Below are 130,764 nucleotides of genomic sequence, written 5' to 3' on the forward strand. Positions count from 1 at the left end.
TATATAGCACTTTTCATACAATCAAATGTAACACAAAGTGCTTAATACAACTCCCCCCCCCCCCACACCCCCCACCCAGAGATATGCATACATGCAAAAACATTCCCCCTCCCACCCATCCATACCCCAAAATAAGAAATTCATTAAAAACAGGAAGGAAACTGCACTGAGGAAACGCCATCATCAGAGAGAAAACACTAGAGACTGTAAAACTAAAACAATTCAAAATAAAGAGATAAAATAAATAAGAGCTCTTTTCCTAAAATAGATGAGCACTGTGGATTATGGATTTCTTGGGGACTATTGCCAGCTGCTTATTTGGTAAGCTGGTGATTATTTGATGCAACTGTGTGGCTCACATTTGTCTGTACATTTATGGAAAGACTCCAGAATCGCTGAATCCCCCTTTAATGTTTAATACAACATTTATTTATTAATACATATTGATCAATACTAGGTAATTGAAAAGAACAACTGTTTGGTTCCCAGCTTGTGAAAAACCTTTTTGGCTGTTGATTTAAATGATAAAGTCAAAAGCCTTTATTTATTTTAAGTCAAGTTATTAATGACCACAAGTTCACTTTCTAATAAGTCTTGGGACTCCAGGCTTCTCACTATCTAATAAGTCAAAAGTTAACAAGTTAAGTAATAACTTAAACCTTACTCTAAATAAAGCACATAAGCCTGCAGTTGTAAATATTAAAGCTCACATATTATGCACTTTGCTGTCAATTTTATATGGTCTAAGTAATCTCTAATACTTATTTTTTTAGATGTTTGCTGAAAAACCTGTTCAGATCATTTATTGTAGCAAGCCTCTATACCCTGATTGTCCTCTGGTCTCAGGATGACCTATATTTGTGCGATCTGGCTGGCCCCTCCCACCTCTCTGCCGGGCTTTCTTTATATGTCCATGGGGCTCTCCCACCGTCTCTGCCGTGCTCTCGCGATACTAGAGAGACACTGCGTGACTGCGAACACAGTGTTCACCCGGCCGGAGCTAAGCCGTACTTTGAACAGTTTGACATGACCTGACATGATTAAAACCAGTGAAAACAGTAGCTTCAAAGTTTGATTTCTACAGGAATATCTTCCCATCCTTTGTCATGTTAAAAACGAGTAATTTTCAGACTGCTGTGGGGAATATAAACAGCGTGTTATGAGCAAAACTTGGTGCTACAACCGAAGCTACATGGGCGCTAATGTTACGGGTCCCAGGTGGGGACACCCGTGAACAGATTATATATAACTGAAAGACAGGAAAATAACGCTGAAACGGGAAAGGTGGTTTGTCTCTTCAAATCTCCATCAGTTATCTTTTATTAATTCAACATGTAGCTTCACTGAAGGTCACTGTAACTTCACATCGTCCACACATTTCAAAGCCAGTATCATATCACTGTATATGTTGTCTATTTAGACATTAAAAATGTTCTTCAAAACTACATTCAAAACACACCTTTTCACACAGTGTTGTTTCATCTCTCTTGTCTCTGCACCTTTAATGCTCTTAAAACCCATTAAGTTTTTATTGGACTAGTGTTCTAACAGTGCCTTGTAAATATTAACTATATTGAACATTTACCTTACATTTAAACAGTGGCGGCTCCTGACAATAATCTCAGGGGGGGCAATTGTTGCCATGATGGGAAATATGACCCAAAATTAACCTAAATCAGATAGCATATGACAATGTCATATTGCATTTAACTGTTTGTTTTTCCTGTTCATCTGGCATAACCACTCTGGCAACATTAGACAAGCATTGCACTGTACAGTATTTTTGGAAATTAAGTTAGTTAATTTCTTGAATAAAATTATTTTAGCTCTAAAATGATTTAATTATCCGGCTGTGGCCATCACAGATAACTTGTCATCTACCAGTGTGCTCCTCAGATAGGCTTCCTTTAAAAGTTAGGAGACAAAAATGGATGCTGGCATAGCATGTGCAACATTAACAGTGCTAATCATCACATTGGTTTGGGTTACTACTGTCTACAGCACTTGGTAGGCGGGTTTATGTCGGACGGTGAAAGCAGCTGTCAGCTAAACGACGATCAACAGCTGATCGCCGTTCAATAGCCGATCAGCTGTTGAACGGCGCTGGCTCGTATATGCAGATTGATGTTTAATGTTTGTTTTACCTTTTCTGAGAGATGATGCATAGGGGTGACACCCAAAGTTATCCATGCGGTCTCTGTGCTGCCATCAGGATGGATAAAAAGCCAGTATACAGTCCATATCATCATGCAGCGGCAGCAGGACAGAGCGTTAGCGCATTAGCATCCTGCTAGCCTCGTTAGCCGTTCAAACGAGCCCCGTGAAAATCCGCGTTTATAAGATCCCCCAATCCATCTTGGTAGATACTTGCTTGATGGTTACATTTTGTCTGGGAAAGACCTAGTCCGAGTCCGATCAAGTAAGTAGCTTGCCAGCCTAGCCTGAGTTGATATAAAGTTGTGTTGGTCTTGAATATGACCGCTCTGGGCTGCATACTGGACATGTGACTGTATCAGTCACTGTAATTGGTTTATTGTTTACTGTACGTATGACGACAACACGTTAGGGCGAGCACCCCCGGAACCCATAGAGCAGGGGTGGCCAACCAGTCAGAGACAAAGAGCCAAATGTGTTTACTGTGTTACTGCAAAGAGCCACATCGTACACACGGGTACACACAGTGGCGATTCCAGGAAATTTTGACTGGGGGTGGCCAAGGTGGGCCACAGAGTTAGAGTGGGGTAGCCATCGCACCCCTGAATGAATAGCATGTGATATGCTGTACAACCAATTCAAAGATGATTTATAATCCCAAATGCCCAAATCATGTTAGTATCCATTGTAATGTTTGTCAGAAAACTAAACCCTTGAAGGGGGGTCTGGGGGCATCCCCCCCTGAAGATTTTTGTTGTGTTTTTTAACATGTAATCTAAGCATTCTGATGCATTCTGGCGAAGATAATAAAGGAAAAAGTCATTATTTATTTCAGCTCAGATGAATAGTAAAATTAGCAAGACAACATAACTTGCTAGCAGCCAGATGCCTAACAACTGCACAGAGGGACGGATGACCACTAGCTTTTGACCAAATATCTTGCTAAAAAAATAAACCTTTATTTATGAAAGTCTGCCCTTGCTAAGAACATGTTACACTCGCTAACTACAAACTTTATTTTTTTTATTCAGATTTAAAAAATCTGCTGGGACACGTGCCTATACACATGCATGGGTGGCACGCATGTCAAAAGCACACTTATGCTGTTTTCAAGACCTTTGCTGACCAGAGACCAGTTCTAGTGGCCACAGTCCTACCATTAATTTAGTAATTGAAAATTGCAAACTGATCTCATATCAGTGGATTGGAGTGTTTGTGTGATGAACTTGGCAACTACCTATCAAAAAAGGTTAAGAAAAAAAAAAACCATATCATCTCTGAACTAGGACACATATCAGGAAAAAAATGTAATTAAAAAAATAAAATGAAAATAAAAAATAACATTTGAACTGGGGGGGAGGGACACTGGGGTGGCCAGTAAGATTTCAGGGGGGGGCGTTTTTATTTTCGCGGGGAGCTTGCACATGCATGCACAAGCATTATTTATTAAAAAAAAAAAAAAAAAAAAAACAGGGGGCCCCACACTAGGACTTGAAACGGGCCCCCAGATCGTTAAGGCCGCCCCTGTGATAATGACAGGACTGGACACCTACAGTACTAAAGACGACAGGGCAGTCATTTTCAACAATGAACATTGTGTGCACTGCCTCACACACAAACTCTCAGTTCAACCAAGTCCACAAACAAAAATATAACAATTTAAAATAGCGTTTTTCTCTTACTATGCATGTTGCTTTGTGGGACTTACTTTTAGCATGGAGAGAGCTGAAGTGGCGCCGAAGATTTGAAGCCTTGAAATGCGCAAATGACACCTGGCATATAAGGCAGAATGGCCTGCCATAACATTCAACAAAAAATATGAACTCTCCCACTCTGTTTCGGAGCGAACTTGACACAAATAGTTTACTCACGGAAAACCTCCCTCCAAGCTGAGCGGGCAGTTTTATGTTGCGTCCGCACCAAACGTTTGCGAACGTTATGTTGCGTCCTCAATTAAACATTTGCGAACAGGCATACACATAGGGCCTACACATTAATAAAATAAAAAATGAAATAATAGACAACATGTAAAACGAACGTAAGAGCCGCATGAAACGTTTGCGAACATGCACACACATAGGCCCACAAAAAAAAAAAAGTATAAAAAAAAAAAAAAAAAAAAAATTATAATCACATAATTTGACATGAACTGAAGAGCCGCACGAAGCTGGGCAAAGAGCCGCATGCGGCTCGCGAGCCGCGGGTTGGCCACCCCTGCCATAGAGATTGCATTGCGAGGCTTGCAGTTTGAAAAAAAAAAGTTTTACATTGATGTCTATGAGAGCGCTGGGGGCGATTTTCAACCAGCCCGACATCGCCCCAGAGTGACGGTACAGAGCACAGACGCTGATTGTACAATGATATTCAGACTTAGATGCAGGTACAAACTGTATTGAAATCATAAATTATGATTATTAATACAAAAAAAAAAAAAAAAAACATCATTATTATTCATTATTATATTTTCGTTTTTTGCTGATATGGCTCAAGGAGGGCGGCGCCCTATCGCCCTCTATGGGCGAGCCGCCACTGCATTTAAACATACACATTTTCTTATTAACTTCAACTACATTTCTTAACCCATTTTTAACAACAATCAATAAACCTTTTTTAACACTTTACAAACGTCAGGAAGAAAGCCACGTGTGGTGCAATTGGTAGAGACGAGCGTGGCTCACTACTAATTTAAAGCTACTAGCTTAAGAGTGGGACCTGAAACGGCGCCACCGCTATAAATACATTAATCTCCATAGTCACACTCCACCAACACACAACACCACACACTCTCCAATAACTAACATATAGCTTTCCATTAGTTACTGCTTCTCTTCACTCTGGTTGGATGCTAAACTGCATTTCATTTTAATGACAAGAGTTTAATCTTATCTAATTTCCATTTTAAGGCGTTTCACCATGTATTAATATAAATAATGTAACAACCTGTATACTTCTCTTCTCTCTTCGGGTTTTCATTTGAAATACTTTGAGCCACCTGTCCTGCAGACATCTTCTCCACCTTAGTACAGCCCAGTGATGCAGCATGAGGAATAAAGGCTTCACCAATAGATCCAAAGGCAAGAGTAGTCAGGCTGTAGCAAGGTGAGGTGAGCTTGTTGAGATATGAAGATGAGGTCTTAACATCTACAGCTCTCTGTTGGAATTAAGTTAAATAGCAGTACAAACCAGAGGTCTCTGTCATTTAATTTTGTAATATAGCTTTTGTGTGGAATTATATTCAATGCAAAGTTATGATTTATTTAAAATTTTAAACTATACTTGTAATAGATTATAATTTTAACGTCTGCATTTTTCTGTGCGAATCGTAATATTGTATTAATTTTTTAATGTTATGTCACTTGTTTTGTAATATGGTTTTTATTTTGTGGGTTATTTTCTATCTAAAATAAAATTAAATGTCAAAGACAAAGCTATCCAGTTCTGTGTGAGTGTATGAACAGTGGTGGACCTGACTGCAATGCAATGAGGAGCGCCAGCTAAAATCTTGCCTAGGGCGCCAAACTGGTCAGGGCCGGCCCTGGGCATCAGGAAGTATCACACAGGTGGGCAGCAGCAATATACCATGAATCCAGTAAAACATAAATAAAGCATGGGCCATGTATGCATTAGCAGTCCCTTTAAAAAAGGTTTCCTAGCAGCCTTTAATTCATTTAAGCAGTGTTAAAGAGAACAACTAAAATAGAAAAAATGGCCAGAATTAGATTTTTCTTTTTTTAAATATATTAAAAACAAATATACCACATTTCCTGGTGGTCCATCCACAATTTGATGAGACATTCAGTGGAATGTCAGAGGAAATGTGATTATCATCCATCCTCTGGAGACCAAGCATGTCCTTACCTAAATGAGAATCCATCCAACCACTTGCCATCCCTAGAGCCACAATGAACGCCAGCAAGTTTACATTTCAACAATAAGATATTCAATCATTCATAGAATTCAAATTAGTATGTCCATTCTTTCCTTCTGTAGGTTCACCAGCATAAATATTACATAATTTATAACGTTGGAGTATCTTACTTTGAAAACCACCTATCTGATAGCTATCAACTTACCAGTTTACAAAGTCCAGGCTTTGTTTTAACACACGGACAGGCAGCCGATTGTGAGTAGATATTCACTAATTTTGACAAAAAGAGATTTTGACAGCAAGCATATTGAAAACAGACAAACTACAGAGGCAGGACATTTACTAAAGGACTTGAACAAAGTCTGACAGCTGAGACTGTGAGGGTGTATTCACACATGCCGTGTTTAGTTCAGTTGAAACGAACTCAGATGCACTTCCGCCTTCGGTGCGCATCTTTCAGACTGGTGCGAATACAGCAATCGCACTCGGGGGCGGACCAAACAAACGCTCCGAGACCCAGCTGAAGAGGTGGTCTCGATGCGCTTCAAAACGCACTACGTCAATACTATCCCTGTGTCAGTTTGGAGCTGAGCCGCGCCAAACTCACACCCAGCTGACACACGGCTAAATCAGCTGTGTGTCAGCTTGAGCCTATTCCTCGCGAGCAGCGCGTCCAGCAGCAAAAATACAGTAAATATTATGTTTCAGATCGTAGGCTACAAGCCACACATTGACACAGGCCTACATATTATAACCATATGAAACAACAATAATTTTATGTTTTTATTTTATTTATAGGCTAGATGTAGGCCTATTTATTTATTTATTTATTTATTTATTTATTTATTTATTTATTATTTTAAACCCCATATCGTATCTGTTATATATTTCGCAGTTTTTACTTCGTTTTTCCTGCTTGTCTGTCCAATGAATGAATGACCTCAGATCATATGTGGTTTTACTTCTTAATGCTGGTTCACTTGCAAAAGGGGCAATATGAAAGTGGACCACACCAAACGAAAAAAATCTAAACTCTATTTGGTCTGGACCAAAGCAAGTGAACTAGCGGACTTTCCCAGTGTGAATACACCCTGAGACTGAGTGACTGTGGTAGGCTCAGGTGTGCTTACAACACGTTCAACCTAAAACATAAGAAAAAAAACCCTGTAAAGCACTTTGAGTTGCCTTGTGTTTGAATTGTGCTATATAAATAAACTTGCCTTGCCTTGCCTATCTATTCCCTATAGGCCGTGAAAGCTGCGCGCTCAGTGTGTGGCTTCAGCAGTAAGATTGAGGTGGAGTGCCGCTCTGCAGAGGAGGGCAGAGAGGCAGCCAGAGCAGGAGCAGACATCGTTATGCTGGACAACTTTAAAACTCAGGTGGGGAACTCAAGCCCACGTCATTTCTCATTTTTCACATTCATTGTTCTTTCAAGCACAGGTCAATTTTAAGATTATTGTCTACTGTAGTTTGCTTCCAAAACATGTCTCCTTTTACACTAGTATAAATCAAAGGTCAAAAGTGTACATTACATTGTCATTTTTGATATATAAAATGAAAAAAAGTCTGAATCCAAAATCTGTTCCGTAAAATCTTTCGACACTTATGTTGGTTGTTAAAATTGAATAGAGATTTTAACTCTGGCTTTATCCAACATCTAGATTTTGGGTTTTTAAAGAGATGCAAACTTACACATGATTAGTTACATATTTTCAAACATGATCAAAATTGTATTACAAACACATTATTGTAAAGTAATCAACTGTCAAAGTTTCATGATGATATCTATTAAACATTTTACCCTATTCAGTGTCTGGCCTTAACACCCCCCCTCCCCTCCTCCCCCGCCCCCTGTCTCTCCCCTATAGGAGCTCCATGTTGCAGCTGGTGCACTGAAGGAGGAGTTCCCCACCCTGCTGATAGAAGCCAGTGGAGGAGTGACTCCAGAGAACTTAGCCTTGTATTTCTCCCCACATGTAGACATCATTTCCCTGGGCTGCATAACACAGGGCTGCCCCGTCGTAGACTTTTCTCTCAAGGTTCAGAAACCTGCCGTTCACTCAAGCCATAACCAATGATAATCAGCACAAATAGTATTCACGAATGACACAATATCCATTTCCCCAGAACACAGGTTAAAGTTGTAAGATTGAGACCTCAACAATTTGATGAGGAGAGAAAGTGAATAGAAATTCAACAAATTTTATTTTGCGGTTGTGCAAAGCTAAAAGACTATTTACAGACACAGAATAAAATGATATAGAAGACAAAGTAGGCTGATATAATTGAAGTGACCTTCTGTTATAATGTGTGTGCGTGTGTGTGTGTGTGTGTGTGTGTGTGTGTGTGTGTGTGTTTGTGTGTTTGTGTTTGTGTCATACATAGTTACTAATATCATCGTACTTGAATTAGTTCAATAAAAATTGCACTCAATAAAAAGTGCAACTATAATTATAGTTTATTATTTGTATTATTAAAAGGGTTTTTACACTTATAATTTTGTCAAGTAGACACTGATGGCACGTCACTGTGCCAGTGAAGCACAAGTCTATGTATGTATGGTTACTGAAGTGGAAGTTTAGTTTTTTAAATTATGCAATTAAATGCAACTGCAATGCCTTCATAGTGTCCTAGCAGTGTTTTAACATAGTTTATTGATCATTATTTTTTTCAGTTACAATGTTGTTTTATTAAATCTGATACTTATAGAACATCACTGTATTGTTATTATTTATTTAGGCTTTTTTATTTCTATCAGTAATGTTTGGGGCCGTTCAAGGGGTATTTGGCTGAGAAAATATCTCAAAGGAGGTACATTGAAACAAGTTTATCAGAAACACTTCTCCATATTAGACTTATCATGTATTGTAACATATTATATAACTTTGTATTTAGAGAGTTGAAAGTAGCTCCACTTTGACAAAAATACAATTCTGCTCACTTGTCAATGCATCTGTAATGATTATTAATTTTGGTGATGGAATTCTTACATTATTATATTATATGAGTACTTTCACTGCTAATAGCTAACTTACAGTATACCCAGGGGGCAAAGTGATTTTATGGACATGGAGCGTTTTAAAAGGTTGTTCACCAAAAATGACATCTAGGACCTTCGACGATCACAACCTGGGTGGACAACCTTGTCAACAAGCTGCTGGAAAGCTACAGCAGGCCGACATAGAAAATCAGAACCACTGTTTAAGTGAATGGGGGTGAATGGGGATGGGCTAATGGGGATTTTTTTTAACTTATAGATATCATTATGAAAGTTTGCCAGTTGATTACTGACATTAAAACAAAAACTTTTTGTATTAAAGTATTTTCCAAAATGTTTAAATAAATATGAAAAATCATCAATATCTTACTAATGATGCGTAAATTTGCATATCTGCAAAGCCCCAAAATCTAGATGTCGGAAGAAAACAAAGTCAATTTGTTTTTAAATTTTGAAAACAAAACAAGTGTCCAACTGCCTGAAGCCTTTCCTAATCACAGTTCAAATTTGATCAATAACCCATAGAAAATGAATTTTTTACATAGTTACATTTCATGTGCCATGGACCTAAAGTGTCCTTTTGGAGTCTCCAGCTGGTATTTTAGGAAACGGCTAGACATTCCCTTGGAAAAAACTGTGTAAAATATTCATTTTCTATGGGTTATTGATCAAATTTGAACTGTGATTAGGAAAGGCTTAAGGCAGTTGGACACTTGTTTTGTTTTCAAAATTTTAAAACAAATTGACTCTGCTTTTGTCCAACATCTAGATTTTGGGGCTTTGCAGATATGCAAATGTACGCATCATTAGTAAGATATTGATGATTTTTCATATTTATTCAAACTTTTTGGAAAATACTGTAATACAAAAAGTTGTTGTTTTAATGTCAGTAATCAACTTGCAAAGTTTCATAATGATATCTATAAGTTTAAAAAATTCCCTATTAGCCCACCCCCATTCGCTTAAACAGTGGTTCTGATTTGCTCTATGTCGGCCCCCTGTAGCTTTCCAGCAGCTAGTTGACCAGGTTGTCCACCCAGGTTGGGATCCTGGAAGGTCCTGGATATCATTTCTGGTGAACAACCTTTTACAACGCTCCATGTCTGTTTTTCAAAAAAAAAGGGGTTTTGCCCCCTAGGTAGTATGTACTTTACTTCAAGCAAAAAGGCAGGATTTCTACTTATTGGACTATTTGTATATTGTGGTATTGCTATTTTTACTCAAGCAAAAATAGTTCATTGCATAAACCATTCTAGTTTTACTCATCAAGGCACTAGGGTTCTAGCATGTTTCTCACAAGTTTCTCACTTTAACAACAACGCCCTAATGTGTGGATTACCAATTAACTTGTATGTTCATGTAAACAGACTAGTATTCATTTGTTTGTACCTTGACATGTTTCGACTACTTCCTGCAGTCTTCTTCAGAAGCGTCAGCTGTTGCTGTGACGCGTGTTGTGTCAGCTGATGTTATAGACAACCAGCCGTCCCGCCAGAAGAGGCGGGACGGCTGGTCCTCTGCTGTCCGTCCGTTCTATGGAGAACTGCATCCCAGGTGTGGGAGAGCATGTATGCCCCCTCGTCCCGGTTTACTGTCCCCTGGGCCCGTTTCCTGATCTCCACTGCCTCCCTGATCCAACGTTGGAACTTGTTGCTCTCTTTCCCTATGACCTTTGCCCCTTCCCAGTCCATGATGTGGTTCTCCCTCTTGCAGTGATCCGAGATGGCTGATTTTAGATTCTCCTGCTCCGCTTTCTCTTTCAGTGCACGTGTGTGCGCTCCAGATGTTTCCTTTTCACATTCTTTTTGATGTTCTTTTTTACGTGTGCCGAACGCCCTCCCAGTTTCCCCTATGTATGTTTTGTTGCATGACAGGCATGGGATTTCATATATAACGTCACATTTTTTCTCCGGTTGTATTTTGTCCTTGGGGTGCACCAACACCTGCCGTAGCTTGATGTGTGGTTTTACTGGCGTGCTGATGAGATGTTTTTTCATCGCCCGTTGGACCTTTTCTGTGACTCCCCTGATGTACGGAAGTATCACCATGCCTCGGTGTTCGGTTTTCTCTGAGCTTTTCTTTTTCCTTTCCTTGATTTCTTTTTTCCGGACTGCTTGCTTCCCTTTGTTGATGGCCCAACCTGGGTATTGGCAGTGTGTGAGTGCATTCCTGATGTGGTTTTCCTCCTCTCGTCTGTCCTTTTCATCTGTGATCATGCTAGTGCGGTCGTATAATGTGCGCACTACTGACATTTTGTGGGCTGTGGGGTGCTCTGATGACCATAGTAAATATTGGTCTGTATGTGTTGGTTTCCTATATATTTTTATTTTTATGCTGCCGTCGTCCCTGTGTTGGATCTTCATGTCCAGGAAAGCGATGGATTGGTTGGTTTCTTCTTCGTGTGTGAATTTTATGTTTCCTGTGTCGTCTATGGAGTTTAAATGATCCGTGAGTGCCTGTGTGTGTCCTTTTTTCACTTTTTCTAATATGTCGTCGACGTACCTCTTCCAGAACTTGAGGCCAAAGTGGTCTGGGCTTGTGGCTATGGCCTTGGACTCCAGATCTTCCATGAAGAATCCACTCATGATGGCTGACAGTGGATCGCCCATTGCGAACCCCTCCTTCTGTCTGTACAGTTTGCCTTTAAACTGGAAATATGTGGATGTGGCTACAAATTCTAGCAGATTAGCTATGTCTTCTACTGTTAAATTTGTGCGTTTGCGTAGTGTCCGGTCTGCTCTGAGTCTGTTTTCTACTATGTTTAGTGTTGCCTGTATGGGTGTTTTTGTGAACAGAGATACTACGTCATGTGATATGAAGATTTCGTCTGTATCCACTGTAAGGCTGCTTAAGTCTTTTGCCAGTTGTTTTGAGTTTTTGCAATGTTGTTTTGTCTGGCCCAGGAGCGGATGCAGATGCAGTTGGGACACCTGGGATGCAGTTCTCCATAGAACGGACGGACAGCAGAGGACCAGCCGTCCCGCCTCTTCTGGCGGGACGGCTGGTTGTCTATAACATCAGCTGACACAACACGCGTCACAGCAACAGCTGACGCTTCTGAAGAAGACTGCAGGAAGTAGTCGAAACATGTCAAGGTACAAACAAATGAATACTAGTCTGTTTACATGAACATACAAGTTAATTAATCAAGTTAGACTAAATGAACCTTTTTGAGCTATTGTGTGGATTACCAGTTTATAGATAAGTGTAAATCCTTCCTATTATCGTATATATACATGATGTGGGGGTTAACCAGAATGTTTGTGGTTTGGTGTCCCTGGCTAGTTCCAAGAAATTAAATACTACCACTAAATTAATACGACATAACATAGCAACAACATCAAATTGAGTCCTGCCACCAAAAGGCTACAATCTGTTTAGAATCATTTAGTTCATTATTTTTTTAACATAATCTCCCTTTTTTTGACAGTCACATATGTGTTTGCTCAAATGTTTGACTCCTGGGGCTGTCTTTCAATAAGTACTGTTGGCAATCCTTACTCTGCATCATCCTTTTTCCTTTTATAAAACGTTTTTTTTCTTTTTATAGTGCAAAATGAAGGTTTATGCAACTATCTAAAAACAATAAAAAGAGGAAGCACGAGGGAAAAGAGAAAGACATTTCAGTGAAAACATTACTGTAAGAGCAGAAGTGTCACAACCACCTGTAACGGAAAACACAGACGCTTGAAAAAGACACCCCAGGAAGTCTGACAAACAGACACGTCTTCACTAGAGAACCACACTAGAGTTTAGCAGTGAGAAGAAATGGTGTGAAAGATGCATGACCTGCTCACCTACATGGTGGCTGTTGGTAAGACTTTTTATTTTTTTAAATACATTATTAATATTAAAAAAGGGATGGTAAGGATAATTGTTATCAATAGAAGTAGTAGTATATTTTATTTCATATCCTATGTTCTGTCTTGGAGGTTTCAACCCCCAGTTGAATGTATATAGAACCTGCTGCAAGTGTTCCATCCATGCTGGAAAACAATTTGAATCATTGACACAGTTTCATGGTAAGACTTTTACACAGTGAACATCAGAGAGTCAGAGATTTCAGTGAAACTATTTTTTTACAGAAAATATTGTGCCGATAGAAACTGAAAGGTCTGTAAAGTGGTCATTTATTTCTAATGCAACACATTGCTTAAGAGCTCTTCAAATTCAGTCCATTTTTACATTTATTTGAGCATGCAGCAAAAGCTTCCATCTGCCTCGATGCTAACGATGCTTAACAACTTAGCATTAACAGTTACTTAATGTTAAATAAACATAACTTAGCATTAACAAACCATTAATAGCACTAACTAATCATTAAATAACAGTTAATTAGTGTACCCTTATTGTAAAGTGTTACCAAAAAATCTGAGGTAGATACAGCATGTCAGACAGCTAGTGATAAAAGAGAAATCATTTTTTTGTGATTCAGTCTAACAGACATTCATTTGTTTTATTAAAGAGCTGAACACTGGGGCTGCTTCTAGTAAGGAAAGGATCTACACACATGCACTAAAGTATTGAAAGATGTCAGAGCAAAGGGGCTGCCTCGTAGGATGGCATCCCAAGCTAATATGGGGGTTCAGTGCCTTGCTCAAGGGCACCTCTGTCTACTGCCTCCGTCCTACTGCAGCCAGCTCACGGCTTTACAAATAACATTAACGTGATATAAAATTGTCATTGTGTGTGATGATGATATGGTAGTTAAGATGAAGATTTTTGTAGAGTGTCCTGTATGCGTTTGGAGGAAACCGCCAACCGATGTGGCAGGAAACAACACCGATGAGAGAGACAGTATCAGTAATGCAGCATATCTATGTGGGATTCTCACTTTACACTTTTTAACATAACACATAGTCACCTGGGGCCGTATTCACAAAACATTTTAAGGCTAAGAGTAGGTCCTAACGTGCTGATTTAGGAGTAACTCTCAAAAATAAGGGGCGTTTCACTCCTAATTTTAGGACTCCTAACTTTTTAAGATAAGTTTAATTCACAAAGCATTTTAGCGCTAAAACTAGCTCCTAAATCTATGAAAAGCTAAGAGTCCTCGAGAGGACTCCTAAGTCACTAAGAGTAATTCACAGACAACCATTTAATGGCATTTTGGAGAGATTTAATGATAGTGAGCTTAACAAAAGGTACCTTTAATAACTGTGAGGGTTTAATGATCTTAGTGAAGTTATATTTAGAAAGTATAGACACATTTATATGTATTATATTCATATATATATTTATTAAGTTCCTTTTCCTGCGGTTGCTTTGGGTTTACGATGCGCTGAAAGTTACTGTTGGTGTCACGTTTGGGTTTAATTTCGTACTAGAGTAGGCCTATAGCCTATGTGGCGCTTCGCAGCATCTCCTCCGTTCCACAGGTCCGCTGTCTGTATAGGTGCGCGTCTCGCCTTTTTCCTTCCGCATGCACTTTACGATTTCGCCGGCTGTTGTTTCCAAATTGTGAATTTCCTGGTTTGTCGCTGTCTGACTATTGCTGCATAGTCGCCGTTGAGAGAAATACAGTGAGAGTGCATGGCGTGCAGCTGTTCAATGAGGATATTTGTCCCGATTCAAATCATTGTAAAATGTAAAATGAATAGACCTATGTGGCGCTATTGTAGCCTATAGGTTAATAGTGAACGAATGTGTGGGAAACCCTGCAGTATCTTGGTTTCATGTTAAATCAGTGTCACTTGTCATTAATTGTATTAAAAACTCTTAACTTTAATACAGCGACACGATATGGATATCTCCCACAGTGTTTCTATCATAAATTCACTCTTAGCTCTCATTCCCTTTCAGCCAATCACTGTGGGCATAGAAGGTATGAACATGACGTCATCCATAGCAACAGGGTCAACCCCGCCCCCTCATTTTAGCTTAGTAGTCCCTCCCATTCCTTAGTAAAAGTTGGTCTTATCAGCTTTGTGAATAGGTTTTAAGAAATGACTCCTTACTAAGAACTTTTAGTGCTCCTTAGGAGTACTCTTAGCGCTAAGATAAAATGTTTTGTGAATACGGCCCCAGAACTACTAGTGAACTTCAATAGGTGACAGTTTTGAGTGTTAGTTGAGATTTTTTATTCCAGTTTTTTCTGCCTTAATTTTCAAATAGAACTGATACGACTCACTCAACACAGTCTGTTTACAGATGTTGTGGAATAGGCTACAGCTGCATATAACATTGTATAAAGCCTGTTGTGGCTTACAGAAGGAGCTGAGTCTGGTAAACTAGTTCAGGTTGGGTCACTTGAGTCAGCACTAGGGTTTCAAAATAATACAAAGTTGGGTGGGGTGTGGGGAAAGAGAGAAGTGAGCTTACCTCTACTTGAGGCTATGGTTTGAGGCCACAGTAGCCGCTATTCGCATATGTGTTGCATGTGCAGAAATGCAGAAACCAAGGTTTTACAATATAGAGCATAGAAAAGGCGTTATCTGTTTCTGCTGCTTCAATTTTGATCCTTTATTAAAATTGTGACATATGAACTTACATATACAATATATACAGTAAATATATATACACATATTATATATATATATATATATATATACTGTATGTATATATATATATGGTAGTGTTTTTACCATGCCATCTGTAGTTTCTGTGTGAGCGTACCCATGACAAAGGCACTATAAAAAATATACAAAAATAGTATTCTTTGCACTGATGGTCTCGTTTTCTGTTACATGTGATTTATGATCATCAGAGGAATGATTGGACTGTTTCAGATATATTCAAAAGTTCCTCGTAGCATTTTCTTTTTTTTTTCTTTTTTTTTCACAAATTGCAGCCATCCCTTTCTCTGTGGCTTTCAACATCGATGTGACAGAACCCGTTGTCTACGGTGGTGATCCCAAAGATTACTTCGGATACAAAGTGCTGCAATTCGTGTCTGGCGCAAACAAAGGGTAAGTTTGCATCTGAAAGTCAGCCTTTAGCCCAATTGTAAAAACTCTTATCAACTATGAAGTTAAATTGGTTTCCTTTTTGCATGGTGTAACATCCTGTGACTAATCTTTCCTGTGGCTTCACAGAGATCATTTTTACATCCTGCATTTTGCAGCAAAAGTGTGTTCTTTTTTTTTCAGTTAGATCTGTTCTTAGTCAGCCTGACCAGTGAAATAGTTAAGACTTATTTTATCATGATTGTATAACCTCACCTACAGGATAATGGTCACTGCACCTCTGCAGCTAAATGGATCTGGGGGGATATGTAAACCGGACCAAACCCAAACCAGCCAATGCTTCAACCCAAAAGGTATATAGCCAAATTTACACAAGTCATCCCAATATTAAAATAGTAAAGAATTTGGAATATCGAATGGGAACTTCCATGAGAAGTACTAATGAAATGCTACTTTTACAGGAATTGCTCTTGCCAACCAAACAATACCAGTGAAGCACTTTGGACTGTCGATGGCCAAAGATGCGACAGGGTTCCAATTCACTGTAAGACAATCACAAAGCTGAATGAGTTTAATAATATGGAGAGGAAAAAACACACGGTATGAGACATTCCTTTCAGAACATGAGTTGAAAAGTAAATTCCTTCTCTCTCATATGTTCTGATCTAGGTCTGCAGTCCAAGTGTAGTCCATGAATGCAACGATAACACCTACGTGAACAGCGTGTGCTTCAAAGTGTCAGAACATCTGGGGAAGATCTCCTCTTTCAAACCTGCTTTCCAAAGTAAAAGGCATTTAGAGAGTGCAAACCTCTCCCTCTGTTTTGAGGATTTACCATCTTGTTTTTTTTTAAATACTCTTAAAATGTTATATAAAATGATTGTTTTTTGGTCCTGACTAAATATTATTTTTCATTTTAATTTCCCTGTTTTTAGACTGCACAAAAAAGACAGTGGACCTCGTCTTCCTATTCGATGGATCTGGCAGTATGACCGAAGCAGAGTTCAACAAAAATAAAGACTTCATAATTGAAATAATGGACAGCCTTGCCGGGACATCAATCAAGGTCACTGCACTACTCTCCACACTGTGTTGAGAGCATGTCTTTGTTGAATTACTACACTTTGTATATTGTTAAGTTAATATTGTATTATGATGTCTACTTTTTTCAGTTTGCGGCAGTACAGTTCTCCTCAGATGTTAGAACTGTTTTTGACTTCAATGACTATGAAGCTGGCAGTGCTCTTGATAAACTGAAGAAAGAAGGCCATTTGAAGAATCTCACCAACACACACAGGGCGCTTGAATTTGTGTTGTAAGTTATATATAAGTTATATATAAGTTCAGTTACATAACACACCTATCTCAAACTCTTAAACCGAATGAAGTTCAAGTAACTACTGTTGTTTAGGGGAAAAATACTTAAGCACATGCATGGTACAACCGTAAGATTATGAGCATCTTATTTGTTGAAGTAAATATTCATTGATTCATATTTATTCATCGATAGTTTTGTTTAATGTGAGCATTCAAAGAAGTTACTTATGAATCTGTTTTTTTAAGGGAAAAAATCTTTGAGGACCCAAAGGCAGGCGCCTCTCCTGATGCAATAAAAGTGGTGGTGCTCATCACAGATGGAGATCCAAGCGATAGAGACAGACATGGTGTTGTCAAAAAATACGATGACGGAAACATCATTCGCTTTGTCATCGGGGTAAGCTGTGATGTGATGTAACATGTCCTAACATACTGTCTTATTGGTCCAATACATACTGTAGATAGATATATGTTACATATGATACACTTTTTTTAATCAGCTTAAGTAATCACTTGTGGTGTTCCTCACAGATCAATTCTTGGAATCATTCTGTTCATTTCTCAGACAAAAACAATAGTTCAAACATGTTTTTACCAGCATAGGAACATTATATTTAGTCTATCAATTGTGGAAAAAGAAATTCTGCCTAAAGTAGTGCAACTTATTCTAGTTTTGAGGCCAAAAGTGTGTTGTTCATCTTGCTGAAATCAGACTTGAAATCAGATCATTTCAAGCAGCATTCCTGCTTCAGGTCAAAGATGCTAAACTGGATAAATTCAGGGCCATTGCCTCGGAGCCGAAGGAGAATAATACCTTCAAAATTGAGAACTATGACGGACTCACTGGAGTACTGGAAAACTTCCAAAAAAAGATCTTTAAAATGGAAGGTGATGTTCAGTTTTTCACTCTTCTCTTTATAAATTATGATGCTTTTTTAATTATGATGTAACAAGAACTGCAAACGTCCTCATATTCAGGTTCCAAAGTGGCTCGGGCAGGGGAAATGACAAATGAAATGTCTCAGAGTGGATTTAGTGCCGTCTTCCATAAGGTGAGTAAAGTCAACTGTTAATAAACAAAGGGGGGCCCACCGTAGCAGGCAACATACCAGTTTTACAGAGCCTAGGCTGTGAATGAACACTGGATTTTTTTTTCAGCGCCCACACAGTAAGGACAGATAGCCGATTGTGAGGAGATATTCACACATTTCGACAAAGTGATTTTGACAAGCATTCTCCAGAATCACTCAGTGCATTTCCATGGCACAACTAGATTGGATTATCACATATATCGAACTAGACACTCGAACGGACCGTGTCACTTGTCTGAGTTTACATGGCCTTTCAGATATCGGATAAATGTCCAATGCATGGCTGTCTCCACTATGCTAGGTGGCGCTGTAGCCCTTTCAACCATGCTTTCAACAAGTGTCAACAAGTGTTGAAAGAGCCACGTCCGGTTCTCTTCCGTCAATAACCCATGGTGTAGCCTATCACGCGCAGGCACACAAGCACAGAACGAGAAGTCCGATATGCGATGTCCGATCCCTGTATACATGCAGAGAGAATGCCGACAACGAACGACTTATCTAGGTGTTCTTATCCGACATCTCTTGTCCGTTATTGTGCCGATTTGTGTGCGAAGTAGATCGGATAAAGGTGTTTACATGCAGTTTAAAAGTCCTGTTGAAGTCTTATTCGTTTAGTTACCCGATTATGAGTCTGCATGTAAACGCACTGACTGACTACACCTTAAATTATTCAGATTTTCCTGACAGGTTTTTAGCTTCTTTATTATTTTATCTTCTATATTTAATCTGTCACTTTTAATATTTAAATGTTGCACTGAAGTATGTTTATCGACTGCTGACTTGTGAAACACTATATATTTTTTTTTTGGGGAGAACAAAAATTACAAAATGATAAAGAAATCTTGAATCTATTCTATAGACATCACAATATTTTAGCCTCAGAAAACTGTGTGTTTGGTTGAAAACAAAATACTTCTGTATGAATAAAACCACAAAATCAAAACAACATTTATTTTGTCATTGTTTTGTTTACTTTTTCTGGGTGAGACCATTAACAGTCTTAATAATTTGATTGTCACCATGCGTGCCTGATGCATGTTACAGTCAACTGCCAGCATTATCCCTGCTTCTGGTAGCTTCAGTCCTCTCTCTGCTCTGATCAGACCTGCACATTTCTCTCAACAGGACACCTTGATTCTGGGTTCAGTGGGAACAAACAGCTGGCGTGGTTCTCTCCAAGAGCTTAATCAACAGATGGAAACACAGATTGAAGATCCACACATGGAGATGGATTCCTACATCGGTACTGAACAATACATTATTCATATTTTCTGTATGTTAAAATTAATTTTATTTGGCTTGAAATGCGGATGGCCTATTTTATTTCTGGGGCAAAAACATAAACAAACACATCACTGAATAACCTCTTTCAGTTTCCAGTTTAAAATAGCTTTAAACTGTAACTGTAGCGAACTGATTGGATAGTATCACAAACTAAATTGTGAATGGCTATTTATAATACCTACTAGTAGGACACAATGGAGTTGTACATGAAATGACTATTGTCTACACTGCATTATATAACCTATTTGACGTGAGTGAACATTGTAGATCATGTCATATGTGTCTGACTGTCTGACTGTTGCAGGATATTCTGTTGCGGTCGGGGAGAGGAATAACGCCTCTCTATATTTCACCGGTGCCCCAAGATTTCAGCACATAGGACAGGTTGTCGTTTTTACACACGTTGGGAAGAACTGGACTGTAGCTCAAAGGCTAAATGGAGACCAGGTTGGTTATTCTTCCTCAATTTACCCTTGCAAGTTAAAGGAGGAGTCAGCGAAGCAAGATTGCTTTTGTCAAAATTACTTTTTGTAAAAATCAGTGAATATCTCCTAGAGATCTGCTACCTGTCAATACTGTGTGGACTGGCAGAAAAAATACGCAGTAGGCCGTTTGATTGTGAGGAGATATTCCCTGATTCCGACAAATAATTAATTTTGACAACAAACATTCTCCAGAATAGCTGACTTCACCCTTAATTGAAGCTTTATTGTTATACAAACAGTTGAGCTTGTGTGGATTATTTTGGGGGGAAATGTCTCATTGAATAACAAGAGGTCCAAGAAGCAGGTTCATTTTTACCTTTGAGATAACTTTGCACAGTTAAACTGAGAGAACCTCTCACATTTACATCCGCTGTGAAATTACTTGCAAGTTAATCTGATAAACTAAGATAATGGCTTTTATGAAGAAATAAATCAAGCCTATTTGTCTTTCATAAATACATTTAAACCTTTTTTTATATAGCAAATGGCTGTTCGCTGTAACTCTATACAAATGTGCAAAGGCACTGTATTTCCGAGGTTGCAGAGAGGAAACCAAGAACTTCCTTTCAATGGCATCCAGTTTTCTTGCAGAAGAACTGAAAAAATACCAAAAGACAAAAAGACAAAGAATAGCACAGTTTTCAAACACGGCAAAGAGAGTCAGTGAACCATTACATGAATGATCTAAACCTTACTTTTCAGATTGGTTCCTACTTTGGTTCAGAGTTGTGCTCAGTAGATGTCAACTCAGACGGCAACACTGACTTTCTGCTGGTGGGAGCTCCACTCTTCTACCAGCCTCAGGAGAAAAGAGAGGGCCAGATCTATGTCTACACACTCACCAACGAGGTAATTCAGCTTTAATAAGGTTACAGGGAGGTTTTATTGATAGATAGATTGATTGATTGATTGATTGATTGATTGATTGATTGATTGATTGATTGATTGTCTTTATCTCGAACATGCAAGCAATAAAAAAACAAGTTTAAATACTAATAGATGAATAAAAAAAAAAAAAGCAAAACAAAAATAAAACATACAACAGACACACTTCCTACATGCTCGAAAGGGGGTAGGACGTAGGAGGAAGTAAAAAAATGTGTCTAGTCCTACCCCTTAACAGATCAATTTAGCTTGGATAGTTAGTATTATGATGTTAACATGCCAGTACATATATGATAAAAAAAAGCTATAATAATGTATATATTTAAGAATGGATGTAGAGGTGATGAATGCCTTTATCTTTCTTGATCAATAAACTAACTGTTCTCATTTCAGATGCAACTGAAAAGTGTACTGAACGTGACTGCAGTGTCCATGGGCAGATTTGGCTCCACCATATCCAGTGTTGCAGATCTGAATGGAGACGGACTGCGGGACCTTGCTGTCGGAGCCCCGCTTGAGGACCATCACAGGGGGGCCGTGTACATCTACCTCGGTGACAGACACAGAGGGGTCCGCAGCACTTTCAGCCAGGTGACACAGAGAAAACTTCTTCTTTTGGGGGGGGGGGGGGAGGAAACAGGTAATTAGCTGTCTAGATGATGAAAAAACAGCAACACATTGGTGGAGTGGTCACTTTGCACAGAGCAGGTTAACAAATAATTGTCAATATCAATCAGCAGCATGGTTGGTGAGTAGTTAACTATATGTAATGTAACTTGTAGAATTATATCTGTTAATTTATATAAGTAGTTAAGTACATTTTTGCCATTGTTTGAGTCGTCCACTGGTGAAACTACAAGCTCCACATATTTTTAGGACGTAAAAGGAAATGAAAGAATTTCTTAGTTTTACACTCAACAAAAATATAAACGCAACACTTTTGTTTTTGCTCCCATTTTTCATCAGATGGACTTAAAGATCTAAAATTCATTCCAGATACACAATTGTACCATTTCTCTCAAACATTGTTCACAAATCTGTCTAAATGTGTGATAGTGAGCACCTCTGCTTTGCTGAGATAATCCATCCCACCTCACAGGTGTGCCACATCAAGATGCTGATCTGACATCATGATTAGTGCACAGGTGTGCCTTAGACTGTCCACAATAAAAGGCCACTCTGAAATGTGCATTTTTTTGCTTTATTGGGGATCTGGGGACTCAGAACCAGTCAGTATCTGGGGTGACCACCATTTGCCTCATGCAGTGCAACACATCTTCTTCGCATAGAGTTTATCAGATTGTCAATTGTGGCCTGTGGAATGTTGGTCCACTCCTCTTCAATGGCTGTGCGAAGTTGCTGGAGACGGCTTATGGTGGAGAAATGAACATTCAATGCACGAGCAACAGATCTGGTTGAGATTCCTGCTGTCAGCATGCCAATTGCACGCTCCCTCAATGCTTGTGGCATCTGTGGCATTTTGCTGTGAGACAAAACTGCACATTTCAGGGTGGCCTTTTATTGTGGACAGTCTAAGGCACACCTGTGCACTAATCATGATGTCAGATCAGCATCTTGATGTGGCACACCTGTGAGGTGGGATGGATTATCTCAGCAAAGCAGAAGTGCTCACTGTCACACATTTAGACAGATTTGTGAACAATGTTTGAGAGAAATGGTACAATTGTGTATCTGGAATGAATTTTAGATCTTTAAGTCCATCTCATGAAAAATGGGAGCAAAAACAAAAGTGTTGCGTTTATATTTTTGTTGAGTGGATTTGACCATTGCTTCTGTCATTGAACTCCCATTGACAAGCCCCAGATTAATTACAATTCAGATTAGTTTCCAACAAAAATGTGACACTCCTTTCCACTTTTGTTCAAACTACTTTGAACTATGTCTTCTAAGCTTTAGTCAACCAAACTAGATTTCTCCATAGGCTAGCTTTACTGCAGTTCAACTTCTTTCACTGTGAAGTCATTGGTAGTTTGCAAAGGTATGCTTTCAAAGTAGCTTCCCCCAAAACTGTCAATCAGTAATGCATCAGGACACCCTGTGTGGGTCTGTCTGTATGTGTACCAATCATGCACTGATTCATTTGTAAAATCCCTGGCATTTTAGAGAATCCTAGCCCGGGATTTAATGCCTGGGCTCAGGTTCTTTGGACAGGCCATTGATGGGGAGATGGACCTCGGAGAGGACGGGCTCCCAGATATCGTGGTGGGATCACAGGGCACAGCTGTTGTTTTGAGGTATGTAACCATCAAAATCAAGTACAGTTACTTACCCAGAGCTTGACAAAGCCAGACTAGATATCAGTTATAATGAAACAGTGGAATGCCTTGCCTCAGAATCTTTCAGACCAATCAAAAATGGCTTCTGACTCCAACAAATGTAATCACAGCTTTGCCGAAGCAAAATGAGAGAGGGAATTGAAACAGTTTGAGTGGTGTCTTTCTGCATTCTACAGAGGAAAATAATTAGTAATAGACTAATAATCCATTTGAATCATGTTTGATGAATGTCTTCCAGGTCTAGAACCGTCTTAAATGTCAAGGCACGTCTGTCGTTTCAACCCGAGGAGATCAGCACTGAGAGAATAGACTGTGTGGGCAAAACAGACGATAGTTTACCCATGGTAACGCTGACAGCCTGCTTTGAGATGGTGGAATCCACAAAGAGCACAGCAGGTATAGGCACTTTAGCCAGCAGAGGTGATTCCATTAACGGCTGCTGAACCGGCACGCTCTATCAGTGCCTTATTCTAATGCTCCTGGATTCCTTTAGCAGGGACAATGAGCCCCGGACTAAACATCTCGTACACACTAGACGTGGATCCAATGAGACAAACACACAGAGGTTTCTTCATTCAAACGGATAAGAAAGCGAGGAATTTTACGTCAACCTACGAGCTGACTGAGAAACACACCTGCTTCAACTACTCCATCTACATGCCAGTATGCACATTCAATTACAATATATATACCCTCACAGACTCTTTACCCTATCTGGACATTTATTAATATTATTGTCTCTATACCTTAGCTAGTGTTTTAAAGCAGGTCAACTATACAACTATACTAGAATGCTTGTTTTCCTAATCACTTTGTCAAAATCAGCGAATATCTCCTCACCTGTCCATACTGTGTGCCCGCTGAAAAGCAATCCAGTGTTAATACACAGCCTAGGCTCTGTAAACTGGTATGTAAACAAAAGGGGCACACCATTAGCTAGCAACATGCCCATTTACAGAGCTTTAACAGTACATGCAGGAAGCGGATCATGAGGAGATATTCACTGATTTAGACAAAAAGTGATTTTGCTCTTCAGTCACAAAAAGCCACACTCCTGACTTTATATCCAGCACCCAAACAATAACAGTTATACTAATACTAGTAGAATACTTGTTTCAATAATCAGTATTTAAGCATAATATAAAACACCACATTCTTAAATGAAAACTTTCTGATTTTGTCTGCTCTTTTGGAAAATAATGCCTTCATCAATAATAGATACCTCTTCCTCTTTCATGCAGAAATGTGTTAAAGACTCACTATCACCCATCGGTATCAAGTTGACCTTCTCCCAAGACGACAGTGAGAGCGCAAATGCCGTCCTGAACATGGACAGTCAACGGCAGGCTGGGGTGGAGGTATGCTCAGTGGCATTAACATGAATTGTCATCTCAATCACTAAGACATTTGTGTTTACAAAAAGAAAAGGATCATGGTTCTGCACGCCACTGTTTTAAGGACTTGATGATGACTTTTGTTATAGTTAGTCTTTATGGAAAAAAAACACTCTCTTTCCAACTGGGGATTTGCCTTTAACCCTGATAGCAAATATGCATGTAGGACATCCTGTATGTGTTAAAATCTGAATGAGCTGAAGCAGTGACCTTTTTACCAGGACAGCCAGAAACTTAAACCGGAAAGCTTTCGTATCCTTAAGACTATAGCCACAAATGAATACAAATACACAAATAAGATAGTCCCTGCATTCCAAAAGGCATACTCTTTATTTTTTGTGTACTAGATCTAATACTGCAGCTGTCCATAAAAAGTATGTAGTTTGCTTGCAGACTGATATACAGTAGTAGGATGTCCGGGTATTTTTCAGTTTTCTGCATTTGACATCATGTATTGGGAACACCTACAGTAAATCTGCTGGTGATCATGAGTCCCACCCTTTATTTCTTTACCTCTAAAATCTTTTTGAATGTTCATGGCATAATAATATATAGGGCCTAACTGAGATATTTTAGTTTGGACCAAGGTGTTTAACCTGTATACTGAACATTAAACTTTGCCATGCTACTGGCAGGGCTGAAAGGCTGTACAATTATTGTGGTGGAAGTAGAAAAATGCAGATGAGCTCATTCATCATTCCTTTTATGTTTAAGTCATATCCATAGACTATTTATTAAGGTCATATGATATCACCATCATGGTCTAGTGGGACCAACATACTGACTGAAAGCACTGTTCTATATGAAGTTACTGGTTACACTATATTGTTTGTCAGTTGATTTTGAAATGAATCCTGTTTTGTGTACACAATTATTTCAGGCCTGCCCTGTTTATTTCAAGCATGATATGAAATAAAATGAAATAATAAAATTTCTTTTCTTTTTTTTTTTTTTTACAGATTCCCTTTGAAAAGAAATGTAGAAAAAATGACACCTGTATTGCTGAACTTGAGGTGGATCTCAACTTCCTGTACGTATATCTGAAAAGCACAGGAAACTAATATTAACAATCATGTGACCACATTTTAAGAATGACCTCTCTTTCTCTTAGGAGCTCGACGTTATTGGTGGCAGAAGATAACTACTTCAACGTGTCTGTTAAACTGTCCAACCATGGTGATGACTCGTACAACACCAGCCTCACAATGCACTATCCCGAGGGCCTCTCCTTCTCTAGGATGATTCTGACAGAGGTGACTATAAAATCAAGCTCCTGTGTCATGTCCCACGCATCGGCCTATGTATTTCATCCAGGCGTACACCTGCTTGTAAAATATGATCCCAGTTACTTTAAACCTCCTACGAGGAACTTTCAAATGACAGTTTAGTTTTTCCTCTGATGATCATAAATGACGTGTAACAGCAAACAAGAAAACAACACTATTTTTAAATATTATTGGTATATTATTTATCAATGCCTTTGCATGGTTACGATTTCCCTGGAACTCAGACGAAACGATTTCCACCAGTGACAGCAGAACTTCCTGTGTTTCCCGAATTATACCAAATCAGAGTTTTGCTTTGCCTCACCATCGTTATATTACCATAAATATGTTGGCATATCACTATAAATACATTATCTCATCCAGATTAGTCCTGCTGACTCTCTTTCACTCGCCTCCTAAACAAATGCACGCGCCGTTGCCACGTGCTATCCAAGATCTTGGGGACAGACGGAGCTGGTGTCGCCAAAACACTACCACTTTTGTGCAAAGGGGGCACTAGAAACAACAAAAACTGAAAGTTCCTAGTAGCTTCTTTAACTTTAGATCCACAATGGACATATAAGTGTTTTGTCCAGATATATACCCTCAAAATCATCCAATCAGAGAATATTTGAAGAAAAATCCTGAGCTTTCTGCTTAATAAACTACCTGACAGTTGTTGGTGTGTGTTTTAAACTCACTGCAATTCCTGAAATAAATGTCATGTCTCTGAACCCCTTTTATTGAAGCTGCATGTAAATACAGTAGATGAGATTTTTTTATTATATGTTGTGCTTTTTTTTACAGTTAAGGAAACTGACAATAGATTATTTTTCAAATATATTTTAATGGCTTAACAGCTTTTGTAACATAAATTCCGTGTTGGTTTTGAAAACCAAGCAGGATGTGCTTGGATGTGAGTAAGTGAGAAATAGTATTGTTTGAAATCTCTCATCTTTATACATTGAACGTGTCAAATGAAACATACCTGCAGTGAACCAAAGTAAAGTCATGTTCATGCAATAATATATGTCTGAATTGGAACTAAAAGATTTTATTCGCACATGTTTTTGTGTCTTTTCTTTCTCGAAACAGTTCACGAGACCGACGCTTCACATGTGTCACGATCTTCAAGGAGTGCTCAACAAAACAGTTTGCGGTGTCAGCCTTCCTGTGTACCGCAGCAGATCCTCTGTGAGTAATACTGCACCCAGACACACACACCCTCCTAACACATGGGAAGTGAATGTTCACAAATCAAGAAGTGTGAGCTATTGCCCATAATGTGACATGTACACCCTTGGTAAACCTCTCATTTGGATACAATTTCAGTTCCTCTTTGAATTAAATCTTATGTATTGTCTTTTTGTTTTCCTTTTTTTCCATGAAGGCAACATTTAAAATGGATTTCCACATCTTGACTGATTTTGAGTGGGATGAAACTGTTTTAATGACCGTAACTGGACAAAGGTACACATTGAAAAAAGCCAAACACTATCGCTGTATTGTTCAAATATGATTCGTTTATTTCATGTTTAATATTCACAAGAAAATGCTTCTTTGCATCCTCAGTGATAATGCAAACTCCACAAGGAACAGTTCCCTCAGCAAAACCATCCCAGTACAATTTGAAATCAAAATGGCAGTAACTGTGTAAGTGGTACTGAATAGTATTTTGTGACTGCAGTCCTTATGCCTAGTAAATGTTTAGAAGGTGAGACACTGCAGGTGAATAGGTTTCAATGTTTCACTGATCACTGAACCAGGTCGTAAAATGCATTTTCAGCATGTTTTTAGTAACAAAATGTATCATAAATCAGACATATAAACAAATCCTTCTGTAATGACCTTCAGAATAGTGCTACAAATGATTATAGAATGTTTATGTATGTGCTTTAGAAGTTGAAATATTTGTTTCAGAGTATTGAAAAAAAACTCTTGAAGATAATGGCTGTTAAAGATGGTTGTATATGAAACATGTACAAATGCACAGTTTAGTCAAATAAACACCTCCATTTGGAAATTGTATTTGAAGTCTACTAGTAGGACAAAATACATGTTATGGAAGCAAAATGGACTCAAATCTATAAACTGACCAGTGCTTAAAAAAAGCAAGGTTTTTGCCTGCAGTTTCTCGCATTAATTGAATTATTCAAAAATATTTGTTCTCATCCAGTCTGTAGGTATAATATTCTGCTGCTACCTAAACCACATTGTGATCATCCTCTGTTCTTTCCAGGAGAGAAGACTCCATCACCTTCCTGGACTTCACAACAGAGGACGCTGCACCTAAGAAATTGGTTACTGTATATAAGGTGAGGCAGTAAATCATTATGCACCAAGCAAGCCTTTAGCAACCACTCAAATAAGTTCTGTTAAAACTTAAATGTTAGAGCTGTATGGAGACAGTTCTTGGCCAAAAGTTGTTCATTTGAAAAAGAATTAAATTGAAAATTGTAAGTTAAAGTTTTGATATTGAACTTTGAAAAACACAACAATGGTATCAAAATATTAAGAGGTGTAGGGGAAAAATTCAGTTTAAATGTGATTTAATTTAAACTCTGGAATTCATTATTATAAATGATTAGCTTTCATTTTTAGCTTCTCTATATATTCAGATTTTTGAGGTCTCATTTTGTTGCAGATTTTACGTGTTTTCCATTCAGATGACATTTTTTTTTTTTTTTTTTCAGGTTCACAGATAGTTTTTCAGGGTTCTGAGTCTGACTTACCCCAAAATGTCCTCTTATTTTAAATTCATAATTGTATTTTTTAATATCAAGACTTGGACTACATTTTTTTAGAATGAACAAATCTCTTTGCCCAGGATTAGCCCCATGGCGCTGCATTGACATCAGCATTGAAAGTGTTTCTATTCTGAGTGGCTCTGCTTTTTGCTCTTTCTTGGTCTTCACCAAATCCAGGGTTATTTAACTGTGCCTTCAGATGCTAAATGCTCCTTTATGCTTACTACTAAGTAGATTAATTTGGCCCTTTGCCGTTTGGTGGGGTAGTTTAGGCCTACAGCACAAAAACTGAAGCGTTCCCCGAGTTTTTATGGGGGATTTGTATAGACAAAAAAAATGGGACATAAGTTAAAGTTGCTGCCTTCTGAGCTTTAGGTGCTGGTAGACATATTCTGCTACCCTTGGGCCGGGCAAATGTTATTGCAAAGTAAAGTCTGACTACAGCTTCATATTTTTATCAATCTTGTCATCTTACTCTTGACAAGAAAATTAAAAAAGTGTATTTCCCCTAACTATCTTTTTTTTAAAAAAGTTGACCCACTTTCTCTCACTATTTGCAGATAGACAATCCCGGATGGAAGGCCTTTCCTGTCAATGTGTCTCTGTTCTTCCCAACTAAACTGCAACACGACTTTGAAATGAAGAACTACCAAGTGGTTGTTCAACAGGTAACTACTTTTACTTAGTTATAACGCTGCTCTGTATGATATTACACATCCTTAATGCTCACCAATGACGTTTTCTTTCTACAGAACATAACTCAATGTACAGGTATCACTGACAAGAACTCAGAAGTAAGCAGAACATATTTAGAATCAACATATTCTCACTGCACATGTCACGCAACTACAAATCATTTTTAATGCACTAAAACTCTTGCTGTGTTACAGTACTGCTCGCCAGAAAAGAACTGCAAAATGATAACATGTGAGAGTTTCACTTTGGAAAAAGAATCAGCCGTGGAGTTTATATTGTCGGGAGACGTACAATTTCGGAATCTAAACCAGCATGCATCGGTACGTGGGAACAGCACACACACACATGCACGCACGCACGCATGCATGCACACGCACACACACACAGAGCACACAAAGCACACACTGTTTAAAGTGGTGAATATATCATTAATTGACATGCTCTTACTTTGCAGAATATTGCTTTACTGAAACGATATACTGGAGACGGTGCAGATGTTAAGTTTAAGAGCGTCATGGGTGTGAGCTATGACAATCAACGCTATGTGCTGGATCATCACAGAAAACAGGTGTGTTGAAGTTTGTGCCCAGTAATACTATACTTCAAAGTTATTGCTTTTCAGTATATGCTTAATTGATCATACTTATTAACCACAGACTAGAGAAGAGAAGTCTGGTGAAATGGGTGATTCAACAATGCAATGGGTAAATTCAGTTCCCACATGAGCATTTATCTAATAATAAATCTGAGCTCCTCATTCCAATAAGCCGAGGTGTGACTTTGAAACTTTTTTTTCCTTTCTTCCAGGAGTCTGAGGTTCGGGTTGAGTTCATAATCCCTCCAGATCAAATGCTGATAATTTTAACTGGAGTTGGGATGGGACTCTTGCTTCTGATCATACTCGTAGTCATCATGATTAAGGTGAATTGTCCCTGCGTTCCAAATCACATAATCTTTCTTTTTACAACACTACATACTAAAGTACAGAAGAGTTTTAGGGCCATGGAAAAGAAAATAAATCAGATAAGGAAGATTTTTTTTCATTTGGTCGAGAAATGGCAAGAATAAAGACAAATACTCCAACATGCTCTTGGAGTTAGAGGGGCATCTAGGTATTTTCAGCATACTACAATTGACCTGCATGTATTGGGACATCGTAAATCTATTTATGGCATACTAGATAGTATGGAAGTATCGGTATTGGAACACAGGGTGTGTTTTTTTCATATTTGAAGAGTTCATTTCAAACCACAATTTAAAAGACAAACTTCTGTCATCTTTCACTGTGAAAAAATAAAAAAGTAAGGAAAGCTCAAAAAATGTAATGGCTTACTTTTTTTTAAGGAAAACCTCCTGCATATGAGCCGACTAATCATTTTGTGTTGAGGTAACTTATCATTCATATGTAATGAATGATAAGTCGAATTTTGGAGTTCTAAATACTCTAGGATTTCAAAACATAAAAACTAAAACCAGGTCGTTCAAAATGTTGATTCAAACATTAAACCGTGTTAAAACTGTCTGGAAAACTCTCTGAAGAAAAACGAACAAGTTGGCACAACTTTTTACTTTTCAGAATTCTTAATCTGTGGAACTCAAAACTTGAAGTGACTATCTAAAGGTAAATAGTTGGCTGAAGTGTAGGTAGTTTACCTAAAACCTATGAGTTTGAATTGGCCTCAAAACTCAAAAATCTGGTGCAGACAGTTGCCTTGAATTTGAGTTTGACCAACTTTCTCATTTTTACACAGTGTATTATTCGGAGTCGTTGCTTGAATGTGATTGAAAATCAAAACGTTTAGGTTGTGATGATTTTTGTTGCTGTAAAATTAGTGTTAAGTCTATTTACATTCCTTTTTTCTGTCTGCAGGCTGGTTGCTTTAAGAGGAAAACGCTTGAGTATTATCAAGAACAGGAGGAAGAAGCTGCTCTCCATGCCGTCGCCCCTGCTGACCCAACCCCAGAGACTGAGGGCAAATCTGACCAACCTTCAGAGGAAAAAACGCTTCTTGACTGTGGTGCAAACAGCAGCACTGAGCCGGCTGATACAAAGGAGGGACTGGATTAAAACCACAAAAACCTAGTGGGCATGACATACTGTATATGATACTCAAGTTAATCATGCAGCTTGCACAGGTGGCCATTATAAGTGAGCAACATAATTTATAGAAATATGAATTGTTCTCTGGGAAAGCCTAGAAATCCATACCAGCACCTCTATAGATCTATATCACGTTATATCTCGTTGGTTCAATCAGTACAAAAAAACAAAGTGTGAAAATTATTTTATGACCAAAAACAACACAATGCTTAAATAAGTGGAAAAGATTTAGCTGTACATACTGTATATACATAATGTGTTAAATAAAGTAAAAAGTACTGAGGTGGAAATAGCTGTCCTGAACCAGAGAGCACTGTTTGGAAGGACAACCTACAGTGAAGCTGGATCGTTCTATTAGCCTACCGAAAATGTTCAGCTGTTTGACCAGGCCGCCATTAAAACAATGGGAGGTGTTTTTGTTTCTTTCCGTTTAAATTATTATTTTTTTTTACAATGCACAGCAGTGGGTTCAATCAATCAATCAAACTTTATTTATATAGCACTTTTCATACAATCAAATGTAACACAAAGTGCTTAATACAACTCCCCCCCCCCCACCCAGAGATATGCATACATGCAAAAACATTCCCCCTCCCACCCATCCATACCCCAAAATAAGAAATTCATTAAAAAGAGGAAGGAAACTGCGCTGAGGAAACGCCATCACCAGAGAGAAAACACTAGAGACTGTAAAACTAAAACAATTCAAAATAAAGAGATAAAATAAATAAGAGCTCTTTATAGCGATTAATAAAAACATTAAAAATAAAAATGATAGATAAAAAATAAATAAAATTACATAGGATAGAAATTAATAAAATTAGAATTAAAAATAGTGATAATAATAATCAATAAATAAAATAACTAATAAAAGTAGTTATAAAAAGTAAATAAAAGTAGGCTACATATATAAATAAAATAGGCTATAAAAGATATAAAATAAAATAATGAAATAACTGAATAAAAAGTTGCTTAATTAAAAAGCCTGACTAAAAAGGTAAGTTTTTAGTTTGCCCTTAGACCCTATGGTTCAGACCCTTCTTCTACACTAGCACCTCTCGAGGCTCCACAGTACTTCCTTGAACAGAAAATTGCAGCAAATAATTCAAATTGTCACAACAGACTGATAAAAAGATCTGTAAGATGTAGTTTGGCACATAAGAGGACGTGGGTTTCCTCAGGAAGTAGAGTCTGCTGTGATCAGCCTTGGTGTTTCAGTCAGTTGAGTGTTCACATCCTCTTCATTGCACCTGCTGCATCTCCAACTCTTAACTAGCAGTAGTGTATTATAAATGCAGGTATTATTTGAATTGTTATATCGTGTAACATTACTACCGAACAATCTTTAGCCTCTTCTGATCTTCTGCAATGTATTTATTGAGCGAACAGTTCAGGTTCTTCTTGTATTGTAGCTTGTTGAAATGTAAGATTTGCAAATCAGCAGCAGTGTTTGGGGGTCTGTAGTCTGGCTTGACCACTTCAGCCAGCGTCTATTAAGCGCTGGCGTCGGCAAACAACGCTACGCCTCCATTGGCTGCTTCCCGGGGTTAGCCCCGCCGTAGATGATTGTGATTGGTTTAAAGAAATAAAAACAGGCCAGCCCAGTTTCCCCCCGAATAGACGGCTCTAAACGGAGTGCTTCCAGACCATACTACTTGCTGTAGTTTGGTCTGGCTTTGCGAGACTAGGGGGTCTGTAACGCTTACAAATATGCCACATAAACTTGTAAGTAGTAACTAAAGAACTCGGAGTAGCAAACCTGAAATGCAGTCACCGTAATCGTTTAGTTGCTCTCACAGAATATACAGTACAATCCTGTGCAAGTAAGGAAGCTTAACACTCATATTTAAAAATGTGTAAAATAATGAACCTAGAAGAACTCCAAGGCATAAGAGATGAAGACCCTGTGCTTGTTTGGGCTGTGTTGTGTGTTGATTTGAAGTTTTCTGTCATTTATTAAAAAAAGCACTTTGACTATTTGTCTGGAAGAGTTCTTGAACTTTGCATCCAAGTATTACTTTGTTTATTGTCCTGTTGTGTCTGGGCCGCTTGTAACAAATAAAGACACACGAGAGATATTTGTACTTGCAAGAGAAATAACGTGTGTGTGTGTGTGTGTGTGTGTGTGTGTGTATTTGAGCTGATTCAAGAGGTTAAAATGAAAGGTTGGTGTTTCAGACAATCTCTCAATTGATCTTCAGAATAAAATGTACGTCGTCTCTGTCCAAGGTGTAACCTCTGTACTGGACCAAAACACAAGGCATCACATGACAAACCTTGTTACCTGATATAGTTCTGCGTTTTCATTATACATTTATTGGCTGCAAAATCTAAATTAATTTGAACTAAATATTTAAGCACATTGAAAAACATAAATAAGTAGAAGCATCTACCATCAATGTGTGGTACAAGTGCAACATTTTAATTTAATTTCACTCAAGAGAACTTTTTTTTTTTTCAATGACTATTTAAAAAAATATTTCAACAAAAGTGACATAAAAATCATGTTAAAAATATTGACTACGTCATAGCATGTTTACCATGATTGACCATGGGGTTACCATGGGTGCCGTTACTGACTGTAAGGGGAAGATTTATGGGATTTTACACAGTATAATTCCAACATTTATGTCCAAAGTGGAAAGCAGAGGTGTCTAAAGTCTTAAAAAGGTCCTTGAGTAGTGTCTTTACCACATTCCCATTCACCCTCTTTCCTTCCTCTGCTGTGTGCAGTAGTGGCGGGCCGGAGTGATGCTGCATCAGTGGCTTCACTGCTTTTGAATGGCATGTTGTGTGTGCCAGACTTTGTAATTTGAGGGTCAGCCATTCTTGGTCTGCTGGTCGACCCTTATGTTGCCTCCTGGGAGAAGTGAGGAGTCTGCACAGTGGGCTGGTGCTCCGTTGACTCTGTTTTCTCACTGGCCTGTTGGTCCAATAAATAACAAACAACAGGAACACAGGAGATAGAGGCACAGAGTTATCAGGAGCCACACCAAGAAAAACAAAAAATCAACCCCAATTTTTTTTTTTCTGATCAACAAATCCCATAAAATCATCATATTAAACGACTGCTCTTTCTAACTAAGTATTGTGTGTATCCAAATGCCTAATACATCTTGATTGGGCTAAGCCATAGAGCTTCATCTTTCACCACAAGCTACAAAAAACACCTCAGTGAGCCACAGTGAAGGACAATTCATGCTCTCCGTGTCTGCACGACCAAAGAAGGCGGTGGTGTAACAACACATAACAACAATACCTAACAATGGTCATCCGCCCACACCCATGGAGCCCTCAGTGGTTGACCGCGTGCAGCCCAAATTGTTTTTGTTTCTTAGGTGTAAATTAAGACGAAAACCAATATATTATGATTTTTTTAATGTTTTAAAGCTTTTAATGTGCTTTTATCGTTTTAACTTTTGTGATATTTTGTACATTATGCTTTTTATATGTATTTATTAGTTTTACTTTTGCATTGTGCATTATGTTTCTCATGTGCTTGTATTGTTTTCATTTTGTGCATGTAAAGAACAATGAGCTGCATCTTATCTATGAAGCGTCAGTTCTACACAAATAAAGAATATTATTATTAGAATTATAAAAAGTTTTGGATAGTAATTTTTTTTAAAGCATTTCTAGGCTACAAGTTGCATTTCTAGGCTAAAATTGGTGAGTGATTGCATGTGAATGAGAAGTTGGCCTGTCCTTGCAGTACAATCCCTACCTGCAGCTGCTGCGTCTTTAGCCCTTTGAGCCCTTTCTTTTTTTATTCTCGGGCTGCTGCTCCACACTCTGTGCTGCTTTTGTCCTCCTTTTCACTTTCTAAAGTGAAATCCAAACAATAACAGATCAGTGTTCAGTTCTATGGATATTTGAGTACATCTTAACAGGAAGAGGATACACATCATACCTGAATGGACACTGTCCTGTTGGTACGGGCTCAGGCACAGAAAGAGGGTCTTCAGAACTGAATTTGCAGCTGCTTTTACCGCAGATCCTACAAAATGAAGGAGGAAAAACAGAATCTCTCAGCATGATTACATGAGTGTTGGTGAATAGTGTGTGGCGCAACCCTCACCTTTATGTGGAGAGATTGCAGACAGCTGCTGATGAGAGTGGGTTGTAGATGGACTGTGAGGACGAGGAGTTGGACTGGTAGACTTCTCACTGAGAAAATCGGGCAAGGGGCAAAAGACGTGTGTGGGCCTTTTAGCTTGGCTTATACGCTCAGTTGAATTGTCTTTATTTCCACTTTTAGGAGAAAAATGAAGGAACCCTGGTGCATGACAGACATCGGTTCTGAGCGAGCGTGAGAGGGCCGTCTCTGAAGCACAGGCTCTTTCTTTGGAGTCTGAAGATAGGGATGTTTTATCAACTGAACAGAGGGATTGTTGGCTGTTGGAGGAAGTCTTTAAATAATCTGGTTGGAGTGGGAGCGGAGCAGAACTGAGAGGGGCAGCAAACAGGCCGAGGAAGGACCTGGCAGAGGCTTTATCAGGTCCCACTGCAGTTTGAAGAGAATGAGCTCTGCTATCGAGCCGAGGAGAGGGACTGGTGGCAGAACCGCCTATAGGCTGCAGCGTCTCAGTGATGGGACATGCAAAAAGGCTCTTAAAGGGTCTTTTCAGGAGATTTTTACAACCAACTGCCGAACCATCAGAATGTGCCATTTTACTGCCCCACTCTGCTGTGGTTTCATTTGAATGATGGTGTTGTTGTGTGCCTAGTAGCTTGAGGCTAGATTGCCTCTCAGGGGGTCGTTTAGCTCCAATGTGACGACCGACAGAGTTGGCAGAATCACTTGACTTAATGTCCTTGAACTTTGTGGGACAGAAGGGCTTGAAGGAGGTTTGTGAGGGCGATGTAAGAACAGGGAGATGTGGCTTCAACTGTGAAGGATGTTTGGGCGTAGATGTCTGATCAGAAAGCATTGAATTGCGCTTAAACTGTCCCACGCCTTCACTTTTACAGCTTCCAGTGCGTGTGATAACCATAGGCAGGTGCATGCTTCCTTTCATATCTCCTTTGCTTTTAAAGGAAGCAGAGTTCTCTTCCACGGTTGAGGGGGAATGCGACTCTAACTTGACTTCACTAGGAGCTCTTCTAGCAGGTTTAAAGGTTTCTGGCATGTTCCCATGTTGTTTCTTGTGATCCCCAGAGTCCACAGTGAGGTCAGGGCAGGTCTTTGAAATAACTCCAGTGAGGGATGACTGGCTTTGGAACATTTTTTCCTGGGATTTGTTTACTGGATACAAGAACCCTTTCTCCTTTTGTGTTTCCAAGTTGAATAGGGAATTGTTGATGTTTTCCGAGTTTTGGGGGGAATAGGATAGCGATTGTGCAGTAGGAGGGGCCGCTGTGTGACAAAAGGCAGGATTTTCCTTAAATTTACAAGACCTGAGAACAGCTTCCACAGAGTAGGGAACTAGGTCTGAACGAGAAGACGAAAGAGGGTCAGAGTCTTGACTTGTTGGGGTAGAGTGAAAGAAACTGGGGAAAGGTTTGGTTAGTTTAGGTCCAAGCATGGCTTCAACTGAGTAACACACTGGCTCCTCATGGTTGAGGTTAGTGGGTTGAGCAGCTTGGTCTGCATGTGGTGGGACAGCTTCCGAGATATCATCGGCCGGCTCTTCAGTCGGACCACACAGAGCTTCCTCCCCAGCATTTGTGTCTGCGATTTTGTAAAAGTTAGGCCTGAAAAAAAAAAAATCATATTATTACAGATACATTGAGAGAGTCACAACGATGGGTTTATGTTTGTAAGTGCATAGTACCTTAGTGGTTGCAGGAGTATATCAGGGGTTTTATTTTCGTCTATCATTTTGGGCTCGTCTGTGTTCACCGGTTTTTCGGAATTCTCCTGCTCAGCTTTTTTTGCAAGTTCATAAATATCGTTTTGACGTTTTAGTTCCTGCAGTGAGTGAAAAGTGAAAAAAATAAACGCTATTATTTTCCGCACACAGAAATGCATTAAAAAAATTATATATATCACGACTGGACTATTATATACACACCTTTTCCAACAGTTGGGTAGTGACTTCATTCAGTGGCTCATGGGAAAACTTGCAATCTTCTCCCTGAGAACATTTTCCTTTATGGAAGAACTTACAAGGGAAGGACTGTGCAGCTTAGTCAAGGAAAAATGTGATGTTCAAGAGCTTCAATGTTCTAGCGAGAATAAATAGGATCACAATGCTCATCACTAAAAGGAGTTTATGACAGGTAGTTGAACACATGTATTGCTGGTGAACCAAAGGATATTGTGCATATATGGGCAAATCTCCCCTTTTGAGCAGAATCCTTGGACATAAAATTTGCACGGTTCTTTGACCAGATCGTTGTAACCCTGCGCATGTTCCAGTTGGCAGTCGTCACCCTGCATACAGGAAAGGGAAGAAAGAAATGTTAGAACACTACACACATGGTAGAAGAAAAATCAACTTCTATCTTACTTTAACTTGCCAATTCTTGTGTCATATCACTTTAAAAAAACAACATAATAAGTATAACCTGCCTTGACGCACTTTCCCCAAAGGAAATGTCGACAGAGTAATCGACCGTCCACCATCAAAGCATTCTGGTCCTTGAACTCCTGTGTCATGAACCTGGGACGATCCTCTTGAAAGCCCTAAGAGAAAAGAGGCGTGTGACACTAAGATTCATAAACCATTCTTATTAATACATGAATAATACATTTAATTTTTTTTTTTTATAAATGGATCTAAAAAGGCCAGCCAGGAGATAATGGGTCTGCTCCAAATATCATTTCAAAACACTAATGGGGAAGCAGCGGGTTGGACTATAACTCATAAATATTTCTATTCGTGAACTTGTTCCCATACTGATGTGTGACACATGTTGACTGGAACAACAGAGATTAGTTGATTTCAAATAGGTGAGCATGTTATGTTCAAGGGGAATATTTTAAATATATACATTTTTTCATAAGGCTGATCTGAAAGCATCTTCTGCCACAGCAGCCCCCACTGACACCCATCAAGTCATTTAATCCAAACTGACAACAAACAGCAAGCGGATGATGGATGATATCTATCCCAACAGGCACAACAAAGTGCACTCAGCTTACCTGGAAGTCATTTGTATGTTTCCTGTCCCCTCCACCTCTTCTTGAATTAGGCCTTGAACCTCTAAAGGCCGGTCTCCCTCTCCCACGGTGGTGTGGATCCATCTTTTTGTTCTGCTCTTGTCCATTGTTCACAGTACGGTTATTGTAAACTCTGTAATTTTGTCCTCTGTGACCCCTGTTATTGTAGCCAGCGTTACCTCTGTAGCTATGCATGCCTTCTTTGCGGAAGCCATGACTTGCATGTTCACTACCAGTGTTCTGCATGTGGTAGGGTATGGCCCTGGAGTCATCCAGTTTAGCATCATGACATCTGGTTTTCTGGGCTTGGTAACATTGTTTCTGTACAAAACAAAAACACACAAAAATTAGACATCATGGAAATGTTAACAATGCAAAATGTGTCATAACCGTTTCAAGTTTGGCAAGTCATTGTATTCATGGTGTGTGCAAGAACAAAAACATAACATATTTTAACATATTTTCATCTTAACGATAGACTTCTGAAACATTGAATGTTCCGATGTTATCGATGATGGAGATAATTACATTTAAAGTATGATGCAGAGACAGGTTATTTTCCGATCAGTTTCCCACATTCCATATTTGAAGGTCTCTTGTTGATAAATATCACTTTTTCAAATTGCTGATCAAATCTCCATTATTATTTTTTTTCAAATTTCCCTTTCATATCTTTTATAGCAGTGGTTCTCAAAGTGCGGCCCGCGGGCCAATGGCGGCCCGCGGAAGCATATCTGGCGGCCCGCATTGAATTATGAATTATTAAAAAAAAAAAAAAAAAAAAAAAAATTTATTTATTGAAACGCACGGAGGGGATGCGTCCCCCGTAACAGTAAAAACAGTACAGGGGTCGAAACACTTAAATATCCCTCCTAATTGTTTGTATTCATTCCCCACTTATTAAACTTGCCAAGTTCGGCTGGCCTCTGCCTCTCGTTGCAGACGGTTGGTCAGCCTCCCGCAGTGCAGCAGGCAGTGTAGTGGTCCCAATGTAAGTTGTTAGATAGTGAGCTTGTCAAGCCCAATACGATGCACTTTCTCACATTCAAGGTGAATTAGATTAGGTCAAGTGTCTAAGGATGGATGCTAACATTATCTGGTTTCTAACTCTTTTGCCTAAAGTTTAGCTAACAAACTAACGTTAGCTAGCTGCTGATAGCCATGGAACTATCTGCCTAGTTGACTGCTGATAGCCCACCCTGTTTATTTCCAATGTATAGTGTCATAATAGTTAACACTGCTGCTGCATCATGAGTAGTGAGTCCTACAAAAAAACACTCCAAAAGGTGATACGTTTTCAATGTGTAGAAAGTTTTGAACAATAAAGTAGAATAAATATTTGAATGCAATACAGAATGCCTCAGTGCCTTGATTTATATTCCATTAGATGTGTGTCAATGGGAGCTAGTTGTCTTTTCCTTAACATTTCCACCATAAATAAATACAGAAGACACAAATTACTGCATAAAAATTAACCAAAATGCACAAAATGAAGTGTTCGAACCTCAAATTTTTCTGGGGGACAACCCCCAGACCCCCGCTTTTAATGTGTGTTCCCCAATGTTGAAATGAGACCTAGCCCTTCATTTATTACTTTAAATGTGTTAATTACACAGTATTGGATGCTGACCAATACATGTAAACCGTAAAGACGCAAAGACGCTGGCCATTGAAATTATTTCAGTTTTATAATTTTTTTTCCTTCGGCGGCCCTCGGTCCAATGTTGGGTTCCTAAATTGGCCCTCAGCTATCAAAAGTTTGAGAACCCCTGTTTTATAGGGTGACTGACAGATATAATTTAAATTGTTTTTGAGAATGTATCAATGTTGCAATTGTTTCATGTGTTTGATTGGAATCTAGCACAGTGATATGATTGTTTGGAATGATGGATTTGATGCTTAACAGTTTTTTAAACCCTAGAGTGCAATGCATTATAATAACCTAGCTTGACAGATATCAGACTGCATTACTATTAGCCTGATGTATCAAATCTAAAAGGATGCAGAAACCTAGAACCATCTGATGTGGTAGAAGTAAGAAAGTAACATTAGTTCCAAGTTCAGCTCACCTTTCCATAAGGGCCATTCTGCCCACCACGGGTTTTCCTCTTTTTGCCATTGCCACTTTTACCATTGTCAGTGTCGTACCTATAAAGCAAAATTCAGTAATGAGTTGCGTATGTAGATGAATGAATTATAGACAGAATGCTTACACATCAAAGTTTATGGCTAGCTGTCGCTAACTACCTGTGTGCGAAGGCAGGTTCAGCAGGGCTCTTCACATCTTCTACGACAGCAGATAGTGTCGTGAACAGTTTGGCAAACGCCATTGTATTTTGCTCGTTATCATTTCTTTCTCATTGTGTAAACATTAACATGATGGGATCAGCAACCACCAGTCAGAAGATAACAGAGACAACCGCGTGCACGACACTGTATACAATCGCACTCACAGACACTGCCTCGCGCACATACGCTACGGGCACAGCCGGACTTAACCGGACTTAACCTACTTTTCTATTTGAGTCAGAGGTGCCAAAATATATTCGTGTTAAAGTCATAGATAGTATAATAAAAGTTGAAGTCGAGTCTGGTAAACTGTGGCTCACATGGCTAAAGTTCAGCTAAAGTGATATACGTCACTCCATCGTTTACCCCTTCTTCCGTGTTTGAAAACGACGTCACCTCCCTGAATTAACCAAATATGGAACGGGGGTGGTTCCGACACTTGGCGCCATCTAGTGGTCGAACTTTATAATGTCAAGTATGGTGGTGGTGGTGGTGGTGAGGGTCAACCATGGGGATACAAGTACAGGTAATGATAAAACTTCTTCTATACCTTCTCTTGTTCTCCCAAAAGTAATAGCATCAAACAAACAAATGCGTTTGTTACTGATGTTCTGAAGAAGATAACCGTTTCCTTTTGATACTGCACAGTGTACATAAATGGGTGTTTGATTGATTTTAAAATGTTGTTTTGAGAAATGAAAATCAATCAATCAATCATTGAAAAGCCTGCCCATTCATACTAGCATAAACATATAATCTGAATGTGCTTTTGTGATAAGGAAAAAACACTAGAACATTACAAATAGTCTTCTGAATTATTTTATCACATTGACCAAACATCTATATAAGTTAAGTGATAACATAGAGGATTCATTAGGATATGATACCAGATTTGGGAGGAATAGGGAGGTATTTTCATATACTTGCTTTTATCGAGAAACAATTTGTACATGAATTGTCTTTCTTGAGAAACCAGGCAAAGAGGTGATGCTTTCTAATTTTACAGCAAAATCACTTGATCTTATTTGTTAAATGAATGGGATTAAAACATAATTGAATCACCTTGGCTGACCAGTGTGATAGCACACTCTGCCTTTAATCAATCAGTAATGTCATCAAAAAGATCAGATAGAAGCTGGACTTTGTGCCTCAACGTGTGAGGCTGTCCCTGCATCTGGCTCAAAGTCCAGGTCAGGCACATTTTCAGTATTGCCTCTGTGATCGGCGTGTGTGTGTGTGTTTCCCCTCATCTCTGAACACTAGGCCTAACTGTGTTCACACTGAGCTTACAGGATGACCCGTTGTTGGGCCCTTGTTGCTCCCCTGTTGCTCCTGATCATCCATAGTGCCGCCTGTCAAGAGGCTGAGGACCCCGCACAACCACCACCACCACCACCAGCAGCCTCTGATGGAACCCAGGCCGGGGAAGAGGACGACGAGGAGTGGGGATTGAACTCCCTCAGAGACGGCTTTGAGTCAGTCGGCGGCTACTTTGACTCCATGCTAGAGTTCATGGGTGGACGGGATGGGGTGTGCCAATACCGCTGTCGATTCGGTAAGCTGCTTAAAAATGGATGAGCTCAAAATATTTTTGTAATCTTTAATGAAAGGAAGACATATTAGCCTATATTATAGCTTAAATGCTCAACACTGTTTACATGAAGTGAGAAAAAAAATTCTACAGCTACTACGTACTATCCCACATTAATATGTAGTTTTGGATATTGTCATATTGAGCTATTAAATATTGACAGAAATAAATGTTGCCTCTTTCAGCCAGATAATACATAGGCTATACAAAATATGTCTGTGTTAAATTCAATAAAAGCCTTATCATTTCAAGGTTTTTCACACTAAGAATCTCCTTTTGGGAACACTTTAGACTTAACCGTCCTTTGTTTATGTTTTTTTGGAGAAAGTAAAATCTCAGAATTGTCATTTATGTGAATGTCTTGTTCACCGAGCTGTAAAAATGTTGTACATTTTCTTTCAAACTTGATTTTAAATATTTGACTGCTCTGATTTATCCAAACAATGACGTTCGCATTTGCTACATGTTTAATCTTAAAGTATAAATTATACTTAAAATATGTATTGCACATACAGTTTATAAACAGTGTGTGCACGTAATTACTAAGGGGGGTAGCCGGCTGATTACTGATTGGATAAAAAGGCTCATATCATACATTTAAGTGGTTGTCAGCTTGTATGGAACGACAATGCAATGATTTAAAGCCAACAACAAGAATGCTGAGATATGTCACACTCAATAGGATTTACTTCTTCTTGTACTTATCATCTTTGTTATCTTCTGGCGGAGGGCCTGGTATTGGACTGTGACCCATTGCACGATAGCATTAGTTTCAAACAGTGAATGTGTCAGATATCATGTGAACCGACATGAACTAAATAAGTAACCTTTGTGTCTAGATGTGCAAACTCTGAGGATCTATTTTAAACCCACATGGTTGTTGTGAAACAGGACTTTCATGTGTCTCTTTGCTTTGCTTCCCCTCTCAGGTAAAGATCCTATTCCTCGTCCTAACTTCCAGATGCCAGAGCCCGATGGCTGCAGCACCTACTTCTTTGGTCTTCCTGTCCCAGAAGGGGTAAAATTCATATTCATGCACATTCATATAGCTTTATAGAACTTTATACATTTATAAAATTCTGTATAAAGTCTGTTTTTAACAATTTCCGGAAAATATTTTTTTTGAATTGATATACAATTCCAAAAGGCTCAAGGGGTTCACATACTTTCAAGCAGCACTGTAATGACAGACAATGAGGGGACATTGAAATAAACAGTGAGGAAATAATAATGCGTGAACAGTAAAACAGTTTCTAGCAAACACTTCACATTTGAACCAAAAAATTAGCATTATGTGTCAGATCCATGCTATCCCACATACTTTTTTAATTGTGAATTGCAAGATAGATCCCATACGTTTTTGTGGACCATGGAGCAAAAAAAAGGCATTTATTTTGGAACTAACTATTTTGAAGTATTATTTTTTTTTAAAGTTTTTTCACAGCAAATCTCGCAAGAAAAAAATGAAATCATATAAATCTTTTTTGACCCCCCTTCTTATCATTTGTGTACAGTCTTTAAATCTCGTGAGCAGTCCACAGCTGCCTGAACAATGGAAGCAGACCCCCCCCCCCCCCCCCCACACGCTTGAAAACAAAACACATTAATAATCACCTTTTCTTGTTATCCAGATGGACTTGGGTGTCCCTGCCATGACCAAGTGTTGCAATCAGCTGGATATGTGTTACGACACCTGTGGCTCCAACAAGTACCGCTGTGACTCTAAGTTCCGCTGGTGCCTCCACGGCATCTGTTCTGACCTCAAGAAGAGCCTTGGCTTTGTGTCAAAAGTTGAAGGTGGGAAACTGTTTCACCTTTATTCCCTTCAGGGCGAGGATAATTGAGCCCAGCTGTAATAAAATATAAACTATAGGGACTAGGGATACTCTCTATTCGCCCACAGCGTTTGCTACTGTGGGAAGAAAGGCCTGTGTTGATTTACATGAACCCAGTATTTGATAGGTGAATACGATGCAATCATGAGGCATCATCATAAGCAGGTAGAACTGAGATGGGAAAAGTACACTGATCATCTGATGGCCTGGAGATTTTTAGCCAGTGACCCTTTCAGAAGTCTGCTTCAGCATCAAGATTTAATGTTATGAATGTAATTAAAATAAGTATATGCTGTATATATTTTAAAAGATCCAAACAACCCTTAAAATACAGTTAATTAAAAAAAAAGGTTTTTGAGAATTCTGTACGATTTTAAAGATGATGTCAGCCATTCTGGAATATGCTTGTTGTCGAACACTAGTGAATATCTCCTCATGACCCTCTACCCGTCCGTATTGTGTGTTCCCTGAACAAAAGATACAGTGTTTATACACACCCTAGGCTCCGTAAACAGGCATGTTGCTAGCTACGGTGGACCCCCTTTGTTTACAAAATGTACATTTTTGGAGATTTCCAACACAAGATTTTTTTCCAGAGCACTCACAGTAGGCTACAGATAGGTTGAGGATCGTGAGGAGATATTCACTGATTTGGACAAAAAGTGATTTTGATGACAAGCGTTCTCCAGAATAGCTGAGACCACCTTTAAATGCTCAGACTGCATAAACCTGTCAAATATTGATAAATGCATTTGCTATGAAATGAACTGCAGGCGAGTAAGTAAATCTAAGATGACAGGAAATGACCTTAATGCTCAGTACTGACTGCCATTCCTGTTTCTGTCTGTCTGTCTGTCACTCTTCCCCTCCTCAGCATGTGAAGCAGTAGCAGACACCTTTTTCAACTCGGTGTGGACTCTAGGCTGCAGACCCTACATGAACAGCCAGAGAGCAGCATGCTACTGTCAGGGAGAGGAAAGAGATGAACTTTAGATTAAGGCAATGAGCCACTCTCCTATTTATAACAGTAACACTTATTACAATGATGCTCTGAGAAAGAAGTGGTGTTGTCAAAGACTGCCGTGTGACTACATGAGTAATTTATTTGGAAGTTCTTCTTCTGGTTTGGTTCAGTAGCTGTTTCACATTGGGACAAATATGCAATGACATGATTTTGGGAAAGGAAAATTACTGAATAAACTCTGTTATGTCTCATACCTGGGATAGTCTACTGAAGGAATAAATGCTTTTGGACATGAATGTTACTGTTTCATTTCATGGCATACTACTGGCAGCATTACCTATCAGTCTGCAGATCAGTACAGTACATTAACCAAGCCAATTATTAGAGTACTTGGTACATATTGCACCGTGGGTTCGGAAAGACACGTCGTTTCGATTCCTCTGTATGTTTGAAACATATTGGGAAATTGACAATAAAGCTGACTTTGATTTTTTTTTTAATCTATTGATCATACATGCTTTGAGAAAGATGTTGGCGGAAAGAAACATTTGCTATATTGAACAAGCAGCTATTGAACTGAACATCTAAAAGGGTAATCCAACTAGTAAAAACAAAAGATCTGTGTGTGTTGATAAGTCCAAGGCAGAGCTACAGATCAAATGGGGCAAAAGAAAAGGTGTTCACTAAAGGGCTCATCTGCTGTTTTACAGGCTAACATTGTTAAGGCAAAACCAAGGGTTTTTCTAAAAATACATTAAATTCTTCTTCCTTATTTCCTTCAAAAACTGGTGCCTATACTGCCCAGTGAAACGTGACTGCAAACTGATCAGTTGGAGAATCCTGTTTCGTGCTATTTGCATCTAATGGCAATTATTTTTTCTATTGGGGCGGCTGAGGTGGGTTGGGTTGGGTTGGGTAGGGTAGTCGGCCACTGGAGTGCAGGGTTGGTGGTTCGATCTTCCACCTCCCCGCCACATAATAATAAATAATAATTGATTGGATTTATATAGCACTTTATTTCTCTGTGACTCAAAGCGCTTTACAGGGTTCCAGGTTCAATTCATTCACACTCAGTCATACCGGTGGTGGTAAACTACGAGAGTAGCCACAGATGCCCTGGGGCAGACTGACGGAAGCGTGGCTGCCATTCAGTGCCAACGGCCCCTCCGACCACCACCTCAAACATACAGCAATCATACACATTCACACAAGGCAAGGTGGGTGAAGTGTCTTGCCCAAGGACACAACAACCATGACACAGGTGGCCGGGCAGGGATCGAACCGCCAACCCTTGGATCGTTGGCCAACCCGCTTTACCACCTGAGCCACAGTCGCATATGTCGAAGTGTCCCTGGGCAAGGCAGTGAACCCTGAATTGCTCCAGATTGGTAGCTTGCCCTGCGTCGTAGAGCTTCTTCTATCCGTGTGTGAAAGGGTGAAAACAATGTAAAGCGCTCCATTTACCATAATCATTTAATTCTGTGAGCTCGTGATTACACTCAAAACAAGCTGTTTTCTTGAGATCCAAAGACAAATATGGAGAACTCAAATAAAAAATAAGTAGCCTAATAATAGTAAAAGTCCTTGTGTTCTCTCATAATAATAAGAAAAGTAGCTAAGATAATGAACATGAGAGGAAACAACCTTTAGTTATAACTGGTTATTGCATTATCTTGAGCTAAGTTGTTATCTCAAGACAATATTAGAAGTAAAAAAATAAACAACCTTTTGTCTTCGTAGTATTAAGAGAATTAGCTGTTTCCTTTCAGAAATGACCACAGCTGTTCTTGGCTTCTACAGTAAGATCCCTTTTCTCTGATGAACTTCGCATTCAAACGATGCTGACAGGATCTCAATAATTCATTCGTTTTTGACATCTTGTTATGTGGCACTAAAACCAAAGACAGAGGACCAACAAAAGCCATAAGGATTCCACCTCTAATAGGGGATTATTCTAAAATGTTCAGTAACAAATGACAACAAATCAAGCTAGCTTTTCCCCTTAACTTACTATGGGAAAAAAACTGTTTGTGTCAAGAGAAAACACATTTCTATTTTTCAGTTGTTTATTCAGAATGGAACAAAACATTACTTTATATTGCAAAACACCAGGACGTGAACATTTTTACAGTGATAAACCCTTTTTGACTAAAAATATAAATATTTGTCCAGCAAATGGACAATAAATGGACCATACAAAACATATTTTTGGGGCATAAAAAGGCTCAAATGGGTGAAATCGGTCATCAAGTTGATTGCCAAAAATATTATTTCATATAATATGCTTGCAGGAGTTGGAGGATGTACAAATCTGTTGATACAAATAAAATACTGAACGGTCCAGTAACATTATGGCCTGTGTTTGTATGTAATGAATGTCAAACATGAGGTCCAAATGATCTGTCAGGGATCACAGCTGGTTGAAATTGAAGACACTTCACGGATCTATGATAAAAGGGGAGGAAATATAAAAACATGCAATTTACGTGATGGCAGTTACTCAATGCTGCATACAGTGGTCTACCAAGATCATCCAACATTTCATGAAGTGTCAAACTTACTCATTCCTCTTTGTATGCATTTTGAACTGTATCTTCATCCAAGCTATTGAGGTCAGTGGAAAAGAAAAATATGGAGCAATTCATCTTTGTGAAAATAAATTACATGCATCTCTATGTCGACTAGACAAAGTACAGAATTTATCAGAATTTTAGTTTACTTACTTTAATCAGCGAGAGAGTTTATGGGGGTTGGTCACTGTATGACTTTATTCTTCATCTTCTGGTTAAATGCTTGGAGCTAAAAAAAGAAAGAAAAGAAAATGGGTGAAAAGGACAAAGAGGCTTAGAAGAGTGTAAGCCTTCGGTGACCACAAATGGATTTTGGATTAAACATTTTTCTGGTGCTTCTTGGGATTTTTTTCATCTGAATGAAAAAGTTACACACTATAGCTTTAATTAGAAAAAATAGCATAGGGCTAGACTGCGGAAATTCAATATCATATTAATTTTTTTCACAAGGTCCGTTGCAAAATAGTTACAAATGTTGCTATTCTTAATGAGCACAGTGAGCAATGAACATCTACAAAGGTGCGTGTACATATCCTTAACTGAACATCCTCTCCGGGAAAATCCTAACAGGAAAAATAGTAGCCGAGACAGGATCTTCTATGATAATAAAGTTGATCAAATGCTTTTAGCTCTGGCTACAATTTGTGTCACTTAGTGTTTTGAAAACCAGCGCTTCACCAACCTTTTTCCTCAGGTTCGCCTTTATTTCGTCCTCTGTTGGTTCTTTTACCACCACCTCCTTCACCAACTCCTCTACCTCCTCCTTCATAATTTCTTCAAATATATCCACCGCGAGATGTTCAGCGCGAGAGGCTGTGATCTGCTTCTGCTCCCAGGGTTTGTTGTCCTCGGTTGGGTCTTTTTCAGACTGCTCAGTTTGGGAAGCTTCTGCCATGCTTTGTAGAACCACCTCCTTCAGCACCTCCTGTAACTCCTCCATCATCATATCTTTATATATTTCTACCGCTAATCGTTCAATCGCCGCACGTTGTGCCTTCAACCCACGACTGCCATCCAGCTCATATTCTGCTTTTCTCATACGTCTATAACGACGCAAATCGTAGTAACAGGCTGACCTCTTCTTTTTCTTCGGGTCTTTTTGGTTGACTGTGTTGGGTTGCTGTATGTTGCCTTTTTTGGGTTGCTGTAAATCCCTTTTTCTGACTTGCTGTATAGGGCTGGTGGTTGGCTGCTGAGTGCTGATGACCTGAAGGCAGCGAGGACCGGACATTGATCCAGTTTGTCCTTCACTTTTAGACAGATCTGGATTCAAACGCGAGTAAGTGTCATCAAGAGATTGGCATTTCGGGTAAGACAAGTTACGTGACTCTGTAGATCGATAATAGGTGTTTTGTGGATAAGAATAACCGCTGGGATAATGGGTGGGAGGAATGGCACCCTGAGGTTGAGTGTGTTTCCAGTAGGAACTACTAGCAGCAGAGTATGCACTACTGTGATAGACACTGTACTGAGAGTCCTGGGGTGTACTGTAACCTGGAAATGCAGAGGAAGCAGCTGGCTGTGGATAGAGATACGTTTGGTGTTGTGGATATTGATGTGGATCAATGGAGGTTTCTTTTCCATGTTCGTCTTTGCTCTTCTGTGCTTCTATACCACCCCAGTCATCGTCTCGCCATGTCCGTCCATCTCTACTTCTGTCTCTGGAGCGACTGCGTTTTCGCGTCCTTCTGTGTTTGGAGTCTCTGCTGTAGGAGCGCCGACGGCGAATGGGGCTGGGACTACAGCTGCTATAGGTGGAACTTGAGGAAGAGGAGGAGGAAGAGGAGCGAACAGAAAGTCTTTGAGAGTCTCCCTGTTGACTCTCCTGCACCTCTCTACTGATGGCCGCCTTGTCTCCAGGTTTCTTTCCGTACAGCCTCTCCTGAGTTCGATCTTCCATTTTGTTAATTTCCTCCACTTCCATGCTCATCCCCAGAGCTTTAAGAATGTTCTGGAGATGTTCACGCTGCTCATCCACCTCTGGTTTTTCTGCTTTCTCCTTCTCCTTCTTCGGTGCTGGGGGAGACTTGGATGGACTTCTAGAGCCTCTGTGGATCATCTTCTCCTCTTCATCAGGTAGGGAGAGTCTCTCATTGAGGGATCTCTCTTGACTTGGGATCTCTCGATGCGTCTTCCTCTCTCCACTGTTGCTCCGACTGTGTTCCAGCAGCGAGGCTCCACTGTTGGTTTGCCTGCTGTGGCTCCTCCTGGTGGGCGGATCCGGCTGAGTGTTCAGTAGCTCCTTGCATAAAGACATATCCTCACTGTCGTCGTTGACAATCTTACTGAACAAGTCAATGTCCACTCCTTTGTTGAGAATGCTGAGAAAGCGCTGGAAACCCTGGTTTGGCAGTATGACCTGGAAAGAGTTAAAGAAAAATAAAGAAATTGTGCCCATTGTATAAACAGGAAGATGTAGCAACATTGACAAAATCATTTTTTTTTTCATAATTTCTTGCATTAATTCACTTCATCAAGGTTTCTATCAAATGAGGATTCTACAAACAGACTAAAAGAAGAAGATGACGTCATTCTGTGTCTAAATCTTGTATTGTATTACTTTGAGTTCTGCCAGAGGCTGTATACATACATAGTAGTATGTACTACAGGATCCACAAAAGACATTGCACTGTGGCGCTGCAGATATCAATCAGACCAGTATAATGGGTAATAAACAATCAGATTAACTGGAGGTACAAAGGCGAGCTCTCTTTCCAGGATTGGAATGAAGGCTCGCCTGGTGGCAATAAGCAGCACCATATTAACAAATATTTTCCAACTCTAAAAACAGGACGGTAATATGACAAACCTCTCCGTTTGGTGGCAAAACACCAGGGTCACTAGATCTCTTTTTCATCAGTGCCTTCACTCTGAGCTTCAGGGGGTGGTCCTCCTGCAGCAAAGCAGCTCTTCTCCGGCTAAATGAGTTCATTCTCTCTTTGGGTGACTGGACCTGCAGCACAAGAGGAGGCCAAAAGGTTTTTACAGTAAATCATCTGGGAAGTAGTTTGGCCTCTACAAGCTGAAAAGCACTGTACACTCAAATGAATGGTATAAAACAGCCCATTGGTTATCTAATTTTTTCATGCATTACTCACCTTGGACAAGGAGTTGGCCGCATGTTGTTGCTGCAAAATGACATTCACCCTGTCTCGAAGAGTTGAACCATTGTAGTGAGCAGAATGTTCTTTACAGGGAAATATCCTTCCCTTCACACTGGGTTCAACGTGTTTCAGAGCAATAGCAACTTTCTTATGCAGTATCCGCTCCTCTATCTCTTCCAGCTCTTTCTGCTTTCTTGACAGCTCTTCGTCCACCTCGTGCATTACAAGTGATTCTCCGTCTGGGTCTTCCACCCTCTTCGGTTCAATCTCATTACGATGATATTTCCTGTATCTTTTATGTTTTTCATCCATGTTTATTTATATCCCATGTATTGTATGATGGTGTCTTTTAGTACTGAATGCAAGACAAATTGCCCTCCAGGGAAAACAAAGATTATCAAATCAAATCAAATTGGTGTATCCTGAGTATTCCGAGTCAACCATGCTGTTAATAGCACCTCTTCTGGCTAAGTGGATTCATTTTACAGACAATATTTCATTGTTTGTGAAGTCAGTACACTCTGAAAAGTAAAAACAATAGGAGAAATAAACACGGGTTAATAAGTACACGTCTGTACAGGCTGTCACTTCACTGATAATACAGTAATACCTCCTTACTAAATATCAACCCCAGCTTCAGGACTATTGACACCTACTTGCAGCACGTACAACTGAATTATTTAAATATAGACTATTTTGAGGAAAGGAAAGGGACTAGCATTCGATAGCTCAAGCTTAAATTGCTGTAAAATGGTGTAAAATATAGCGTAAGTCATTTTTGCAAATATAATACAGAACCAACAGCAATACGGATGTTATTCGAAAGCTTAGCTTAGCAGCTAACACTGTTTACTGACATAGATACTCAAACGCCCCCTTCCTCTGCGTCGCGGAATTTTTTATTAATTAATTCTCTTACTTACTTGGAAAACGAATTCTTGAAAAGTAACAGGTCAAAATCATTAGCAAGGTTAAGCAGTCGACAAGAACAACTGTTGTGAAAACTAAAGGGGAGCCAAGATGGGCCAAGACTGCTCTCACTGCTTCGGTGGTGTGGAAAAGGTGATATTATTAACAGCGCCACCTGTGGACAGACAGAATATCGTTTCAACATTTGGGGGTCGTCAATCCTGCATTGTGGCGAATTTAGATCCATTTGGATCATGATTTGGATACATCCATTTCTGGTGGAATAGTCTTTATTTATTTAAAGGAAAAGACAACACTCATGTACCCGGTGACAGAGAGGACTCTATAATGCAAAGACATAATAAAAGGCAGATTCTGTATTGCTTTCAAGTATTTATTCTCCTGTATTGTTCAACATTTTTTGCATATTTAAACCATATCAAGTTTTTTTGTTTTGTTTTAGATCAAGTACACAATATCTTCACAACAAATCAATTAGAGAATGACACCTTGTTAAAGCCTTAGGCTTCATCACAAGAAATCACATCTCTATCTTTTCTTTTTGTTTTAAGATATTTTTTGGCATTTTTTCTTTATTAGACTGATTTGGAGAGAGAGAGTTGAAATAGTACAAGGGAAGACACGCAGAGAACTGAACTGAACTCAGGTCGGATTCGAGCCCGGGTCTGCTGCGAGGCCTGAGCTCCACACAATCTAATTAAGAAACAACAACGATAAGAACGTTTAGCTGAACATTTGGGAGGTCGGCAACGGCAAGGTTATGATGATATGATCCACTTAAGGGGTGTCTAAAATCGTTGGGAAATATATGCAGGCACATCTCATATAATTCGAGTATCATGAAGTTATTTTGTACCACATAATTTAATAAAAAGGTTAGTTTCAGATATAGAACGTTTTTTGCAGGGCAAACAGTCCGAATAGGTGTTGGATTATGAGGAAATATTCACTGATATTGAAAAAAAGTGATTTAGACAACAAGCATACTCCAGAATCGCTGCTACGGCATCTACTCATGGAAAAATCCAGCATCTCAAAATATTACATTCAACCGATCAAAACATTTTTAATACAGAAATGTCGACCTTGGAAATGTACGTTCGTTTATGCACTCAATACTTATTCAGGGCATCTTTTGCATGAATTATTGCATCAAAGAGGCATGGCATGGTTGCGATCTTGGCTGATGTCTTATGGAAGCCCAAGGTAGGTATTATTGGGTTTTGGTGTGTCTCATGATCTCATCTTCCTCTTGACGGTTCAGGTCAAGCCAGTTGGCTTGCCAATCAAGCACAGTAATACCATAGTCAGCCAACCAGTTGTAGTGGTTATGGCACTGTGGGCAGGTGCCAAGTCTTGCTGGAAAGGAAATCAGCATCTCCATAAAGCTTGTCAACAGACAGAAGCATTAAGTGCTCTAAAATCTTCTGGTAGACAGCTGCAAAATGCAAACACAGTGAACCAACATCAGAAAATTGCATGGTACGCCACATCATCACTGACTGTGGAAACTTGACCCTGGACCTTAAGCAACTTGGATTATGGGCCTCTCCGCTCTTCCTCCAGACTCTGAGACCTTCATTTGAAAGGCTAAATATCATTTGGATCAGTGATGATTTGTCATATTCCGATGTCTGGTGTATGGGTCCATGACCATAACAGAGTACTGTGCAGCCTGCCAAGGAGGACAGTTGACGACTCAACTCATAAACATGACATTTCCATCAGATTTCTGCTTTTTTTTTACGACTTAAACACATCTTAGCCATTTACTTTAAATCAGTATTTAATATTGTGCAATTCAAATATTTACACAATTTTGTAGTAGGTAATTATTCCGTCAGGTCGGTAGCTGTGCTGCAGCTCCTGAGCTTTTGTGGTGGCACCCCATTTTAGTTTACTTACTTTAATCAGAGAGAGGTCATTAGGGTGGCATGTGGTGGTTTTCGAATGTACTCGTCATAGAACTCCTGATATATGCAATCTGAAAAAAAGAAAAGAAAAGTTGTTTAACAAAGGCAGTCTGAAAGCAGAAGTAAGCAATATCTTTTGAAGATACACATTACATCACTCTATATTCATACAGTGATCACTTAAATAGTGTGCGCAGTTCATAATCCAGGTATCTCAGTCAGTCTGCTCTGCAGTTAGCAAAGGAGAAACTTCTGAACATTATCTCCTGGAAACTCTTTTTTTCTGGCATTTTTATGCTTTATGTGTAGAGACAAAGTTGAAATGGGGCTGAGAGGGGAGTGACATGCAGAGAACGACCGCGGGCTGGAATCGAACCCGGGTCCGCTGCCGGCCGAGGCCCATGGGGGGGACGCCCTACCAACTGAGCTAAGGGCGCCCCCTTCTCCTGGAAACTCTTAACAGGAGAAATAGTATCCGGGACAGGACTTATCTTCATAGATGATTACGTTGATCAAATGCTTTTACCCCTGGCTCTTAAAGTAGGAAAACATTTGCGTCAATAAGTGTTTTGAAAACCAGCACTACACCAACCTTTTCCCTCAAGAACGCCACTCTTTTGTCTTCTGTTGGGTCTTTTTCCTTTTCTGACTGCTTGGTTTCGAGGTCTTCTGACTCTTTTGCCGCAATCAACGCAAGTCGTTTCGCCAGTTTTTTTTCTAAATTCCACACCTTACACCGACGCTGATGTTCAGCGCGAGAGGCTGTGATCTGCTTCTGCTCCTGCTCCTGCTCCCAGGGTTTGTTGTGTCTCTGGGATAGCGGTAAGTCGCCTGTTTTGTGTTTCTCTATGCTGACATTTATGGGTGGCTGGACTTTGTCTATTTTGGGATGTATGGGGCCTTGTTTGACTTGTTGTATGGAGCCTACGTTTACTTGCTGTACCGGGCCTTTTCTGAGTTGCTGTTGGCTGCTGATGGTTGGCTGCTTAGTGCTGACGACCTGAAGGCAGCGAGGACCAGACATGGATCCAGTTTGTTCACCAACCTTTTTCCTCAAGGTCGCCATCATTTTGTCCTCTGTTGGGTCTTTTTCAGATTGCTCAGTTTGGGGAGCTTCTGCCATGCTTTGTGGAACCACCTCCTTCAGCACCTCCTGTAACTCCTCCATCATCATATCTTTATATATTTCTTCCGCATATTGTTCCCTCGCCGTACGTTGTGCCTTCAACCCACAACTGCCATCCAGCTTACGTTCTATTTTTCTCATACGTCTACTACGAAGAAATTCGTAGTCACGGACTGACATCTTCTTTTTCTTCTTCTTCTTCTTCCTCTTCTTCTTCTGGCCTTTTTTGTTGCCTGTGTTGGGTTGCTGTATGTTGCTTTTTTTGGGTTGCTGTAAACTCCTCTTTCTGACTTGCTGTATTTGCTGTTGGCTGCTGGTGGTTGGCTGCTTAGTGCTGATGACCTGAAGGCAGCGAGGACCAGACGTTGATCCAGTGTGTCCTTCACTTTTAGACAGATCTGGATTCAAAAGCGAGTTTATGGGGGTTGGCCACTGTATGACTTTATTCTTCATATTCTGGTTAAATGCTTGGAGCTAAAAAAAGAAAGAAAAGAAAATGGGTGAAAAGGACAAAGAAACTTAGAAGAGTGTAAGCCTTCGGTGACAACAAATGGATTTTGGATTAAACATTTTTCTGGTGCTTCTTGGGATTTTTTCATCTGAATGAAAAAGTTACACACTATAGCTTTAATTAGAAAAAATAGCATAGGGCTAGACTGTGGAAATTCAATATCATATTAATTTTTTTCACAGGGTCCGTTGCAAAATAATTACAAATGTTGCTATTCTTAATGAGCACAGTGAGCAATGAACATCTACAAAGGTGCGTGTACATATCCTTAACTGAACATCCTCTCCGGGAAAATCCTAACAGGAAAAATAGTAGCTGAGACAGGATCTTCTATGATAATAAAGTTGATCAAATGCTTTTAGCTCTGGCTACAATTTGTGTCACTTAGTGTTTTGAAAACCAGCGCTTCACCAACCTTTTTCCTCAGGTTCGCCTTTATTTCGTCCTCTGTTGGTCCTTCTACCACCACCTCCTTCACCAACTCCTCTACCTCCTCCTTCATAATTTCTTCAAATATATCCACCGCGAGATGTTCAGCGCGAGAGGCTGTGATCTGCTTCTGCTCCCAGGGTTTGTTGTCCTCGGTTGGGTCTTTTTCAGATTGCTCAGTTTGGGAAGCTTCTGCCATGCTTTGTAGAACCACCTCCTTCAGCACCTCCTGTAACTCCTCCATCATCATATCTTTATATATTTCTACCGCTAATCGTTCAATCGCCGCACGTTGTGCCTTCAACCCACGACTGCCATCCATCTCATATTCTGCTTTTCTCATATGTCTATAACGACGCAAATCGTAGTAACAGGCTGACCTCTTCTTTTTCTTCGGGTCTTTTTGGTTGACTGTGTTGGGTTGCTGTATGGGTTGCTGTAAATCCCTTTTTCTGACTTGCTGTATAGGGCCTGTGTTGAGTTGCTGTGTGGGACTTTTGTTGACTTCCTGTATGGTGCCTATTTGCTGTTGGCTGCTGGTGGTTGGCTGCTGAGTGCTGATGACCTGAAGGCAGCGAGGACCGAACATTGATCCAGTTTGTCCTTCACTTTTAGACAGATCTGGATTCAAACGCGAGTAAGTGTCATCAAGAGATTGGCATTTCGGGTAAGACAAGTAACGTGATCGAGGACAGGGATAATAGGTGTTTTGTGGATAAGAATAACCGCTGGGATAATGGGTGGGAGGAATGGCACCCTGAGGTTGAGTGTGTTTCCAGTAGGAACTACTAGCAGCAGAGTATGCACTACTGTGGTAGACACTGTACTGAGAGTCCTGGGGTGTACTGTAACCTGGAAATGCAGAGGAAGCAGCTGGCTGTGGATAGGGATACGTTTGGGGATATGGATACGTTGGATGATAGGGATACGTTTGGTGTTGTGGATATGGATCAAAGGAGGTTTCTTTTCCATGTTCGTCTTCGTCACTGCTCTTCTGTGCTTCTATACCACCCCAGTCATCATCTCGCCATGTCCGTCCATCTCTACTTCTGTCTCTGGAGCGACTGCGTTTTCGCGTCCTCCTGTGTTCGGAGTCTCTGCTGTAGGAGCGCCGACGGCGAATGGGTCTACCGCTGCTATAGGTGGAACTTGAGGAGGAAGAGGAGGAGGAAGAGGAGCGAACAGAAAGTCTTTGAGAGTCTCCCTGTTGACTCTCCTGCACCTCTCTACTGATGGCCGCCTTGTCTTCAGGTTTCTTTCCGTACAGCCTCTCCTGAGTTCGATCTTCCATTTTGTTAATTTCCTCCACTTCCATGCTCATCCCCAGAGCTTTAAGAATGTTCTGGAGATGTTCACGCTGCTCATCCACCTCTGGTTTTTCTGCTTTCTCCTTCTTCGGTGCTGGGGGAGACTTGGATGGACTTCTAGAGCCTCTGTGGATCATCTTCTCCTCTTCATCAGGTAGGGAGAGTCTCTCATTGAGGGATCTCTCTTGACTTGGGATCTCTCGATGCGTCTTCCTCTCTCCACTGTTGCTCCGACTGTGTTCCAGCAGCGAGGCTCCACTGTTGGTTTGCCTGCTGTGGCTCCTCCTGGTGGGCGGATCCGGCTGAGTGTTCAGTAGCTCCTTGCATAAAGACATATCCTCACTGTCGTCGTTGACAATCTTACTGAGCAAGTCAATGTCCACTCCTTTGTTGAGAATGCTGAGAAAGCGCTGGAAACCCTGGTTAGCTGCGTCCTCCTCCTCCTCCTCCTCCTCCTCCACAGCTGTTGAAGTAACCATTTGGCTGGGAGGAGGCATTATGACATCAGGAACCTGGAAAGGGTTAAAAAACACACAAATGTTGTAATTGTTAAAACATGTCACAACCACACTCAAGTCATATTTTCACATAAGGGGTGCCGATGTTTCGCTTCATCAGTCGCAACCAAGCCCCAACCACAGCGAGTTCTACCAGCATTCAATGCGGAAGTGACAAATTGCAGTGTTACCGGGTGGCCAGTGGCCACTAAGGGCAGGTTAGAGAACAGGGGCATTATTCACAAAACATTTTAAGGCTAAGAGTAGGTCCTAACGTGCAAGTCAATGTCCACTCCTTTGTTGAGAATGCTGAGAAAGCGCTGGAAACCCTGGTTGGCTGCGTTCTCCTCCTCCTCCACAGCTGTTGAAGTAACCATTTGGCTGGGAGGAGGCAGTATGACATCAGGAACCTGGAAAGGGTTAAAAGAAAATACAGAAATTGTGCCCATTGTATAAACAGGAAGATGAAGCAACATTGACAAAATAGTTTTTTTTCACACTTTCTTGCATAAAAGGTGAAGTAAGCGGTTTATTTATGTTAATATAAGTGTTGAATCGCTCTTTATTAATACAGTGATCACTTACATAATGTGCACGTTTCATAAAGCCGATCTCTCAGTCAGCTGCTTTGCATGTAATCGGCAAATAAACTTATTGGAGTATTCCGAAATTTTTATCCAATCAGAAGAGAGAACGCCACAAACCGACACTCGTCTCACTCATATATATTATATACACTCCATGGTCTCACTGCCGGTGCACGCCAGAGCAACAGATGGGTGAATGTGTATGCGCCTACAATGGCGGAGTAGGTAAAAATCCTTCCCAATGTCTGTTTTGATGGTTTTTATCATGTTTTATCACACTTATGGATCTGAGATGATGCTAGATAGCTTGCTGCTTGAAGACCGCAGTGCATTAATGTGGTGATGTAGGGACGAGCGAGGGGACTGCTAACTGCAGTAACTGACAGGAAGTTAGCTAAAAGAACCATTCCGCTTACAGCACCTTTAATTCACTTCATCAAGGTTTCTATCAAATGAGGATTCTACAAACAGACTAAAAGAAGAAGATGACATCATTTTGTGTCTAAATCTTGTATTGTATTACTTTGAGTTCTGCCTGAGGCTGTATACATACATAGTAGTATGTACTACTACAGGATCCACAAAAGACATCGCACTTTATATATGATATGACAAACCTCTCTGTTTGGTGGCAAAACACCAGGGTCACTAGATCTCTTCTTCATCAGTGCCTTCACTCTGAGCTTCAGGGGGTGGTCCTCCTGCAGCAAAGCAGCTCTGCTCCGGCTAAATGAGTTCATTCTCTCTTTGGGTGACTGGACCTGCAGCACAAGAGGAGGCCAAAAAGTGTTTACGGTATATCATCCGGGAAGTAGTTTGGCCTCTACAAGCTGAAAAGCACTGTACACTCAAATGAATGGTGTAAAACAGCCCATTGGTTATCTAATTTTTTCATGCATTACTCACCTTGGACAAGGAGTTGGCCGCATGTTGTTGCTGCAAAATGACATTCACCCTGTCTCGAAGAGTTGAACCATTGTAGTGAGCAGAATGTTCTTTACAGGGAAATATCCTTCCCTTCACACTGGGTTCAACGTGTTTCAGAGCAATAGCAACTTTCTTATGCAGTATCCGCTCCTCTATCTCTTCCAGCTCTTTCTGCTTTCTTGACAGCTCTTCGTCCACCTCGTCCATTACAAGTGATTCTCCGTCTGGGTCTTCCACCCTCTTCGGTTCAATCTCATTACGATGATATTTCCTGTATCTTTTATGTTTTTCATCCATATTTATTTACATCCCATGTATTGTATGATGGTGTCTTTTAGTACTGAATGCAAGACAAATTGCCCTCCAGGGAAAATAAAGATTGTTTAATCAAATCAAATCAAATCAAATCAAATCAAATCAAATTGGTGTATCCTGAGTATTCCGATTCATCCATGCTGTTAATAGCACCTCTTCTGGCTAAGTGGATTCTTTTTACAGACAATCTTTCATTGTTTGTGAAGTCAGTATACTCTGAAAAAGTTTAAAAAAACAACAACATGGAGAAATAAGCATGGGTTAATAAGTACACGTCTGTATGCAGGCTGTCACTTCACTGACAATACAGTAATAATACCTCCTTACTAAATATCAACCCCCTCTTCTGGACTATTGACACCTACTTGCAGCACCTACAACTGACTTATTTAACTGACTATTTTGAGGAAAGGAAAGGGACTAGCATTCGATAGCTCAATCTTAAATCGCTGTAAAATGGTGTAATAAGTCATTTTTGCAAATATAATACTGAACCAACAGTAATACGGATTTATTGTTCGATAGCTTAGCTTGGCAGCTAACATTGTTTATTTACATAGCTGCAAAAACGCACCCTTCCTTTGCGTCGCGGAATTCTTTATTTATTTTAAATTATAATTTTAATTCTCTTACTTACTTGGAAAACGAATTCTTGAAAAGTAGGCCGAACACGTCAAAAGCTTTAGCAAGGTTCAGCAGTCGACAAGAATAACTGTTGTTGAAAATAAAGAAGAGGGGCCAAGCAGTGGCCAAGACTGCTCCATAGGACTGCTCTCACTGCTTCGGTGGTGTGGAAAAAGTGATATTATCAACAGTGCCACCTGTGGACAGACAGAATATCGTTTCATCATTTGGGGTCGTCAATCCTGCATTCTGGTGAATTTCTATGCATCAATTTATGGTGGAATAGTCTTTATTTGTAAAAGGAAAGACAACACTCATAAACCAGGTGACACAACCCAGATAGCAAAATGACATTGAATCAACGTTGAAATATGGTCATGGAGGTTGATTATTGGTTGTGGTTGGTTAAGGTTGAAAAATCAACATTGAATCAACATTGTTTTATGGTTGAAATTGCACATTGAAATGCCAACGGTGGATCAACATTGAATCAACATTGTTTTATGGTTGAAATTGCACATTCCCAGCCAACATGTCCATGTGGGCCCCACATGGGTTACAAATGGGCTACATGGGTACCTAGTGGGCATGGGCTTGTACTGGGCAAATTGTGTGGGGCCCATATGTGTTTAGTAACATGGGCCCCAGATGGGAAACCCATGTGGGTTGACTCTATGGGCCCCGTAAGGGATATGAGTGGGCAAAGTGGGCATGGGGTGGAACTGTGCAAAGTGTGTGGGGCCCATTTGCGTTTAGTAACATGGGCCCCAGATGGGAAACCCATGTGGGTTGACTCTATGGGCCCCGTAAGGGATGTGTGTGGGCAAAGTGGGCATGGGGTGGAACTGGGTAACATTATCTGGGACCCATCTGGTTTCAGCGACATGGGGCCCACTTGGCAAGTAGTATTAGTATTCTGATTTTGGCTGACATTTGGCCATGGAGTACGGCGTTGACTTCCGGCGAGTACGGCTTCCTCAAGTCAGCCACAGGTCAACCTTGTATGGCCCACATCTGCAGTTCTGTTCTGGCACACATGTCAACCTTATTAATAATTTTACAACACCTTATATGGCATGATGTGGGCCAGATCTGGCCAGAAGAATTAACCATATGCTTTAACTGACCAGGGGCCGTATTCACAAAAAATTTATCTTAGCGCTAAGAGTACTCCTAAGGAGCACTAAAAGTTCTTAGTAAGGAGTCATTTCTTAAAACCTATGAGTGAATTTATGACCTGTGGAACGGAGGAGATGGAAGCGGCACAAATAGGCCTACTCTAGTAGGAAATTAAACCCAAACGTGACACCAACAGTAACTTTCAGTGCATTGTAAACCCAAAGCAACTGCAGGAAAAGGAACTTAATAAATATTTTTTTTATATAAATATAAATGTGTCTATACTTTCTAAACATAGCTTTACTAAGATCATTAAACCCTTACAGCTATTAAGGCCTTTTGTAAAGCTCACTAGCATTAAATCTCTCCAAAATGCCATCAAATGGTTGTCTGTGACTTAGGAGTCCTCTCAAGGACTCTTAGCTTTTCATAGATTTAGGAGCTAGTTTTAGCGCTAAAATGCTTTGTGAATTACACTTATCTTAAAAAGTTAGGAGTCCTAAAATTAGGAGTGAAACGCCCCTTATTTTTGAGTTACTCCTAAATCAGCACGTTAGGAACTACTCATAGCCTTAAAATGTTTTGTGAATACGGCCCCCGATGTCTATGTTGTGTACCAGATCTTGACTGAAGGAAACTACCACATTTTTTCTTAGATGGGCTAGCTTCCTTTTCTTTAACCTTGCACTATACAGTAATTGTAATGTAAATAAAATAAAATAAACCCAGTCAGTATGAATACAGTATAAGTTATCTTGATTGTAGCCTATGTTTTTCAAAAAGAAGAGGGACCTTGGTCTCAGTGTGACTCTCTGACATAATAAAGACTGAATTAATGTAAATCATGTTTAGATTTTTAATTTGTTCATTAATCAGAATTAATATTTCGCTGTCTGGCACGGCGTCCTCCATCCCTGTCTCCAGCCAGATGGAGCCACCTTCTGATCAACTGCTCCACCTCCTAGTCGGTCGCAGTGATACGGCATCTATTCAGCTGACGTCTCCACTACATCTTCCTGTGTTGACAGAGTAAACACCATGTTAAAGCAGCTACGAGTAACATTTAAATATCTATTAAACAGCCTTATGTTTCCTCTGATAATCATAAATGACCTAGGTTAAATAAAGGTCTACACATGGTCAGTGGGAAAACCACTTAGCACTGGCTGTGCCATTTGAAGGAGTTTTAGGGGAGATGCCGCTGAAACAGAAGTCAGCATTATTCTTTCAGTTTAAGAGAAAGAAAGAAAACAGTTTTTCGCCAAATGTAAATGCCTGCCCAAAAATTTTTATATATTTTCAATGGTACGCTAAAAGCCTTGCCTGGTCTGATGGGTCTCAATTTCAGTTGCGAAAGTCAGATGGTAGGGTCAGAATTTGGCGTAAACAACATGAAAGCATGGATCCATCCTGCCTTGCGCCATCAACCATGCCATTTAAAATTCACTTAAAATCCCCTTTCTGATGCCGTTTCAACTTCAGCACGTTGTCTTGACCACGTCTACATGCCTAAATGCATTGAGTTGCAGACATGTGATTGGAAGATTAGCTTTTTGTTTTTATAAGCAATTGAACAGGTGTATCTAATAAAGTAGCCGGTGAGTGTATGTTTCTAGATGATAAATAAGTGCTATGTTAACATATCACAATTGTGTTGCAAGCCATTTATAAAGCAAATCATGAAATGCTCATTAACAATTCATTGGTAAATTATTAATCAGTCTTTTACAAACCTTTCTTCATCCCCCTAATCTAAAGTGTAAACCATTCATCAGGTACATACAGTTGTGTTCAAAATAATAGCAGTGTTTAAAAAAATTGAGTAAAGATCAAAATCTTTATAATAGCTTTTATTTCCATACACGCAAATGGATTGGGGACATTGCACATTCTATTCCAACTCCAAATATGAAGAAACATTTGTCAAATGTCTCCAATGCATTTGCGTGTTTGGAAATAAAAGCTATGATAAGGATTTTGATCTTGCCTCACTTTTTTAAACACACTGCTATTATTTTGAACACAACTGTATGTGTAGTAGGGCTGTCGAATCTTGCCTATAGTAAACTAATCGTCAAATCATGGTATTTTTTTTCCTGCTTATTGATCCAAATTCTCATTTGCAATGGGGCTGAAAGACCCAATTATAGTTTGTCTTCTTCAGTTGGCATAAGATTAATGTCTACCTTATTCATTCACTCACACTTAGTAGATTGATTAAGAGATACATATATATATATATATATACACATATACATATATACATACACATATATATGTATATATATGTGTATGTATATATATATATATATATATATATATATACACACATATATACATATATATATATATACATATATATATACACACGTATATATATATATATATATATATATATATATATATATATATATATATCTCGTGAAATATATGTATAATAAATTAGAAAAGGTCTTGGTAAGGTTCATTGTTCCTTTTGCTATACTTACGTGCCAGTGCAGATGTGTGTGTTCTGCCTTTCCCTAGGGGTGGAAACAAAGTGTTAGTCTAACATTATATTTTGTGTATGCTAGTCTTGTATGCTAGTCTTCTAGTTCAACTGACAGTTGAACTAGAAGACTCATAGGGAAAACAATACCTGATGAGAATTAAATGATGACAGGAGGACTTATCTTTTTGCTACGGTATTTGAACCGGTAACAAGAGTAAATAAATTAAAGCTAAAGGCAACAAAGAGCAGGACCTCGAACTTTAAGCATCACTCACCGCCAACTACAGCGCAACAAAAGGTTAAGACCTTGATGGCTGCAAGAAGGTGGACATCATTCCATCCGAGTGGTTAGAAGGCGGGAAGGAGGGAAAATTATGCTGGTGGCCACCAGCCCTGATCAATGTCACCAAGGCAGTGAAAGACGGAACACCACCAGCCAGAAACTGGATCTTGTGCAATGTCCGTGTAATGGGAAATGCATGTAACTTGACATGGAGCAGGAGCAGTGGGAGGGAGAGAAGGAGAGTCTTAGTTCACATACGAAAAACAAACTCACAGCTCATTTTAATTCTAAGTACTTTCCTTTCTTTATTGCTGAAGAACATGACCCCCACAGCATGATGCTGCCACCAACATGTTTCACGTTGGGGATAGTACGTTCAGGGTGATGTGCAGTGTGAGTTTTCCACCACATTGGCCCTCATTTATCAACCTTGCGTAGACGAGAAAAATGGGTGTACGTACATTTCCACGCAAATCTCGCCATTTATCAATTTAGACGTGAGCGTAGGGTACGCTCAAATCCCACGTCAGCTTTCAGCTCGTGTACGCAAATTAATTTGAAAAGAGCTTGGACTCGAAGTGCAGGCTGTGCCGGGTAGCTGATGACTTTGTTGGACAATTATTAGAAGATAATACAAATGCAGTGTTTTCTCCGACCAAAATAAAGATATAATCACTTAAAAATGTGTAGCTTATGGTGTGCAACTGAGTAGGAGGGCTGATTCAATAGTGTGCACACCGGCCACTTAGGAGCACTGCATGGGACTGCGTAAGGGCAGTTGTCTCCGTATTTTCATATTGACGGACATCACATCCGTTCAGTTAATGCTGATTGTCAAGTCAGTGATGACTAAAAAATACTTGTTCATATAGTTTGAACACTTTGTGAATCAGAGTGAATGGTATTCTGCTAAAATATCAAATAGCCTACTTTAAATATACGTGATATACACTATACAGTTGGATAATTTTTAACACTTTGTTATTAAATACAGTCATCACTGTGTCCGTTTGATATGAAATACAGTCAGATGTATTAGTTAAATGACAGAATGCAATGTGTGGCAGAAAACTAACACTGCACATCACCAGGAACACACCATCCAACCGTGAAACATGGTGGTGGCAGCATCATGCTGTGGGGGTCCTGTTCTTCAGCAGGTACAGGGACGCTGGTTAGAGTTGATAGGAAGATGGATGGAGCCGATACAGGGCAGAAAAACCTTGTTCGAGTCTGCAAAAGACTTGAGCCTCGGGTGGAGGTTCACCTTCAAGGAAGACAACTACTAGCAGATTCATGTGTTAGAATGGCCCAGTCAAAGTCCAGACCTAAATACAATTGAAGGACTGGAAAATTGCTGTTCACAGACGTTTCCCATCCAATCTGACACTGAGTGTTGGTCTATCACATGAAATCCCAATAAAATAAATGTACGTGTGTGGTTGTAACGTGACAAAATGTGGAACAGTTCAAGGGGTATGAATACTTTTTCAAGCCACAGTAACTTTCATGTTGATGCCATTTTATAGATGATAGATACTCCTCACATTCTCCAAAAGAACCATTGACAAACAAGATTTACCATTGATAATTCCTATCAGCAAGAGGTTTTTGAATTCTCCTTTGCCATAGACCCCCTTCCAGTTCATTGGCCTGGCAAATCTATTGGTGAAGAGGTGCCCCATCAGCCTCCAAACTGAGTCCTTCACAGACACACCACCCCTTTGAGCCAACATGGTCATCTGTTAGAAGAGAGTAAACAAAGCAAGTGTTGAGAAAGATCAGGTTGATTATTGTTTGAATGGAATGTAATAGGATTGAAATAATAAATAATTAATTTTATTGTAAGGTAAATGTTATGTTTTATAGTTTGGTTTGCAATAAAATAAACAAAAGTGCCAAGAATGTTTGCATACACTGTGAATTAGTATTAGTAGGGGGAGGTTATTGATAATTATGTTTGAATTTGATGGCAAAAAAATTAGTGGTCTAAATATTATTTTCTTTAGTAAGTGACTATGGTATCATTGTTCCTACAGCTTAACGCAAGTTAATAGAAGACATTTTTAATGCCAACTGGAAATTAAATTTAAGACCAACGACACAATCAACACAAAGGAAAAAGGTATTGTCTCGGTGTTCAGACACCACAGTAACTCTGCTTTCAGCTTAGACGTCATTATCTGTATCTGTTCAACCAACAAAATAATCTGTTTATGTATCTGTATTCGGATATGAAGCCCGAAGTGGCCTGAGCTTATGTCTGAATATTTTTTTTTCAATTATTGTCCCTTCAGAGCATCAAATTGATTTAATGTTGGCATATAATTAATTATGAGATACATTTCTACCTCATACTGTACTTTTAATTCATTGCTCTCTCTCATTATAAGTTATATGAACTGTCTGAGCCCCACTAGCCCTTTAACTGGGGGAAATTGAACATTCAGAATCTGAAAAAGAACAGTATTACATCACAGTAATTCAATTTGTCAGTTTTATTTTTTTAATCTTTTTCTACCTTTTTACTTCTTTTGAATGCAACAACACTCACATGTGCTGGGACGGTCGTTCCTCGGCCAAGATGGTGTGGTATCTTTGCTGAGAGCTGTAGCGAAAGAGAGTTTGATATGACAGAGGTTCTTAAGGAAAGGATACAATCAGTTCATTAGGTTTACTCACGTTCAACCTGCTCTCTCATTCTCTCATTTCTGATGAGCATCTTCTTCTGCTTTCTCCAGAAACCCCTACAGAAAATAAGAAATAGGTGATGGAGGGTGTTTTAAATACCTATTCAATCAAATATGTAAGTCACAGAAAATGTGTTGAATCTTTCTAAAAGTGGTTACTTGTTTTTGAGTATTTGCAATCCATATAATTTTGATATAGTTATCGAGCTCTGTAAAAGGGAAATCAACAACCAGGAAAAGAGTATATGTGACTGTCTGACAATCCTGAATTTTGGTCACTCAGTAACTAATTTCATTTATTGGTTTTATTTTCAATAAGTCAACAAAAAAGGTGTTTGTAGTGCGCTTATGTTATCCTGCCAAGAATTACACTGAAATGGACATATTGCTATTCTTACATTGTGAGAGCATGGGAGGTGCGCATTACAGGAGGGTTTGGTAGTTTGGAATCCCGCCTGCAGTCACTGTCACTCTCATCCGATTCAAACATTGGATTCTTGATTCTGCGTTAAAGAGAAGTTAAATAAGAAAGGTATGATGCAAGGCTATAACACGAACATTCCTCAAACCTTTACGTTGCTCAATCTCGACTTACATTCTCCTTAGTTTTTTTTTCGTTGACCAAGAAGGGCAGGTCGAGGAAGGTATGGAGAACGATGCTGATAGGGCTGTAAATTTGGAATCTTTACAGTGAAGTTGATGACTTGTACATGGCTAGTGGCTGTGATGACGATCCTACCTAAGATTTAACTCAGGAGGAACCCCACTCTGATGGACCAGGCAGATCAGGCCGTGGACCAGGGAGATCAGGCTGTGGACCAGGGAGATCAGGCTGTGGCAGGCGCGGCTGGCCCATAGAGGGCGCTGGGGCGCCGCCCCCCTCCTCCGACCCCAAAAAAAATAAAAAATAAAATTATTATTTTTTTATTAATTTGAGGCAACTAAACTATTTAATTTTACTTAAGAATGCACACTGAATTTATATTATGGCACTGTATTTACATTTCATGGCGAAATTCAAGCTCAAAACTGACTAATTTGACTTCTACGGGCGCCAGTTCACGGCGCCCCAAACCCTCGTTCACTCAGAGTGGCCCTATCAATTTCTATTACCATTCAGTTTTAACGGAGGGTTTGGGGCGCTAGGCATTGGCGCCCTGTAACTGGTTACCTGGCAACAAAAACAACAACATTCGGATCTACTACCGGTTGCTCGCGGAGTCGCGTGCAGTGTTGCCAACTTAGTGATTTTGTCGCTATATTTAGTGACTTTTCTACCCCCCTGGCGACTTTTTTTTCAAAACAGCGACAAGCGACAAATCTAGCTTTGTTCTGGTGTTATTTGGGACTTTTTCGCCAAGGCAAGTATCACTTTTCACTGTTCTCAACGAGCAGCGAGAGACTCCCCGGCCCCTCCCCGTCACAGAGCACTGATAGGCGGCGGCCCGGTCCTTGCGCACCAGTCCCTCTCAGCTGCGGTCAGAGCATGAGACACACACCTCTCTGCTCATGTTCCGTTAGCATCCCTATTAGCAGTTGTAGTAGCAGCTTCCCCCCCCCCTCCCTCTTCTACAGTCTATGAGTAGTGCAACTCAAAATATTATGCAGTGCTTTTTTAAACTTTGAGCATGTATGATATGATTACTGCTAGACTTACCATTATCACGTTGTTTATGCGATTGTCACGTTCATAACACACTAGAACCTCACCTATTGCCTAAGTTTGCATCATGCTTTTAGTGTGCATATTGTATATAGTTCTCTGCAAACCTATGTTGGCATCCTGCCTTTAGTGTGCATATTGTATATATATATATAGTTCTCTGCAAACCTATGGTGGTGTGACGCACACAAGACATATGGTCACAATTTGTGTTTATGTATTAATTTTATCAGTGATCATAATCACTTGTTTCCCAGCACTTGCTGATGATTTAAATTTCAACTTTTATTATCTCTTATTCAGTCTTTGAAGGCTTGTACTTCTGGGTGTGATACCGATTAACGCCAGAGAGAGAGAGAGAGAGAATGTTAACTTGTGTATAATTCTCAATTGTTATTTGCACTTTTAATCTTGCTGAATTCTACAAGGCAAATAAATTAAGTTAAAACCTAGTTCCCCTGCCCCATTTGTCTTTGTAAGGACATTTTCTATTTTGTCTTTATTATTTTGTCAGAATGCACCAGAATGCTTAATTTGTATGTGAAAATCACCAAAAAATCTTCTGGGGGAGGATCCCCCCAGACCACCCTACATGGTTTTGGTTTATAAAATTTCAGCCCCACCTAAAAGAAAATTCACCAGCCGCCACTGGGCTGTGGACCAGGAAGTTCAGGCTACGGACCATGAAGTGCAGGTCGAGGAAGATATCGAGATGAATGCTGATGGGGCTATAAGTTTGGAATCTGACTTTGAAAGTGAAGTTGATGACTTTAACATGGCTAGTAGTGACAGTGATGACGATCCTGATTTCACTAAAGAGGAACCCCACTCACGTGTTTCGCATTCTGCACTGTCAGAGCTACTATCCATACTTTTGGAGTTAGGTCTGGATGTACCCAAGGAACCCAGAACTCTCCTCTGTACATTGAAAGAGTGTGAGGTGAAAGAGATGGGACAGGGAAGCTATTACCACTTTGCGCTGGCAAGAGCAATACTGTCAGATATTAAAATGACAAATGAGCAACTGACAACAGACACAATTACCATTTGTGTGAATGTTGATGGACTGCCTCTTTCAAGGAGCTCCAATATGCAGCTGTGGCCTATTTTAGGTAAAATAGAGGAACTACTGAGAGCAAATGTGTTCATGATAGGTGTATATGCAGGTCCCTGTAAACCTGTATCTGTAAATGAATACATGGCTGAGGAACCAGTGCACCGCAGGGGGGGGATGGAGGAGCAACCCGATCTCACGCCGAGGCGTGAGATACACACGCATGGACCGGCGTCTAACTCACACGCCTTGCCTGACCAGGGCGTCTCTATTACACGCGCACCTCCGTAGTCAAGATGGCGGCCGCTGTCGCGGCCGCCCGTAGTCAAAATGGCGGCCGCGGTTGTTTTTGTCTATATTATAACCTCTCCCTGTCCCCTTGCCCTAACCCTAACCACCGAGGGGGCTGCAGCTAGATAGTATTGAAATGCTGGGGGAACATGTGGTGCTATTCCTGGGACAACATGTCGGCCCCTGTTGGTGCTATTCCTCCGTTCATTTAGACTATTCCTCCATTCATTTAGACGGCGGGAGGTGCGCGTGTAATAGAGACGCCCTGGTCAGGCAAGGCGTGTGAGTTAGACGCCGGTCCATGCGTGTCTATTAGACGCCTCGGCGTGATACCAGGTTGGGAGGAGACAGCCCTCCTGCACTGCTTTGTCCAGCTGGACTCAGGTCTGAGAGAGAGATTGAGATAACAGAGATAAGGTTTTAGAAAATATTATTTATATATTTTTATTAAATATATACATATCAAATTGTCCCGGAAGCGCATGATGAAAGTTTCCAAATCAATTGCGTTCAATACAAATCAATACATGGAAACTTTTGAAAATGTAAAAGGGAAAATCTTTGCGTTTTCACCGTTTGAACAGCACCTCAGTGGCAGGAATTATATAATTACCATCATATTTGTCTGCTGTGACTGGCAGCTGAGTGCTGGCAGATCTAGCGCTACTACTGGCATATTGGATTTATTTGAACTAAACCTGTAGCACTCTTCTTAAAAGCTCTGAGGAAAAACCTGACCATAAATGTTAAATGCAGAAGACCTACAATCATCTCATAATACAGACAGGAAGATAAACGCATTACTATTATCGACGCGTGGCTGTGCGTCAGCTTGAGCCTATCTTTCTCATGAGCTGTGCGTCAAGCATCACAAACAGTGAAAAGTATATGTTTCACATCGAAGGCTACAAGCTACAAAAACCTACCTCCTCCTCATCACCTGCCTCATCAGCCAGCCTTACAGCGGGCACGAACCCTTGGACAGATCAGCATGACATCCAATCTATGGCAGGTAATACATTAACATATCATTACATTTCAACATAAGTGTATGTTCATATCAGCTAGAGTACATGTTCATACCACAATGCCACACATTGTTTTCCTTGTATTCATAGAGCTACATTTTTTAATGCATAAATGCACTAAAATTTACAGAATGCTAACCTAGTACAATAAGTCACTGAATGATAACCAGTTGGTGAATCTAAGCCCTGCTGTTGTATTGTAAGGCCGGACCCCAAGTGTCAACAGATTTAGCTCGAGACTCCAGCTCGAGACCCAGAACCCCAACCCAGCTCGAGACTTAGAACCCCAAGTCCAAGTCCAGCTCCAGACTTGTACATCTTTAACGGCTCTCTCTTCACTTCGATTCTTTTTGAACATCAATTCAGCATCATCACCACTACTTCTAAACGGCATCGACGAATTTACATATCTTATCAATTTAACGAATATCTTTTTTATTTTTATCATTTTGTTTTAAATGTACATAGATTATCAATCAGTGCAATCCTGTATATAGTTCAAGCAGATACTACAATCCCCGCCTGCGTACACATACCGGTAAGTTTGATGCTACCGGTCAATTTATCTTGGCTGTTTCAGCTAGTCAGCCCGATTTTACTAGGTTAATTTTTTTTTATACAATTCTGATTCAAAAAAATTACTCCAACATAGCCAACTGTATAAATTAAATAGCTTAGTTTGTTAGCCAAGTGGTTAATATATCTGAGAAACAAACGTTTGTTTCTCAAATAAATCAACTGACACGGTTAGCACCTTACGTACAGCTGGCAACAGACATACGTTAGAACGGTTAGAACCGTTAGCTTAGCCGTGTATGAACTTGCTACCTAGAAGTTGCTGTGTAAATTCAACGGTTAGCGCAACCTCGGTCCAGCATTTTATCATGAACACGACGAATTAATTATAAAAGACGAATAATTATAACATGAGATCAAGTAAACTAAGCTTACCTTCACATATTTGACCGACAAATCCATTTTCGGTTGAACAGCGGTGGACGTAATTGGTCATGGGAGTGCGACTACTCCCGTTCCGTTCGGCTTATAGGTTTCAATTCCCGCTGTTGATGGCAGGAAGTGGGAGCGTCCCTTTCTTTAGCGTACCTACAGTATGTTCCCCGGGTCCTAGGACCATAGACATTAGCCTAGGACCCTTTTCCAGAAAAAGTCATTTTGAGTAGGCCCGTTCGAGGTCAGCTGCGGCTATGGGCCTATTAAAAGATGCTGCTGCTCGCCTAGAAAGCCATGGACCAATTAAAATAGCCAAGTGAAGTCGGCGGAGTGATCAAAAAGCCTTGTTGAAGCCAAGCCGACCAGCTCCGAGTTGTCTCGACATGCACCGTCGGAAGTAGAATCTCTTTGAGTATTTTTTTAAGCCCTATTTAACATAGGCCTACAATGTGAGAAAAACAAAAAGGAGCAACCACTTTAAAATTGTGGGGCATAAATAAAAACAACATAAACCAAATGTATCTCCACACATCTTTCCTGTTATTTTAATATATTAAGTATTAAGTAATAAAATATGTTTTGCTATCCAAGTCAGAGGAGGCTTATTTCTCCCTTTATTACAATGCATATAATAGGCCTATAGGAAGTTTAAAATCATAAATATAAGAAAACTGATTTCACAAGTTAGAATGTAACCTTGTTGATCAAGGGAATGCAATAAAAAAAACATAGCCTATTATTGAAGAGATGCCTTGAATTTTATAGGCTAGGGTCTATGATATGTAACATGGATCTAGACTATTTGCAAATTGCAATATATATGATGCAAACAGCATTCAAATTTCCCAGACCATTTGTAATGGCATAAAGATATAACACTTCACCACAAATGAATGACTCAAGTTTGTGTTCATTCTACACAGACATTAATGTGGAATCCTGTAATTATTGCTTTCCCAAACTATTTCTGTCAGTTGCAGATCAATAGAATGTTTCACTCTCATTTAAGACATTAAAGTTACTGCTTATGTGCATTTACACTGTGGAATAATGATCAAAATGTATAATGGTTTGTGATTTAATTTTAAGGTGATTTCAGACTTTTGCAAAAACCAATTGGATAATTTTAATCGAAAATAAGGGGTTTAAACTCCCAATTTAGCTCCACCCATCAGCAAGCCGAAACGCTTGATTGGAAGTTCCACAAAAGTCTGTATTTACCACTCAAAATTAAATTATGATCCATTATCATTTTAAATCATTACAACACAATGTAAATGCAGTATTGTGCACATATACGAACATAGGTTTTACTTTTAAATAAATGAATGAATGTGTGTATATGTCATTACCAATTCTTCATTATTATATATATTAACACTGCATTTTGAATACACTCAAGTCCTTAATGTTTCATCTTGACTGCTATTACTAACCAGTGTTATTCTCTCTCTATTTCTCTTTCTGCACAGATAGAGAATCCTTTTTTTCTGACGACTTGTTAATAAGAAACAGGTGAGATGGACTATAATACTGATACCCTGTATAATGTGAGTGTTTATAATTGATCCTAACCATGGAAATTGCAAGGTTGGGCTGCTTGATTATGACAAATCATAACAGACATTGTTAATCAAGAATATTCATTGATTTATGAACATCATGTATTTATGTAACTTTTAGCACCATGACTTTGGACTTAAACATATCCTTATTGAACTGAAAACAAGTAAAATGCAAATAAGTAAAAAATGTTTTCTAAATAAGTATGTCAAAATAAACTGTTGCAAATGTCATGGATAGGGCACGTCTTTTGCTAGCAGGAATTTTGAGGACATAATTTATTTAGGTCTCATGGAGCTTATTGGATAGGCAAATTGCATTGTAGGATAGTGTTCTTAATTGATGAATAATGTTGTGGATACAGAGTTCTTAATTGATGAATGTTGTGGATGCAGGAGTCAATGAGCTTTAAACTTCCTGTGTTTTTATTCATTTATTGCTTGGTCATAGACCACTATGGCTTGACTTAAAGTGAGTGAACAAATTAGTCTTGTTGTTTTGAGGTGCAGACATGGTCGCATATGCCTTTCTCTCTCTCTTATGGTCACGTATGTCACGTGACTTGCATGTCTGCACGTGACATATCTTGCACATTATTTTAGTTTTGAGTCGGATGTGTTTTCAGACAACACAATTAGTTTCACCTTTCATCTCATATGTTTTACTCAAACTCAAGTCATACCGACTGCTGCATTTAGTGGTTTCTGTAATAAGATCTCTCACTAGCACAGTTTCATGAAAACTAATAGTTTGACTACTGCATCCTAACTAGATTCTTTTTATCGTCGGATCTAGTATGTAGAATAGAAAAAAGAAAGAGTATGCAATTCGGAACGCAGGGACAGTTTACAAATGAAAAGTGTATTCTAAATAAGAGTAAAACAGTTTTCATTTAAAATGCAAATACATAATTTCTTTCCAAATACCTTTAAATAGTAGGGATTAACTAATACAAGTGTAAACACGTATAACTATTTGTATCTGAAGGGTAATTTATATATAAATCACAAAACATAGTTTAATCCTTCTGTGTGCATTTATTATTGAGACTGATCTGACCCAATTATATCAACTACAAATAATGATTGCTATTTTTGGAAGTGCATAATGCAGTGCTAGGTGCAAACTAGTGAAAAACATTTCCTTGCAGGGACTTTTTCTGTGAAGAAAAAAATTGTCATTACGTCAAACCACTAGACACAAATAGCTTCATAGCAATGCAGTAAAACGAGACACTCATAGCAGTCCTTAACAGCCATTTATATATACATAAAAAAGAACATTTACAGGAAGTAAAACAGTACTCCATTTTAATTTTATCTTAACCAAATAAAACCTTATACAAACCAAAAAAAGTACAAGAAATAGAAGAACAATTCCAGGACAACAAAAAATGCATTAAAGTAAATAAGAACACCTTTACAAATTGTACTGCTCCTTTTAATGCACAGAAGAAAAAAAACTAAAACTAAAATACAAAAGGGTTAGTAACATAAGTTGTCACAGTTCGCCTGTTTATCGTCTATCCATTTATTTCACCCCACCCAAAGATGGAAGGACATTACTTGGAACCAAAGGCCATGTATCTACAATGAAAATAGTTTAAAACTAATATTTTGGCCCATACTTGCATGTCTCACATGTGATTACACCAAGTCCCTGTTTCCTGTTGGTATATATTGTAGTATAAGTAAGCCAAAGAGTGTTGTTGAGTACCTGCAGTAATTTGTATATTCATTTTGACCTTTTCTGTTTTTTCTTTGCTGAAATGTTATCTAGTGGACCAAACTTCCTGTATTCCTCAGCCAAGTGGATAAGCTGATGTAGATACATGGGCTTTGGGGGTCCTAAATTAACATTCCCTTTTGAGAACTGTCTTGGTCAAATAAACATCTTTTACGCAAGCCACATCAGCCTATACAGCAGATAGTCAAAAGGTTGTGAATATAAATCAGTCAGAGGAACATGTGTACATTATTTACAGAGAGCTCAGAAACAAAGAGCCATACTATCTTTATCCCTTCGAGTCATACTTTTTTTTAATTAATTATTTAACCAGGAGAAGTCTTATTGAGATTAAAAATCTCTTTTGAGTCCTGGCTCATACATTGGCACATATATGGTCAGTGGGCTGCATGAAGATATCAGGTTAAGTAAACTTTGCCATATCAAAAGCAAATGCAATATATTCAAAAAGGGACAAAAGTTGAAAGCAACAGTTCTAAATTGTGCAGAGTAGTTGATGGCAAGGGGACGATCTGACGATGACATCGTCTATCCATTTATTTCACCCCAACCTTCCCAAATATGGAAGGACATTACTTGGAACCAAAGGCCATGTATCTACAATGCAAATAGACGGGGGTAGTAATATCATTTTGGGTTATTATAAGGAGTTGTCACGGTAGGCCAATTTGAAATTAACAAGAACTCATCGACTAAACGTACTACTTTACAGTTCCATATAGATGGTTTAACCCTATTCAGGAGTTAAAAACTAAAATTTTGGCTCATACTTGCATGTCTCAAATGTGATTAGTCCCTGTTTCCTGTTGGTATCTATTGTAGTATAAGTAAGCCAAAGAGTGTAGTTGAGTACCTGCAATAATTTGTATATTAATTTTGACCTTTTCTGTTTTTCTTTCAGGCTCAAACACCTGCCACTCACAGGACAAGAACAATTCCAGAAGATCAAAAATTACAGCAAAGTAAATAAGAAAAACTTTACAAATTGTACTGCTCTTTTTACTGTACAGAAGAATAAAGGGGAGTGTCAAAATATAAAGTAAGAAAATAAACTAAAATACAAAAGTAATTTTGAGAGTGATACTGGGGCTGACAAAATTGAATCTGAGGATGACACAAGATAACATTTTCGCATTCCCTTCTGAAAACTGTCTTGGTCAAATCACACGTTACGCAAGCCATCTACAGCAGGTAGTTAAAAGGTTGTCTGAAATGCCACCTGTAAGGACACCAAATCCCAGCAGTGACCCAATATTGCAACACATGCACACTGATGGCCCTGTTCCCCCACAGTTCAATTATGACAAACAATACAGGAAGGTTTCCACTCTATTTACCTTGTTCACAAAGACGGGGGAGAATTGTGTTGTGGTGGGAGATGGGTTTGCCTTATATAGGATATTCCGGTTTCCACTCTATTTACCTTGTTCACAAAGACGGGGGAGAATTGTGTTGTGGTGGGAGATGGGTTTGCCTTATATAGGATATTCCGGGTGTGACAAGTGTTTTCAGGAGGGTGTGTGGAAGAACAAAATGACCCATCCTGAAACTAAAGTGAGACTCAGGACAGACTCAAGCGTCACTGAAATGGTATATAATTCAATCAGATACTTTACAGTTCAATAATGATGGTTTACCCCTATTCAGAAGTTAAAAACTACAATTTTGGCTCATACTTGCATGTATCACATTTGATTACAAGTCCCCATTTCCCGTTGGTATCTTTTGTAGTACAAGTAAGCCAAAGAGTGTTGTTGAGTACCTGCAATAATTTGTATATTAATTTTGTCTTTTTCTGTTTTTCTTTCAGTTTCCAACACCTGCCACTCATTAGGACAAGAAAAATTACAGCAAAGTAAATACGAAACACTTTACAAATTGTACCACTCCTTTCACTGTACAGAAAAAATAAGTGGATTGTCAAAATATAAAGTAGTGCATTTAACTAAAATACAAAAGTGTACACAGCACTTCCATTACCAATTAGAGAATGGCATCATTTTGGGCTGGTAGAACAAAATGACCTATCCCGAAACCAAAGTGAGACTCAGGACAGACTCAAGCGTCACTGAAATGGTCGATAAGGGACATCACCTTGGGAACACACCAAGCCCTTTAGCTGGGGTAGTTAAAATGGTGTCCATGTTCCCAATTGATTACATGCATCTCTGTTGTCTGGGGGTCACAAGGAAGCTACTGAATATGTGGTTAAAGGGCAAAAATAAGGCAACAAGGCTTTCCTCTCAAAATTGTATATCTACAACTATATATGCCTTACCATCTTTTGCCGGACCGAAACGTCTGACTTCAATGAGGTTTGCACCTCATTGAAGTCTTCAATTGACTGCATTGGCAGTTGATTTGGTGCTGGGGCCAAATCGGGTTGGCCCCGACTCTCGCCCAGGGTCGTTTTGATGTCGGATAGCTAATTTAAAAAAAAAAAAAAACCTCCCTGGACAGCTCTTTTACGGTCACCAAGACCTCTGCCAGCATTTTTTCAATGGTGAGTTCTAAAGAAAAAGAAATGGTTTCTTCCATTACCAATTAGAGAATGTCATTTTGGGCTGGTAGAACAAAATGACCTATCCTGAAACTAAAGCGAGACTCAAGCTTCACTGAAATGGTCGATGAGGAACATCACCTTGGGAACACACCAAGCCCTTTAGCTGGGATAGTTAAAGTTGTGCACATGTTCCCAATTGATTACATTCATCTCTGTTGTCTGGGGGTAACAAGGAAGCTACTGAATATGTGGTTAAAGGTCAAAAATAAGGCAACAAGGCTTTCCTCTCAAAATTGTATATCTACAACTATATATGCCTTAGTTGTTCATATAATTCAATCAGATACTTTACAGTTCAATATAGATGGTTTACCCCTATTCAGAAGTTAAAAACTACAATTTTGGCTCATACTTGCATGTATCACATGTGATTACACCAAGTCCCCATTTCCTGTTGGTATCTTTTGTAGTACAAGTAAGCCAAAGAGTGTTGATGAGTACCTGCAATAATTTGTATATTAATTTTGTCCTTTTCTGTTTTTCTTTCAGGTTCCAACACCTGCCACTCTTTAGGACAAGAAAAATTACAGCAAAGTAAATACGAAAAACTTTACAAACCACTCCTTATACTGTACAGAAAAAAGTGGATTGTCAAAATATAAAGTAGTGCATTTAACTAAAATACAAAAGTGTACACAGCACTTCCATTACCAATTAGAGAATGGCATCATATTGGGCTAAAAGACGTAAGGTTCGCAAATTACTGAGGGACACAGAGCAGGATATTCTCAGTGAATATGGTTCAATTGCTGCTAGTTCAAGTGGAAACCTTCACTCTATTGAGAGCACAACTCCTCCCATTACAAATTATTCTGAGTCCTTTCTAGATGCTCTACCATCTACATCTGGGTTGTTGCCAACAACACCGGATGTTAATTTAGAGAATAAAATTGGGACTGACAAAAGTGAATGTGGGGACGACTCTGACGACGACATTGGGACTGGCGACGACATTGGGACTGACAAAAGTGAATGTGGGGACGACTCTGACGACGACATTGGGACTGACAAAAGTGAATGTGGGGACGACGACGACATTGGGACTGACAAAAGTGAATGTGGGGACGGACCAAACGAAGGCTTGCTCACAAGGAGTTTAAAATATTGGGCTACTACATATTCCGTTTCCCTGGTTGCCCTGTCAGCTCTGCTGACCATTTTAAGGTTATTTCACCCCACCCTTCCTAAGGATGGAAGGACTTTACTGGGAACTAAAGCCCATATAGCTACAGTCAAAATAGACGGGGGAGACTACTACCATTTTGGGTTAATAAAAGGAGTTTTATCACGGTTGGCCTGTTTAAAATTACCAAGAACTCTGACTACCCTGACTTTACAGTTCAACATAGACGGTTTACCCCTATTCAGGAGTTCAAAATTACAATTTTGGCCCATCCTTGCATGTATCACATGTGACTACACAAAGACCCCCTTTCCAATTGGTATCTTTTGTGGTTTAAGCAAGCCAAAGAGTGTTTTTGAGTACCTGCAACAATTCGTACAAGACCTTCAAAATGTACTGGCAAATGGCATAACACATAAGGGCAAGCAATTTAAGGTTTTGGTTTCCTCTTTTATTTGTGATGCTCCCGCAAGAGCTTACATTAAGCAAACAAAGGCCTTCAACGGCTATTCCGGGTGTGACAAGTGTTTTCAGGAGGGTGTGTGGAAGAACAAAATGACCTATCCCGAAACCAAAGTGAGACTCAGGACGGATTCAAGCTTCACTGAAATGGTCGATGAGGAACATCACCTTGGGAACACTCCGAGCCCTTTAGCTGGGGTAGTTAAAATGGTTTCCATGTTCCCTATTGATTACATGCATCTCTGTTGTCTGGGGGTAACAAGGAAGCTACTGAATATTTGGTTAAAGGGCAAAAATAAGGCAACAAGGCTTTCCTCTCAAACTGTTGCTACAATTTCAAGGCAGTTGCTAATGATAAATGTGCTCACGCCGTGTGAATTTAACCGCAAGCCAAGGGGACTGTCCGAGATCGATCGTTGGAAAGCAACTGAGCTGAGATCCTTCATGTTGTATTGGGGTCCTGTTGTTTTGAAGGATTCTCTTGCTAGTGAGATCTATGACCATTTTATGTTGTTTTCTGTTGGTATGTACCTGTTGCTGTCCCCTGGTGTTTGTGTTAAGATGTTGGCCTTTGCAGAGAAGCTGATGGTTTCTTTTGTTGACTATTATGGACAGTTGTATGGTAGGGAGGAGATTGTTTATAATGTGCATCAATTAATCCATTTGGCAGAGGAATATAGGAAGTTTGGGCCCCTAGACAACATATCAGCTTTCCCCTTTGAAAACTGTCTGGGGCAAATAAAACAACTTCTACGCAAGCCACATCAGCCTCTACAGCAGGTAGTTAAAAGGCTGTCTGAAATGCCACCTGGAAGGACACAAAATCCCAGCAGTGACCCAATATTGCATCACATGCACACTGATGGCCCAGTTCCCCCACAGTTCATTCAAGACACACAATACAGGAAGGTTTCGACAGATCAATTTACCTTGTCAACGAAGAAGGGGGACAATTGCATTATGGTGGGAGATGGCTTTGCTTTGGTTGTAAATGTAATTAAATCAGAGGAAAACATCTACATCATTTACAGAAAGTTCGAAAAAAAAGTGCCTTACTTCACTTATCCCTGTGACTCATCGTATATTGGAACGTATATAGTCAGTGGACTGAATGACGCCTTAGGGATGAGTAAGCTTTGCCACATAAAACGAAAATGCCATCTATTCGAAAAGGGAAACAAGGTCATAACGACACCACTGCTACACTGTCCGGTGTAGTTGAGCTAGAAAATAATAACCTATAGTAAACAAATAAATAAAATACAATTTAAAATCTTCATCTTTCTTAGTTTGTATGTATTGTCTGGTGTCGTTTGTTTGTTTGTTTGATTATTGTTACAAAAAAAACAAAATAAAAAGAATTATACAAAAAAAAAAAATCTTCATCTCAGGCCAATATGGACGGCGAGGCAGGGTGCAGGTGGTCAGTGGTGCAGTTTAAGAACGGTGGCACAGCAGCTGTTCCTGTAAAATGGTTCAAAAGGAGGGAACAACTTTTATCATGGCCCCCAAAAACCATAAAGATTCAAAAGGCAGTGAGAGAGGAGCTGACACCGTCTGAAGACTGGAGAACTTATCAAGACGTCCGTCTGATTAATGTTTGTGGTGAGTAATCAGTGCAACTTTTTTTTTTTTTATAAAAAAAATAATACAAACAAAAATAAAACTCACATGTACATACAAGCTACTTAATCCTCTACGGTACAATTTTGCCTCTATGTAACATAACCCTTTTGTCCTTTTAAAGTGTATCTTGCAGGTAATTTTTTTCTCTCTAAATGTATCCCTAACTTATTCTTAAAATAGCCATTTCAAAGTATATGCAGGATGTAATGTCTTTTAAAACATGCAAATGGAAATTCAGAGCCAAAAGTGGCCTTTGGATCCTTGTTCCATGAACATTCTTTTGTAACCCCACGGGCTGTGATGTCACGTGGGAAAGTCCTCTGACTGTGGCCACATCAGAAAGCAGGAGCTGTTCCTAAATTTACCTTCTCATTTAGTGTTAAAGAAAATTCTCACGAAACCGCCTCTGAGGTCACTATGGGGTTTATTTAAAAAATAATAACGGAACCTAGAACCTTTATAATTTCCCCTTAAATTGTTAAGTGTGTGTCTAACATGCAAGTTACACTTTAAACCCACAAAATACATACTAAATTATGATGTTATACCACATGAGTCTTTTGAGGCAGTATTGAATACCTGTTTTGTAGCCTTCATACATATCAATTCTCTCTCTCTCTCTCTCTCTCTCTCTCTCTCAGGTACCTATGATGAAGCCAAACGCCGCGAGAAGAAATACACATCAACAATGTGTGCCACCTCCGCACTGGAGTCTGAGGAGGAAGAAGACCTAAGGAGGAAGAGAAAATCAAGGTAATAAAAATAAATGTAATAAAGCTCTCACTCTTTTGCTGCCTCTCTCTCGGTCATCCATGCCCTCTTTTCCTAGTGTTACCGGTCTCAGGTTTATATCCCATAAACAGATGAGATTTCCTATAAAAACAGGAGAATCCCCCCCCCCCTCCCAAAAACACTTCGGATCTATACGATTCACGTGGGTCATATATTTTCATTCTAAACGGCGATTTTCGCCGAAAAGCGACGAGTTTGCAGGTATGCTTTATGTACAATCACGCTAGCTAGCTATATATATATATATATATATATATATATATATATATATATATATATATATATATATATATATATATATATATATACACACACACACACACACACACAAAAGAGTTTTATTTTGGCTTGATAACACAGTGCCCCTGCAGAGTCACACACACATTAACATCATCAAGCGACCAATTAAATCATAGACCTTCACCTGATAAATCAAAAGTCTGAAATAAAAAAAATGTTTTTCCTTAAGGCCAAATCGCAATTATATGGATTCGGACTCTGATGAGCCATCAGGAGGAAAAAGACGCTTTGCCAGTCCACCTGATGTGGGAGATCCAGGTATTGAAACATGGCAATACATTTATTTCATATAATGTATCAGAAATTGCTTATTCCAATACCTGCATGCAAGTGTAGTTCTTCTTCGAGTCCGTTGCAATCTCAGATGTCGTTCTGCCACTATCTGGCGCAGGCCACAGCTGATGGGGTGGGTTCAGCCAGGTCCTGGGGGCTGCACTGGGGGGGGGGGGGGGGGGGGGGCGTGATCACACTGCAGTAGGTGGGACATTGTCTGTACTGCTCCACAGCTGCATATGTCTTCTGGGTGGTAGCCCCATGCTTTCAAAAGTGATTTGCAACTTTAGTCCAAACAAGAACTGTACACAATGTTGAATAAGAGGAATTTGGGCAGGCATAACAAAATATCTCTATACAAGTACCACTAATAAATGAAAAACATTGATTAATTTTTGTAAAGTAAATATAAACATCAACTTGAATATTATTTGGACAAAAGTTAAAATCATAAATTCTTACCGTTACTGGTTTTCACTCTAGATGCACCGGATGCCAATGGCAGCTATCTGGACAAACTGCTGTCTCCTGAACTGCCAAACACAAGTAAGAGTGTGTTTATGTTCTTGTGAGGAGCTTGTTGAGGTCATGCTTTCCAATAAAATGTATTATCTGAATATTTTAAAATGTGTATGCATTTCAGTTGAAACACCAAGGTCCCTTCCCAAAAAGTCTGCAAAGACCTTACAGTTTGCACAAAATGGTATGTCAGAATGAATAATATAGTAGTAAATCATGCTATTGGATTGAGAGTCGTGTTAAAATGTATAGCATTGCTTGACTCAGTACTTCTTTTGCATTGCCCCTTTGTAGACCTGCTGCCTGCCAAACACCAAAACCAAGCTGATCATTGTCATAATAGTGAGTCACTACATAATTGTTGGTATTTATATAACACTACGTTGTCAATTTTATACCTCTGTAATGTACTTTTTCTTGGAAGGTACATTACAGAGGTAATTTGTATTACTCATTTATTCCCATGTCAGAATAATACTGTGCACACAAGTGATACCTACCCTATATTTTTACTTGCCGACTGCATCTGAAGACCAATATTTTACGAAATAGTTGTTTACAATAATATATGTTAAAGACATAACTGCACTGTGATTCTCCCTCTGTGTTTCACTAGGGATACCAGGAACAAGCCCCATCAGTTACCACCAGCTCCAGGCACCACAGCAGAGAACTTCTGGTACGATACTGTGCACACAAGTGATACCTACCCTATATTTTTACTTACAGACTGCATCTGAAGACCAATATTTTACGAAATAGTTGTTTACAATAATATATGTTAAAGACATAACTGCACTGTGATTCTCCCTCTGTGTTTCACTAGGGATACCAGGAACAAGCCCCATCAGTTACCACCAGCTCCAGGCACCACAGCAGAGAACTTCTGGTACGATACTGTGCACACAAGTGATACCTACCCTATATTTTTACTTACAGACTGCATCTGAAGACCAATATTTTACGAAATAGTTGTTTACAATAATATATGTTAAAGACATAACTGCACTGTGATTCTCCCTCTGTGTTTCACTAGGGATACCAGGAACAAGCCCCATCAGTTACCACCAGCTCCAGGCACCACAACAGAGAACTTCTGGTATGATACTGTGCACACAAGTGATACCTACCCTATATTTTTACTTACAGACTGCATCTGAAGACCAATATTTTACGAAATAGTTGTTTACAATAATATATGTTAAAGACATAACTGCACTGTGATTCTCCCTCTGTGTTTCACTAGGGATACCAGGAACAAGCCCCATCAGTTACCACCAGCTCCAGGCACCACAGCAGAGAACTTCTGGTACGATACTGTGCACACAAGTGATACCTACCCTATATTTTTACTTACAGACTGCATCTGAAGACCAATATTTTACGAAATAGTTGTTTACAATAATATATGTTAAAGACATAACTGCACTGTGATTCTCCCTCTGTGTTTCACTAGGGATACCAGGAACAAGCCCCATCAGTTACCACCAGCTCCAGGCACCACAGCAGAGAACTTCTGGTACGATACTGTGCACACAAGTGATACCTACCCTATATTTTTACTTGCCGACTGCATCTGAAGACCAATATTTTACGAAATAGTTGTTTACAATAATATATGTTAAAGACATAACTGCACTGTGATTCTCCCTCTGTGTTTCACTAGGGATACCAGGAACAAGCCCTATCAGTTACCACCAGCTCCAGGCACCACAGCAGAGAACTTCTGGTACGATACTGTGCACACAAGTGATACCTACCCTATATTTTTACTTACAGACTGCATCTGAAGACCAATATTGTATATATATATATATATATATAACAAAAAAAATAAAAAATCGGTTCATCCTAGCCTGAGAAAAGGCAAGAAAAAAAACGTACTTTGTAAATATTACTGTGATGTCTTTTACTGTGACATCACAGTAATATTTACAAAGTACGTTTTTTTTAACCCTATATTTCTCTTTCTGTGATGTCACGAGAAAGAGAAATATAGGGTTAAAAAAAACACTCTTTCTGCCTTTTCTCAGGCTAGGATGAACCAATTTCAATTTTTTTCGCACATTTATACTACATAGGATCTCAGAATTCAATACACCTTCATATTCAAACCGGTGAAGTAGGCCTTTAAGGTATGCTCTTCTTTCAGTTTCGTTTTTGGTGCAGAAAGGAGCTCTAAAGATAATTTATAAAGCATAGTTTAAAGAACATACAATAAGGCATTTTTCATCCAGTCTGGGTCATTGAAAATCATGGACTTAGTTGAACTTCAGACTTTAACTGTATTCAAGCAAAGAATGAGACTTAAAGCGGATACGAGTAACATTTAAATATCTTTTAAACAACCTCATGTTTCCTCTGATAATCATAAATTACCTTTAACAGCAAACGAGACCATCAGTGCAAAGAAAGACGTTTTTATATAGTTTTTATTACTGCTTTTGGTCTGGTCGCACACCCAGTCCGATTTTCGGTTCGCTCGTGCAGGCTCTATGGTCACATATCCGTATTGGTTGCAGATTTCAGTGTGGCGCTGCAACGCGATTTGAGAAGCCTATCCCTCCAAGTGAGGGAAGGGGAGCGGGAGCCTTGTTTGAGACAGTTATTTGTCGTCATAAATGACTGATAACGGGGCTGAACCATCAAAGAAAAAAAAGAGAATGCAATGAAGAAAAGCGAAAAGGGAGAGTGAGTGATAGGCGGGCGGGAGGACGTTGCCAAGCAACGTGTATACAATTTCACGAGAGCGAAACTAGACTGCTAAATGAATGAGCGGTTGGTACTAACACAAAGTTTGCTTTGCTTCACCATCATCAGATAACCATTATCTGAAATAGTCATTATTTACATCAACAACACAAACACATTACCTCATCGTGATCCATAGTCTACTAACTGCCGTCTCTCATTCATTCGCTTTCTGTGAGGACACAGCTCCGTGAGAGAGAGAGTAGTTAGGTGACGCTGCTGAATCAACTCATTGCAAGCAGGTGTGTGTACTGACTGGCATTAGTTGATGCAGTGTCAAAACCACTCTCACGGAGCCGAAAAGAGTCCTCACACTTTCAACACACGAACATGCACTATATTGCGCCCTTCTCAGTCCACGCTCACGCGCCTGGCACGAGCATTTGCGACAGCGGGCGTCGTAAAAATACTACCGCTTTTGTCCAAAGGGGACGCCAACGTGCCATCTTACTCGTAGTGCCTTTAATACAAAAAAAGTTTTTATGAATATTTAAATGTATACCGTTTTGTTAAATATTGGTATTTTATGTATTATTTCAAAACAAGAGCACTTGTCCCTTGGGTTCACTATCATTTCCAACACACTGAACATAATGTGTATTATGGACTGGTCATTTGACAGTAGAGCACATAGCTAAAGGAGAAATTCAGCTCCATAGTGGGAATAGACAACCATAGAAGTCAAGGTAAAGGTTGGTTAAATCAAGAATATATTTATTGTTTGTCATTCCTAAACAACTCATATTTCCTTTAAATTATTAAATATAAGAAAATAAAAATGTTATGTTGTGTATTTTGAGTAGGCTATTTAATGCTTACTCTAAAAAGCACATTTCCAAGCTGATTAGCATATATTTAAAATAATGTAGGATCAACCAATCCTCTGGTTGTTAGAAACAAGATGGCAAATTATATATTATCTAAATAATTTCAGCACAGCCACCATCAGGATTATAAATCAGGATTATTTATACACAAGATAGAGAACTGAAACATAGGCTATCAGAACAATTCTCAAAATAATGTGGTAGATATTTTAAAACTTTCAATACAAAAAGTGGCTGTAGTTGAAGAGTTACCCTTACATTATTCACAAGTTTTCAAAATCCTTGAAACAAGATCGCTTATCCCAATTTTGTTCTTGAGTTTCCTCTCTGCCAGTTGAGAGATGTGTGGTGCACGACACACACAAGATGGCGGCTCCGACCATGTGCTCCATAAATCTAGGTGTGCCGTCAGCCGACTGTTGTATATATCTATTATATAGATATATACACACACAATTAACAATAACCTCTATTTAAAAAGAAATCAGGATAATAACCATTAATGAATTATAAGCTCACAGTAGGCCTATTGTCCACAATAATTGCACAATTAAAAAGAACGGTTTGCATTTATTGATTTATCCTTAACGGTTATGAGTTAACGGTTACACGTATAGGGCCTACACGTGCACACCCCTAGTTAAAATATACAGATACTTTACTAGAGGATACATTGAACAGTAATAATAAAACATTTTAAAGCCGTTCACAATATCAACCCAATCATATAAAGTGCTTTATATTAAAACAACATACCTGGCTCCTCCGCCTGTCATGGGTGGGACACGAGGCCAAGGGAAAATCATAGGCTTCATTCATCAGGTGTTCATGGCATGGACCACTGCTAGCTTGTTAGCTTGCTTCATACAAACTGTTTTCGGACCAAACGCATAGAAATGCGTGTAAGACACATGAACTATCAACATGCATACAAAGTATTTGAATACGAACCCCACATACATACAGACGAAAGACAGTATTTAAATTGTATGAAAAAAAACTTACGTTTTAACCGTGAGTAACTCGCGGCACGCATGCTCGAGTGAGTGGCTGACTGTTGGCTTCTAAAAACGTAATAGGTATGGGCGAAACCAAAATTGCAGACAGATAACGGTTCCGGGTCAAACCAAACACAGGTGGTTCATTATACTATAACCCGCTTTGTCGACATGAAACCTTATGTGAATCCCCCCTACACCATTTTCCAATTAATCTAAAATAAAACTGAATGAGTAAACAAATTAAATCTGTCTTTTTTTCTTCTTCTGCCAGCCCTGTCTTTCAACACGGTAGTTTTCCTCTGATGAGTCCCATTGAAATGAAAATAGCCTCGTTCGTCTTGGAGCAGCCTTGCTCAGACCTGCGCAACTATGACGCGCGTCTTGCTGAGCGCACAACAAAAATGCTGCATAAATGCTGTGCGCTCAGCAAGACGAGCGTCATAGTTGCACAGGTCTTGGCAAGACGGCGACATCTCAAACGAGGCTAATGTTTCATATCTTTTTATAATACTTAATTAATAAATTTTGATAAATCTATATGCCTGATTGTATTGCCTAAATGCAAAATTCCTTGGCTGAAGACGATGTGCGGGGTGGTGTTGGCATAGTTGCAGTTCAATAATACCTGCAACATGTTTGAAGTAATTAAGATGCATTAATGTTTATTTTATTTTATAGACTTCACCGGGAATAGAGGACCACTTTTGAAAGGCAAGTCTATTTCACATTATGTATTCATAATTAAATAAATCATTAATAATAATATACATTATTAATAAATAATAAATTCATAAATTCACAAACCATTTTCTTTTTCTTTAGAACTCACCATTGAAAAAATGGTGGCAGAGGTCTTGGTGACAGTCAAAGAGCTGTCCAGGGAGGTTCATTTTTTAAAAAAAGAACTAGCAGACATCAAAGCGACCCTGGGCGAGAGTCAGGGCCAACCCGATTTGGCCCCAGCAAATCTGCCAATGCAGTCAATTGAAGACTTCAATGAGGTTCAAACCTCATTGAAGTCAGACGTTTCGGTCCGGCAAAAGATGGTAATTTATTTTACAAAACCAATTGTAAAATTTAGAGAAAACCTAACAGTCTGCATGTATCGTATAAAAAAAGTATACATATAAAGTCAATAACAGCTTTTTGTATAACAGCAAAGTATCAGCCATCGTTTCTCCTCACTCTTTGGAAATAGTTAGCCTACTTAACAGAACAGAAGAAAATGTTAACTTAAATAATGAATGTAGCCAACATTATAACAACAATTTTTCATTCTTGTCTCTTTAGATTGCTCGTTTGGCTTCAGTGGGGGGAACCTCATCTGAAGCCATGATTAGGCGAATGCTTGTTTCATCTATGAGCAACTCCCTGGCCTGTGAGTTCAACTGGGCAGGAAAGGGGACCAAGCAGGCATTTAGCCAAACAATCTTTCAAGACTGCATGTTTGGTGGGTTTGCTCCTCTGGTAACGGTGTACTGACTAAGTTGTGCTTTGTGCTGCTGTGGCTTGTGCTATGAAGTTCAATATACCAGTGATCTGTTTTGGTTATCTTATCTAACCCTAAAAACTGCAATGATGTGTAGGCTATAACTGGATAGAAGCACTGTTTGTAAAAAGAACCGTGGGAAATTCTGGTGCCGACTAGTTAGGCAGCGGACGTTAACGGACAATGCACGCCGCCTGTGCGCTTGCTTGTGCGCGTGTCATCTCATCCTACTTTGGCCACGGCACACCTCTCCCAGGTGTGCCGTGGCCAAGGGGCTGTTCCGTGCTGGAATACAGTTGGCGTGGTCACACTTGCCAAACGTTCTAGACTTTAGTAGGCTATAATGAGCTTTGGCACGGGGCCGCGGCTCTAGTGTGAGTGGCCCCTTACCGTGTGTGTAGGCCTAGGCGTGGGCTAATAAAAGAGGGAGAGAGCTAAATAGGTGAGCAGAAAGCAAAGCAAAAAGGTTTTCGTGTTTACTCACGTTCGTCAGATGATTTTTTTCTTTTTCCTCCCGTCAGCTGTCATACTGCATGCCTTTACGCATGGCGGTGGAGATGAACCCAAAACAACACACAGCGGGACTCCGCGGCCCGCTGATAAGGAAACAGTAGCCTACACTAAGGTTTAACAAGAAACTTTATAAAGACACTTAAAAAAACGATCTCTGCCCATACAAAAAGTTCTGACTTGGATTAGGCTACTTGATGGAACGATCGATGTGTAAACCATCTGGTATGGTCTGATGACGGGCCGTTATATTAATAATAAACAGCGTGCTGCACAAATATGACTGTCCACCGCGACCTATTACGTCAAGCTACATTTAAAAAAAAATTATCTTCTTGCAGCACGTATGCCAACTTAACAAACTTGCCCTGAAATAATATTCATGTTTATTGTGACGTTACCGTGTATATAGAAAATTAAGGATGCAACATTCCATGCACCGATTGGAGAACCTTAGAGGTGCACAAACACAGATTGTATTACCTTTGGAAACAGCTGTTTCCCCCTTTTTACAGTCTTTTTTTTATCGCATATCTTCTTATGTTACTGTACAGACGAGTGGTATATTGTGTTTTCTACTGTAAGTATTTTATTTACTTTTATAAACGTTTTATTTATCTTTTATTAATTTAGTTACTTGTCTCTTTCAGCCGCTGCAAGAAAGTACGACGGCAAAATATCCCAATTGGACTTCTCGAACACAATAAAACGGTGGCTGAGGTACGCCCCAGAGCGGGTGGGAGGGGTGAAAAGAAAATAAAGTTTTAATTATTTAACGAAAGTGTGATTGGTCTTTGTTATTTGATTTGATTGTTGCCATTCGTGTGGCCGAGAGCCGTGAATAAAATTAATAAATATCATGCCTACAACATGGTTTTGTGACAAATGAGTTTGAAAAAAACATGCTTACCAACTTTTCAGGTTTCCCTGACAGCTGCATTTCGATTCAGTCTTCTTCGCCTCAAATAAAGCAGCTGACCAATGTTGAATCAACCTAAATGAGAGGCTTACCATTGTTTAGATTATGGTTGAATGATGGTTGAATCAGTAACACTGTTTCAATATTAAATCAACTAAAAATCAACCTTAGTAACGGTATTTAGATTATGGTTGAATGATGGTTGAATCTCCGTCAGTTATGGTTGAAAATCCGACGTTGATTCGATGTCGGACGTAACGAGCGCTTTCAACATCGAAACAATGTCGGGCTTCAACGTCTTTTCAACGTCAGTGCCTGATCATATTTCAACGTTGATTCAACGTCATTTTGCTATCTGGGAAAGGACTCTATTATGCAAAGACATAATAAAAGGCAGATTCTGGATTGCTTTCAAGTATTTATTCTCCTGTATTGTTCAAAACATTTTGCACATTTAAACCATATCAAGTTTTTTTGTATTGTTTTCAATCATGTATCATCTTCACAACAAATCAATTAGAGAATGAGACCTTGTTAAAGCCTTAGGCTTCATCACAATAAATAAATCAAGCATTTAAAAATATTGGAATATTACATATGACAGATCAAAAAATTATAGGGGAGAGTGGCCTGAGTTGTGCCGGTGGGGAAGTTGTGCCACCCCTTGTTTCTAGAAAACCGTGGAAGAAATTGGAAATGTGACCACATATTTAAGAGGGCCATCCATTTGACTCATCCTGTAAAGAAGGGAGACACAAGGAATAAGATATAAGCACATTTAAACTCAAAAAACTGTTTTGCCTTTCAAAGTAAAATTTCCATGATCAAGGTTTTTTGATTATTGTGTCTGAGCAATTATAGACAAGTTTGAAAACATTTGACACGTTTTAGTGCTTTAATATGCTACACTTTGAGTCTATACAGTTAGCACAATGTCAGCCTGCATCATGCTAATTATCCAAAATGCTGGGGTTGGGGTGATTTGTGCCAAAGGGCAACAAAGGTGAGTTAACTTATAAGTAAGTAAAAAAAAATTTTTTATATGAGCACATTTATGACAGCTTGCACTGTCCAAAGTGCTTTACATAGTGCATTCAGTAGGTAAACAATGAAGGTGAAATAACAATAACAAAAATAAAAGACACAAAGCCCATACATCCACATATAAACAAAGATAGTAGTGCAAACTGCAAAGGTAAGATAGTTAATGGGGAGGAAAAACCAGGGTGTACAGATGGGTTTTGAGCCTTGATTTAAAGGCAGAAGTGGAGGGGGAATCACATTTGTCAGGTGGCAGTTGGTTCCACAAGCATGGAGGAGCTAGTGCAAAGTACATTTCTGAGAGTTGTGCCAGTGGCATGGCTGTATACGCTGGTCACCAAAAAGAAAGTGATCGTCTACAATAGCTCAGAAGAGACTGACATCTCCATTCCACTTAACGACACCACTGAAAAGAGTTCAGATGGACAGAAAGATGATTATGGTAACTTTGTGTAGTGTAAAACATTGTAATGTTTATTGTTTAACTAAGAAATACTATTGAAATTAAATGTGAAATCTTCTGTATCTATCTGAAAATACCTTTTCCTCCCTCTGTAAGTCAACAGTGTGAGTGTCTCACAGTTAGGTCAGGGAGTCTACGGGCAGGATGTATGTCCTGCTGTACTTTTCCATAGGAAATTCTGAGCATAACAGGATGAAAGTATGCAGCACACGCAAAAATAGTGTGAAGCGCAAGACAATAGCTTGCCTGTTTTAGATTCAATATGTGTGGCATTCGACACGTGAGTGAGACAAGTTCTAGGAAACAACGTTGACCAATCAGATCATCCCATTGTTGAGGTACAAGACACTGTTGCTTTGGAAGGAGCAGGTCTTTTTGGGAGCATCGTTCTAGTTTTCAGCATTCCTCTCTGTTCTTTTAATTAGACTCTAAGTTCATTTTTCTAGTAATTGATTTGGCAATTGGGTTCTGGCTACAACCCATTTTCTTGACTGCAGGCTTGAGATTTTTTTTCAATAAAGAAAGTGTTTCCCTACCCTCCTCATTTTCTGCCTCAAGCTGATTTTTTCCATCACCATCACAACTATACAATTTTTGGATCAAACCCCGAAATAAACTACACTTTGTCATTGTGAGCTTTGCAGGCAAAACCACCTAGATCTGCTAAGACTTGTTTAAGAAAAAATTGACCTTCAATCTTTGTAAAATATTTACTTTAAATAAACCTTAAATAAGTAATTGTCTTATGGATTTGTCTTGCATTACAGTTTATGATATATATCAATGGCACAATTTACCCCATGGTATTCTCTCTTGTGGCACAACTTACACCATACCGGGGGCAAGTTGTGCCACAAGACAACTTTTTTTCCGAAAGCTATATTTCTTAAACAGTTTATTCCAGATCCAAAGTTTTTATTGCCAGGGATGCACAACATCCTGAAATATATGTACATATTTGAGTTGGAGACATAATTGTCAAGGTCTCACTTTAAAATCACTTTGAGTAAAAAGTGGCACATCTCACCCCACTCTCCCCTAATACAGAAATGTCAACCTTGGAAATGTACGTTAAATTTATGCACTCAATACTTGGTCAGGGCATCTTTTGCATGAATTATTGCATCAATGAGGCATGGCGGCAATCATGGCTGATATGTTATGGAAGCCCAAGGTGCTTAGCGGCCTTCAGTTCATTTGTATTATTGGGTTTGGTGTGTCATCTTTCTCTTGACGGTTCAGGTCAAGCCAGTTGGCTGACCGATCACGCAGTCATAACATGGTCAGCCAACCAGTTCTAGTGGTTTTGCCTTGTGGGCAGGCGCCAAAAGTCTTGCTGGAAAGGAAATCAGCATCAGCATCTCCATAAAGCTTGTCAACAGACAGAAGGCAAGGCAAGGCAAGTTTATTTACTGTATATAGCACAATTCAGACACAAGGCCATTCAAAGTGCTTTACAGGGGCAAGATTAAAATAAATAATACACATTAGAAAAGCAAATTAATAGAAATAAAACATTTAAAAGCTAATGAATAGAAATAGAACATTTAAATAAAATAAAAATTGCAGGTTAAAATGGAAACAGAAACTTCTTCAGACTTGATTTAAAAGAGCTGAGTCGCAGCAGACCTCAAGTTTTCTGGAAGTTTGTTCCAGATATGTGCAGCATAAAGCATGACGTGCTCTAAAATCTCCTGGTAGACAGCTGTGTTGACTTTTGACTTGATAACACACAGTGAGTGAACCAACATCAGCACATTTTCATGGTACGCCATATCATCATTGACTGTGGAAACTTGACCCTGGACTTCAGGCAACTTGGATTATGGGCCTCTCCACTCTTCCTCCTGACTCTGGGACCTTGATTTGAAAGGCAAAATATCATTTGGATCAGTGATGATTTGTCATATTCTGATGTCTGGTGTATGGGTCCATGACCATAACACAGAGTACTGTGCAGCTTGCCAAGGAGGACAGTTGACGACTCAACTCATAAACATGACATTTCCATCAGATTTCTGCTTATTTTTTTTTAAACAGTCCAAAAAATTGGCAATCAAACACATCTTAGCCATTTACTTTGAATCAGTTTTTAATATTGTACAATTCAAAAATTTACACAATTTTCTTCATGTGTACACACAAGGAAACAGGAGCTGGCACTGATGGTGCTATTTTATACCTTTATCCTACAAAAAGAACCGTCAAGACAAATTATTTTCCAACAAATTACAATGTATTGAATCACAGTGTTTGAACAAAACTTTGAATAACAATATTAAGATGACAAAGTTTTCAGAAATCAATAAACTCTTTCTGCACACTGTTTCTTAAGCATAATGCTATGGAAAAAATTACTCACTAGCTCCAAAAATACTTTTCCCAATATAGTCCATTTAAAAGTCTGATTTTCACCCCATGCACCTGTGTTCAACTTTGTAGTTTGGTGTCAATGACCTGCATACAGCGGGGCCTTGTCAGTGTTCTTGTTTTCAGTGTGTGTCCAGAGACTGAATTGGGTTAACATTTGGAAAGTTGTAAAAGGGCGGAGGAGGAGGATTGAGCATGTGCTGTGGAAGCAGGAATGTTCAAAGGAGGGGCATAGGGGTAAGTATGGAAAGGAGGCCGCTGACGCATGTAAAGCCTGGGCACAACATTGGACATGTATGAAGGCAGGGCCGGAGGCAGAGATGGAGGTAGGGCCCCAGACATTTCAATTTAATTGTTTATGAGTTTACATATGATTTCAGTAGAAGAGAAAGTATAAGACAATCCGTTATGTTTTGTTGGTTATAATTATAATTTCTTTCTCCAAAATGTCTAATTGTACAAACAAGACACATAGTCAATCATCAGTGTTCCCCATTTTAGTTTACTTACTTTAATCAGAGAGAGGTTATTGGGGTGGCATGTGGTGGTTTTCGAATGTACCCGTCATAAAACTCCTGATATATGCAATCTGAAAAAAAGAACATAAGTTGTTGAACGGGACAAATAAACTCATATAGAAACAAAGGCAGTCTGAAAGCAGAAGTAAGCAATATCTTTTGAAGATACGCATTACATCACTCTATATTCATACAGTGATCACTTAAATAGTGTGCGCAGTTCATAATCCAGGTATCTCAGTCAGTCTGCTCTGCAGTTAGCAGAGGAGAAACTTCTGAACAACATCGTCTGGAAACTCTTAACAGGAGAAATAGTATCCGGGACAGGATTTATCTTCATAGATAATAAAGTTGATCAAATGCTTTCCCCCCTGGCTCTAAAAGTGGGTGAACATAAGCGTTTCCAAGTGATATAAAAAAAAACAGCTCTACACCAACCTTTCTCTTCAAGAACGCCACTTTTTTATCTTCTGTTGGGCCTTCTGCCTTTTCTGACTGCTCTCTTGCTGCAAGCATCGCAAGTCGTTTCGCCAAGCAATGTTCTAAAGCCCACACTTGACACCGACGCTGATGTTCCGCTCGCGAGGGTTTGTGGGGTCTCAGTACAACGTATTCTTTGAAATTCTGTATGTAGACATATTTGGGTGGCTGGACTGTGTCTATTTTGGGATGTATTGGGCCTTGTTTGACTTGCTGTATGGAGCCTACGTTTAGTTGCTGTACAGGGCCTTTTCTGAGTTGCTGTTGGCTGCTGATGGTTGGCTGCTTAGTGCCGACGACCTGAAAGCAGCGAGGACCAATTGCAGTGGGTTGCTGTAAACTACTTTTTCTGAATAGCTGTAAAGGGACTGTGTTGAGTTGCTGCGTGTTGCCTGTGTTGGGTTGCTGCGTGTTGCCTGTGTTGGGTTGCTGCGTGTTGCCTGTGTTGGGTTGCTGTGTGTTGCCTGTGTTGGGTTGCTGCACGTTGCCTGTGTTGGGTTGCTGCGTGTTGCCTGTGTTGGGTTGCTGCACGTTGCCTGTGTTGGGTTGCTGTGTGTTGCCTGTGTTGGGTTGCTGCGTGTTGCCTGTGTTGGGTTGCTGCGTGTTGCCTGTGTTGGGTTGCTGCACGTTGCCTGTGTTGGGTTGCTGCACGTTGCCTGCGTTGGGTTGCTGCACGTTGCCTGCGTTGGGTTGCTGCGTGTTGCCTGTGTTGGGTTTATGTGTGTTGCCTGTGTTGGGTTGCTGTGTGTTGCCTGTGTTGGGTTGCTGCGCGTTGCCTGCGTTGGGTTGCTGTGTGTTGCCTGTGTTGGGTTGCTGTGTGTTGCCTGTGTTGGGTTGCTGTGTGTTGCCTGTGTTGGGTTGCTGCGCGTTGCCTGCGTTGGGTTGCTGTGTGTTGCCTGTGTTGGGTTGCTGTGTGTTGCCTGTGTTGGGTTGCTGTGTGTTGCCTGTGTTGGGTTGCTGCGTTTTAACTGTGTTGGGTTGCTGTACGTTGCCTGTGTTGGGTTGCTTTGTGTTGGGTTGCTGTATGTTGCCTTTTTTGGGTTGCTGTAAATCCCTTTTACTGACTTGCTGTATAGGGCCTGTGTTGAGTTGCTTTATGGGACTTTTGTTGACTTCCTGTATGGTGCCTATTTGCTGTTGGCTGCTGGTGGTTGGCTGCTGAGTGCTGATGACCTGAAGGCAGCGAGGACCAGACATTGATCCAGTTTGTCCTTCACTTTTAGACAGATCTGGATTCAAAAGCAAGTAAGTGTCATCAAGAGATTGGCATTTCGGGTAAGACAAGTCACGTGATTCTGTAGATCGAGGACAGGGATAATAGGTGTTTTGTGGATAAGGATAACCGCTGGGATAATGGGTGGGAGGAATGGCACCCTGAGGTTGAGTGTGTTTCCAGTAGGGACTACTAGCAGCAGAGTATGCACTACTGTAGTAGACACTGTACTGAGAGTACTGGGGCGTACTGTAACCTGGAAATGCAGAGGAAGCAGCTGGCTGTGGATAGGGATACGTTTGGGGATAGGGATACGTTGGATGATAGGGATACGTTTGGTGTTGTGGATATGGATGTGGATCAATGGAGGTTTCTTTTCCATGTTCGTCTTTGCTCTTCTGTGCTTCTATACCACCCCAGTCATCGTCTCGCCATGTCCGTCCATCTCTACTTCTGTCTCTGGAGCGACTGCGTTTTCGCGTCCTCCTGTGTTTGGAGTCTCTGCTGTAGGAGCGCCGACGGCGAATGGGGCTGGGACTACAGCTGCTATAGGTGGAACTTGAGGAAGAGGAGGAGGAAGAGGAGCAAACAGAAAGTCTTTGAGAGTCTCCCTGTTGACTCTCCTGCACCTCTCTACTGATGGCCGCCTTGTCTTCAGGTTTCTTCCCGTACAGCCTCTCCTGAGTTCGATCTTCCATTTTGTTAATTTCCTCCACTTCCATGCTCATCCCCAGAGCTTTAAGAATGTTCTGGAGATGTTCACGCTGCTCATCCACCTCTGGTTTTTCTGCTTTCTCCTTCTCCTTCTTCGGTGCTGGGGGAGACTTGGATGGACTTCTAGAGCCTCTGTGGATCATCTTCTCCTCTTCATCAGGTAGGGAGAGTCTCTCATTGAGGGATCTCTCTTGACTTGGGATCTCTCGATGCGTCTTCCTCTCTCCACTGTTGCTCCGACTGTGTTCCAGCAGCGAGGCTCCACTGTTGGTTTGCCTGCTGTGGCTCCTCCTGGTGGGCGGATCCGGCTGAGTGTTCAGTAGCTCCTTGCATAAAGACATATCCTCACTGTCATCGTTGACAATCTTACTGAGCAAGTCAATGTCTACTCCTTTGTTGAGAATGCTGAGAAAGCGCTGGAAACCCTGGTTGGCTGCGTCCTCCTCTTCCACAGCTGTTGAAGTAACCATTTGGCTGGGAGGAGGCAGTATGACATCAGGAACCTGGAAAGGGTTCAAAAACACACACATGTCGTAATTGTTAAAACAGAAAGATGTCACAACCACACTCAAGTCATATTTTCACATAAGGGGTGCCGATGTTTCGCATGATCAGTCGCAACCAAGCCCCAACCACAGCGAGTTCTACCAGCATTCAATGCGGAAGTGACAAATTGCAGTGTTACCGGGTGGCCACTAAGGGCAGGTCAGAGAACAGGGGCCGTATTCACAAAACATTTTAAGGCTAGGAGTAGGTCCTAACGTGCTGATTTAGGAGTAACTCTCAAAAATAAGGGGCGTTTCACTCCTAATTTTAGGACTCCTAACCTTTCAAGATAAGTGTAATTCACAAAGCATTTTAGCGCTAAAACTAGCTCCTCGAGAGGACTTCTAAGTCACTAATAGGCCTTTCACACCGCCGCAAAATCGGCGCTAGTTCTGGGCTAGTTCGGAGTTAGAGCCAGTGTTTTGGTTTCACACCGCCAGAAAGCCTGCTCCGGGCCGTAAAAACCGGTTCAACTCATACCTCAGGATTGAGCAGGGTTTGAAGTGAACTGCTTGCGCCAGCGGCCGGGGGAGGGATTATCCTGACCAACCAGACCAACTAAAACCTCATGCCCGCCATGTTTAAAAACACCGCTACTACGAGACGTAAACATAACATAATTACCGAACGTAGCGATCAAATTGACCGGCGAGAATACGCTGTATGGGTCCTGTTTGGTTAAGAAAGCAAAGCGAGAGCTAACACGTGTAAAAATAAGACGTATTCGCCGCTGTTGTTGTGCTTAAAGCTAGCGGTAGCTTTAGCGTTAGCCACAAGAGCAGTGGCGTCGGGCGACGTACACACACGTTTACAGTGACGTCATGACGTTGCTCTCTTGCCGGCTGCATGGCTGTCTCCGGTCGATGTGAAACCAACCGGTTCATAACTGGGATAAGGCTGTAACCAGTTTTGAACTGACCCCAACACCAGCCTGGAACTGACTCTTGGTTCATTTTGGTGTGAAAGTCCTATATGAGTAAATCACAGACAACCATTTGTTGGCATTTTGGAGAGATGATAGTGAGCTTTACAAAAGGTACCTTAATAGCTGTAAGGGTTTAATGATCATAGTAAAGCTATATTTAGAAAGTATGGACAAATTTATATTTATTATATCTATAAAAAAATAAAAATGAAGTTCCTTTTCCTGCAGTTTATTGTTCTATTGTTTATTGTGGATCCCCATTAGTTGACACAGAAGCGGCAGACTAGTCTTCCTGGGGTCCAATTCAAATCTGAACACACAAACAACAAATCATCACATTCACTGAAATACAGTAAAAGTACAGTGACAAGACTACAAATACATAACAACAGTTGCAAACAAACAAATAAATGGGCATCTGGGCGCCTCAGAGCGCGCAAACACCCACATCAAAACACAATACATTGAGCGCCAAGCCAAGCCAAGTCAAGTCAGAGTCCCGAGTTCATATTTAACATAAATAAAAATAGGATTTAATTTGCCTCTTGAATTCCCTCCTCACAGGTATAACACAAATGTGCGAAGGGAGTACATTCCACAAAGAGATGGATCTATAGAAGGATGTCCTCCTCATTGAGTTGCTTTGGGTTTACGATGCTGCAGTATATTTTCCGGCCTTTACTCAGAAAAACGGCGTTGGTAGTGGGTTGATGAAAGAAGACGCAGTTTGAGGCAGATGAGGAGGTCTTCAGGAACAATTCTTTTATTTACAACAAAACTCATCCTGCAGTCAAAACGAAGCCAATAAAAAGTTAAAGTGTTTGTAGCCAAAAAACTAATAGAGGTACATGCATAAAACCAAAAGCTATGAAAAGTTCCTGTATCCTAAAAGACTTGATTTTTGCAGAATTGTGGCTGCTTTTAACCCTAACCAGCTCCACCCTAATGAGGACATCCTGAGTTTAGTCATCACCTAGAGTCGATATGTCACGTTGGCCAAGAAGTTTGATTCAGCAACTTTTAAGACAATGCTGATGATGATGATGATGATGATGATGATGATGATGGCCAGGGTCAATAAACTACTGTTAACTCTTAGCCAGACTGTCTTTGATTAACTCACAAGACAGTCACCTTTGTGTGAAATTTGAATGATCTACAGGTCAGCCTTGAGGGTTTCCTCACTCAGGCAGCTGACATCCCTGACTTTGCCCCCTGCCAGATGAGGCATTGTCTTTGTCCTGCTCTGTAGCAGTATAGGCCTTAATATAAAATGTATAGTATCATAATACACTACAGTAATCTTAAAATGTGTCGTGACGAAATACACTACAATGCACTGAAAGTTACTGTTGGTGTCACGTTTGGGTTTAATTTGTTACTGGAGTAGGCCTATATGTGGTGCTTCGCAGCATGACCTCCGTTCCACAGGTCGGCTACTGTATAGTTGCGCGTCTCGCCTTTTTCCTTCCGCATGCACTTTACAATTTCGCCGGCTGTTGTTTCTAAATTGTGAATTTCCTGGTTTGTCGCTGTCTGACTATTGCTGCATAGTCCGCCGTTGAGAGAAATACAGTGAGAGTGCATGGCGTGCAGCTGTTCAATGAGGATATTTTTTCCGATTCAAATCATTGTGAAATTTTAAATAAATAGACCTATGTGGCGCTATTGTAGGTTAATTGTGTGAAACCCTGCAGTATCTTGGTTTCATGTTAAATCAGTGTCACTTGTCATTAATTGTATACAGTATAAAAAGTATTTACTTTAATACAGCGACACAATATGGATATCTCCCACAGTGTTCATATCATAAATTCACTCTTAGCTCTCATTCCCTCTCAGCCAATCACTGTGGGCATAGAAGGTATGAGCATCACATCATCCATAGCAACAGGGTCAACACCGCCCTCTAGTCTTAGCTTAGGAGTCCCTCCCATTCCTTAGTAAAAGTTGGTCTTATCAGCTTTGTGAATAGGTTTAAAGAAATTACTCCTTACTAAGAACTTTTAGTGCTCCTTAGGAGTAAAGATAAGATGTTTTGTGAATACGGCCCCTGGTTTGCACACATCTCAGGAGGATATTTGGACCACTCCTCTTTGCAGATCCTGTCCTAATAGTCAATAATGTGGGCAAGTCTGTCTGCCTATCATTCTCACTCCGATGCACACTCAGTCCATGCTTAAAGGAAACACGATTAAAACACTGGATTCAAATGTTCAAATGTATTTTAAAAAAGCAAATCAAAAACATACTTAGATAAAGATGTTAAAATGTATTAAAAAATGTGTTTAAAAAGTAACGCACAAGAATGTTTAGAATGTTTAAAAAATATATGTTTAAATTTGTAAAATAATTAAAAGATCTTTCAAAACACACAGCTCACTCTCTCACACTTTGAAAACCCCTGCTATATACTGTGGAGGGAGATTAGCCAGCCTGACTATACATTTGAAAGAGGACAATGTTCTTGTAGACAGCCTCCTGCTGTTCTGGGTCAGCCTGCCCCACCCACGATTATAATATGAATGTATATCTCAAACCTGTCTGCCTCCCAACCTGTCTCCCCCTCCTCTTCCCCCACCCAGCTTACCTGTCTACCTGTCTCCTACCTCCCCCACCCTTGCCTGACCCTCCAACTCAGATCAACCTGACCCCTCCCATGTTTTACAATAACAATGTATGTATATTAGAACTGTCTGCCTCCCTGCCTGTCTCTCCTCCAAACCCACTGTTAGACGCTGTCATGGAATTGAAATATCAACCTTTAAAAGATGAGAATTTAGTCAATTAATACCAGATGACACAATGTTTAAATACAAAAATAGAACAGATCTTTAATGTTTGCAAACATGAGTCAAGACAACAATCAAGCAATGGGATTGTGTGAAATGACCAACGATAGGCGGTAAGACAGAGAGTTTATAGTGAAATCTAATTACGCACGAACATTCCAGCCTACGTACAAGATTCTCCTCAGCCAGATATATTGTTAGTTATCTTACAGACATAGTTCTCAGGAGCCATCTGGGTCAAAACATACACTCCTTACGCAGTTTGAGTATCTCAGAACATAACAACCTTCACCATCAAGGTAAGGTCAGGATTTTTGTTGATTAGCTTACGAATATTTAGAGTCAAGATGGCACTAGTCTATATAAACACATAATTATTATGACTGTAATAAACATTTCCACAACAACGCCTCCCCCCCGGGGAGTAAATGTTCCTTAAATATGTGACGATTTAAGGAAAAGTGATTACTCCTTGTAACATACTTACCATGTGTTGGAACTAGTGACCACTCTGCGGAGTTTCTTGCTATTGATTGAAAATAAACCTTTTGCTTTAACAAACGTATCATTTGTGCTTGTTTTCCTCACCACAATACCTTATCCAAGTCTCCTGAAATCTCCTTCCACCTGAGTTATCTCTGTCTTTGAAAGAACTTCCTTCACAGTTAGAACTACTGTGTACTATTCTATACTATAGTTCAACCAAGTATCCTGTATCATAGATGTATTCCATTTTTGTAACAAACTGAGCATTTTGAAAACCAGTTGAAAAGTTCAGTGTCACAGTAAAAGACATCACAGTAATATTTACAAAGTAAGTTTTTTTTTAACCCTATATTTCTCTTTCTGTGATGTCACGAGAAAGAGAAATATAGGGTTAAAAAAAACACTCTTTCTGCCTTTTCTCAGGCTAGGATGAACCGATTTCAATTTTTTTCGCACATTTATACTACATAGGATCTCAGAATTCAATACACCTTCATATGCAAACCGGTGAAGTAGGCCTTTAAGTCAAGATGGCACAAGTCTAGACTGTAGCGTAACATTCCACAACACACTATACACTCAAATGAATGGTGTAAAACAGCCCATTGGTTATCTCATCATTTCATGCATTACTCACCTTGGACAAGGAGTTGGCCGCATGTTGTTGCTGCAAAATGACATTCACCCTGTCTCGAAGAGTTGATCCATTGTAGTGAGCAGAATGTTCTTTACAGGGAAATATCCTTCCCTTCACACTGGGTTCAACGTGTTTCAGACCAATAGCAACTTTCTTATGCAGTATCCGCTCCTCTATCTCTTCCAGCTCTTTCTGCTTTCTTGACAGCTCTTCGTCCACCTCGTCCATTACAAGTGATTCTCCGTCTGGGTCTCCCACTCTGTCCTCCTTCATGTAGATTAGAACTTACTTGATGGGAGGGTTGTGTCTCTTTCCTCCTACATCGACTCCCACGCTGCTTTGCGGTTCGCCGGCTGTGTATCCTGAGTATTCCCATTCATGATTAGCTCCCGAGGCATTCTCCATGCTGTCACCGACGTCTCTCTGGTGTTCTGGGTCCAGACTTTTCCGCACCCGGTGAATAGCATCGACAAAGTCAAGCCGATTCATCTTCCAGCCAGTCTTTGGAGTTTCGAGTTTTTCTTTCAAGTCAGTACACTCTGGAAAGTAAAATAAAAAAACAAGGTGGAAAATAAGCTATTGTTTATTATTATATCAACCCCCAATTCGTGACTGTATAGGCCTACAGCTAATTTCAGCACCAAGGACTGCCTTATTTAAATATTGACTGATTCTGAGAAAAGGAAAAAGCCTAGCATTTGATAGCGAACTCCTTATCGCGCTGTTAAATGGTGTTATCAATTTGGAAAAATATAATGCCGAAAGAACAGCAATACGGATTTGTTGTTCTAGATATCTAAACTGGACAGCTACTAGCAGTTTACTTACATAGCTGCAGACGCCCACTTCCTCCGTTGCATTTGGGATTTTTTTTCCTTAAAAGTCTACAACTTCGAACACGCAGTTCTCTGACAGTAACATGTAGAAAGCTTCAGCAAGTTTGAAGTTTCAGAAGTCGGCAAAACAAGAAGGGCACTGTAAAAAAAAGAATTAGCTTGAGCTGAAGAGGGGCCAGGACTGTTCATACTGCTTCGATGGTGTTAACAAATAACAGCGCCACCAGCGGACAGAAGGAGTGTCGCATGTATAACTCTGGCGGTGTAATATATTACCCTAAAACCATAGATAGTAGCCCTAAACCTTTTATATACAATCTATGCCCTAAACATGACCTGATCATACAGTCTATGGACATGCATTAGGGCATTCCTTGCGTTGCAAATCACATAGTTTTTCTTTTTACTACACTACAAACTTAAGTGTGCTGGTTTTCACTGAAAAAATGCAATTGGATGCATAAGGGCATCTGGGTATTTCTAGCATACTACATTTGACATGAATGAATCGGGACACCATAAATCTTTAAAAATAAATAGTAGGGAGGTATGGTTATTGGAGAGCTGATAATTGAATTGTTTTCATGTACCACTCACCGGTTCCAGTCAGCCATTTTATCTTTAACACAAAATAAATAACCAAAAAACAAGTACACAGTCATGTCAGGAAGTATTAATCCTACTGCGACGTCCACATTTCCCCTTTTCTCCACACATAGTACACACAGACAAACACACACTGGCAGTTAACAGGGACTCTCTTACTTGAGGGCGTTTCAGCTGCATAAAGGTTAGAGATGATGAAAAACGATAACTCACCACCACCACCCTGGTATCTGTACAGTAGCAGTGTGGTGTAGTTTGTATGATCATGACCGTAACAGAGTAGGGTGCATCCTGCCAACAGGACCGTTGATGTTAGCACTCAACTCATATACATGACAGTCCCATCCAAATTGTCTCTTTTATTTTAAAGTCAGAAATAGTCCAATAGCCATCTCATTTGAATCAGTGTTTAATATTATGCAATTCAAATATATTTTCACAATATTCTGGATGTGTACACACAAAGAAAACATGTCATCTTGACAAACAGAGGAGCTAAAGTATAGAGCACATTTTTTTTATTGTAGGTCAGATCAACACAAATATTATTTCAACAAAAATGACAATGTATTGAATATTAACAAACATTGTTACAATATTAAGATAAAAGTGATCAGAAATCAATAAAGAACTTTCTGCACACTTTTTCTTCAGCACAACAATCCTATGGGAGTAGGAACTCCAACACAACCCTTCATCGACAGGTTGCTAGCAAATGTTAAAGACTCATTTTCTTTTGGTTGATGATCAAAAGTGTTTTTTTTTAGGTTGAAACAGGACCTCCTTAAGTCCAAACCGTTAACTTTACAAATATGTTTCATCACTCTGCAGTGGCAAAAAAATGCTTTTCACAATATAGTCCATTTAAAAGTCTGATTTTCACCCCATGCACCTGTGTTCAACTTGTGTCAATGACCTGAAGACAGCGGGGCCTCGTCAGTGTTTTTGTTTTCAGTGTGGTGTCCAGAGACTGAATTGGTTTAACATTTGGAAAGTTGTAAAAGGGCGGAGGAGGATTGAGCATGTGCTGTGGGAGCATGTGACTTGTTTGAGCTACTGGCGGAGGAATGTTCGAAGGAGGGGCATAGGGGTAAGCATGGAAGGGAGGCTGGTGAGGCATGTAAAGCCCGGGCCCAACATTGGACATGTAAGAAGGCAGGGCCGGTGGCAGAGATGGAGGTAGGGCTGGAGGAAGAGCTGGAGGTGGGACTAGGTATGGCCGGGGTGGGCAGTTTACTGACGAGTATATGGGCATCACCGGTGCTGCCGGAGGTGGCTCTGACAAACTGTATGTGGGATTTTGATATGCAGCGCTGATTTCCAGGGAGTTGGTTTCACATTTCTCAACATCTGCTTGAGCGCCACCGCTGCTATACTCGCCATATTCAGCATCCCAACATACCTGTCTATTCATCTCTGATACATCCGTTTGAGCAGAATACGCGTCCTTTTCCCTGAAATACTCCCGAGTTGACGGACTGAAACTAGACCTGCTTGATGAGAATCTACCTTGCAGTCTAGGCGAAGACCCTCGCCTGGTATCCCTTTCCCTGCTTCCTGCTCGGCGGTGGCGTTCCTTCTCGCCGTCCTTCTTTCCGTACAAACGCTCCTGGATGCGATGTGACATTTGGCCCAATTCTTCAAATCCGAAATCCATGCCGATGGCCTGCAAAACATCCTGCATTTGCCTGCGCTTGTTCTCGTCTTCGGGCGTCAGTGTTACATTCTCCACCACAGACTCAGGTCTACTGCTGGAGCTCACGTGGCTTTGTTCTTGGTCGCCCGTTTGCAGGGACTTCTCCTCAGAGGTGGAGTCCCTCTTTGGGCTGAGGGACCTGTGTGGAGGCAGGGGTGAAGCCGCTCTCCTTGATCCTTCGCTCTCACTCCAGTAGCTTGTATTTTGCTGGCTTTCCTCTTGCCTCCCAGAGCCACCGGGAGGCCAGAGATTATCCGCAGATTTCATGAAAGAATTTGGAGACCGTGGTCGCTCGTCCACGTCTGTGGAGGCCTGAGAAACCATCTTGTTTAGCATGGCCACATTCACACCCCTGTTGAGCACGTTGAGGAAACGCTGAAAACCTTTTTCCGACGACTTCTGCTCAGGAACGGCCGTACTTTGGGGGGTGACATCGCTCCCAAAAGACTAATGGGAAAGACACGGAAGCAACCACAGTTTATGGCACTATTATGGGCTGTGTTGTTTTGACAAATACAAGTGTAGCACATGAACAATGTGTGAGAGATGTGTCCCTGTAAAATGTAACGTCTATACTGATTGGATCGGGGCCCTCTCATACTTTATTTGATCAGAATAATGTTCTCTCAGGAGAATATGGCGTTTCTATTGGCCCTAAACACACTGAAAAACTACACAATCTACTACTACTACTACTTCTGTGTCAGTGTGTTGCAATGGCTACTTTTGTAACCCAGTAGGCTCAACTGGTGTAATATTAGTAGCTATGGAGAGATGACATGAAAACCGCAATACACCATTGGTTAGCTTGAGCTGCTGCAGCTAGTTGCCACCATACCTAAGACCATGTGGCGGAAGCTGAAGAAACCACTCTCACTGCAACCCATTCAAATGGTGTACATACATTCAGATCAGGAACTCTCTCCAGTAGCTAGACAAATTGTGAATACCTTCTCATAGTCACTATCTATCACAAAGTGAAAAAAAATAATTTAAACATACATTTTTGGAGAACATTATGAACACTGATGATGTAACAAAATAGCACCTTGTTAGAATCCTGCACTAAAGTGAAGAATGGAGTTCTTATTCTCTATAACAATTGCCTTGCAGTTTTTTTCCTCAGCATTTTAAATTCTGAATTGTTTTACATGTTGAACATAACTCTCTAGCCGTTCTCTTCCTCCCTGCCTCTGTTGCTGCATATCACAAGATTTTATTTCTAACTGTCCATCAATGGAATAGTTGGAATACCACTGGCAGGTATGACAGCACGTTTGCATGCACCACATAAACAAAACATGGGCTCACTGACAGAACAGCTCCATGGGGATACTAGAGTTGTAGTCAACAATGCTAAGCAGCTTCTTAGTTCTTTGCTCCCATCGCATACCTGCCTACACCTTTCACTGATAAAACACAGTCCTGAATTGCCACTATTGAGATAACCCACCTGTCCATTAGATCCATTCAATGAAAACCTTGTTCTATTTTGACGATGATCTTCATGATCTGTGGAAGGGCTGTCATTCCTCTCTCTGGGTTTGGCATAACTCTGTTAGATAGGGAGGAATATATCATTAAAGTACATCAAAATGAATCTGTCACACAATCCTTCCACTGCCGCTAACACACAATGACCACGTTTTTCAGCATTTGCCGCAGTTTGCGACACGTGCCCTGCTTTACTGCTGTTAAACTAAAGTGTGTACACCATGGTGTTACACTCCTTGTACAAAGATGTGTCATTTTATTTTATTTATTTATTATTCTTTCGGACAATTCCACACAATACACAATTTTCTCTTGCAAATATTCATACATCATACTTTGTGTTGTCCGAAGGGAGACGGAAGAAGCCAAAGGCTTATCAGGTCCCGCCCCCATTTTAGGCTGACAAAACAATGCAAATTAACAATAATGACATAAAGAGAATGCTCATTTTGCTTTGACGGGAAAGGAATTATTGTTGGAAAAGAATGTGCTGACGTCAGCATTCAGGACGCTTCTTGTGACTAGTGATTGCACTGGTTGATTTAGAATATGCTGGCTAACATGTAAACGGGAATATCCCCATAGCTACTTACCAGTTTACACTTTGGTCTGTGTTTTTAAATCAACTGTATAGAAATGCAACTTTCTGTTCCATGTTGTAAAGCAGGGGTTTTCAAAGTGTGAGAGAGTGAGCCCCCCCTCAGAGAACAAATTTCAGCGGAGCCCCCCCCCCCCCAAAAAAATAATTATTATTATTATTTTACAAATTTAAACATGTTTTTGAAACATTCTAAACATTTTTGTGCGTTTTTAAACACATTTAATACATTTTAACATCTTAATCCAGTTTTTTAATCCTGCTTCCTTTAAGCATGGATAATACTGACTGAGTGTGCATCGGAGTGAGAAAGATAGGCAGACAGACTTGCCCAAATTATTGACTAGTTAAATGTCATTCACACACCCAATGTTTTTTCGCTAGTGCCTCCAATGTCCTGCTGGAGGATAATAGTAGCCAGTGGAGAACCAGACCCTCCTAGGGGAGTCCGGGGGTATGCCCCCCCGGGAGTTTTTTTTTCACCTTTTTAAAGTGAAATGCATGAATCTGGTGCACTTTGAGAGGACAATTAAGAGGCTAAATATGAGGAATTTTGTGTGAACAAATATTGTGGAGACACTGGGTCTGATTAATTAGAAGCTATTGAAGAAGGACACATGGATTTTCCATAAAAATATTAATTTAAAATAAACAAAATAAATGTATGCAGGGTCCTCTGGGTTGGGCTTGGTGCTCTTTTTCTTTAACGAGACCTATTTCTCTGTAATTTACTGAATGCATTTAAATGCAGTGAGGGGAACGAAGCAGAAGAACTTGTGTCCAGCTATGCCGTGATCTTAGTATAAAAAAGAAAAACTAAAAAAAAAAAAAATATTTTTTTTTTTTTTTTTAGTTTTTCTTTTTTTTTACATATTCATCCGCGCCCCCCCTGCCATAACCCCGCGCCCCCCAAGGGGGGCGCGCCCCACAGTTTGAAAACCGCTGTTGTAAAGGTTTCACAATATGATAAAAGAAAGAGACAAAAAAACTATTAAAATGTTTTCTCTTTCACTATTTTAATAAAAAAAAATCTATGTTTTAGTACAAAAGCAGGTTTTGGACAAAACCCAAAACTGATAATAATATTGCAGAATATAAAGGCTTATGTAAATGTGACTTTATTATATATATGCAGTTAAGTCATGTCTTCATATCAAGCACCAATCAGGTTAAGAAGACTAACCAACTTATTTAGAATACTGTCTTAACCGGAGTATGGACCTTAATCAGAATATACTGTGTGTGCATGTAAACACTGTCAATGTTTAGTGTGACTAACCTTCGTATAGTTATCTTGCGATCGTCTTCTTTCTTGTGAGCGGTCCCGGCTCCTTTCGTGGCCATCCCCATCTTTGTAATAGCCGGACGACGACTGTCTGCAAGTGGAATCCTCACGTTGATGCCTGTAGGTGAACTCCTCATGCTGATATCGGTGCCTGGAGTCTTGACTGGTAGTTTTCCTATATATCAAGTCCTCTTCATGTTGTGTACGTGAACGTGAACGTGAAAAACTCTCCGTCGTCGACTGCCTGTTTGTTTTCTCCTCTGGCTCACGTCTGTACCTGTAATCGTCTCCGCCATCGTCCGCTGTGAACTTTGTTTGCCTTTTCTTCTCTGAATCGCCCCACTCGGATGAGGACGTGCGTTGTCTCCTCAGCGGGCTCCTCCTGTCTCTGCTCAGTGAGTCTTTACTGTACTCCCTGCTCCTGCTCCTCCTCTCTGTGCCAGCGTGCCCTCCTCCCTCCCCACTGTATTTGTGGTAGGAATCATGGAGGTTATTATCTCTGGGAGGTTCACGCCTTTCTTCCCATCTGTCATCATAGTTGTCCAGCTGCCTTGAACTTCTGTCACGGTGGTGCTGCTGCCGCCGCCAGTGACTGCTCTCGGACCAGTTTGAGTTCATCATCCCAGCTAAGCAACTGGATAGCAAAGACTACAGCAAAGAAGGAAAACAAGAAAAAGAAAATTAGCTTTAAAATCACAAGTTAAAGAACTCATACAGACTGATAAATAGCCAGCCATGGATCATATACAGTAGACAGGACATATCTCACTTGATTTATTACCAAATAATACTTTGTGGTCTCTTTTAGAATCATTTCATTAATCTCAAGTGTACACTTGTCTTAAGTAAAGGATAATAAAATCGGTACAATTCCTACAGTACTCCTTGGGAAGATTGACATATTTTCATCACGCCGGGTCTAAAATGTACAATACACGATCACACAGTTGTGCACCACACTTTCACTTGCTCGAATATATTGAAAGGATAGACTGAAAACCTTCAATCGTTCTTATAGCAAATATAAACGATGTCATGCTAAGAAGAGAGAAAAAGATTATGTCTTCAATTATGATGATGAGAGATAACAGGTACAGTCACGTAACTAACTAGAAACATGATATCGATAGCAGCAGTGTGCTATCACTCTGAGTAACAGAAACACTGATTGCCTTAAAAACGGAGAGCCAGTGGGTCACTCGGTCACCACTACAGCAGGTGTCTAGTTGAGCTTTGATAGACAGGTTGTGGCTTCGGTATGTTTGGACCATTTGGACGTAGCTTTAGCTGCTGCTAACTGGCTAACTGTTTGCTAGTAGGTTGGCTGTAAAGTAGCAAAGATTTAGCTAGGCAGTTAGCTTTGGCTATTATAGGCAGTTAGCGTTGGCTATTATAATTGACAAACTGTGCCTTTCGATTATTTCCAGTTTATAGCGACCCTTTTGAGCGGAAACCATTATCTTGGTGTTCATGCCTTCAGACGACTCGGCAACAGTCATGGCTAACGTGCAGGGGGCCGTTTCGTTCTTAGCAATACTGCGTAGCAACCTAACTTTACATTACCTTATCCGTGGGACGAGTCCACTTTCTTTAGAGCAGGGGCATGGGAAATACTGAGTCTAGGCTTGGCAAATTTTAAAAGTCCTAACAACAAACTGTCAAGCAGTTAGTCATCATTCCTAGCGTTTGTAACCAGATTATTATGGGCCGGTGGCGCGTCTTGTCTGCGAGATTTTTTCCCTTACTCCCCCCCGCCCCCCTGTGAGTAACAAGGGGTTTCAATTAGCGCCACCACCTGGACGGAGTGCGAACAACCTAAACTGCTGTTCTTTAGGTTTAATCGTCGGTTTCTACTTTTATATGGGCTACTATCTATGGTTGCTACAAAAGCATTAGCGCCACCTTCTGGGCTAGAGTATAACGACCTAGTGTTAATGGAAAATCCATCCATACATTTTTATTTTGTCAGAAGTACCCTACATTATTATAAAAAATAGGTTAATGTGTTTAACATATTGTGTAACCTATGCGTCACCGTTTGTATAGGCCTAGTTCCTTTATTTGCAGAAAGCATTTTGACATGTCACAGTAGGAAAAGCAAGGTGTAAATAAGCAAATAAATGATTGCTGAATTCCATTTAGCTGCTTCAGTTTCAGGCTACTGGTATAGTTCATGTTGGCTCACTGGCACACTTGCAGTCACTGCCATTGCTAACTGGGATAATGGAATAGTACTGAGCCATTGAAGAATGGACTGTTTGGTCTGAGCATGGGGCTAATATGGAGAGCAAAATCCACATTTATCAATGTCATCGGGACATACTCTTAAAACTGTCTTTTTTACTGTCTCGATTGTTTGACAGGACTGTGTGGGCATGGTCGTATCAAACGTTCATTGTTTTTATAGAACGTTTGGGCAGAGAACTGCCGTGATTGCTAGCCTAGGCTACTTATTTTGTAGTAAGAACCGGAGCATCTCCTGCCTCAAACCAAATTTCGGTAAAGTTTATCAAACTCAAATGACAATATCTTTTAATTGATATTAATAAATATGCCTAACTCTTTGCAGATGCTTACTTTCATACGACTAGCTCCCCACATTACATAGTTAGAAGGGGTTTGTTGATTTGGGTTTATAGAGGCTTTTAACATCACAAATATGAACCAGAAAGCTCACAACACACACAGGAAAGGCTGTGAACATTCTTTATTAGATCGTTCCCTACAGGTAGCTGTCAAATGACAACCCATTCATTTGCGACAACAAAGAAAATTGTTAAGCAAAATGCCATACTCACAGTATGTGTGCAACTCCATACAGCTCTAGCTTACATAGGCTCCTGTGTCCTCTACATCATTATACTCACTAATGAGGTGCAGCCATAACTCCCTTGTGAGATACAGATGATAAATATGCTCCAAATCACAAGGGCAGTTATAGGCATTTAGTCTGTGTTATGATGGAATGGTTGTCAGGGATGTGTTATGTGTTATGTGTGAGTGAGGCAAAGGCCCATCAGACAAGGAACACAGGCAGTTCAGTCCCAGGGCCTCCTCCACCAGCAGCTGTGCCAGCGCCAGGGGTGTCCACCTGAGGGCGCTGTAACAGAGGACAGTTAAAACACATTAAGCTGTGCTTGGAGAGCGCTCACAACAATCATACTTCCACATATGGATATTTTTCTGTTTTTGCATGCAAAACCTGCCTAAGGACAGAAGTTTTGGAGCGAGAGAAACAAGTTGTTATAACGGTTTTGACCTTGTGATCTTCCCGCCCATAGCTGTAGAAAGGCTGTCACTAACTTGTGTTTGTTTAACATGCTCAACTCGTCAGTAACATTGTCAAAATATGCCAAAAGAACGCACCGCATGACTGTTAAAAGATCATGGGTCAGGTCAGAGTGGAATTCTGCAGGTAAACTCATTGTCACAACTCTGATTGGTCCACACTCAGTTTAGAGTCGAAACACTCCAATCTTCTGTTTGATGCTCACTACTACAGACATTAACCCATGTGCTGTATTCTTGATGTATCTTGCCATTCCCTATAGTGCTATTTTGACTGTTTAACACATTATTTCTCTATATTTATTTCTATTAGCATAGCATTCCTCTACAATGTTTCAATCAGCATTGCCTTAATTTTTAATTGTTTGTCGTTCCACCATTGTATATTTTCCCCTTTTTGTTTTGTGTTGAAAAAAAAAGAAGACTTCTGGAAGAACTGTATTATCAAAAAGTCCTGCCTATTCATCATTCTATTTATTTGATCATCAAACACCAATACAACACTCAAATAGAGCTGATAAAGCCTTCGAACCTCCTCACTGGTAGAACTTAATCTCTGTGTCCACGCAATCCAGAAACAGGTCCCCCAGTTCTTCTCCTGGGATCTCTCCACTCAGCATGGCCGAGATCTCGCTCAGACACTGCGACTCCAGCTCTCTCAGGATCTCATAGACAGCTAAAGCCTCGTCCTGACGCCAAGGGAAACAAAAAGACAAAGGTCAGGAAAAACTGTGGTACCAACACCTGGGTCAAAAATGGTATATGCATATCATATGTTCAAACCTGCATTAAGCAGTGGAGTCATTTGACTTAGTCCTAAAATATGGCTATTAAGACCCTGTGTGTGTGTGTGTGTGTGTGTGTGTGTGTGTGTGTGTGTGTGTGTGTGTGTGTGTGTGTGTGTGTGTGTGTGTGTGTGTAAAATGATGTACATTTACAATAGTCCAGATCCCACACTCTTGGTCTTTCAAAATAGTCAGTCTAATTCATCCAGACTTCACCATAACTGTGCACCTGCTATATCACGCAACTCCATTTCCTCTACTTATCTGGGTTTTCTCAATTCTACAGCTGGTCACCAAGACAGCAGGTAATGGCTGTGTCCCAATTCCTTACTACATCCTGACAACAAAAAATAAGTGCCACATACTTATTCCCAGACTACATTTACTTCGCAGTTAGCTTCAAAGACTGTAGTCTGTTATGTGTACAGAATATCGATGCACTGAGCTGCTTTGTACAAACAGGGAATGATGCAATACGTGCAATAAATACATCAACCAGTGTGAACACACTTGGAACAGGCTCTACAGTAGATTAGTATTGGGAGTTTGGTTTCTACACCAGACTCTTCTCTTTGTATCTGTAAAAAGCACACAGCTCTTTCTCTGCTTCCTCTATTGTCATATCATAAACTCAATGTAGGTTAAAAACATATGTGCTTAGAATATTCAACACCGACTCAACAAGTCATCTCAGACAGGATAGTCAGCTCAATGGCTTCAATGGTAAAATGTGACTTTGTTTTGAAATACCAATACCTCCCAGCATTCTCAGGTTGGTGACTGAGGCCCTGGTGTCTGGCATTGAATGTGTTCTTGGACTGTGTTTATGTTTTGTCTACACTCATGCCATGTGTGTTGTCCTCGCACACAGTGAGGTCCTGTTGATATGTATCGTTTCCACTGAGCAGCACAGTTCGGTTCGGCACGGTTCTGTAGGGCACGGTAACCCTAGATCTGGCTTGTGTTTCCACTGCCGACAGTAACCCTTACATAGTAGGCGTGGTTTATGCTGGACGGCGATAGCCACGGTCAGAGCATATACAGCCTATGTGTCAAAGCCGTTGAACAGCGCTGGCCGCAGCAGCTACATAACTTTGGTGACACCATAGCAGCGGGACACAGTGTAGCCAACTGATTAATTCAATGAAGAGGAAAAACGCCCCACAAGACTCTTGCCGAGGTGACTACACACGCACCGCTAAGTGGAAACGAGGCATAAGCCCTGTGCTCTGCGACCCGACCTCAACCGGCAACAACTCAATCCTCAATAAAAGTGATTCTGGATGTTTGAGAGAAAATGATTGTGAACTTCCAGCTCTGCCACAATCTGCACAGGACTATCATTGACCTATAGGTGGTCCATTATCAGTGCCCACCGGGTTGGTGTCCATGGCGTTGAGCGCCACCTGGTGGGCCTTGTACAGCGGGTGTCTGCGGTCCACCTGGCTCTGAAAGCGAGGCTGCTTCCTGACTGGGTCTTCAGGGCCGTACTGTGGGGACACCACGCCCAGCACTGGGGCGGCACAGTCCGAGAAGATAAAAGGCTTGAATATAGACCTACCAGGGTACAGGGTTTGGGCAGGTTGGACAGGGAGAGGAACAGGAAAAAGAGAAACGCAGTCTCAGAAACTCCCATCAACCCAATCAAGTGGAGACAGAATGCAGGGACAGCAAAGATTGAGTTTCAACACCATCACAATACATGCATTTGAAAATAAATGGACATTTCAGTGACGTTAAACTTAAGGTAATACACTTCGCTACAACTAATCACTCAGTATGAAATGCCATAGTATGAGACATATTTAAGCAAGTGGTCTAAACAGCCACTGAAGCATCAAACACCTTTTGCAACATTTAAATATACGTACATAGGTAATGCTTTCTTAACTTAATTCCTAAGCATCTCTTGAAAGTTTCCTGGAAGATGTAATTCAGAACTAATTACCTTGCTGTAACATAACAACATAAAAGCAGAACTCTGAGACAGACGTTTCGTTTGGCTAATTAGCGGTTTTGAGTTTTATTTTCATTCATCAGAAAATCTCCCTGAAAGAGCCCATGGTGTTCATAATATATTGATTCATCATATCTAGTTAACACTAACCTGGATGGGTCTGGGGTGGCGGTGAAGAAGTGGATGCAGGGCAGGCTAGTGTCTCTGGGCAGGACAGAGACCATGCTGCCTGTGGTGCAGAAACCTCCAGAATCCATGCAGATGCCACTGGGCTTGTCCCTCAGAATGGACATCATCACCTCTGCAGACACTGAGCCTGAGACCAGAGCCGACAGAGAGGGGCAAAGCAGTGAATGAGTGTTACAGTAGATGTATGTTAAATAAAAGAGAAAAAACTCAGGCATTATGTTTTTGGGTTTTCCGTCCTTCCGTGTAAACATATGTACAAAGGTCAAGGTCACTGTGACCTTGCATATTGTGAACGCAATAGCTCAGGAATGCTTTGAGGGATTCTCTTAAAGGTTTGCACATACAGTGTGACTTAAAGATTTTAGAGGTCAAAGGTTACTGCGACCCTACATATAGTCAGGCCGCAGTGACTTTGTACCATAGTGTAGCTTCTTAGGAGCTTTACCGTCTTTAAAGAATTGCCTACCACCACCCTACTTTAACTGTTTGGCAATTGTATGCCTCGCTAACGCATATAACCATCAGGTAGTATTTTAGTTTCCAACCATAACTGAATGTTGAATGGTGCAGAGAGACACACGTTTCCATGCTTATGTCCATAGGAGTGGACCACTCTCACCGTCATGTTGCTGCAGTAGCTCTGTGCCTCCCTTATAGCGCCGTTTGGCCAGCTCCATCCTGGCAGGCGGGTTCTCCGGGCTGAAAACCTCAGAGAAGTTAAACTCCCCTTCCCCGTCCCACCAGCCCTCGTCCTGGGCCACACGCCGCAGATCCGGGTGCTCTGCGGAGATCTCAGCACCGATGGTCAGCTGGTTGGAGATGTTTTTCACAGGGACTGGAAAGAGAACATGGCTGTTAGCAAATGAAGCCTAATAGGCCATGTAAAAAAAAAAAAAATTTTTCCTTTCTTAAAAGCAGATGAAAGTCTCATGTTTGCAGTTTCCACCCATTTGCCTTTTTAATTCATACTCGTTTGTTGGCATACACACTGAGCTGAATATAGCAGCGTGCAAAGTTTATCCCCACTTGACAGGACGATTAAGCCTGATTAATTCAGCATCTCTTCACCACAATGTTTAGGATTTTCTGTATCATATGACACTTTTCTATAAGCTGTGATCTCATGTTGAAGAATGTAGAGAAAAAAAGAGATCTGAATGGGCTTTATTTACTCATTTATCTTCCCACATTAAAGAACAACTATGAGTCATGGAAGTCATCCGAAGTATCTCATCAACTACTGAATGGATCGCCAGGCACCCCTGTGTCTACTGCATACTGTTATGCTGTGTACAACGTGGTTTTCAGTTGTATATTGAAATAATTTTTTTTATATTGCCACTTTTTATGGTGCTTTGGTCTACTCTGAATACGTGTGTGGCACCTGTATTATCTGTCTAATAAGAGGGCCCTTCCTCTTGTGCTATTCCTGAGCTTTCGCTTTTTTATCCTAATTAAGGTTTTTACTTTCTCCTTTTTCCGAAATAATGGATGAGTAAAAGGATAAAGGGTGGCTTATTTTACCACACAGATTAGTAATTGTGGTGCTTTATAAACGCGCGCACACACACACACACACACACACACACACACACACACACACACACACACACACACACACACACACACACACACACACACACACACACACACACACACACACACACACACACACACACACACACACACACACACACACACACACACACACACACACACTGTATCTCATGCACAAATTCAAAACGGTCAGTTGTTAACACGTACCAACTGACCTACGATTGGAAACTAGTTTGGACAGTGCCACATTAAATTAAAATAAAATAAAAAGCAGACACAGAAGGTTGTTCAATGTGAGCAAGACAGTAGCTTGAGTTGTTCACAAGTCATGGCATTGAGCAACAGGCCTTTAGTAAATACATACAGTTCTTCTCTGCTGTCGTTAATACAGTGCATGCATACATCAACAGCTCTGCACGGTCACACTATGTTCAACCCTCCATCCTTTACCTGTGACCTTCTGAGCCACCCACAGCTTCCCGGCGGTCTCCAGCACCCAGGCCTCGGTGCGGTCGGCCAGCAGGAAGGTGTTGTGGTAGCTGAAGGGCTCCGTCTGCTCCCTGCACTGCCCGCCCTGACCATGCTGCTCCAGGAGGCCCGTGATCACCGTCAGCGCCGCCCAGGCACTGTCACCTCGCTCCAACCCCAGTCTGATGAGCAAAAGTCAGGTCTGAGCTCAAGTCTGACAAACCTCTTTACAAGGCTACCAAAGCTATAAATGTGCTGCTTTTATTTATATATATATATATATATAGTTGGATCAGTTAGTCTCTTTTCGCTGGTTTTCATTATATACTGGCTCTCCTCTACTCCACTGTACTCACCTTTGGTAAAGAAGTCTTTTCTGGAAGTGTTTTTCCATCAGAAAGTATTACCCATGAGAGCCTTTATGTGGCTTGTCGTCATAGTGACATTATCATCTAGCTTCAAGCATCCATGTGTTTCTACAAAGTCCTCAGCAGGGTGATTATTGTCATATTTAGTTTTTGGATTAAGCAACATTCTATCCTTCACCACTCAGAGAAAGATGCTGTGTCATAGCAGGCTGTCTTATTGTTTTATTTTTTTTATTGTAACTAAACCAACATGCATATGTGCACCGCCATCTCTTCAGAGAGTTGCTGGTGCCCCTAGATTTTCTAATTGGCCACCAAGATAAAGAACAGCTGTACTACTTCACGCAACCACGGTGTGGTTATCCGCGATGCTAATTTTGAAAAGAAAGAACAACAACTGGAGATAAAACAAGCTACCGAACTGCAACCGCAACAGTAGCTTGGCTCTTTGTTGTGTAGGATAGTATGCTGCCCACTGATAACGCTCTGACCAATCAGTGGTCTGCAGTGTTTCATGTCACCGTTTAGTACCTGGTACCTGGAACCCTGAAGGAATAGAGACAAAAGAAGTAAGCCCCAGGTACCAGGGACTTTGTCATAGTGGAAAACCAGAAAAACGGGACTAGAGTTGAGTAGAGCCAGTACCATGTCATGGAAACACGCCAACTAACCAACCATGAGTACCGGTAGAGTTTGATTGCGATGTTTACACGCTCCACTGCCAAGTTTTGTGGAGGAAATGCTACTGTCAGAGCTATGCTTCAACACTACTTACTACACCTGTCGTAACACGCTTGTGACATTTTACACACCCTTCTGATCAAAGCCTGAGAGGATTGAGTTAATACTTCTGCTTTATTTAACTTGGATGCAATACTTGCTCCCATCAGCTCTGACAAGTATGCTTTCTTTGATGCTGAAATTGAATAAGTGGTTATTTATCCGTATTTTTTTCTTCTTTCTTTCATTTGTAATAAATGTATGAAGAAGGTTCTTGGTACTCACCGGACAAAGTCCATGCCCAGCAGAGCCTCTCCGGTGGCAACAGGCTCTCGGGTCCAGACAGCCTCATTCCCAATAGAGACTCCCTGGTCATTGGCTCCCATCTCGGCCCCCCACATCCAGGCAGGTTTGCTGAGAACCACAGCGTGAGTGTGCTCCGCCTGAGGGATCTGGATGTATGTGCACTGCAGACAAAAAGACAGTTTACATTGAGCTCACGCTGGATTGCAGAAACTATTTCAGGGTTCTATTTACCTCATGTGGTATGTATAGCTGACACATTTGTTTCCCCAGGACATATATGGCTGAACACTCACAGCTGTCAGACCAGATCAGAGACTAAACGTTTTTCTTTTCTTTTAGACATCAGTGAAACTCAAAAGGGCAACACTACAACTTCCTAGCGTACATAAATGTATCTTATCACCTCCTGCTCGACACATCTGTATTCTGCACTTTGCTTTAATTTTGGGTACATTTTAACAGGTTTAGAAATATCTGCTTGTATAAATACAACTAGGTGGTAGTGTTCTAAGCACTGAGAATTAACCTTGAAAGTAGCATCTCTTTCAGAGACAATACCCACTCTATAGAAGAAGTGTTTTCATAGAGAAGTGAGTTCCTGAGTCAGATCATACCTGGTGCTGATATTGGTGCAGTGATACGCAGGAAAATGGACTATTTCTTGTGTAGAAACTATTTTGTAATGAAAGGAGTGATGCAGGAGGACACAGTTAGTGAAAATGACTGCTGATACTATACAATGTAAATGTTTATTCTTGTGAGCACCGCAAGCATAAAGTCGCATTGTCACATTAACTGCATTTAGTTATTTTGTAATTATATGAGGACTAATAAAAGCCAAACTGCATGTCTGAGCGCGTAAAATGAGAAAGGAGTGTTGGGTTAAAACGTTCCCTTCCTCTCTCTTACACATTACCAGGAAGAATGCCTCCCTAGTAAATATTTAACCAATCTGTACTTTTTCAGACAGGCCCATTTCCATCTTGCCTTGTGTACAAGATACTTGAAAATCTTGCTCTCAACTATATTACATCTGCATAAGATGCCAAACAACACTGTGTTGCTATGTTTTTCGATCTTGCCAAAGCTTTAGACATTACGATATTGCTGACCATAAAATACTCATACATGAGAAGCATTGGGCTCACTGATCACTGGCTGGCTCGGTTTCCTTGCTATCTTTCTCACCGGGTGCAACATGTGAGTTTTGAAAACCTTCTCTTCCATTCCCAGTAGCAGTGGTGTCCCCCAAGGCTCCACGATACTTTGTCCTGTACTCTTCTCCTTATCCATAAATAACCACCCTCAGGCTGCCGGCAACTCACTCAATCACCTGTATGTTGATGACACAATTCTTAAGCTATTGGTCCTTTCCCCCCGATTCTGTTCAAACTACACTCCAGGATAGCTCCCTCAAACAGACTTTTCCTCGGCTCAAATTTGCTCTCAAGACTTCTAAAAAGTCACCCCCTTACCTGTTGCACCCATCGTCTGACCCGCACAACACCTGGTCCTAACTTCAATTAAATATTCATAAAAGCAACACTGTCTTTAGTCTTACATAGTTTGCATCTGCCACGGCCCATGACTGGAATGCTTTGCAAAAGACCCTAAAACCGGATTATAAACAGTGGTTTTTCTGCATTGTAATTTCCAAAAGAGTTGTAAGGTTTCTGCATTCCTTATTTCACCTAAGTACCTGTGCGCTCCTCATGTCATGTTTGTAGACTGATGCTGTCTGCGTTGTTATTTGCAATTGTCAAACGTATTTTATCTTCTAGTCCTACTTCTCGTAAGTGGCTTCTGTCGCTTGTCATGCCACCATTGTAAATAAGAAAGTGTTATTCATAACTTGCCTGTTGAAATAAAGGTGTAATGAAAAATTAAAAACAGGGTTATGACATTAGATATGAATCGTTATATCCTTAATCCATTTTATACACACATACGTAGGCTATATGCATGGAGTATAATAGTGTGTATTTCAATGCTGCATGATGACTGTTGTAAATCAGTGGTTGTGGTGGTGTGGGAGTGTAGCCTATAGGAGTCCAGGCCTGCATGCTTTACCTCCAGCGTGGAGCCTGGAGGGTGAGATGCTGCAGGGAAGTGGACAACCTCCTGCACCTCATCCCGGGGACGGTCTGAGTTCTTCCCAAAAATCACATGGTCATTGCCAGAGCCGGGGGGCAGGGACACAAAACAATCACACGACATGGGGGGCTCTGCCATCCTGCAACCCAGAAAGAAAGAGCAAAACAAATGGGTGGGCTACTATGACACAAGATGGAGCGAGGTGTGTTTGGCTGGCTCTGTGGGAGGAATTCAAAGTGATTGTTCATTCAACCAAGTTTAGGCTAAGCTACTACCTCATATACACAACCTGATATCAAACTAATCCTAAGAGTCTTACAATGTGTCTGACATCCAGTGCGAGTTAGCCTACACCAGCTGAGCATAATGAGCACGTGTGGAGTCGAGAGGAAGAGTCTCGCCTACTTCCATTCCCCACCCAGGTTATTGTTTTGTTTTTGTTGCAGAATGTCAGATTGAGCCGGTGCATTGCCCATCCCTCTCACACAGGGATTAGGAGGCAGGGCACTTTCTTGAATGTAGCCTACCTAATCTTCACAAATCCGACCGCCGCGTTGCTTTATTATCGCTCTCACCTCGCATTTTTACGAGCATCAATCTCTATGAAAACAGAAATAATTTCGCTATATGTGGGCGCTGATCGCAGATGTAGGCTATGTAGCCCTGTGGCGGAGCTTGGTTGGTGGGATCGTTGTTTACAACAGAGGCATTAAGGCCTGGCGGAGCTCACTGTCACTCCCCGTCTCATTCCGGAACAGCGACGCGCCAGCTGTCGCTTTAAGTCATTCCGCTTTTATTCGGGAGTTGGTTTAAAACGGTGCACTCCACCTGTCTGTGAACTAGAGCCGCAGTAGAAAAATGTTTACCTTGGGTTTTTTTTTATCTCCAATGGTGAGAGAGAGCAGACAGCCCGGCTGGGAGAAGCTTGTCAGATACCGGGTCACGTGACCGAGAAATCCAAAGGTAGCCTATGCACTTAAAGGTCTCGTCTCTCGTCAGGCCACAAGCACAGTTTACCGTCTCCCACAGCAGGCGGCCGTCAAGTGACAGTCCACACCTGCGAGAAGCTGCACAGCACAGCGGGCATACGGGATGATGATGAGGATCTATATCTTATACATTTTCTCTTCATATTGAACAAATAATTTATAATAAATAAAATAAAATATAATAGGCTAATAGAAAGGAGCATAGGACTTAATTTGCATTGCCAATGACTGACAATGACTTAATTGTTATGCATATGACAAATACACCATCTTGTATCTTGAATCTCTGAATCTTGAGTCTGACTGACTTCCCTTTAGGGCTGCGAAGCCCTAGCCAACAGTGGTTACAATGCCAAATCACATCCATTACATTGCATGCATGTCTTTATTATCCAGTGTCACTACTAAGAAGTAAACATTGTAGCATTTTATTTTTATTTCTGTCTCACATTCGTCATGTAGCCTACCCTTTAAAAATCAGAGTGTGTATACCTTTACAACTTTTATTAGGCTATATGCAAAGTAGCCTATTTGTTATTAGGCTATATGCAAAGTAGCCTATTTGTTTCGCCATAGTTGCTGATTATCATCTTAACTCATGAGTTCATGTCTGTGTGACTCAAAATTATGATGAGCTGGACAAACGCAGCAGCCAAAGTAAACAAATGGATAGTTTCATAACAAACACTGCTATCTGCCAGAGTTAAAGCTATAGTGCGCAACTTTTTCATATAAGTGAATGGCGGTTACATTCAAGTCATCGCCAAATTAGTTGACACAAAGTGGATTAAGCATATCAGCTCCACAAAAAGCTCTGTATTTCTCAGTATGGAAGCGTTTACATACTGGTCCCCTGGAATGGAATATCTCAATTACGATTTCCATTAGGCCTATTCTATTTGTCTCCTGGAAGTTCCCAAACAGGGAACAAAAATATATTGGCATGTTTGTCGGTAGGCTATTTATTATTTAAGAGTATTTTCAGTTTTTTAAAAGTAATTTCTATCTATGTTACTCAATAACATTCACTTAAATTACCTATACTTTTACCTTATATTATTATTATTTAAAGTGACAAATGTTGTGTGTACCATTGGAGAGTATTCATGGGGAATTAAAGAGGAATTACCAAAGCCCTTACAACTTATTAACTTCATGTGGTTTATAATATATTATTGAATTCTTAGTACTGATGCATTAACAACTAAGCAGTATGCTGTAGTTGGTAGCAATATAGTTACATTTAATTACTTTCTTTACTATTGTGTGTTATGACAAGGTATCATATTGTATAAGTTAAAATATATTTTAGGATAAATGTAAAGAAAAAATAATAATAATGAGGATTTTAAATGGTAAATGGTAAATGGACTTGACTTATATAGCGCTTTTCTAGCCGATTTTCTCAGCCCCAAAGCGCTTTACATATCTTACCACATTCACCCATTCATACACACACTCATACACCGATGGCAGTAGCTGCCATGCAAGGCGCTCTCTGAACCATCGGGAGCAATTTTAAAAAACATAGCTTTCAAAAGTACACTACTTTCCCATGAAATTTAGTACAATCGCAGTAAAGTGGCACAGTACCTAAATAAACTAACCACGGACTGAAATAAATATTAAGGCATTTCATCACTGTCCAAAGAAAACCACATATCTCCAAATTGCACCTCATCACTTTGTTGATTGAACCAATAATAGTTCAGCAGAATGACCAGATATTTGCTGCTAAACTTGTCCATTTCAATATTCTTACATTTAACTTCGAGGCAGTTATGAAACTTTCAGCTATTTGGTAGGCCCACTAGTTTGCAGCAAGACACACTGTCTTTTGCTTCTTTACCAGCAGACTGGATCGCATGTTGGCTAATCAGTGTGATTAAAGTTGGGTGAATTCCTGTGTGTCATTGTTTTAATCATGTGGGTGTCTCCTATCACTGGCGTTCTATTGATTTATGTTGCTGATACTGACACTCCTGTCTGTGGGCTCAGTCATTCCAGACGGACAAACTTTCCAACACCCTCCACCTGCTCCAATCTTGCAGTGATTTCGCAGTCTCCAATCGCTCCAAATAGGAGAATATAATTCAAAGCTTACTTCTGTGGGTATTTAGCAATGGCGTTACTGTACTTTTTGTTTAAATATTGGTTTTGAGATATTGTCTTCTAGATCTCCTCTCTCCATTCATATACAGTGGAGGAAAATGGAATTGTATTTATGAAGCTAAAGCAGTGGAAAAATGTATTTCTGCCCACAACTCCAAATGATTTATTTTCAGTAATTAAAATAGCGTATATCTTGTGGCCCGCTCATTTTGGGTTGGGAAAAACCCCCAAAGCCCATCAGAGCTTCAAAGACTCATTGTGCCATCCTCCTGCAATAGAGAAAGAAAGAATGCCAGATGCTCGTTGTGAATTAACTATAGAAAATAAAACATTAGTTGGTTAAAGCTGCACTAATCAATATTTCTATATCAACAATGGATCAAAACTCTACGTGTAATTTAAAAGGTGCTGATACTACAGTTAATTATTGCCCAATTCTGGTTGGTTTGGTTACTGTTTTGGGTTTAAACCCACAGTGCACTACCTGCACAGCACCAAAGGTCAACTCAATGTCACGTCAACTTGTCATATCAAGAACACGTTCATGTTTACTATTGCCGCCTGACAATAAAAGTGACAAAAGCCAATTAAGGTAAGGGGAGATGTTTTTTTTAATTTTTTATCTTGCAACCTTTTAAACCTATACAGCTCTTTGTTCCCATTCATTCCAGTGATGAAACAACACATTGACAACATGGACTCAAACAAAACACTTCCCCTGTGCTAACAATAGCAAGTCAATGATGTGGTTTGTAGCTTCTTACTCTATAACTGTTAGTAAACCTGCCCAACCACTTTGCAGTGACTGACAACATTCTTAGTGTGTCATTCCACCAACGTCAAAACAAGACAGCAGACTGCGGTTGTGTCAATATAACTAGTGCTCATCAATATGCACGTCAGAAGGCCCCATTCTTAAAACTGACTCACGTTGCGTCTGTCAAGCTTTGGTGATGCACTAGGTTTTTATTGCAGCAGTCTAATAACAGTTGACACGCACACCTGAGCGCATATGGGAAGCTAAGGAGCTCCAAGCTTGCTGCCTTGCAAATGTTCCACTAATGGCTGTGTTTTGAGAAAGCAGCACCTGGAACATATTGGAGGTTCAGTCATGGCCAGATTTGCAGGAGGAGGTGTTGAGTTATTTTCTGAAGCGCATTGGTGGTGAGTGGTGTTCAAGAATGCTGAAGGCAACAGGACTGAATTCTTGAGAGATTTTTCCCGAGAAGACAACCTGTTACCTGAACGCCACTCAGCTACTATACCTCCACACCCTCTACCGGCCTTTCATCTCCTCGGAGCGTGCTGACAAGCGTCGCACATCCTGTCTGCCCTCACACACATACAGTAACAAACACCATGAGAAGTTAACACCCACTTGAGCCAAAGGCAGACACACCCAGAGGGAGACCTTGCAGACATATACAGTAAACACACACGCACACGCACACGCACACACACACACACACACACACACACACACACACACACACGCGCACACACACACACACGCACACACATGCACTTGGGCACAGGAACAAGCACAGACAGAGGGAAACTAAACGGACAAGTGGGAAACAAACCTTGTAAATACGCCAATAAATCAAATCACGCTGACAAGACACATTTGTGTTGAATGATGAAGTGATGACATTTTATTTATTACACAGATTCAATCAAGTCAATGCGAAAATAAAATATGTTGTGGAGGTTTTTGGGGGGTTGGGCTTTTGCTTGTCATGTAAAAACGTCTATTTTTAAGGAACTTTTCAATGTGTATGAAAGAGTCTCATTTTGCTCTGATGATCATGACATGTAACAGCCAACGAGACCACCCATTAAAACAATGCTATTTGTGTATAGTTATTATTATTAATTCCTTTACTCAGGTACGATCTCCCGGGTCTTACAAAACAATTTATGGCAGGCAGCCTGGAACATCCTGTGTTCATGAACGGTACTTCATCAAAGTTTAATGCTTCAACAATGTCATATTACCATTATTAATCTGACATAGTCACATATAAATACATTTCCTCGTCCCAGTGCATCCTGCCGTCTCTCTTTCATGGCTTCCTAAACAAATGCACGCGCCTCCAGCACACGCAAGCAAAGATCTTTAGGACAGCAGGTGCTGGCCTCCTAGAAACACAACCGTGTTTGTCCAATGGAGCTGCTAACCATCAACAAAAAGTTGCAAGTTCTTCGTAGCCACTTTAACAACCCTTTGAGTGTGGCTCATTCTGTGCCTGTCCTTCCCCAAGTGGACGCAATTAAGATGGAGTAAATACAAGTTCTGTGATACGTAGTTTTAGTCATGCGGCTTAGAGATCCCCCATTCAGTTCATTGCTTGTTGAACTCATACACACACACACACACACAGCACATACACACGCACGTCACACACACACACACACACACACACAAACAAACACACACACACACACACACACACACACACACACACACACACACACACACACACACACACACACACACACACACACACACACACACACAGAGTATTAAGCTGAAGACCGCTCTTTGAGCCACCGAGGCACCTTGGCCCCAGTTTGTAAGCCCTGCCATGTGAAGCGGAGGGCCGGCCGGAGGAAGATGAGGGGTGTTAAGGGACGGAAACAGCTGGTGAGAAGCCCAGAGGATATTAATCTGAGGGGGGAGACAGGATGGCAGGAGAGGCCGTCTAATAAAGCATGGTATTATTGCTACAACCGTGTGTGTGTTTAAGTTTCTGTCTGTCTGTCTGTCTGTCTGCCTGTCTTCCTGGAGGATTACTGGTGAGCTACAATGAACAAGTTGGGTGCCTTGGTCCAGCTGGCTACCAACTATATGAACTAAATTTAAAACCTTCTATAATTTTATGGCAACATTTCAGGGTTCAGTTTGTATATATATACAGGAAATCTTTGATCATCTCCAGTTCAAACTCAGCAAAGAAGGCACATACAAGTTTTACAACTGTTTACACACACACACACACACACACACACACACACACACACACACACACACACACACACACACACACACACACACACAGGTTTTGGAAAATTAGATAAACTAAAGCAATCCAAATTTTCTCCGAGCAATTAAAGTTCAGGTTAAAAGGCAGCGTTGGAAGATGGGAGGGGAAGTTGGGCGGCATCAGTCGCACAGACAGTAATGACGGCGCCACTGCTGTTTAACAATCAAAGATGGGAGGCGGGGGCTCACAAGGAAGTCTCTCCTCGAAAAATACAGGTGTTTGGTACAATCAAAGCGCAGCTTGCAGAAATGACTGGGTTTGAAGTTGAAAGGGGAGGTAGGAGGAGAGGGGGGGGCATTGTGGTGAGTGAGGGCCTGTATGAGAGAGAGAGAGAAAAAAAAGTGAGTCAGAAGACAACTGTGGGCCGGTCTCTCCTCCGGGATTTTGAATAATTAACAAAGATTAAGGAAGTTGACTACTAGGTGCTTACTGTTTACTTTGCTTGGATTTTTTTTCCACTGGAGGGGAAGTGAGGCTTTAGTAGGCCTAGCTCCTTGGAGGCTGGCGTGTTGGCACGAGGATTTGTCTGGGACACCGGTGTGGTTCCCGTGGGACTATAGAGGCAAAGTCAAACCAGCCAGGGGCCAGTGAATCAGAATCAGAAATGACTTATATGGTGGGAATCTTGTATAGCCTACAAAACACATATCCTTTAAAGGGGCACTATGTAAATTTGGGTGTGTCAGAGAAGTGAAAATGTATAACAAACAAATTACAGCAGCAGGGCCCACAGTTTTGTTTACAAACATATTCAAGTCTTACATTTGGTTACCTCAAAATATTTTTTATATATATATAATTATTCATTATTATTATGTGTAGAGTAAATATGTTTTGTTAAAGGAGAAGTGAGCGATATATTTATGTTATTATTATATGTGTTAAATTGTCTATATTGATACCGTGATCACATATTTAGTGTGCGAGTTTCATAACACAGGTCTCTCAGTCACCCGCTCTGCATGTCATCGGCAGATACACTTTTCTGGTATACCACAACCTGATATCCAATCAGAAGAGAGAACGCTACAAACGGGCACGTCTCTCTGCCGGTGGACGCGCAGAGAGCGACAGAGGGGTGAATGTTTATGTGCCTACAATGGTGGAGCGTCGAAAATTCAGATTGATGTCTTGTGTTAACGATTGTGACCTTCAGGGGATCCAGAGCAAAAGCTTCAAAACCTTGTTCATGACTAATTACTGTAATTAAAGATACAATAGATGCTAACAAGCAGTGAAACATTATGTTACAATACGGGCAATTCGTTCAAAAAATTTAAAGTAAGATTAAATGAATGGATAGTTTTAAATTGCTAGAACGTTTATTTTGTCTTCTCCCCCGAAAATAGTAAACATATCTGAGCATTAACTGTGAGGCTACCAATAGCCGGTTAGCTTTACCTAGCAAAGAGAGTAGAAAAAGGGGGGTGGGGGGAGACAGCTAGCCTGGTCAACACAAAGGTCACAAAAAATCCTGCTACAGTATTAGCACCCGTACATGCATACACCATGTCATATTTGTTCAATCTGTACAAAAACCCAAGTGAGCTATTTCTGGCTAAACGTCTTTGTGGCTAACTACTCCACAAATAGTTGTTTTTACACACTATTGTTTTAATGAATTAAATATCACATGTAATTGTTGGACGTTTTTTTTTTTAACCTTTGCTAAGAGCTAGGCTAGCTGTTTCCCTGTTTCCAGTATTAACGCTAAGCTATAGTTAACTTGTTGCTTTTTGTTTACTCGTTTGTTGGAAGATACAGTAGTTCGATTGTAAATAAATCATTTTTCAGATGCGTCCTGCTTTTCACCATTCAATGTCGTGTCTCAAATGCAAACACACAAATAGGCTACACATTCACACTTGCTATGTTACAAAATGTAATAAAGTGGTTGTAGGCCTATAATTGCGTTTGTTGACTCTGGTGTTGATTGACACTATTGTCCCACAAAAATGCAGTTTGACTGACATCAGTACGCACACGCCCAGTGTCATTTCTACCGGAAATGTAGGCTAACTGTGTAGGGTAAAGGGTTTGTGGCTCAATTAGTGAGAAGTAACCTGTGTAGCTGGATGGGTTCGGTCTTAACTCTTAAGGTAACAACAGTGTCAATCCTAGGCCAAAGGTCCAGCAAACATAACTGTAGATGTTCCTGCACCAGATTCACATTCAAAGGTGTTTTTGTTGGATTGATTGACAAAAGTAAATGTCAGTAGCCTACTTCAGTAAAGGCTTCATCACAAAAAGGTTTAAAGAACCACATACATTTTCATACACACAGCAGAAATTCTTATACACAAAAAATATGTAAGCAGTAACATACAACAACAAAAAAACTGTCAAACAAGCTATCTAAACACAATTAAAATCATTGGAGGAGTTTGTAAGCCCCCACTTGAAATTGCACTGTAATTAAATGTTATTAAGCAGACCGCGTTCTGATTGTGCTGCATTGTATTCATGAGGAAATAAGCTTGACTATTTAAAGACATTGGTAAACAACAGTTAGACGTGGTGTGTGGTCTTCATTTCAGTGGCCTGGTCTCCTCTCTCTGTGTGTGTGTGTGTGTGTGTGTGTGTGTGTGTGTGTGTGTGTGTGTGTGTGTGTGTGTGTGTGTGTGTGTGTGTGTGTGTGTGTGTGTATGTGTGTGTGTGTGTGTGTGTGTGTGTGTGTGTGTGTGTGTGTGTGTGTGTGTGTGTGTGTGTGTGTGAACAGGTACATGATGACTAACTAAATGAAACACAGCATTGATATATTGTACTCAGTTCAAATTAGGTACGTTTTACACATGTCTGCAACAAATCTGTCAAAGCATTGTATTGTACTTGTGGAAACGACATTTCCGGATTAGCGTGATCACTCTTTATGGCTTGAAGGTATGTAGCCTGATACTCTTAAAAGACCTGCATGTATCAAGACCTGGATGTGCAGCCTTTTATATGATGGCTGTGTAACCAGTTCAAGCCCAGCATTTGTAAAGTGTTGCTTGAGAGACAGAGCAGAGGGGGTAGGCACTATAGGCAGTGACTTCCCGCCGGCCTGTCTGTGGTCTGTGTTTGTCAGTTGATTTGAAGCCGCTCCACCAACATGCTGCAACAGGAAAGGAATTAACTCAGCGAAGAAGAGACAAAATAAAAGAAAGCAGGGCCTCAAAGGAAGATGATGTTAAAACTATTAAATGTGTGATGTACATCTCAACTGCAGTCCATTAAACTCTGACATATTACACACCGACTTGTAAGACATGGGGAGAAATTCAATACTTTGCACATATATTTAATTGCAGTTCAAACATACTAAAATACAGTCCATAATGTAAAATATACAGATATATACTGTTACTCTGAATGGTTCAAAATGTTTGATGTGCCCAACAGGTCTCACTGTCTATGCCTTATGCCTGTGTTTTTTGCCCGGGCCAAACTACTTCTCAGGACGTGTCGGCAATCAAAGGATTTCCAGGTCTCAGCCATGGGATTCAGAGGCTGCAGTCTGCCGCACTGAGTATACTGAACCGACTCTGTGCAGTGTATAAAGGGTGATCTTGTTTTTGGTACAGCACCATCAACTATTACAGAGTGTGACATCACAATGATGTATTAAATTTTTTTGTTGTTGTTGTTGTAAACATTTTATTAAAGAAAATGAGGCAGTATGCTGTACATACACAAACAGTTACACTTGAAGGCATTTTCAGTTTTTCCAAATTATTATGACTGTGTTCAATTCGTTTGTCTCGTATATTTATGTTAGGGTTTTGAATAATTTGTAGTTTTGAAAGAAAAGTGCTAAGGAAACAAAGAGCTTCAAAACCAAAAAAAAGTCGTTAACCTCAATAATCATGATACTGGTGAATAATTATTTATTTAACTGGAAAAAGCAAGTCAGTGGACTTGATCAAATTGCTGAGACACAGATCAATAACAGTAATGTTAAACATTGCAACAACAATTTATTTTTTTGTCTGTCTCAGATGAACCTGATAAAATAACATAAAAACTGCCCTTCCAGCTGATACGGAGGGAGGGTATCAAC

At 40.2% G+C, this 130,764-nt stretch overlaps 9 protein-coding genes and 1 long non-coding RNA gene across 12 annotated transcripts; 3 read left to right on the forward strand and 7 right to left on the reverse strand.

Moving 5' to 3' along the window:
- Window positions 1-1,202: 1,202 nt before the first annotated feature.
- Window positions 1,203-8,100, forward strand: LOC307251517 (nicotinate-nucleotide pyrophosphorylase [carboxylating]-like; the record flags this gene model as incomplete). Its single annotated transcript, XM_080028885.1, has 4 exons — window positions 1,203-1,218; window positions 5,665-5,714; window positions 7,270-7,401; window positions 7,891-8,100. 4 exons carry the CDS (start codon window positions 1,203-1,205, stop codon window positions 8,098-8,100), a joined length of 408 nt encoding a protein of 135 aa, XP_079885011.1.
- Window positions 8,101-12,106: 4,006 nt separating this feature from the next.
- Window positions 12,107-33,466, forward strand: LOC307251953 (integrin alpha-M-like). Of its 3 annotated transcripts, none has more exons than XM_080029435.1 (31): window positions 12,107-12,115; window positions 15,811-15,928; window positions 16,187-16,278; window positions 16,387-16,469; window positions 16,595-16,709; window positions 16,861-16,991; window positions 17,098-17,240; window positions 17,489-17,639; window positions 17,995-18,130; window positions 18,221-18,294; window positions 19,459-19,576; window positions 19,922-20,064; window positions 20,805-20,951; window positions 21,381-21,578; window positions 23,112-23,242; window positions 23,523-23,680; window positions 23,778-23,947; window positions 24,526-24,642; window positions 25,638-25,708; window positions 25,790-25,931; window positions 27,039-27,137; window positions 27,334-27,413; window positions 27,516-27,596; window positions 28,183-28,258; window positions 29,251-29,358; window positions 29,443-29,484; window positions 29,581-29,706; window positions 29,841-29,954; window positions 30,043-30,090; window positions 30,194-30,307; window positions 31,257-33,466. In XM_080029435.1, the coding sequence occupies exons 3-31, from the start codon at window positions 16,191-16,193 to the stop codon at window positions 31,452-31,454; spliced, it is 3,402 nt and encodes a 1,133-aa protein (XP_079885561.1). In that variant the 5' UTR covers window positions 12,107-12,115; window positions 15,811-15,928; window positions 16,187-16,190; the 3' UTR covers window positions 31,455-33,466. The 3 variants fall into 3 exon arrangements, with proteins under 3 accessions (XP_079885561.1, XP_079885559.1, XP_079885560.1); XM_080029433.1 differs by lacking the exon at window positions 12,107-12,115 and adding an exon at window positions 12,752-12,834; XM_080029434.1 differs by lacking the exons at window positions 12,107-12,115; window positions 30,043-30,090 and adding an exon at window positions 12,752-12,834.
- Window positions 33,467-33,888: 422 nt separating this feature from the next.
- On the reverse strand, window positions 33,889-41,190 carry LOC307251954 (uncharacterized protein). The gene is made up of 11 exons (XM_080029436.1): window positions 40,840-41,190; window positions 40,662-40,740; window positions 38,575-38,913; window positions 38,002-38,115; window positions 37,748-37,863; window positions 37,502-37,607; window positions 37,262-37,398; window positions 35,566-37,181; window positions 35,398-35,484; window positions 35,212-35,309; window positions 33,889-34,410 (listed from the first exon to the last, which is right to left on the reverse strand). Exons 1-10 carry the CDS (start codon window positions 40,920-40,922, stop codon window positions 35,254-35,256), a joined length of 2,733 nt encoding a protein of 910 aa, XP_079885562.1. The 5' UTR covers window positions 40,923-41,190; the 3' UTR covers window positions 33,889-34,410; window positions 35,212-35,253.
- Window positions 41,191-42,174: 984 nt separating this feature from the next.
- Window positions 42,175-45,300, forward strand: LOC307251362 (group XIIB secretory phospholipase A2-like protein; the record flags this gene model as incomplete). Its single annotated transcript, XM_080028711.1, has 4 exons — window positions 42,175-42,436; window positions 43,402-43,490; window positions 44,104-44,269; window positions 45,182-45,300. 4 exons carry the CDS (start codon window positions 42,175-42,177, stop codon window positions 45,298-45,300), a joined length of 636 nt encoding a protein of 211 aa, XP_079884837.1.
- Window positions 45,301-47,347: 2,047 nt separating this feature from the next.
- Window positions 47,348-52,007, reverse strand: LOC307251551 (uncharacterized protein). Its single transcript, XM_080028919.1, has 7 exons — window positions 51,869-52,007; window positions 50,940-51,466; window positions 50,651-50,794; window positions 48,524-50,200; window positions 47,995-48,070; window positions 47,833-47,875; window positions 47,348-47,716 (listed from the first exon to the last, which is right to left on the reverse strand). Exons 2-5 carry the CDS (start codon window positions 51,255-51,257, stop codon window positions 48,026-48,028), a joined length of 2,184 nt encoding a protein of 727 aa, XP_079885045.1. The 5' UTR covers window positions 51,258-51,466; window positions 51,869-52,007; the 3' UTR covers window positions 47,348-47,716; window positions 47,833-47,875; window positions 47,995-48,025.
- Window positions 52,008-52,401: 394 nt separating this feature from the next.
- On the reverse strand, window positions 52,402-60,243 carry LOC307251550 (uncharacterized protein). Its single transcript, XM_080028918.1, has 8 exons — window positions 60,125-60,243; window positions 59,152-59,703; window positions 58,863-59,006; window positions 57,934-58,068; window positions 55,841-57,673; window positions 54,381-55,388; window positions 53,781-53,859; window positions 52,402-53,313 (listed from the first exon to the last, which is right to left on the reverse strand). The coding sequence occupies exons 2-7, from the start codon at window positions 59,467-59,469 to the stop codon at window positions 53,800-53,802; spliced, it is 3,498 nt and encodes a 1,165-aa protein (XP_079885044.1). The 5' UTR covers window positions 59,470-59,703; window positions 60,125-60,243; the 3' UTR covers window positions 52,402-53,313; window positions 53,781-53,799.
- Window positions 60,244-74,488: 14,245 nt separating this feature from the next.
- On the reverse strand, window positions 74,489-88,063 carry LOC307252182. The gene is made up of 6 exons (XR_013844925.1): window positions 87,232-88,063; window positions 86,983-87,097; window positions 82,592-82,662; window positions 82,177-82,393; window positions 81,344-81,494; window positions 74,489-80,602 (listed from the first exon to the last, which is right to left on the reverse strand). It is a non-coding gene; the product is annotated as an uncharacterized lncRNA (long non-coding RNA).
- A 4,830-nt stretch (window positions 88,064-92,893) lies between these two features.
- On the reverse strand, window positions 92,894-103,282 carry LOC307251518 (uncharacterized protein). Its single transcript, XM_080028886.1, has 5 exons — window positions 103,155-103,282; window positions 102,331-102,867; window positions 94,976-97,447; window positions 94,530-94,608; window positions 92,894-93,509 (listed from the first exon to the last, which is right to left on the reverse strand). The coding sequence occupies exons 2-4, from the start codon at window positions 102,601-102,603 to the stop codon at window positions 94,546-94,548; spliced, it is 2,808 nt and encodes a 935-aa protein (XP_079885012.1). The 5' UTR covers window positions 102,604-102,867; window positions 103,155-103,282; the 3' UTR covers window positions 92,894-93,509; window positions 94,530-94,545.
- Window positions 103,283-104,224: 942 nt separating this feature from the next.
- On the reverse strand, window positions 104,225-110,560 carry LOC307252344 (uncharacterized protein). The gene is made up of 4 exons (XM_080029989.1): window positions 110,409-110,560; window positions 108,840-109,493; window positions 106,922-107,023; window positions 104,225-105,915 (listed from the first exon to the last, which is right to left on the reverse strand). The coding sequence occupies exons 2-4, from the start codon at window positions 109,464-109,466 to the stop codon at window positions 104,671-104,673; spliced, it is 1,974 nt and encodes a 657-aa protein (XP_079886115.1). The 5' UTR covers window positions 109,467-109,493; window positions 110,409-110,560; the 3' UTR covers window positions 104,225-104,670.
- Window positions 110,561-111,576: 1,016 nt separating this feature from the next.
- Window positions 111,577-121,522, reverse strand: scrn2 (secernin 2). The gene is made up of 9 exons (XM_080028700.1): window positions 121,444-121,522; window positions 120,554-120,716; window positions 118,463-118,644; window positions 117,072-117,271; window positions 115,684-115,899; window positions 115,026-115,191; window positions 114,295-114,475; window positions 112,666-112,822; window positions 111,577-111,945 (listed from the first exon to the last, which is right to left on the reverse strand). The coding sequence occupies exons 2-8, from the start codon at window positions 120,713-120,715 to the stop codon at window positions 112,670-112,672; spliced, it is 1,260 nt and encodes a 419-aa protein (XP_079884826.1). The 5' UTR covers window position 120,716; window positions 121,444-121,522; the 3' UTR covers window positions 111,577-111,945; window positions 112,666-112,669.
- Between the last annotated feature and the right edge of the window lie 9,242 nt (window positions 121,523-130,764).

Source organism: Ammodytes marinus (assembly GCF_949987685.1).
Source record: "Ammodytes marinus genome assembly, chromosome: 6".
NCBI lineage: Eukaryota > Metazoa > Chordata > Actinopteri > Uranoscopiformes > Ammodytidae > Ammodytes > Ammodytes marinus.

Bases quoted from the DNA above. Each gene is read 5' to 3' on its own strand.
- LOC307251953 (XM_080029433.1), top strand. From the start codon at position 12,801: ATGCATGACCTGCTCACCTACATGGTGGCTGTTG. The intron at 16,470-16,594 runs GTAAGACAATCA...GTTCTGATCTAG, and splicing joins CGACAGGGTTCCAATTCACT to GTCTGCAGTCCAAGTGTAGT. The intron at 29,359-29,442 runs GTAACTACTTTT...TTCTTTCTACAG, and splicing joins ACCAAGTGGTTGTTCAACAG to AACATAACTCAATGTACAGG.
- LOC307251954 (XM_080029436.1), bottom strand. From the start codon at position 40,922: ATGGCGTTTGCCAAACTGTTCACGACACTATCTGCTGTCGTAGAAGAT. The intron at 40,741-40,839 runs GTAGTTAGCGAC...TTTGCTTTATAG, and splicing joins GAACCTGCCTTCGCACACAG to GTACGACACTGACAATGGTA. The intron at 37,608-37,747 runs TATCCTTTGGTT...CTAAGCTGCACA, and splicing joins ATTTGCCCATATATGCACAA to GTCCTTCCCTTGTAAGTTCT.
- LOC307251551 (XM_080028919.1), bottom strand. From the start codon at position 51,257: ATGGATGAAAAACATAAAAGATACAGGAAATATCATCGTAATGAGATT. The intron at 50,201-50,650 runs GTTTGTCATATT...AACTCTTTCCAG, and splicing joins TTTTGCCACCAAACGGAGAG to GTCATACTGCCAAACCAGGG. The intron at 48,071-48,523 runs GTTGGTGAAGCG...TTCTTTTTTTAG, and splicing joins AGGCGAACCTGAGGAAAAAG to CTCCAAGCATTTAACCAGAA.
- LOC307251550 (XM_080028918.1), bottom strand. From the start codon at position 59,469: ATGGATGAAAAACATAAAAGATACAGGAAATATCATCGTAATGAGATT. The intron at 57,674-57,933 runs GTTAGGACCTAC...AACCCTTTCCAG, and splicing joins GAGTGGACATTGACTTGCAC to GTTCCTGATGTCATAATGCC. The intron at 53,860-54,380 runs GTTGGTGTAGTG...TCTTTTTTTCAG, and splicing joins TGGCGTTCTTGAGGGAAAAG to ATTGCATATATCAGGAGTTC.
- LOC307251518 (XM_080028886.1), bottom strand. From the start codon at position 102,603: ATGAAGGAGGACAGAGTGGGAGACCCAGACGGAGAATCACTTGTAATG. The intron at 97,448-102,330 runs GTGAGTAATGCA...AACCCTTTCCAG, and splicing joins CGGCCAACTCCTTGTCCAAG to GTTCCTGATGTCATACTGCC. The intron at 94,609-94,975 runs GTTGGTGTAGAG...TCTTTTTTTCAG, and splicing joins TGGCGTTCTTGAAGAGAAAG to ATTGCATATATCAGGAGTTT.
- LOC307252344 (XM_080029989.1), bottom strand. From the start codon at position 109,466: ATGATGAACTCAAACTGGTCCGAGAGCAGTCACTGGCGGCGGCAGCAG. The intron at 107,024-108,839 runs GTTAGTCACACT...CCTATCTAACAG, and splicing joins CGCAAGATAACTATACGAAG to AGTTATGCCAAACCCAGAGA. The intron at 105,916-106,921 runs GTGGGTTATCTC...CTTTCCCATTAG, and splicing joins TGAATGGATCTAATGGACAG to TCTTTTGGGAGCGATGTCAC.
- scrn2 (XM_080028700.1), bottom strand. From the start codon at position 120,715: ATGGCAGAGCCCCCCATGTCGTGTGATTGTTTTGTGTCCCTGCCCCCC. The intron at 118,645-120,553 runs GTAAAGCATGCA...TTTTGTCTGCAG, and splicing joins CTCCAGGCTCCACGCTGGAG to TGCACATACATCCAGATCCC. The intron at 114,476-115,025 runs GTTAGTGTTAAC...GTACCCTGGTAG, and splicing joins GCCACCCCAGACCCATCCAG to GTCTATATTCAAGCCTTTTA.